The following is a 107,646-nucleotide window of genomic DNA, read 5'->3' as shown; positions in this document are numbered from 1 at the left end:
AGAGATATAGGTATATCGTATCATGTCGGTGAATGCGGACCTGCAGAAGGAGCGGGCGGCGGCCACTTTGGACAGCGAGGACTTTGCCCGCTGGTGGGCGGGCGGTGCGTTCCATTTGGAGGAGCGTCGCGCCCTGGAGCGCCGTTTCTACGACGATCCCGACTTCGCGGAGGCAGTGCATCCAAGCTGTCTGTCCTACAAGGAGCGCTACGAGCAGACGGTGGCCCGCTCCACCCGATTCCTGGCCAAACTGCGCCAATGGCAGCGGGAGAAGCAGCCACAGCTCCAGCTCGATGTGAGTACGCTGAGGGACTTTCGGCTGCTCCTCTCCGGCTCCCTGGGCACCGGCCTCTTCCAGCAGAGCTTCCCCCTGCGGGTGCACTTCTCCATGTTCATGACCACTCTGCTGGGCCAGGGCACCGAGGAGCAGCAGGCCCAGTGGCTGAACCGCTCCTGGCACATGGACGGCGTCCTGGGCACCTATGCCCAGACGGAACTGGGCCACGGCACCTTTGTCCGTGGCCTCGAGACGCGGGCGGACTACGATGCGGAGCGGCAGGAATTCATCCTGAACACACCCACCCAGAGCTCGTACAAGTGGTGGCCCGGCGGACTGGGTAACACGGCCAATGTGGCCATTGTCCTGGCCCAGCTGTATGTGCGGGGCAAGCACTATGGTCTGCAATCGTTTCTGGTGAGGATTCGGGACGAGAGGACCCATGAGCCGTTGCCTGGCGTTGATGTGGGCGACATAGGACCACGTCTGGGTGGAAATGGCGTTAACAATGGCTTCCTGGGACTCCACGACGTGCGCATTCCACGAAATCAAATGCTAATGAAAAACGCCCAGGTCCTGGCTGATGGCACCTTCGTCCAGGGAAGACCTCCGCTGCTGCTCTACGGCACCATGGTCTATGTGCGTGTCATCACCCTGAAGGATGTGCTCTTTGGATTGCTGCAGGCAGCCACCATCGCCACCAGGTGAGCTAGATTAGATTGCGTAGTGTTAATGCGGCTGTCACAGCTCAAACAACTCTTGTTTTTAACTCTATAAACTGCAGAAATCAGAGAAGATTGCAGTAAGTTTATATAGGTTTTTTCAGATTAGAATCGGATTATCTTTTTCTTTACCTTCATTCATGACAGTGTTTTAATGCGTAGGAAAAGTTTGCAACGCACTTTGTATAATTGGTGTTTCAGTTTAAGACCTTAGTCTTGTATCATAAAAAAACAGCACATAAAAACAAATCCATTTGATATGGTTGACAATTATTTAATAAGAACTTAGACTTGAGTTATTTTTCAAAGTTAGTTTTCTATACTTTGATACTATGTAGTTATTGATTATCTTTTTTTTTTAAATCAAAGTATAAACCACTTAAAATTGATTTGCACAAAAATACCCTTTAGTCAATCCATCTTTTTCCTATCAGATTTTAAAATTGTAAATTTTTATAATATTCTTCAAAAATAAAAATTAGTTTGGAGTAATTTAACAAATAATATTTGTGAAAATAAAACTTATTTAATTTGTTAAATATTTGTGGTTATATAACATAAACATATCTTTGAAAAGAGAATCCATATTTTATGATTTTAAAAATGAAACTCATACGAATAATACTTAAATCAGTTAAGTTATAACAAATCATAATCACCTCATTTAAAATGCATACCTGTAACTATCCTTCCTCAGGTATTCCGTGGTGCGTCGCCAGAGCCGCATTGATGGGGATCGGCCGGAGGTGTCCGTCCTGGATCACACCACGCAGCAGGCCAAGATCCTGCCGCAGATTGCCCGTGGCGTGTGCTACCGCCTGGTGTCCGACTGGCTGTGGCGTTTCTACGAGCAGGTGCTGCAGCAGCTGGAGGGTGGTGGCCAGGGGTCCGCCACTGGCGCCAGGGGCAACTCGCTGCCGGAGCTGCACGCCCTGAGCTGTTGCCTCAAGGCGGTGGCCACCGACGAGGCCACCGAGGGCGTGGAGCTGCTGCGAAAGAGTTGCGGTGGCCATGGCTTCCTCTCGTCGGCCAACTTTGACAGCATCCATGGCCTGACCGCCGCTGCCTACACCTACGAGGGCGAGTACACGGTGCTCCTGCTGCAGACGGCTCGCTTTCTGGTCCGCCAATATGTGGACAGTCTGAAGCGGAAAGTGCTGCCCGCCAGCGTGTCCTATTTGAGGGATACGGCTCGTCTGGTCTGGGGCAAGGACCTAACGGCGAACTGTGTGCGGGCCCTCGAGATTTCGGCCCTGGAGCAGGTGCGTCAGGCCTGGCAGAGCCAGAATGGTCACAAATCGAAGAAGGTGAGTGCCGAGATGGCCAGCAATCTGGCGGGCAGGCAGCTCACCTCGGCGGCCATTGCCCATGCGCATGCCTTCTTCACGCGGAATGCGCTGGAAGAGTTGGCCAGTCTGCGTCGGAAGGGTGATCTCAGCCAGAATGTGTCCCACGTTGTGGGTCAACTGGTGGAGCTGTTCGTCATCGACACATTCCTGCGGCAGGCGGGCTGCGTGCTGCGCTGGAACAGCGGCATCAATGGCACCCAGCTGCGCTTCGTGGAGCGTCGCTACGAGGAGCTGCTGGCCCGACTGCGTCCCAATGCGGTGGCCCTGGTGGACGGCTTCGACTTCCACGATCGCGTCCTCGGCTCCACGCTGGGCTGTCACGATGGCCGCGTCTATGAGCGACTGATGGAGGAGGCCCGCAGGAATCCGGTCAACCAGGAGCCGGTCAACGCGTCCTTCCACAGCCACCTGCTGCCCATGATGCGTGGAAAGCTGTGAGACGAGGACGAAAGCTGTGGGCTAGGAATCTCCTTGCTGGCACTTTATCATACACCCTTTTTTTTTACACCTATCTTAAATATCATTGTTATTGAATATGTTATTAAAGTTCTACAAAATTATTTACCCTAACAGAGATATGCATTTTTGAATTAAATAAAATGGTTTTCCATTCTATATTACTTTTAACTTTTGTTAACTGGTTTTTATATTTTCATTATTTTTTTAAATATGTATAAATTACTAACCAAAAACAAAGCTGCCTATAATCTGGTCTATGACTGGAACTTTTTGTGAAAGATAAAACTAAATTTCCACACTATTAATAAAATAGTACTAATAAGTTAAAAAAATAAACTTCAATTCTTTCCTATTTCAATGTATAAGTAATTTTGGGAATAGCATGAATTTGTCTTTTTCTCTTAGTTGCTAAGCCTTTTCTGTTTTAATATGAACGACAATCGTAGACCGTTTAAAGAATGTAAACTCATTAATAATAAACGCAATAGGTATCGCCACTTACCAACTGAAATGATTAGCTTTCCCTTGATGAAGTTGTCTTTTTCGTTTTATTCATAACGATTTACACTGTATGCATATAGAATTAAGCTATTAAATTAGTTTACACCGAGATATAAAGACTGGGGGACACACACACAAAAAAAAAAGAGGGAATTGAAAAATTGGGCATCCGAGGTGGGGATCATCTAGAACATCTTCTTTCTGACCGCCGTGTAGCGCTCCATGTAGACATCGTAGCCATCGAGATCGGTGAACTGCTTCGAGTTGAACAGGTTGCCATCGACGGCCAGGTTGCAGATCTTCGAGTCCTTCAGGATCCTGGGCGTGAAGGCCACCGCCTGCAGGCAGTTCTCCTCGAGCCGCAGGGTCTTCAGCTTGGGACAATTGGCCACGTCCTCCGCCAGCGAGGATATTTGGTTCTGATTGAGGTTCAGTTCGGTCACGTAGAGACCACCCACCTCGGAGGGCACCTCGGTGATCCTGTTCCTCGACAGATCCAGGACATCCAGCTGCTTGAGGCCACACAACATGGTGGGGAACTCCTTCAACTGGTTATTGCTCAGGTTCACCGTCTTTAGGTGGCTGCAGTTCGCCAGTGTTTTTGGTAGCTTAGTGAGCAGATTGTCCATCAGCAGGAGCACCTCCAGCTTGGCCAGTTCGCCCACCACTTCGTTGAGTTCCACCAGCCGATTGCCACTGAGATTTAGATGCTTCAGCAGGGTCAAGTTGCCCAGTTCGTCGGGCACTCGCTCGAATCGGTTCTCGGAAAGATCGAGGGTTTTCAGGACATTCGGGTAGGCTTTCAGCTGCGGCGGGAACTCCTGAAGTCGCTGCAAGGAGATCTTCAGGATACCCGTCTTCTGGGCCGTCTCCAAATGCTGTTTAATCTGTTTATTGCCCATTTTGCAAGGCTATCTCCAGGGGACAACAAGGTGGTTCCTCCGCTAATCAATTAGTGGGGTGGCTAGCCGATGACTAATCCTGGTCCCAAACTCTGTTTATTTGAAGGGTCCGGCCTTTGTCCCTATCTCCCTAGGGCTTAACTGCAAAAAAAAAAACACTTTTAGGACCTTGCAGGTGGCCAAAACAATAAAATAATTAATGATATACGATTTCTGGGCGCAGTGTGACCGTACTTGCATTAATGGAAATGCTTTAATGGAAAGGCAGCTAAAATATATAACAATCTGGAGTGAAACTTAGCTAGACACCTGCTAGCGGAGACACAAGCCAGCGCCAAATAGCTGCTAAAAAATTAGAAAACTTAAATTTAAATTGAAAAAAATGTAAGGCTTTTAAAGAATGCAAGCAAGTGCAAGTAATAACTATAAATAATATAGAACCTTCAGTGTATTATCGAATTTTGCTATTTCTTCAAAAAAATGTCTAACACATTTAAATATTTGTCCGTTTTTTTTATCCGAATATGAACAGCTTTTTAGAAATAAGCTCTAAAAACCCAAAATAAGAATGTGAAATTTTCGCCAGTTGTAAAAAGTTTTTTATTTCATATCATATTTTAGTGTCAAATATATATATGAATGTATATATAAAACCTTTGCAATTTTCGTCTAAAACTACACAATAAACTTAACATAGCGCATTTTATTCTCTTCAGTTTTTTTTCCCCAAAAAAAATGTGATTTGTTTTAAACGCTTCCGATGGAAATCTACAAATTATTATTATGAAAGACTCAAAAGCAATATTTATTTGTTATTATGTTATCGGTTGTTTCCGAAGCGTTCAAAACATTACTCAATTTCATGCAAAAATAGTGTCTCTTCTTATTTTCTTATTTTTTTTGTTGTGGGAATTCTCTTTTTTGTTTTAGTGTTGTTGTCTATTTATAAATAAAAGCTAGTTATTAAATTAAAGTTTAAGATTAGGAAAAAAAATGATTTTGTCTGCAGAAAAAAACACAAGGAAAATCTCATCTTTTCTTTTGTTTTGTTTTGTTTTGTTATAATTGATGGAAAATCATAAAATAAAATTAAAATAAAAATAAAAAGGTTCTCTTTTCTGCCAAGCGATTCGAGTTGTGATCATTGATTAATCCATGTTTATGATAGTTTTAGGTTTGGCGGTAGGGGATAGGGGTTAGCGGGTAGGAGTTAGGGCGAAAAGGAGTCAAAGGGGTCAAAGGTCAGGGCTTAATCACAGAACTACCAAAAAAGGCGTCGGGGAGCGTTGCTCTGTCCAGGGCTTGAGTTTCAACTAAGTAGTATGATTTGTGCTAAATAAAAATAATAATCCAAAACAGAATTTGGAATTTGGGGTTTCGGACAAAATGATGGGGACTACAGGCAGGGTATTTGATATTTCGTAGGGCATATGGGGGCATCTCTCTCATATCCTGTCTACTTGGCACGATCGTGCTTGGAGGGCTCCACCTGCTTGGCAAACTCGCTCATCACATCCTTGTAGATGACCGGATCGAGATTGCGGCCCAGCATATAGATGAGCCACCAGTCCCCGATATCCAATTTCCGGGATAGCGAACGACAAATCTCCATCGGAATCATGCGATTGCGGGCGTTCAGCAGACGGGGCCGGAATTTCGGCATGAAGATGATGCAGGCACTGCAAAAATCGAAATATTTAATTAGTTTTTATAATGTTTAGATGTTTGAAGATATAACAAAAAAAAAAAAAAAAAATAGAGTGGGTTAACTAAATAGTAACAAAAATTTCCACTATAATTATTATTTAAATGTATTTGAACAGCATCTTACCGGAACACCATCAGTCCGATGAGCAGAACGAGCAAAATCCAGAACCAGAACCAGATAAACACGTAGGTCTTCTCGTTCACGATGTTCAGTGGCAGGATGCAGAGGGAGTCGTGCTTCTGCAGCGATCCAGAGGCACCATACTTGTGGAAGGTGCACTTGGTGACCCGGGGGAACACATAGACCATGGGGTCCACCCGCTGCTCCTGCGGGACATCGGAGAGTTTCATAATGTTGGTGCCGTACGAGAGGAACTCGCCGTCGAAGAAGCGATTCATCAGATACATCTGCACGATGATATTTATGCAGCAGAGAACTTCGCAGGCCCAGTACCGAATGGCGTACAGCTTGTGGCGCTAACAAAGGATATACAATTTCGTTCAGTCTGCGATCTGGAAGAAGTCTATGTCCGATCAACACCCACCTTTACGTGCTTAATTAGATAGTCCAGCAGGGCATCGCGTTTCGCCTCCTTCTCCTCGCGAGTGCAAATCGTGATATTCAGGCCCATCACAATCATGCGCATCAGGCCGCCCTCGAATTTATTCCACAGGAATTTGGGCGTATAGCAGGCCATAGCCTAAAATAAATTAGTAAATATTTTTTTTTTAATTATATTCGATTTTGTTTGAATTTAGGTTGTTAGGATTTAAACACCTGTACCTCTACGATTTTGTTAAATTGCCTAATGAACCCATTATTAATTTCGTAAAAAATAAAACCCATAGCTTCATTTTAATGTTAGCATTTGCCAGCTGAAATGTCATACAGCAATAGGGCAGGAAAGTGTTTCAACAAACATTTTTATTGAAATCTGTCGAAGCAATTGACACATTGCTGTTGATGTTGCTGCTGTTGTTCGTGCTATTTAGCAAGTCATTAATTATATTTGGTATTTCACAAGTCCGAAACACTTTTGTTGCGCTCTTCTCATTTGCTTCCGCCGCTTGAGCAATACGTTGACCCATAGCCGATCACAAAAGCCCAGTCCAAATGCACAGAAAAAAAAGGCAATCAATCAAATAAGGATTACTTTAAAAAAAAACTGTTTATCTGCCTCTATATTATAAAAATATAACCAACTTATTTACTACAAATAAATTTAATTATATTTTTATAACATTGATTATTATAGTAAATGTTTTACAAAAAGATATACAACTTTCTACCAGTGTATGACAGCACTCCCATCTATCTCACTATATATCCACGCATGCCACGCATTCAATTGAACTTAATTGGAGCGATTGCCTCTGCGAAGAAGAATCGAGACCACAAACTATGTGTCCATTGCTGCACAGAAAAAAAGTAAAGTGATCTTTACGATTCTTCCATAATATAATATTATGATATCTTAATCTTTTAAACTAACCAACAAAAAAGTGTAAATTTGTGAACACTCATATCATAGAGATACGATAATTGTTTGTTTATAAGTAATCTGTGTCCAACATTTGAATCTGATTCAGGGATCTTAGCTGGTAAGATTATCTCAGGATAAATAATGCTACGAAACTTACCTGGAAGAAGAGTACGAAGCACACCCACTGGTAGTAGGTGTAGTACTTCTTGGCATCCTCATCACCAAAATCATTGGCCACACCGGGATGGGCCACCTCACGACCAACCTGAAGAATGTAAGAAACCAAAACGAATTAAAATTAACTTAAATACAAATATAAAAAAAACAAAAAGAACTGAAAATAATTTTAAAAGTATTATTATTATTTATTTAACTTAAGATATCTGCTCCACAAGATCACCGATGGTTATACCAAGTCTGCAATCTACACTTAGTCTGTCACTTCAGATAGTCACAATTAATTTAACTAACCAACTAAATAGCGACTTGAGTTTCCAGACAGGTCTCCACATGGTTTCCCTGTTTAATTCCGCCCACACACTGCAAACATCTTTAGTTCACTTATTTAGTGCGACTGGCGGGAAATTTGATCGGTCAAACTGTCGAAAATAAAAAAAATTCCACGAAATCGTGTAAGGGAGTTATCGGACAGTTTCCTGCCTTGCATGAAATATGAGCCAAACCTTAAGAACATATACACAAGGAGAAAAATTATGTATACTTATTACACTTAAATATCATCATTAATATATAATAAATATTAAATGAATAAGTTTAATTAAATAATTGATTATGCTAGTTTAAAGATCACAATAATAATTCGAATTTGAATGAACAGGATTTTCATTATTTTTAGCATTGTTTTTATTTTTTGCCATTTCCATTTAAGGATTTTGATTACAATTTAAAAGATTGAAAATCGTATAAAAAAATGTTGACAAGAAATGGAGACAAAGAACTAAACAAGAGAATAAATTTTAATAAATTTACCTTAAATAAATTTTATTGATCAGGGTTCAATATTTTTTTTCGGTGTTAGGGGACAGGAGAGTTCCACCCGTGGGGAATTCAATTTCGGTTTTTTTTTTGGCGTTCTTGATTTTGTTTTTTTTTTCCACTGCAAACGATTGTTCAAATCGCTGCCCGCAGCAGAAAGGAGGAAGAAGCAGACAACGCCCAGTTTATAATTGCTTTATAGGCCGGTCTTGAATTATGTGTGTGTACTACACATATCATATACTCGTATGATATACCTTGCTTCATCCAAAAGGGTCGGACGTGTCCCGCGTACAGAAAACTTGACAGGCAGACAAAAAAATAAACAAAAAATGGGATCGAAATGGTTTTGGCAGTGGATGAGAGGTGTACCATTTTAATTGTATAGTGCTGGATATCTGGATTGAAAAGGAAGTGCTTAGATTGAAAGGAAATAGCTAAGCCATTTTAAAAACGGATTAAGTGTTTAGAAGGAAACTTGCTTAAAAAAAGTTACTTAATTAACTGAACTAGTTGGTTGTCTGGTCTATTATTTACTTATGTGATGTAATATGTATATAAAAGTTTTTAATTTTTGATTATATTATTTGGTAATTAAATATTCACAAAATAACTAAAACATGAAACATTTTTGTTACCAAGTTAGTAGGTTTTTGTCCAAATGCACAATATTTCTTAAGAGATATTTAAATTCGTAGCGTTCCGGACTCACCTGTCTGCGGAAGGCGTCCGGCATGGTGAAGGTGCTGTGGATCCAGCAGAACGTGTTGACCACGTGCGGCGGAACGCCATTGACGATGCAGCTGATCGGCTGGCCCACATACTGGGTGGCGGTGATGATCAGGCTGCAGGTGAGCAGGAGCACCGTGGTGAAGGAGTTGTGCAGCCGGAAGACGGCGTTGTCCGTCTGGATGTCCTGCCATTTGAGGTAGCTCTTCAAGCTACCCAGCAACTTATACATCTTGGCACAGTTTGGGTCTCGGCGGGCGAATCAGGAATGAGGAGTCAGGAGTCAGGAGTCGGGATCTCTCAGGATCAGGTGCTTCTCCTCCGGGCAGTGTTGTTGGTCGTATCGCAAAAATGGGTCTTATGCTAGACGCGTTCTTAACTTTCTTTTGCCGGTTCTTGTCTTGTTTCGTATTCTCTTGCCCTTCAACTTTCGATGCATATCAACTGTAAGTAAATTAAAAGAAAACAAATTAGATTCAAAATCTAGACGATAAAATATTAAAAAAAATGTTTGCCATACTATCTTCATAATTTATATATATGATGAGTCGTTTTATCAATTCACATGTTAAAATTCGGTGCACTGTTCGCCTAAAAATAAGTTTTAAGAAAAAACTGGAACTGTTGGCTATTGTCAGCAGAAATTCTATCCCAGTCATAAAATCCTTTACAAAATGTTGTTTGTAAAATTGCATTCACTTTTCAAGTTCAATAATCTTTTTAATATATTTTGATCCCAAAAACTCAATGTGACAGTGAAAGTCCATTCGTAGGGGTTTCATTTAATCAAATAAAATCAAATTTGATCTCCATTACACTCAATTTAGTTTCTGTGTAGGTAAACTAAGCAAATACAACTCTGCTATCTCAGTATCTGTGAAGTACATTTCGCTGATTAGAAGACAAGCGACACCTCAGCCATTGATGTTTGCCGAAATGTGTAGAATTTCGTGGAGAGCTGTGAGCTTCTGATTGATAAATGCGCGGAGCGTGAGTATTTTGGCATAAATCAACATCAACTAATAGAATCTTGAGACGGTTTCAATTTCAATTAAAGATACATTTCACAGCCACGACGACGAGCAGAGCAGAGCAGAGCAGAGCAGAGCAGCTCAGCTCTCTTGTCAGCTGGGAAAATTGATGCGCCATTTAAGTAACCAATTGCCATTTGCTCCACTTGCCTGTGTGGCCCACTGGCATCTGAGACGATTTCAGAGTCCGAGCTCTTTCTTCTGTCCGGCAAAATATCCATCTGGGGGCAATGCACCTCCAGTGGTTCTGTATCGCCCCCTCCGCTCGCGATCTTTGTGCAACGCATTTGACCCAAGCGCCACTGGGAGACCCCTTCTCAATTATGTTAAATCGTTACGATTTCGTTGACTTGCGGTATTTCACTCTTGAAGAGATTCTTCTATATGTATTTCGTATGAGTAGCATTCGTTTACTTATTTATAGTACATTATTTTATTGTTTATCAATCAAATTCAATCGCTTAAGGCTTGTAGGTAGATATTTTCTATCTGCGTTACATAAATTGATGTAAATACCGGAATACTTAAAAACTTTATATTTATTTGAAAACCTTCTTATTCTTCTCATTATCTGCATTTGATTTTAGTAAGCTAAGATATAAACGATTCATAAAAGTACACGATCCTATGATCCCGAAATTCGTAGTATTTTAGCGGCACACTCGAAAACAAACTCTACGAGTTGGAAGTCAAGTTCAGCCTCCAAATAATCCCTCTATTAATGCATTCCGCACATAAATTGTCTCCTTCCTGGCCCAAAACCCGCCCCTTTTTTTTTGCAGTGCCCTCCCCCTCAACGTTTCGCTGAGTTTGCCTTTGGGTTTTGAAGTTGCAGCCATATAAACAATGGCCCACCGCCCACATCCTCCCACCTTCCCTTCCCTTCCCCATTTCCACATTTCCATGTTTCCACACACATGCAGCAGGCACTTGTTGTTGATTTTCTTTAGTTTTCCTAGGCATTTTCATTGCCAAGGCCGTGGGGACCATGGACTGCAAAGTGTTGCAGTCAGCCAGAAGAGCTGATAGTTGCGGATTTTGTGGAAATTTCGCTGTGCAAATTGCAATTTGTTTTGGTTTTAGAGAAGGGGGAAAAACGGAAAACAGGGGGCTAGTTTAAGGTGTCAGCTCTGCCAATTGTTTTGCGAAAAGGTCGTCGCAACTGCATTAATGTTTTATACGTGCCGCCGCTTGACAATCGTCTGTTTGGATACCCTTAAATTGTAGGGTAATCATGTTTGGTCAGCGTAAAGCGTATGGAGTTCACTGTTTTATCCGATCTTGAATAACTTAAATTAATAAAGTGACTCAAATGATTTGATTTACATGAAAAAAGTAAAATCAATTTTGAATATTTGCTCTTCACAAATTAGGTTTGTAAATGTTATATAAATTTGAATAGGAAAAACATGTACTTAACACTACGCCCACAGAGTTTCCCTTTTACTTACTTAACTATTCGTTTCGCTATTTGAATTTTTAGTGACTGTTTCACTTTGCAAATTGATTTAGTCGTTGTCGTTGCCAATTTTGCTGGTGTTCGTACTTTTTGTTGTCGGGTCTTTTAAAAGCTTTAACATGCTTAACCTTAACATGAATGCAAACAACACGAGAGCTGCAATGGCAATTGCAATATTGCAATGGCATTTGCAATTGAATTTGAAATTCGAGTTTTTTCGTTTCTATTTTGCGGGAGTCTGTCTCTTAAAGTTGTGACGTCAATTTGATTGCATTCGTCTGTACAACGAGTTAGTTCTGAGTCGAGTTAAGTTGATTCATTTTCATTAGGGTTTTGTTGGTGTTTTATTGGGTTTATTGTTTGGCTTTGGCTAGCAGCTGGTCGCCAGAGCGGAAGTTGCCCTTCGGCGTGTGCGTGTGTGTGGCACACTAGGGGTGGCATTAAAAACTAAAAACAGTCACGGCTCACGCACAGGAAATGACAAATATCTAAGATCTGTACGCAAGATTTCTGTGGTAGATACTCACATGCAACCACATTACAATTGGCAAACAACAAATCAGTCAAGTTTAATAAAAGTAAGCAAAAAATGTGTTTAGTTTACTAAATCTTGCGATTTAAAATAAGTATCAAACTAAAATATTGCAAATAAGATAACCAGTTATGAAACGTGCTTACATACATATATATATATGTATATATACATTTAAATTAACTTCAAAAAGGAAGTTATTATAACAGAGATAAACCAAAATCTCAAGTCCTATAAACTTCTACCGATAACTATCGTCTCACGCTGCCATCGCTAGCGATCTATTTACGCGGCAGCTGGCCCAGAACAAAACCATTTTGGTCATCCACTTCTGCGGCTAGTAACTTAGCATGCAGCTTGGGAAGGACCGCAACGGATCGGATGGTATGGTATGTGATGGGATCGTTAGAATGGAGAAACCGCAACATAGCGTGCACATAATAGGGATACTAAGGCTGGGAAAAGGGGCAAATAGGACGGAGAAGAAGGGTGGGAAAGAAGGTAAGGTAGTGGTACCCGCTACGTGCTCCTCCCCCATTTGATTCCCTGATTGGCGACACATGCTCAAAAACAATGAGTCGCCACTGTTCTGCGTCACCTAAATTGACCATTTCCGTTTGGAGGGGGGAAGAATTTGTGAGGGGCAAAATGGATCTTTGGGATGCGAAGTGAAGAGATGCCATAGATGTCGCCGAACCCGTCAGACGGGATACTTCTAAGGTAAGCCGATACACGACAAAAAAAAATCGATACCGAAATAGATCCCATAATAAAACATTGTGTATATTATAAAAATATATATATGTATGTATATAACACATTTTTTAAAATACAGCTAATTTAACATCCGATTCGTTATCTGAAACCCTAAATTATTTGATCAACCCATTCTAAAATTAAACATAAATCAGTATAATATTTTCTTCTGTGTATTTTAAAACACGAAAAATTATGAAGCGGGAAGATTCATGGGAAATAATGAGGAAACGAAAGAACAGGGGGGATACAGGTGAGGGGAAGATGGGAAAGAGGGAAGCTAATAAGAGGAACATCAAAGAGGAAATGAGAAGTTTGCAGAGAAAGGAAAGAGACACGGGATTTCATGAAAATCTAGGAGAGTCAAGCATGTAAAAAGATACCACGAATTTAAAAAAGATATGTAAGTTCGAAAAAACCGAATTTGTTTAAAGGATTAGACTGCAAGTGATCAATCAAAAGAGAAAAAATGATAATGCTGATTATAATCAGCTGAGGGAATGGAAAACAAGTAATGCCGATGATTGTTTGCGCAATGAACATGACAATCTTTAAGGTAGCTCAAAGGAAACCCGCTCAATCCCAAAATCTTTTTCTCATACAGAAAAGCTCCTTGATTAGTTTTAGGCAATACAAGCCTAGTATTAGTACTCAAAATACCATCCTTATACCTAAAGAATCCCCAAGAACTCTCGCTGTCACCTGACTAACGATCAAATTCAATTGGCTTAATTGGCTTCTAATCAAAGTAGACGCAGCAAAGTTGAGATCTCACTTAATCTCAGGGGTTTTAGTTATACAACTAATCCGAATGTTTCTATCTCTGTCCCTGTCGCCCACCTTCTTCAGAAGTCATCTTGTGTTATTCGAAAGCTCGGCTCGAAAGCTTCGTCTTAGACAGCTTTCGTTGGAATGATGAAGAATGCATTTTTGTTCTCTTTTCACTAAGTTTAGGTTTTTTTTTGTTAATTAACTTACGCAGAATTCCGTTGTCTTTTAGGCTCTTCTTCGGTTTTTTTGTTTTGCCTGTCTTCGTATTGTTTTATTTTGTGTCACAGCATGGCTTGTGCGTGTGTGGGTGTGTGTTTGTTTTGGGGCTGCTTCTTCTTCGTCTTAATTTTTGTGTTTTATTTTTCGAATCAGCTGCCAGGTGGCCGTAGAGTTAGCATGGAACAGGTTCTTAAATGCAGCAAACTGTGCCTTAAATAAGGGTATTTTTTCGAAAATAGGTTTTTAAGAAAAACCGCGCACACACACTCACTGGAAAAAATACAAACTCAAAACGGAAATTCTCCAAAACTATGTAAACTTTTTTTAATCAAGCGGTCTTCTCAAATATTGTATACCGTGTAGGGTTTGTTTTCTCGATTTTCGCTGGGTGTTTGTTGTGTTTTGAATTTTGTAGTTTTCCTGTGTTTTCGAGCGCCGCGTAGACGCTCGCAATGGCTTTTGTAGCACGCTGTCGCCGTCGCCGTCGACTGCCGCTTGGATTTCAAATTTCACAGCGACTCGCACTCAAAACCGAAGCCCATTCCGTTCTCATTCCATTTCCCATTCCGCGCCATTCCGCTCTCCATTTCCAAGCCGTTCTCTCTCGCTCACTTGAAACTGAAACAGCTGGCGGAGAGAGAAGCGAGAGTTTCGGTTTTTAACTCTCTCTTTTTTGAAACTCTCTCTCTCTCGTTCTCTCACTCTCTTTTTCGCTCTCCCATTTGTTTATTTAAACGAATTAAGCCTTAAATTAAACTGATCGCTAGCAATGAACTAAAATTGGAGCAGCAATTGCCCAGGAGATATACAAACTTCTTCTTACCCACTCTATAAGCCTTTGAGCTCCCTATTTGTATATTTCGTTTCCTGCTTAGGTGCCTCCAATTTCGTTTTTTTGTTCACTTATTTCGTGCATTTTGACCCTCTGGATTCGGTTTTCTGTTGTTTTGGCTTACGAAAAGGTAAGGAAAACTTGAAATTCTTAATATATGCACTGCCAGAAATGTTCGACATGGTTTTCAATGGATCTTACAAAGTATCTTTAAGATTGTTTTCTGAAAGTACCTGAAAATTGTTATCTTAAAAAAGCAATAGATTACATGTATAGTTTTTAAATACATTTTTTTTTACATTAAATTACAATGAATATTTAAAAACAATTAACAAATTTTTAAAGAAAATTTGTTTGTTTTTGCTATCTGCATGGATGTAGTTTATGAAATGCTCTCGCATTGGTTTTTAGAAGTGAGCTCATCTAAAAATTAAATATGCATTATTCAAATGAAACCTGATTTTGGTAAAAATCTTTGATAAAAGGAAAAGGAGAAACTTTCAATTACAACGGGCGGTAAAAAAAAAAACATGCCTAAATAAAGCGTCAAAAATCATAACTCATTTCAGTTTTTATGGTTAAATAATTATGACTGATTGATGGATTGAACTTATATTTCATTCAATTGGTAATTGCTTGGAACGTATTTACACAATATGATTTTTGTTCGTATATCAAGATCATTAATAATGTCAGACATTTCTTACCATTTTTTGTTTGATATTATAAATATTTGCTGGTTTTATTTCATTTGTTTATTTTATCCTGGAACTTAATCTGAATTTTCCCTGTCTCAGCAGGGATTTCATGGGATTCTGGATGGATCTCGATAAGAACGTGTTTCGCGTCGAAAACCGAGTGATATCGGATCCGATTGTTTGCTAAATCTTTCGGCGTGTGCGCACACTTCGTTCTGTCAGTCAGTCATTGAGTCAGTTAGTCAATTGGCCAACCCAGCCATTATGCCCCTCGATTCATGTATGTATGTACATATGTATGGTCAGATCTCAAATTACAGTTATGTCTATACACGATATGTACGCGAGTGTGGGGAGTGCAACCGCATTTCGGCCTGGATTCCCCCGCCCTTTTTTTTTGCTGGTTTTGTCTTACGTTTTGGCCCTAAAGAAATCGTTCGTGTCCCCATCCCCAATCTCCATTGTATCATGCGGCGAGTTCGTGTTGCTTTTAATTTTAAATTAAGGTTTTTTCTGGCTCGCTCGTCTTGACACGGCCTTTTATGGGGCCACAATAAATGCGCACTTTCAGGCATACAAAAAGAAATCAAAACCAAAAAAAAAAAAAAAAAAGAATGTGTTCAGACAGGGTAAAATGTTAAGTGCGTTGTCATTGCCACGGACATGAGAAACGAGCAAATGGAGCTCGGCTTGAAGCCCCAATTGAAGTTTGAAGTGGTTTGGGGTTATTACACAAGCCAGCGAAAGCTTTTTCTTGAACAAGCATCCAAAACGGCTGTCCGTTCAAGAGAATTGTCCGTAATTTTATTTATTATTATTAATGTTTATTTCATATTATTTTCTGTATCGTTTGTGATAACTCTGTCTACCCCCCACTTGATATTTACATTAAATCGGCTCGCACATGTGCAATTAAAGGCCAGCAAACAGATATTCTCTTCACACAAACTGTACCCACACGAAATGCCGAAAACATGCGGACAAAGGTATCATTGGTAGTACCTTTCACTTGGCCAAGTGTCACGTCTGTCGCAATCGGTCCATTAACCACACACACCCCGCAAGCCCCCTAAGTCGCACCAGGTATCGGTGGTATCGATATCGGTCGACTCTGGTTTGTACGTGAGCAGGAGCACGAATGCTGATTTATATGTATTTGTCTCAGTGTGTTTGGAAATGGAAATGGTCCCTCCTCCAAACCATCTCTCTGGTGGCAAAACTCCTCTCTTTGAGCAACTCGCTCACTCATCTGTGTGCAAATCTCATTTTTGCAGCAGCTGCTCCTGTTTTTGCAACTTCCTTTTTTGTGTTGCTTCCTTAAAAGAGGATAAAAAGGGGATGGGGAAGAGAGAGAGAAAAAGAGAGAAGGCAAGAGAGAAAAGGGGGTTGCCGACGAGGGGTGTTGCAACTTCCTTTTATGTCTGGCTTTGTCTACACAGAAAAAAATATCAAGGATCACTATGAAGGCAATATATAAAACTATTAAATATAAAATTCGGACAGCAACAAAGCTTAAGTAGTAATACTTCAACCAATATTAGATCTATAATTATATATAACCAAAATTAAGTTTGATTATTTTTATTTGACGCATTCGAATATTTTCTCTTTGTGTACCTGCGTACGTGTACACAATCGAACAAGTATGAAAACAATTCGCAGAGCGTTGCAAGATCGACGATCAAAAGGAGTCGTGTGGAAAGTACTGGCATACAAAGGGGACATCGGTGGATGCTGGGGTCCCAGCATCCCGTAAAACATCCAAAGGGTTCTATATATAGATTGAGACCAGGCATACATATGTTTTCAACTAAACGGAGATCGTCAATGTCCGTGGTACTGGAACTCATCACACAAGCTGGAAAAGAATCATCTTGAGGTGCTAAAAATAGAGCTCCTTTCGTAAGAAAATAAGCACAGAGTACGAAGATCTCCTGAAAAAATCGTAAAAATTATACCAAGGAATTACCTACTAAAGGCAGCCATAAATGAAGTTTTTTCGAGGAAATTGTATGTTATGATCAAATTAAAAATAACCAATAATTTTAACACAAGCTGTATGATCATCAAATTGACACAAGTATATTTTGACTTAAAACGACGTGTTTAAAGTCTGAAAAATTATACTAGTCATTTATAAACCTTTAATTGACCTTAAGACCTTTTCAATTTGTCATGTTCCCAAGCAAAGTGCCTTTAAAACTGATCATATAATGATCAATTTGACAAACATGAAAAGTACATTGACTTATCTTTAAGTGATCCTCCCTCGCATTGTAACCAAAAATCTAAAGATAGAGATAAATATGAGCCGAAAAACGGCCTTAGGAAACATTTAAATGCCTATTCAAAGAGCACTTGACTTTTTCCATCATTCGTTTCTCTACCAAGCATTGTTAGAACGACTGTTTTTCTGGTTGTTAATGCCCAATGAAGATCATGTTCGGAGCTCCGTCTTGGGACTATAATGAGCTGAAAACACGAGGGCACAAGTGCGGATCGCAATGACTCAATGTTGAATGGTTGTTAATATTGTTTCCCTTCTGGCAGCATTCCAATCTTGGTCACTTCGATTCTGTAGTTGCGGGTATATGTAAGTACATATCGGTCCAAAACGAGAAAGCCCGCTTGGCTTTCAATTACCAAGTCGTGGGCTTGGCTCGGTTTTTGTTGTGTTGGCCAATTGGGTGGTGGTGCTGGTATACTTGATCGGTTGACAATGCTCATGCTCCCGCTCTCTCTTCACAAAGATTCTCCAGTCCAAGAAGCAGTAGGAGAAACGCAGAAGTAAGTTGAATGGCCTCGTTTTGGTTTGGAGTTGCCCACTCCAACGAAAAGAAACAAGAATGTAAGGGCACTTTGGGATTCGAAGCTTGAAACACCCTAGACAATTTCCCAGTGGTATAATTGAATTTCTGCAGTCAATTATGATTTGGTAATCATTTTAGGGTGTTTTACCATATTCAGCGAAACCATACCACTTCAACTACATTTCTAGCTTGATAAGCCTAGTTTTCTTAAATCCTAAGTTGCTATAAAATTAAAAAAAAAATACTTCCATAAAATCTTTATAGCCTTGGTAATTAAAATTAATATAGTTCCTTAGAAAGAGATATAAAAAAACGTTCGCTTTATTTTTTAACCCACAATTTAAAATATATATAATTAAACAGCTATAGAAACCTTTGGCCTTTAAATTTAAACTACAATTTGAAATATATACAATAATATAATATGCAAACGAAAAGTTTAATTTAATGGGGGAGAAATATCTAATCTGAATTTAGTTTTATTAAATAGTTTTTCCTATGTATCATAAAAAACTGTAATTTATAACACACAGATAAGAATCAATCTGAATTTTGTAATCAAACAAAACTAAAAAAGAAACTACACAAGATATGTTTTTTTTGTAAAAATCGATTTTCTTGTAAAAATCGGAATACCCATTTGGGTGAGGGTGTGGTAAAACCACCTAAGAAAGCATACCAAAAATGCCAACACAAGCCATAAACTTGGGAGACAAGGCAGAGGAACAAAGAGCAAAGAGCTGCTTTTGTATCTGTATCTGAAAACTCTGACTCTATGTGAGCCCGTTTGTTTATTCTTATGCTCCACGCGTCACGTACTAAGTGCTTTTTACCTGTTGCTAGCTGCACAACAAGTTTCAGGTGGAGTCAAAGCCGATAACCGATGGGCCCTGCGATAGCTATTCCCGATTAGCGATTGCCAGGGCGCCAGCCAAGGATGTGTGGTAAAAATCTAGCCCTAGAGACTCTAGCCCTGTTACCTGGTAACCGGTTCTGCTAACAACAAACAACAGCAGCTGAAGTGAGAGAGCCCAGTTAGCGTCAGAGATGCCAAAAGCATTTGAAGTAAGATCTTGACAACTTGATTTGTAAAAGTCCTATTTATACATATTTTAGTATGCTATATTTTAGAACTGAACAGATCTGAATTTTACAATGTTATTATTTAGTTTAGTTATTTTTTTTTAGTTTTTTAACGTTGATTTGTAAAACTGCCTGTAAACCTTTTTTAAACTGTTTTCAAAATGTAGTAGATATTGACTTTTGAGCACAAATAAATTTTGAAATATATAATTTACACGTGTTAATATGCAGATAAATGTCTAAATATAAACTATTGATCAGATGACCTACCTTGCCCTCTGGAACTGGACTAATCATGATTCACAATTCAAAATATAGCAGATCTTGAGTTTGGGAAAGTATTATTTTCTCAAAGTCAAGACTGGTTTTCATAGCAGCCTTATAAATATCAATAAAAGTACCCAAAAATTGATTGTCTGACCTATGCTGACCTCTGGAACTGGCTAGATCTGGCTTGGAAATCGCCAAGCCAAAGCCGCCGCTCATCGCTCCCGCTCTTCATGGCGCTCTCTTTTTGGCCAGTGAAACGAACGGGAACGGAGTCGCAGCGGCGTTTCAGTTCCAGTATAAACTTGGCATTTGCTGACGACGCTGACTTGACTGCTTATTTTGAACAGAGAGTCTAGCCTCGAATTATTGGTGTGACGTAACCATGTGGCACGCCCACTACGCCTGGTTTGTAAGCCTGGCTTTAAGCGTTTTGTGCCTGATGAGCCTGCAATTGCTAACGGTATCGGCGATCGAGTGTTACGTCTGCGACACGAGCGATACGGAGCATCCTTTCCAGTGCGGCGAGTGGTTTGAGCGGTACGACGAGCCCGACATCCAGCCCCAAAACTGTTCCAGTGTCCATGGGGCGCAGTTCTGTGTGAAACACGTGGGGCGCTTCGAGGGCGGCATCGGCGCGAAAAGATTCTGCAGCTCCAAGGACATGGGAAACTATTGTGACTATGTGCGAAATAAGGGCGATCGCATGGACTATCGCAGCTGCATTTACACTTGTGATACGGACGGATGCAATGCCGCTGGAAGACTGGAACTGGAATGGGGCGTGGCAGCGGCACTCCTCACTCTCACTTGGCTCATACGACGCTGACAGACAGATGGAAAGAGCGAGAGATAGATAAAGCCGCATCACCACTTTATATTTTTTTTTTGTTAATTGTAAGTTGTAACAAAGTAACTGACACACAAAACACTCGATAGTATAGAGAAAAACAAAAACACAAAACCAAAAATATATAAACAAAAACCGAGAAAATAGCTGTTTTTGTATTTGTGGGAGCGAAACTAGCTGGAAATGAAACGACAACTGAGCGGGAAACGGTTGGCAGTGAAACAACAGGTAAATCAGAATCCGCTCGATGCTCTCTCTCTCTCTCTCCCTCTATCTGGCACTCTCATCTTAAGCCACGCTTGCGCAATTCGAGAGCGATACTTAATGGTTTTCTATTTTATTTTCATATAACATATGTACATATACACTACAAAAATGGTAAAATGTTAAAATTAACCAAGAATTAGACGCTCACCTATTTAAGGTAATTCACATTGTCTTAAAATAATAAATGCATTAAAAATATTAATACGGTAGTATCAAAACATATTTCATAATTTCGTATTTAAGGATATCAAAAAATGAATATACAATTTTAAAACAAGTTTTGAAAACAATATTAGCAACGACAAACAACTTTAAGGACTTTTTTATGGTTTAACAAAATTGCGAGAAAATTTAAACCAAAATGTGGATGCTACAGACTAAAGTAAGTCTAGAAAAGTGAAATTTAGAAACCATTTAAACCAAAAAAGAGAGCGTTGAATCTGAGTTACATTTTATTTGGCTTCACCCCTAAATGGTACAACACCCGATGTCTTTTAGATCCAAAGATCACCTTGAGTAGTTCGATCGGTGACACAGTTTTGTGAAGTCTAAATTCCCAGGGCAATGCGGAGACCGCCTTTTTGAAAGCCGACGACAATCTGGTGACCTCCGATCGAACGGCGAACGCAATCAATCGGAATTGGATTTGACATTCCTCCATTTGGCAATTGAACGAGATCATTTAAGCCAGATCAATTTGCGGCTGGTTGATTAAGCTCAAAGAGAGCGCAACCTGGGGCTAAACGAAAATAAAACATGTACTCCCGCTAAAAGACAAACGGACAGTACAACGGACAAGCGGACAGGCGGACGGACGGACAGTTGCGTAATTGCTTAAATTGAAAGTGCCTTGAGGCGCTATCATTGGGCATGCGACACTAATTCGAGCTGGCCACCGATCTCGGTGACAGCCAAGTCCCAAAAGGGGTCTGGGAAAACAGGAATCAAAAAGTGTAAAGCCAAAGAAAAGATGTACACGAAAAATGGGATCAAAGGTCAAATGAATCTGTGGGAAAATCCATTTCAATATTCCATTCAGTCCTTATAAATCGATCTATGAAATATAAGTTAATTACATATCATATATTTGGCAGCTCCCTTATTCTCCTAATAAATGTTATTATTCCAGTATTACAATTTTTATGATGTTAATTTACCAAAATTAATTTTAACGCTGGGTTTAAAAAATAAAAGGCAATCACAATGACCCCTATTTCCAGAGTTTTTTTTGTCTATATGTATGTATACAAATGTATATTGAAAGTCCCAAGCTTAATCCAGACCTTCTTTGTAAACATATTTAATCGTGTCGTTTCTTTATCAGCATTTGAACTGACACATTTGCCCTGTCTTCTATCACTTGCGCTTCCCTCTCATTACGTCTTTGCCTCGTTTATTAAAAGATGACAAAAAAAAATATTACGTTTTTTTTCAATTTTTTTTTGCTCAAACATAGATAGGAACTAAGGTTGATTGAGAGGTGTTATGGTGTTAAATGGGATGGAATAATGTGAGTGACATTTAAAATGTATTCTAGTGACAGGTGAGTTTAGTCATCAAACAAGACTTAATGTTCTATATCTTTAAGGTATACTTATTATGGAACTATGATGTCAAAGAACTGTAATCTCTCGATTTTGGTTGCACAATGAAAAGTAAAAAAACTCATGGGATTATATTTTTACACACAACGAGCGTTATTCATTAGTTCAACCCCAAGTCATTATCAATTTGTACTATTAAAAAGCTTTAAGCCTTTAGGTCGACAACATTTCAGCTGATATTAATTTTTTGTTAGCACAATTGGAAAGAATTTTGAATAGATCTGCATAGCAGATGTTCAAGGTCATTGTCAAAGACCGAAAAGAGAGAAAACCGAATCAAATATTTATAAACGAATCTGCTTCGTTTTGGAAAATTCTCGTAAATTTCCAACAATTTCGAAACGTGTGCCACATGCTGCACTCAAAAGAAGAGAAGAAGTGGAGGAAGAAGAAATTATAGAGAAATAGAAGCGAAAAAGAGGGAAGAGAAGAGAGAATAATGTGGATAATATGGAACAACCCCCGAAACAATCTGGTCAACCCTGAAATTTTAAACTGCTTCCTGGAAAATCCGCTCTCGCCAGGCTGCTGCGTCATTATCCTTTGGGGGTGGATCTCTCCCACCCAAAAACTGAAAGAGCAAAAGAGAGAGCTACGTCGAGAGAGCCCGAGAGAGCCATGTCCTTTGTTTCTGCTTCCTGATTCCTGTTCCCGATTGCCAACAAAGAAACTTCGACTCAAAATCCGAACTCAAAATCGCAACTCAACTCGAACTGACCTACGCGTGAAAATGTTTGCGTCATTGGCGGAAGCCCAAGGATTCCAAAAGATGATGACACAAAGGACACAAAGAACGGAAGTTTTCCTTTGCGGAAAACGAAATTTCCAACGACGAAGGTCGTTCACTTGTGTTCACCATTTTTTTGGGGGAGGATTCCTTCGACCAAAAACGATTTGTTTTGGGGTTTTGCGTGCTATTTATTTATTAAGATTTGTAGAATATTAATAGATTAAGAATCATTTATATATGATTTAAAAAACGAACTTACATATAAGCTTCAACAACACCTTATTGCAATTCCAATTCCCATCCTAATTATCTTAGAAATACCCGACTCACGTGATAGGAAACTACGACAAAAACTGTACCAAAAATTTGAAAAGCAAATGAGGCCCGGTTGAACTTCTATAAATTGCTAATAAATCGCCATAATTGGGAGGCCAGCCCTACTATGCCTAAACTACCCGCCCCCTTTGAAAACAGGACCCCCTTTTCTACGGTTTATAGCGGTGTCTGCTAATCCGCACAAATTAAATGCAATTGAAATAAATTTGCATGCCAAGAGATTGGGAAATAAATGTATGCAACAAGTGTCCCAATTGCATATAATTTATTGGCAACAAATTCCGGGCTAGGCACGGGGCATAATAAAGCTCTCGAAGGCACCCAATTTGCAACCCCTTCTTGAGGTCTGAAATTCCCAGGCAGCTGCAAAAGTTCAAAAGTGTTAATTGTCGCATCAATTTGGATAATTGAAGGTACTCGACGGGCAGTCTAGACTACTGCTTAAACGGGAACGGGGAATACCTACATACCTATATCACTTACAATGGTAAATATATCTTAACTATATCTAAATGGCATACAACATATAGGAGATTTTCACCTTCTCCTATACCAAATTTGATCTTTTCAAAGTTAAGGTAGTGTAAATATTATCGTTTCCACGCACACCTTTACAACTACATATATCCAGCTCTTTCGAACACAGACAACTCAATAGGACAAGTAAGTCAGCAGAAAAAAAGAATACTTGACATACCCAAACAAGAAACAGACACGACCAAAAGTCCATTTCGATCTCATAAATGTTAACGGTCATTCACCAAGGCGGGGGGTAGAAGAACAACAATGGCAACATCAACAATCAACAATCACTGAAAAAAGAAAACAAAGCCAAAAAAAGGGGAGATACATATACCTTTAGGATAAAGTCGAATAGTTGAATATACTGAATTTGAATTTTTAAAGATGGTATGGGGAAAGAAAATCGATCTATAATGGAAATGCAGTTTGAAACTTATGTATTATAGTATTGTAAACCATTTCCAGTATTATGTATCCAACGACCATCCAGTTTACTATCAAATTGTTTCCATAGCAACTAAATAGATTTTCCACTGTTATTTATATACTATGATTTAAAAAAATATTTTTTAAAATATTTCGTTATGATGAATTGTCAAAACAAAAACACTTCAGCTGGAAGTTTTATTATATTTTCATTTCAAAAGCTTTTAGAGTTGGTGCTATATAAAAAACTGGGACAAGCTTCTACCGATAATAAATAAACTCCGGGAACCGAAGAGTGAGCCAAGCACGTTATTTATTATTTGATATATTCGAGAGTTGGCTTTTTCTGCTTTGTTGGGGCTTTTACGCCGGCCAAACGAAAGAAATCACTTGATATGCAAGCGGCGATCGGATCGAAAAGAGCCCAACCAAACAAAACAGAATAAAACAGAACAGCTCCAAATCGAGTTAAAAAAAAAAAAACGTGGAGATTTGGCGACAGTGGCGACAAGAAATAAACCTGATCGGTCTAGAGAGGAGACGGAGACCCCTTCTTCGGTCAGCAAATATCTCCCCTGAACGCTTTGAAAGTTGAACTTTTGTCAGACTCGATTCGATGTAAGCCGGTTGGCATTGACCGCAAACTATCAAAGCGAAATCTTGTCAGCTAATCACTGGGGATTCCGATTGGGATTCAGAATCAGAATCAGAATCAGAATCAGAATCGGATTCAGATGCGAATGGTGGCTGCCGCTTTTGGTGGCACTCAGGTGTCATAACTAGCTTGCCATTACACCTCGAAGCGAAGTGGCGCAAGATTTGTGGCTCCGATTTGGCAATAGTTGCCAAAAGCGAGTGCAAAATGTGTCGGCCCGAAGCTTCTCGTACTAATTGATTGCCAAAGAAGCCGAAACTGAGGATCTGTGGGGGGGTAGTAAGCGCAGATGAAAATCGCTCCAAATATGGACTTGGTTATGACAGAGCGGCATGTGTAAATGTCTCTATGCGGCTTGTTGCGAGGCATTATAAGTCGTTATCTTTTGCACTGGTTTCACTGCAACTCTGACTTGTGTCATGAAGGTTTATCAACAATGACTCTTCTTTTTCTGCATTTAAATATTTATATAATTCTTTTATCTCTGCGCAAAACCAGGTGATGTCAGGTGTCGTTCTTATAAAAATCTATATTTGTATACAATGTAAGCAGTAATAAAATTAATAATAGAGTATCTATCTGCCTATGTATGTATCTAACTATCTATTAATCTATCTATATACCTATCCATCTATCCATCTATCTATGTATCTATCTATCTGTCGAAAAATTTGCTTATGTCTTAATGCAGATTGATTGGATTTTGTGTTGTGGTTAAGAATGTGTATAAAATTATTCTTTATTATAATATTTTTAAAACGTTTCTAGTAACTTAGTAGTACCAACACAAACTTAATATAAGTATCCGTTGAAATTTCTCACAAACCTGGAAAAGATAGTCATCTTTTAGTAATACTTACCACGAGGGGTTCGGTATATGCAGTCGGAAAACCAAAGCCAATATCTCGGGATCGCCTGATGAAAATCTATTCAAGTTTTCCAGTCGTGGCCCAGAGACAATGACCCATCCACGCAGCTGGACTTTTTTACTGGGTTCGGCCTGACAACTCCGAAACAAGCACTTTCGAAACCGCAGCGGATCACTCTAACTGGGTCACCCAACCGCAGTCACCACTCGACACAAACTGTCGGCCACGCCCACACCCAACGCCCCACCAAAGGTGTCTGGTCGGTTTTGGTTTTGGTTTTTGTTACCCATTTTTTAAAATACCAAACACCAAATTAGAGAGTTTTTTTTTTTCGTTTTTTAAGTGCCTACAAAAACCTGTTGCTTCAAGCCGAAATAAAACAAAGCCGACTCTCTTAAATATAAAAATATATTTATAATGAAATGATCATATAAAAAAAAAAACAGGTGTAAACAAGACAAAGCTCAAATAATTAATTGCCTAGCGTTAATTGAAATGCATAAATTAAACAGGTAGTTTGGCCATCTCCGATGTCGTTGGCCCTTGGACCCCCCCTGGCGGCGTTGCTCCGGTGGGCGTGGCAGGATGTCGAGGGTGCAGAAGGGGTGAATCCACCGTATCCAGACTACTGATGTCGGGATATCGGGATTTTGAGGGTGCGGGCGGTGCCTCTCGATAGGCATTGATATCGTTGTCGTGATCGGGATTCGGGAACTCACTGGCCAGATGATAGATGACCTTCTTGAACAGGAACTCCGAGAGGTTGGTGCGCAGGAAGAACAGGAACATCCAGTTGGAGAAGTTGCACTTGTCAATCACTGCCGACAGTTCGTTTTCGTCCAGTTGGCCAGGCTTTGCCCAATACAGAGACCAGCGCGTGAAGGTGACACTGATATTGATGATGGGTTAGATGGGTAAGATGGGTAAGATGGGTTAATCAAAAATAACACAAGGATAGCCACACTTACTTTCTGTAGAAGAAGAGGGTTAACAGTCTCCAGATCAGTCCCAAAACAGTAACTATAAGCAGGAAGAAGTACCAGAACCACAGGATGGTATAGATCTTCTCGTTCATGATGTTAAGGGCCATCACACAGAGAGTATCGTGAGTCTGTAGCGAACCCGATGAACCATACGTGTGGAAGATGCACTTGGTAACCTTGGGAAAGACCATGTCCAGAACGCTCATCTTATCGGACCACCGGTTCATCAGGGCTATCGGTCCCAGCTTGAGGAATTGTCCGCCCAAAAATCGATTGGTCCAGGTTATCTGCAGCAGGAGATTCACCAAATTGAGCACCTCCGCGAACACCAAGTGGGCACCCCACGACTGATTCAGACGCATCCTGTCGATCATTGTGCGTCGAATGTCCTTGATGCGCTCCTCTGTCTCCTCCAAGGAGGGGATATTCAGCTTGCCGATCCGCAGACTGTCGTGTTTAAGGTACCTCGTCAGACCCACCATCCGAAGGCCGAAGACCAGGGCCTTCACCCTTCCGCCCTCCCATTGCTTCCACAGGAAGTGCGGCACATAGAAGCAGAGGGCCTGGAAGAACAGGACGAAGGGCACCCACTGGTAGTAGGCATGCCGCTTGATCGAGTCCCTTTCGGGATCATAATTTCCCAATCCGGGGGGCTCACTGCCCAGTCTGTGGGCCGTATGGTTCTGATCGCGTACCTAACAGGAAGTGCAAGACATAATGTTGATATAAGTGAACTATAGTTTGAATTTAATAGTCTAAGCGCTATTTTATATATCTATGCTATATATATAACACATACATTGAATTTCTCAAGCTATAAGACCGAAAGCATTTTATAAGTTAACTACTTTTTGCAATACAAGTAAATATAAACGTTAAATTCTTTTTTTTTTACCAGAAATCGTTAAAAGCCACCTGTAGACGAAGCAGCAAAATTATCCAATATCTTACTTAGGTATCAAGCTTTTAACCTGTAGATATTCTAACCTTATTCAGGGCTTATCAATATCAGGCAACTGGTGACCTCAACTGATATTTCTGGTGACCCATAGAACATACTATTGTTGTTCAGGAACTGAAACTTCTAACTTCTAATCAATACCTGATTGTATTAGTAATGCTGTCTGGTGACCTCTATTGAATCTTTGATGACCCCTTGGTGACCCCTTAGACACCCCATAAACTTACCACTGTGAAGGTGGGTGTGAAGAAGCAGAAGGTGTTGATGACGGGAGCAATGACACTGTTCGATATGCACTGGATATGCTCCCCGATATACTGACGCGACGTGATCAGCAGGGTGGCCACCAGGAGCATCACGAAGGTCCATCGATAGTGCAGCTTGAACACTATGTTGTCGATGACCACCCGCGTGAGATCGAACTTGAGGTACTGCCTCACCGAACTGAAGGTATTCAGCATTGTAGTGCCCTCGTTATCTTTGGTTTTGGTTTTTGTTCTGGCTTCGTTCCGATTTCGCAGCTGGTTACGATAATTTCGGTTTTGGTGGCGATTACAAATGGGTGGGGTTCCGGTGTCGGACGGATTTGTGCGCTCCGCTTGCCGCGGCTAGCTCCTCGCAACTGCAAGGCTCGCCGCTCGATACACTGCTCCGGGTCTCCGAGTCTCCGAGTCTCCGGGTCTCCGATTTTGGGGGTCTCCGTGGCCCGATCACCATTCTCCGTTCTTCGGAGAGGGCTTTCTGGCGTAAAAGCCTTATCGTGAGCTTTTTTTTGGCCAGGAGAGCCGTCCAGGCCTGATAAGATAGCGTCTTCGGGTTGAAATGCACGGAAATGCCGAATCAGCAATTAAATTGAGTTTAATTCAGAGCTGTCCATGAAAATAGTAAGGGAAAATATGAGAACCTACTAACGTGCCATACACTGAGAACAATATTGATGGGGCTTTAAGTTGCAGCTCAAACATATCTCTTCTAAATTCTGTCTTATCTGGATATATTTCTAATTGATTCGTTATAATAATAAATGGATTAATAATGATTGTGAAAAAGTTGTAGTTTCGAATGTTTGACATTCTTTTCTACCAGTGCACTTTCGTCTCTCTTGAAACCCAAGAAAGCCCCAAAGTTTGGAGCTTCTCGTGTGTAGGTGAGTAATTCCAGGCCAATCAAAATTAAAGATCCAAGTGCGTAAGAAATTTAGAACATGAGTGATCCATATAAACAATCACAAGCACAATGAATCAGTAGGAGAAAATTTCTATGAGTCAAGAGAATCGGGATTTAATTGTGTGATATAAGCACAGTAAACTTTTTTGAAAGAACAATGAGGTGAATAATAAAGTAACTAAAAGATAGTAACAGTTCAGTCAAAAACTACCTTAAGCCGAATGTATAAAACAAATATTTCCAACGGACTCTAAGAAGAACTACTATATTTCATGAAGAATCTGTATTTAAGATCATAATAGTATTAAATGGCATTCTAGTTCAATTAAAGAACCCTTTCCGCCGTAATCTAAAACTATCCGGGTTAAAAAGCGTGCCGCTATCATTCAATGCTGTCTATTTTGATGGATGGGACAGACTTTGGATAAACATATATATATATATATATACAGTTTGATTGGGGATGTTATTGACCCAGATCAGTGCCAGACAGCATAAGATGGCTACATATATACTAAATAGTTGTAGTCTCCGGCTAGGCGAGTCTTTAGGATGGACATTGCGTTCCAGCGATATCAGGACAAGGTTTTTCGTAGGTGGATATTCACCCTCCACCCACCATTATAATTCATTCTTTGGCCCCGACAATCTTATCTCTTAGTCAATCCCCAGAAAAGACAGCGAGTCAAGTTCCCATTATTTATATTTTTTTAAACTCTAGAATGCCAGCAAAGATCCGTACTATCAGTGGCCAAGTATCTATATCTGTTGCTTATCTAAATAGCGGGCCGCGGAATTCGTATTCGGTGCTTATTACTTAAGCGTTTAAGTGGTCGCTCCAACTTTGCCGGATAAGATAGACCCAGACCCCTTTCGCATATTTCACAAATGGAAGTCGTGCGTAACCAGAGACCCAGCGACTATATTAGTAATTGCAACATTTTTAGCCGGTTGACTGCTCGAATTTTCCTCTACTAAGATATCGCTGGAAACTGCTTTGAATATGGTTTTTTTTTTCTGTTTGGTTTTATTTTTCGGTTGACGAAAGTTCATTGATTCATATTCGAATATCAGACTTATTGCTTTATAAACACATAGCCCAGATACGAATAAAAAATTTTAGATACTTGTATAAGGTCAATATTGCATTGATATTTAAATAAAGCAAACCGCAATGAAAACGAAATTCGAACCATTCAAGCAAGGCGCTCCACACATTACCCTCGGCTACAGATTCAATTACCAGCCATAAGCAATACTAGTATGTACATATGCACATATGTGCAATACAGACATCGAGATATTGATATATTCGCATTCGTTGCAACAAAATTCTGCTGAAAAAGTGAAAGTGCTTTTGATACATATTTCGTTTGCGCAATGCAAATGAAATCGTTGGTGGATGGGCGGTCATAAAAAGTAATTTTCAACATGACGCAATCTTATTTTAATCATTCAGTTTTTTACTTATTTCCTAAATACCAAAGTATACTATTTTAAACCAGTTAGCATCTAACCTAAGACCGCTGATCTCGTGATCATAAAACATCAGAGTTTAATGTCCGTTCAATTAGTAAAAAGTTGTTGTCCTCCAAAATGGAAATATATTGTTTTTAGGTCAAGTCTTTCCAAATTCAAATCTTAATTACTGTCTGACAAGTGTTTTGACATTTATAGAAGTTACGCAGTTTCTTTAATTATCATGATTGCAATTCGATATTTATGTAAATTCTGCCTGTTGACAGTGAAAAGCTGCTGCCTCCGAGAATTTGAAATTCAAAACGCATTGCGCTTAAGGCACGTGATTGTGGCACTTGAAAGTTAATATTTTAAGTATTATTATTTGTAGGTTCCTACATTTTTGAGGATGAATACCCCCTTAAGAGCTTCTGTGACCTTTAGTTCTTAATTCTCCATTAATTATCGAGACCCCAATACAAGAACAAGATGTTTTTATGACGTTGATGGCTTTAATTGATTAGACAAACCGAAAAGTATTTAAGTATCTGTAAGGTATTTGGTCGGGAGTTTATTTATAAGATTCCAGAAAATATATTACATATCATAAGAGAAAAAATACTAATAAAAAAATCACGAGAGAGAAACGCATGCGTAACTTTGTGATGTATCTTCTTTACACCAGATTGTTTTATGTGACGCATACGATTTTCGTGGAATTTTCAGATATGTTGATGTTCGATTTCGCATGAAGAAGATGACTAAGCTGAAACAATTAAGCTTGTGCCAAAGGGGAAAATGGCAATTTAAATGCACAGAAAAAGGATTTTGATTAAATAAAGATTCGATTTATTTTTTTTTAATATTAAGAATTTAATATGTATAATATACAAACTAATATAGTTCCTGTGGTTAAACATGGTTATATAAAATATCGTATTTTAATATGATTATTAATCATTTTTGTCTGTGATTGTTGAAAGCACAGCGACTGTAAACAATATAGAAGGCAAGCCAATCGGCGATCAACAGACTTTATGTAAATATTTACTCCCTCGGGTTGTCTTATCGTGTCAAAAGATTTGATTTTGACCAAAAGTTGTCCACTTTTGTCAAATTTGAGATATGTGTCGAGGGGGATGGATCTGAAACTGATCCAATCTGATTTATTGGTCTCGGTACTGGCGTTAGTGGGCAATTAAGACCTCGGTCTCGCCTCAGTTCGCTGCGGTTTTCTCCGGCTATTTATAGCCCAGACAGTAGTCGTCTCATTTAGGGATATATATGTACATACATATATGTATATCGGTGTATCGGTGCGGACATATAGGCTTAATGGTTTTATAACCAATTTTTATTGCCTCTTGTCCGCTTCTCAGGTTGCTTGGCAGACAGTAGCCAATCATTATTGATTGAAGGGGACCCACTGGTGCAGCTTTTACGTTTTGGTTGCGAAAATAATTTACATCGTTGTTCCTGGGGCTATGTTTTGTGTTCCGAACCCAGATCAGCGATCAAGTTGGGAGCCGGTTGCGCTAAGAAATTAAGTTGTCGACTTAAGTGAAGTATATGTATTTGTAACAACTTATTTTATTGAAATACCTTAATTATATAAAATTTGAATTGTTTTTCATACAGTTCGTTACAAGAATTAATTTGTTTTTTCAATAAACAGTAAACAAATACAATTTTTTTATCAAACACTAGATTATTTAAATAAAGCTTTAATTAATTTCTTAATTTGTTTACTTAGTTCCGGTCTTGGCCACTAAACCTTAAACAGTAGCTCCCGCCTTAATGAAGTACTTTTCAATCGAATGTCTATCAAGTGGGACCTTCAAACATCCCCAATGTCCGGCCATATCAGCCCAGATCTACGGTGTTATAACTATAACACCTATGGCAACCAATCGGTCCCCATGACAAATGCTCTATCCCTTATCAGCTACTGGAACTGGTCGAGTATTGCCTCATCTAGACTGTTTTTAATTATTTTGTACAACCGAATACACGCACTTGAGAGCAATATAAGGTAGAACGTTATATAGGGTCGCTATTATATGGAGAATACCCCTGTATATAGCATATACATATGTACCCATGATAAGCCAATGTGTGCCTGGATTGAAATGTTTAATTTACAATTGAGATAGTTTTGAGGGTCTTGAACACGATGGTTCCGAATTTATGGACAGAGAACAGGTAAAATAAGAATGTCGAAACCCGAAGAAGGGGCCAACCAAACAAAGAGAAGGGGAGAGCGGGAAAGAAGAACGAGTGTAACAGGTAGTCGCGTTTTCGTTTTATTTCTACATCAGGGCTCTCTTTTCTCTTTCCAGAAGGGCATGAAAAATCCCGCTAAATGTTTTTTCCCTATACCTGAGACTCAGGTAAATTCTGGTACGCCGGTAATGGCTGAAAATTATCGGGTGTATAAAGGTTTGCAGGTATAGAAATGCAGTGAAAGCAGAGAGTTCCAGCGTTTTTCTTATATTTCCTTTGTGTGTTCTCTCTTCCACTCGCCTCTTTGTGCCTTGTTTTACTTCTTCGTTTTGTTGGTGGTGCAGCAGCTCCCATCTACAAAAAACAACTCCAGCATCCACAAATACAACAACACAACGGGTTCCAAGAACTTGTCGCCTTCGCATACAAACACAAATGGAGCTCCAATATGGCAGATTCAGACTTAAAAGTTCGTGGGGGTGCGGGGCGTGGCGGGGCAGTGTCCCATCGGGGGGTTAAATGCATCGGCAGAATTATGAGCGTCGGCGTTGCCAGATGACATTAAAATTAAATCATAAATCTTGGACGCTGAAAACAGACAGCCCACAATTGGTTTAACCCCAGAAGGTATGCATTAGTTTTATTGATATTGAAAAAAAAAAGAATTTAAAGTTAAAAAACATTTTTGAAACCCCTACAATTTTAGGTTTTCATATTTTTTTGTATTTTAATTTGTTTAAGTGGAAATCTGAGTTGTACATGTTAAAAATGGTAACTTAACGGTACAACATAAACTATAGGTTTTATATGTTTGTTTTAAGAATTCGAAATATAGAAACTGAAAATGTTGGTGCTAAAAAATATTGTTTCTAAAACTTTTAGAGCTTTGTGAGTCTAAGCGTTTATAAGTATAAACTTCAATTTACAAAGATAAGATTTCAAAATATTGTAAAAAAAATCGGGTTAAGGAAGTTAACAATATCTTCTGATATAGAAATAAAAAAAATTATATTTTTGTCTTATCTTTGAAAACGCGTAAAATTAGTTCGTAACCAAACTAATCTAGGGTTAATTGCGGATGAAGCTGCCAGATGTTCAATGAAACTCTGTTCATCCAAAGCCCAAAGTGCATCGATGGAAGCCATAAACGGAATATGTTTTACAAAAATTGAATTAAAACAGAGATAAATAATTAAGGTGGTTTATTTTTTGTTAATATTCTTGCAGCATCACTGAGTCACTCTTTCTCTCCGGGATTTGGAATGGTTACCCTTTTGCTTTTTGGTCCACCGATTCAGCCATTCCAAGCGAGAGAGCGCCAGTGCGGAGAGTCGAGCGTCGAGAGCCGAGAGAGGTTTAACAAATAAAATAAAGTAAAACTTTTTGTTCAACAAGATCCACCCCAAAGAGAGAGCGCCGCTCTCTAGCTCTCCTCGGCACGGTACGGCGCGGCATGGCTCTCGCGCGACGGCGTTTAACGGAGCCAAGCGACTTGGGCTCAGCGGAAAGCCGAACAGTTTGAATTTTCTATCCGAAGAGTGCGCTTAGTGCCGCTGCTGCGACGGCGTTTTAACTTCCACCTGGGTAACCGTCGCCCCCGCCGCACCCAAATTCAGTGGTTTTTGTTGTCGCGTTGAGAGCGCGAAACGAAACGAAACGAAAAGAAACCGAACTCTCGGGCCGAACCGAAGCCGAAGCTCTCTGGGGGATCCAGAACGGAGATCCAGTGCCAAACCAAATCCCACGTAACACTCTCCCCGATAGTTACTACTATCTTTTTTTTTCGTGTGCATTCTTGAAACAGAAACTGAAGAGTAATGGTGGCCAACGTGTGAGGAACCCGAAAGAAAATATAACCAGGAAAAACAACGAAACACCAAGAGTTATCTCCGAGGAGTAGTAGAACCATCCTCCTAGCTATATCCAGATAAATTGCAAATAGCAAGCAGCAGCAGCCAAGATGTTTGACGTCTTTGGGTCCGTCAAGGGCCTGCTGAAGATCGACCAGGTGTGCATCGACAACAATGTGTTTCGCATGCATTACAAGGCCACGGTGATCATCCTGATCGCCTTCTCCCTGCTGGTGACCTCGCGCCAGTACATCGGTGACCCCATCGATTGCATCGTGGACGAGATCCCGCTGGGCGTGATGGACACCTACTGTTGGATCTACTCGACTTTCACCGTTCCGGAGAGGCTGACGGGTATCACCGGAAGGGATGTGGTGCAGCCCGGAGTGGGCTCCCATGTTGAGGGCGAGGACGAGGTGAAATACCACAAGTACTACCAGTGGGTCTGCTTCGTCCTCTTCTTCCAGGCCATCCTGTTCTACGTGCCGCGCTATCTGTGGAAGTCCTGGGAGGGCGGACGCCTCAAGATGCTGGTCATGGACCTCAACAGCCCCATTGTGAACGACGAGTGCAAGAACGATCGCAAGAAGATCCTGGTGGACTACTTCATTGGCAACCTGAATCGCCACAACTTCTACGCCTTCCGATTCTTCGTGTGCGAGGCCCTGAACTTTGTGAATGTCATTGGCCAGATTTACTTCGTGGACTTCTTCTTGGACGGCGAGTTCAGCACCTACGGCAGCGATGTCCTCAAGTTCACCGAGCTGGAGCCCGATGAGCGTATTGATCCAATGGCACGGGTCTTTCCCAAGGTCACCAAGTGTACGTTCCACAAATACGGTCCCTCCGGCAATGTGCAGAAGTTCGACGGTCTGTGCGTGCTGCCCCTGAACATTGTAAACGAGAAGATCTACGTGTTCCTGTGGTTCTGGTTCATCATCCTGAGCATTATGTCCGGAATCTCGCTAATCTACAGGATCTCCGTGGTGGCGGGTCCCAAGCTGCGTCACCTTTTGCTGCGAGCCCGTTCCCGTTTGGCCGAAAGCGAGGAGGTCGAACTGGTGGCCAACAAGTGCAACATCGGCGATTGGTTCCTGCTCTATCAGCTGGGCAAGAACATCGATCCACTCATCTACAAGGAGGTGATATCGGATCTGTCTCGCGAAATGGGCGGCGATGAGCATAGCGCCCACAAGCGGCCCTTCGACGCCTAATCAGTGGGCGTGACCGTGTGCCAGAGTGCCAGTAAGTCTCGTATATATCATCCCAAACTATCCCACACACTGCCCCATATCATCAACAAGACACTAGTTTTAGTTAGCTCCTAACTCAAGACACACTTCCACTCGATGTAAACCTCGATTAATTCTTAAGATTACACATACGATATACCATTTTTTTTGGTAGTTGAATTGCTTTTTTTTTTGACGCTACTTTTTTATAGAAGAACTAACTAATGACAATAAAAAATTATATTTTTTCCAACACAACAAAGGTACACTTTTCACAGAGTAAGAGAGAGCAAGAGAGTTCTTCTAGTCTTGAGCGTAACCGGCTTCGGTGCAAGCGAGATGGCAGCTGCGCATGCGCAATTGCCAACCATAGGTCCATCCCTCTTACACGCATGGTCAACTCAGAAGGGGAAAGAAAGAGAGGGAACAGAGTGGTGGGGGGCAAACCAGTTTGACCAGCAGTTAGTTAAAGATTGTTGCCAGCAGGGCAAAAGATTCTTTCGGTCTTCTTATGGCTTGGCATTTCTCTACACAATGCCCTCTAAAATTCCAGACGAAAGGGTAGTTGCAACACCATACCTTCGTTTTACAGATCCTTAAATATTACACAATCCAAAAAGTGGTCTTTTCAACACTGACTTGGTTTTTTGTTAAAGATATTTTAATTTGATTTATTGTAGGCTTCATAGCTTACAATTAAAAAATCACAGGAATTCTAAAGGATTTGAAAAGATTTTGAAGTTAATATTCAGTGGGTGGGTAACATTATCCAATCACAAACAAATTATGAAAAGTTCATATAAATGGTAAAGCTAAGTACCAAAGGTTATTCAATAAAACTAGCAGGTGTTTGAAAAGCTCAATTTAAAATGAAAAAGTTAGGTTCTTCATACAAAATTATCTACAGGATTTTCACAACAAAGGCTTCCAAGTTAAATTTGTTTTTTTATATGTATGTATATATGGGTTACTATAGGGTAGCAGCTAGCCAAGCTCGATCACTGGCGATGGTCGGACACCCGAGCTAACAAGCTCATTATTTATTAGTCGTTTCAATGGCCTCCGATTTTCTTAGATTGCCTCGGTCTTAAGACTGGGACTGTCTTGCTGCCATCACCACACAGGCACAAAATCAACGACACATTATTTTTTAAATACATTTTTGAAACGATAGATCTGTACTTAGGAAACAATTTCCCTGGGTTCAATTTTGTTCTTTTTATAGATATTTTTAATTGTATTGAGAATGAAATTTTTCGTAACTTTGATTTGATATTAAAAAAATTAAGTTTAGATATTTTTCTAAATAAAAAATATAATTATATTAAGAAATGTTAGAAATGTAATGAAACATTTTTCACATTTACAATATTGCCTATTTAAAATTATTATTATACATTCTTATGTCAATCAACATACTCAGTTCAGTAATTTTTAGCAGTGTGTATTTTTTTTTTTGGGCACAGAGACATCGGGTGGCGGAGATAAGAAACAGCTCTCGACGTTCGGGTCTCTGTTCGTCGGACTCGTACTCGTAATCAGCGTGGAGTTGAGTTTTACTTGGCCCGACTTGCGTTGCGTTGCTCAATGTGCAGACATTTCGTTGGGGACTTGACTTGGGACATGCAATGCCAATTAGAAGTTGGGCAACTACGTGACAGTTTCGGGCATGGACACTTATCTAATCGAAGGGGGAACAGCACCTTTTGATAAGGTGCGAGATACAGATACAGATACAGATACAGATGCAGATACAGATACAGATACAGATACAGATACAGATACAGATACAGATACAGATACAGATACAGATACAGATAAATATACAGAAACGAGATACATAAACGGGCACAGATGATGCTGTTGCCGTTGATTGGTGACATAGTGTTGCAATTAGCACACGTTTTCATTTCCATTTTTGCCACCCCCTCGGTAGCCTCGTAGCCCCACCTCAAGATCAGAGATCACAAGATCCAGGCCCCCGTAGATCCACAGGTTTCAATTAATGGCTGGCACACAATTTAAGCGGCCTCGACAGCTTTTGATGATGATCATAATCAACAAATAAGCGCTGGAAATGCTCCTGCTGTTCTCTGTTCTGTATCTATGTATACAGCTATATGTGGTTTGTTCGTCTGACCGCCAATTTGAGGTATCAATGAATTAATGAATGGACCGCTCTGTCACACCCAAAACCCACCCACCATCCACTTAGCCCCCAAGTTGTATGAAACGAGAAACAGACACGCGAAAACTTTTGCTCTCTATTGAATGTGCTTTTTTTTATTCGCAATTTGTTGTTACTTTTACTATACACGCACTTAATTTGTTAAGTCAGCAACTCATTTCCCAGGCTTTTAATTGCAATAATTGCTTTCAATTAGCGCAGAGCGAGCGAGAGTGTCAAACTTGAATCGGGCCAAAAGTGAAACTCAAACGGAATGTTCACTTATTTCCGATTGAAATAAAAATGCATCGTTTTACGTTAGACAATGGCGATGATCGGATGATTATTGTTTCCTTAGCGATTGGAAACTCTCAGGTGATTAGTCTTTAATGCCTGACAGCTGCGGAAATGGGTTTTTGTGGTCAAAATCAAGTGAGTTGATAGAAAATTAATTCAGAACAGCTGCTTGGAATTTGTTATTTTAAATGTATACTGTTCAAATTAATTTAACATTTTGTCTAGGTTTTATCCTATGAAGTCTATGAAAACCAAACAGTTTTGAAAGTATTTATATATATTGGTAAAGAATATTGGAACTAAAACTTTTATGTGATGTAAAATTATAAAATGAATTTAAAAGCCATAAGCAATTTACAAATAATTTTTAACTCAGGAGTTTTTAAAATACATATAATTAGAGTTTATATTGAACTTTTGTTAAAGCTAGTTGAGAATGTGCAAAAAGATTTATACCTTAAGGGAAACCCAAGTTACTATCAAATTCCCCCGAAATCTTATCAGGTGGAACCACCATCTTAATTTGTCATATAATACTCAACGCTTTCAACGAAAGAAATAACTTAATTTTAGCTACAACAGTCATTGCTTTATAATTAAACCCAAAACGCTACACAAAAATATTATTAAATAAAAATGATTTAATTTTTTTCCATTGCAGTTTCACGCAGCCGAAATTGGGTTAGGACGATGATAAGACGGAGTCGGAAAATGGGGAAATCGGAAAGCGGATGGAGAATTTAGGAAGCCGGCAGTGTAGATGAGGCCTTTCGAGCTAATGACGAGCTAATGAACACATATCAACGAATTCCATGGTAAAAGACAAAATCGCAAGCAATAATCGATTTGTGTTTACTGTTTTGCGTCAACAACAAGACACGTACAATTACAATAAAGTAACAAAAACAATAACAATAAAAAAAAAATAACAAATAACAAATACTAGCCGCAGCCAGAGATGTAAGCTAAAGATGGATTGGTTTCGGATTGCATTGGTTCAACGATCCCGAGACAATCAAATTTTTCATTTGCCAATCAAAGAATTTTCCGTATTGACCAAAATCCCACATCCAATCCATCAAAAAGCATTCTGGAAACCTTTGAAAGACAGGAGAAAAGACATTTTCAAACTATATATATTTTTTTTTTGTGCAGCAGCAAACGAATTGAAATATGATAGATCTATATACATCCATATATATTTTTAATAAGCAATTACACATATATTTATACATAAATATACAGACGGACAGAAAAAGAAATATATATATTTATAAATGCCACATGCGAGTAATATTTATGCTAAGAGTTGTGATCATTGATTAAGACATCTAAAAAATGCGAAAAACACAAAAAAAAAAGAAGACAAAATAAGCAAAATAATAATTTACACTTAGTAAAGAAAAACGCCAGCATAATAATACATATTTTATTTCAATTTTTACACTTTTAATTTAGCAATTTTCGCCAGCAAATAATAATTATAATTCCTTTTTTTTGCATATCTTTGGTAGCATTTATTTAGTTTAGCGCAATTTTTTTTTACACACACCCGAACTCATCATTAAAGAAGAGCAACTAAATTTATACATATTTATAGACGTATATATTTTTGTAAAATGAAACTACAAGAAATATACATTTAGCGTTAAGCGTAAGCATGGTAAAGACAAACAAAAAATGAAAGACTCAAAAGCAATATTTAAAAAAAAGCAATCGAAAATCAAATAAAAGTGTTTGTAACTATTGTGTTTATCCTCGAAGCGATGAACGAGCCAAGCCCTATGATAAGTTTCAATTTCAATTCCATATACTTATAAATACTTACATTAAATGAGAATAAAAACACCCAAAACATGATGATCTTTTTTATGATTTATTGTTTGTACTCAAGCCGAACAACTTCGTTTCATGCGAAAATAAACAAGAAAATAAAACAAGGAAAATCGAAGCAAACATGGAAAATCTATCTTATCGGAGGGTTTTGGGAAGTTCTGGGGAGCAATGAGAACTATGTGTTCGCCTAAACCAACTACAAACAAAGTTTTGTGGACACTTCTAAGGTTCGGTTTGTGTACCCACCTTGTAAACTTGGTTTTTTTATGACCAGTACTCTCTAAAATTGTTTACGCCGGACAAACTTTTGAGCAAACCCCGCGACCTGGTCTCAAATGGTCTTTGACCTCAGGATTTTCCCCAATCCACTACACTACCACTACATATCTTTTTGTTTCCGGAACTCGCTATGAGTACACATATTGAAAATTAAGAAAAAAGCCTTAATGTTATGTATTTTGACCAGCCAAATACTAAAAATTATATTAAGATGAGTATGCATATTATATTATTCATATACCTCTACTTAAATGTTTGAAGTCAACTTTTATTTTCAGTCTTCATTACTTATAATATAAATTTAAATTACTTCAGCGCCGATTAATTGGGAATTCAGGGTCAGATAAGCATATTACTCAAAAGGCAATCAAACATTTGAGAAAGTACTAATGTTTCTAAAAATAATAAACAATGCTGACGCATAGTTTTCCTCGATTGACTTACAAATGCGTCACCATATCCTGTTTATGTAAAAATCCGCTTATTGAATTTACGCACGTGCCAAATCGACTTTACTCACGAAATGTTTACAAACAAATTATGGTTTTTACTCAATTACACGTAGTACCGTTCATATTTTAAGGTCCCAGTGTATTAATAAATCTCAAGAATAGTTCCTGTAAAATTAGTCGTTTGTAGTATCGGTTATTTATTCTTTTATTTGCTTAATCTTTGCCGTTAGTTACGCTATGAGTGTTCTATTAGCTCTTATCTGAAACTCTAGTTTAAGATAACAATAAATGTACTTTGCCGTTTAGTTTCAGTCTTGTATTTCTAATGGCTTCAGACTATTAAGAACCTTAGGTAACCCCTAGTTAACTAACCTTAGAAATTACCTAATAGGGTATCGTAATAATTGTGCTTTCGTTGATTACCCGACTAAATCGTTTATTTTCCGCGGTATGCACATAGTGGGTCACTAACTTTAAATAGTCGTAATCGCGGGGCATCGGGGGATAGGGAACTCAAGTATCAAGTAATTCACGTCGTCAACATGCCCCTTGTGCAATTTATATGGAAAGTGTGGCAAAAGAAGATGTTGGGAAAATTAGCATATCAAATTGAGTTAAACGCTGCAATTGGCCTCAATAAATACGTAAACAAATATTACGACATGGAGGCGGGAAAAGCGAAATCGGTATGGTGGAATTGCGAGTGCGAATGGAAATGTAAGCGGGTTCAAGGAACTCTCGCCGTCACAAATGTCAAAGTTCTGGACTTTAAATTACATTTATTGAATTTAATTTATTATTTTAACGAATTCCTGAGATCAATTGGCATACTTCGTTTGCGTTAAAAAAACCAAAGTAAATAATTTAATACAAGAATGTTTTAAATAAAGTCGTTTAAAAAAAAAGCAAAAATAAAACACCCCAAGTTTACCATGATCCACAAAAAAAAAAAAACGATTTTAATCCAGAATTTCCTGGTTTTTGCTTGTGTCGCAATTCCCCTAATACCTGATTTCATTTCCCGAATGCAGTAAACTGAACAATCGTTTAGTTTAGTAAACTACAGATGGGTGGCCCACACACACCTTTTAGTTGGCCTTGCACTTGCAATTGTCAAATTATTTTGCGCAATTTCGCACAAAAGATTTACAGCATAAACACCCCCATGCGATCAATTTCAGTGGCGGCCTCTGGTGGCGACTGCGGCAACTGCTTACGTAAGCTCCATTGCACGAAAACCCCTAAATTTCGCTTTAGACACAATTTATTTATTTAAAAAAGTCCACTTTTCGTTGTCAGTCTGTGAATCGTTGACGGTTTTTGTCGTCTCTGATTTATTGTTATGGTTGTTTTTTTTATTTTGTTTATCTGTTGATTTGCTTTTTTGTCGCAATTGTGTCTGGTTTTTGTTTTAATTCTTTGTGCTTCTTGCTCAATGCGAGTAAATTAACTTCATCGGGGCGAAAACAGACTTCCAGTTTGGCCTGTTTTAATTTTTGATTATTTTTTGTTCACTCTAAAGATGTTATTTATAGTAAACTTATTTATGCGGTGACATAACCTAAAATTACCTAAAGTTAAAACAAAGTCCATTATATATATTATATATATATAATTATATATATATAATTTTTACTTTATATCGGTCATACCTCTATTAAAATATTTTCTGTATAATCTATTAAACGACCTCTAACCTCTTATAAATCGATTAATTAAAAACAATTTGTGACACTGGCTAATTACTCGCTGCACATGAGAAATAAACAAATGGACAAGACTTTTAGCATTAGCATATCACAGTTATCGGTTAAAAAAGACCCCTGCTTTCGTATGCGTAAGCAATTTGTACTCGTATATTTTGTTTATCGCAAATTGAGGACTTTGTATGCAAATCCTCGGGGACAAGGGCTGGAAATTTTAGTCATTTCTCGTTTTTTATTTTTGTGTGTGGGTTTTTTAATTTTTCGGGACTTTTGTTTATCGCCCGCTTATTGTTTTGCCATTTAAAAAGCGGTAAAATGAGTAACGACACAACAGCTGAAGTAAAGCATTCCACAAACACACTTTCGGCTGTCTGAGATTCCGATATATATTATGATTATGATATGGATAATGGTTCTGGGCCTGATTCTGAATTCAGTTCTACTTAAGCCATCGAATGGCGGAAGTTTCAATCGTTTTTAATGAGCCTCATCGCAGTGACACAGAAAGCCTATTTTGTGGAGGCGTCTTCTTGTCGGGCATACCCTCTAATTTTTCGGTTATGACCGGTTTTCGGATGGGAGGTGGCTTTCGGAATAGATTGTAGTTCAGAACAACAACGAAAAACAGGAAAAAATTGCCTTGGGCTGAGTCAAGACACATTTTAGTTACATTTTAGTAACATTTTAGTTACATTTTAGTTAGATTGTAGCACTTTTTAAATACATTTTAGTTACATCTTTACATTGTATCGTTCTAGTTAAATTGTAGTTACATTTTAACAGCTTTTCAGATACATTTTAGCTGCCTTTCAGTTACATTTTACCTACATTGTAATAACACTTATCTTTACGAATGGCACAGTTGAATAACCTTTTAGTTATATTGTAGTTACTCAGGTTACTTAGGTGGAAAAATTGTAAATTTAAAAATGATTTCTATATATGGGATTTATTTTGATGAACAAATAAGGAAGTAAAAATTTAAAGTAACTTTCCAATTCATATAAAAATCAATCAATCAAATTAATAAAGTATAGTATTGAGTAATGTGATTTGTTTTGTCGATTATGTTATAAATATATAGAGTTAGGGTACCGACATTCGAACACCCATTAGTGCCAACTGTGTGAACATTTCCCGGTAGATCTGTTTTCCATTTTCTGCCATTTTCCACCCACCTTCCCCCCAATTTTCTTGCCGCTGTGCGGAGACAATCAACGATTCTAATTAGCCGACCAGACGGCGAATGTTTATTAGACCTTCTGTGTGGGGTTTGTGCTCTGGTTTTTATATATATAAAGCCATAGTTTTGAAATCATGTGGGACGATCCAATTGACGCGGCCGGCATTCAACACCTTTCGCAAAGTTGGGCAAACAGCAATCAAAGCAAACAAACAAACAAACAAAGGCGAAATACACAAAGCACAAAGCAAGGCAAGCAATGCGAACAAACAGTGTTTAAACATTTGCTTAGTGCAGCGGCGACAAGTTGCATAAATTATTATCGAACAGCGAATGCAATTGCACGACCTGCTACAGTTTTCCCCTCTCAATACTCCTTTTGAATACCCGCCCCGGTTTTTCTTTTTCAGGGGGGGGGGGAAAAGGGGGTGCAAACTTGTTGCGCTAATGACAAATGCTTGTTGCTTGTCTTTCACTCGAATTTTTTTGAGGCCAAAGGCTCCATTAGCTTCACTGTGTTATTGGATGTTTAGTTATGAATATGCCACATGGTTGCACATCGTAAATAATATGTGCACGAAAAGAGCATACATAAAAAGATTTAATAACTGAATACTACTAACTTGAAAACAGAACACAGATATATTTCCATTAAAAAAATATAAATAAGTTTAATTTTAATAAAAAATATATGTGTAAAGTGTATTTTAATTTGTCAGCTTTTAGGTTCTAACACAAAAATTATAAAGTTTCAGACTTTAAATAACAAAAGGATGAACAAAACTCGTTAAGTCTTAGAAAGTCCAAAGAGAAATCGATCTGCACTTTGTGTAAACTCAACTTAAAGTGGACCTTACTTAAATAACAAACTCACGATAAATATACAAACATTTTTACTATACCTTTGTAAAGTAATGCACGAAATGGCAATTTAAAATTTACTTTAAAATTAAACCTAGAGCTGTTCAAATATTTCAACTTGAAAGTAGATCAAATGCAATGTTGCATTTACATTGCATCCATTTTAAATCATTTAGCAAGACGATAATAGTTAAACTTTACTGGAGCATACGAGAAAAAGCAAACCATATAACAAAAGCCCAACAGAAGCAAAAAAAAAAGTATTTTTGTATCGATTTAAGCAAGTATGAGGGCACAAAATCACGTGCATTCTCGCTTTAATAAGAAATTTATGGGGCTTCATCGACACCTCGAGGGGCTCATTAAAAAGCACATTCAGGTGCCACAAATCTGTTCATGAACTGCAACAATTCCAAATGCAATTAACATTTCCCCGCGGAAATTTATAGTAATACTTTTGATACCCTCTCCGTGGTTGTGGTATAATATGTATGTGAGTTTATGGGGGAATTTCAGCATAAGTTGTATTTAAGCAATAAAACCTCAACTAATAATATTGCTTTGTTTTTTAAAGATTATACAGGAATTTTGGCATTCGACTGTTAATACCCTTCCAGTTGAAGCTTAGATATTTGTTGTCATTAGAATTATTTTTATTTTGACAATAGGGTGGCACGAATTAAGAAGGACAAAAATTTGTATCCATTTTTAGAATAGTGCCCTTACTAAAAGGTGAAATTTTATTTATAGCACTAGTTTATCAATAAATATATGCGAATATGAAATTCGTAAATATTTATAAGACACAAATACTTTGGATATTCGACTCCTTGGCGCTGCCCTTAAATTCTTGATTTTAAATTGCTCTCCCTCGAGCGATGGAAAATGCAAATGATATGGAAAACGTTTACAATCGAACCGTATGAAATGCGCTATCAATTACGGCGGCTAAATGCCAGCCAGCGAATTTGCATTCCCAGGAGGGAAAGAGAGGGAGATAGGGAAGCCCTAGGTGGGCAAAACGAAAGACTTAGGCAACGAACCTTTGTCGGCCGTTGTTAATGAGCGCTTAAAAACGCCTCGCTTCGAAATACTTGGTATATGGGCATAGGGATTCTGATTCTAGGGTTTTGGGTTTTGGGGCATGCCGCCATGCTGTGTGGCTCACTTTTTTTATTTTTTTTTTTGGTTTAAAGAGCTTGCTTAGCTTTTAACGAGTGTTTCCCACGCTTGAAAAATGACTCGCGGCTCGCGAGCTGGACCCGAAACCTGAGTTATTTTATCGATCCCCCGTTCAGGGTCCGGATTTTTTAGGCCCGGTCAAGAGAGTTGGCTTTCTGTTTCTGTGTGTGTTTGTGTGTGTATATATGTCTAGCCATGGTCGAAGTCGCCTTTCGGTGGCGCTTGTTGGCTACCGTTGCACGCCGCGCCCAAAAGCCTAGAAGCTGTTGCTGCTCCGGCTGCAGCGGGCTAAGGAAAGGGGCGAAGGGTGGGTTTGGGGGCGTGGCAGGGGGCAAACCGGTTACCGGTCTCAACCACAGACAAAAATGCAGCTAAGGTTGTATAAGGAGATAACGAGCCAGAAACAGTGAAACCTCCAGCGGTTTTTTTAAACTAATTTTCCATTATCTATACATTTAAAAAGCTATGTATAACTAGTTTAAAAAAAATATGTAATGCAAATCTACATTTCTATAATTTCTTAAATTAAACAAACTTTTGTTAATAATAAGTTTGAAAACAGAGTAACAGAAATATGTGCTTTATAACAAAATATTTAAATTAATAATAGTACCCCTTTCATTACTCATTTAGCACCTTTTAAAAATGTCCAATTACTTTGAGTATTCTCTTGGAAACTTTAGCGAATCTCCACTTCCCACCATTGTGCACACACATTTATAAACAGATGCATACATACTATTCGTATGCTAAATGCGTTGGCCGCCTGGCTGCAAAATCAAGTTTTGCATTTTTTATTTAAATTTATTGGTTTTCCTCCGCTAGCTGTTGCCAGGCGCAATGGATCGAGTTGAGTGGAGTGGAGTGGAGTGAAGTGAAGTTGAGTCAACGGAGATGGAGATGGAGACGGAGTCATTGCCATACCACTCGAAGACTTGCAACTTCATTCGCGATCGATTCTCGCATTCCTACTCTTTGAATATGGCGACGCCGCCCAAGAACAACGACACGGCGACTACAATTGGAGTTTAACTTTTATGGGTAGATATAGATACAATGATGAGATAGAGAGGGAGAGACGGGGACAAAAACACCGAGTGACATAAAACAGTGGAATACACTTAACATTAGCACTTAATTAAAGCTGGAATTGGGATCGAGAATAGGAACGGGATGCTGATTTCGTCTACATTCGCACCTGGAACTTGCCCGCCTTGGTCAGGTATTTGACGCCCTTGAAAGGCTTGTACTTCTCGCCGTACATGTCCAGGCGGTTCACCTTCAGGCCGGAGACGGCCAGCTGCGAGATCTGGAACTGGACATTCACGGACGGATTGGCATCGATGTTGGTCGTCCCGGGCGTAATGGAAACCTAATGGGATATGGGGAGAACAAATTAATTTATGGGTGTCTTGTAAATAATTTTCAAATCTTTGGTTTCACATAAATTTGTTTTAATTTCCCAAGTAGAAAACCCTGCTTTAGAAATAATTGCATTAATTTATAATACTCTTACTAAGTGTACACATTAAATAAAGTAAAACGGTGACCAGTATAGAAACAGAAATTAAATTTTTATCAAATACGTAATCGGTAAAAAAAATGACTTTGCAAAAATCTGAACCTATTGGTCTTCTTTATATATAATATTTTAATCAATGAGTACTTGTGTGACACCAAAACAAATGAATATGCAAGCTTTTTCATCATATACGCACCGATCCCCTAATATTTGGCAGTTTGGACACATCTATGCGCCCCACATCCCAGGACAGTGTCTTGGTTACCGAATCGAAGGTGTACTTTCCCTGATTCGGCGTCAACAGGCAATTGAGCACGCATCGCGGCATGGTCAGCTCCAGCTTCACTTTGTCCACGGTGCGTCCCAGGGTATTCCTTGGTCCAATAGTCAGATCCAGACGACCCTGCTCCCCCGTTTTAATTGAGAAGTTGTGCCTGATGTAAATGGGTATGGCCACCACAGACTGGGAGCTAATGTGGTACGACATCAGGCGGAAGTTGCCATCGGGCGGGATGAAGGAGAGCAGTCGCTCCGCCTCCCAGCGCTTGAATCGCACGCAAGGATGGAAGGACACGTCGTCGAAGAGGCGTGGATTCATGAAGGACAACGTAAGATCTGGCATGCCAGATAACTTGATGCAGCAATCAATCTGGAAGAGGTATTATTATAAATTTAAATGTAAAACATATATGATGGTAATGCGTAAATTTTTAAATGGGTTGTTGCAGATATTTTTTACCTTAATCGATTAAGATTATTTTTTAAGGGATAACATCATATCAAATAAAAGAACTTAACCGAACCGATAATACGTCACTATAAGAAAAGTAATTATAACTTAAGCTTCTCTTTATGCCCAAAAATCTTTATCTGTATGCTTAAGGTTTATAAAATTATAATTATCACGCTTTGAGCCTAAAATTTCCAAAAACTATTATATGCTAGCGCTTATAACTCTTAAAAGAGTCTACAGTATGCCGTTTTAATACATTAAAGTAGGTCTTACATATCCTTGAATCTCCGCAAAGACTGTGGATCCCGATTTATCGATGATGGCGTCCACCTCTTCGATGACATCGAAGTACGCCTCGTTGTTGGTGTAGCGTACGCCACTTCTGCGCCAGGGAATCGCCGACAACTGACCCGAGGGCAGGGTGGTGCTCACACTTTGGGTAAACAAAATGGGATTAGGAGGTAGCCAGGGGGAGGAGGAATCCTCTGATCGGATGACCTACTTGCTCTTGCCCGTCACCGTATTGGCAATGGTGCGCAGGATGTTCGGCGGCTTGATCAGCTCCTTGAGGATGTTGCTCTCGGTGGCCAGCGGGAAGCCGTTGTCCAGCATCTCGTCCAGCAGCTCGTAGACGACCACATAGTTGTCCTTGATCACCGACTCGGAGCAATCGCCAAAATAGTCCTGGAAAGTGTCCACCACGCGATGGAGGAACTCGATGACGAAGAGCGGCGGCACCTCCTGCTTGCAGGCGGCCACCAAGGACACCGTGTCCCTTTGCACCGTGATGAGGTAGTAGTGGGGCGTGGCTATCACCGGCGGCACATCCTGCAATCGAAAGATATGGTCAGTATATGGCCCATACGTGGCAGGGGCGGCTTACATATGGAGCGGCTCGCTGGGCGTCGAGGAAGTACTCGCACACGGATCGCGAGACCACCGAACGCCAGTGCTTTTCCAGGAAGACCTCGCTGTTTTGCGGATATATGGAGGTGTTAGATCGGTTCTGTATACCCTCTGGCTGACTGGCTTACCCGCCGCTGTTCACTATAAACAGACTGTGTATCATAATTCGGCCCTAAATTGTTTACTATTCAAACGCTATTGTTATTTTTTTGCAACGCTACGTCTAGGGATGAGTAATTGGAGATGACAGCGTGAGCGGTTCTCACGAGGTATTGTATATTACAAAATTAAATAAATTTACTCGAGAACTTGCTAATAAAAATGACTAAGCAATTGAACAAATTCATGAACTCGAAGAAATTAAAGCCAACATATTTGTAATTGTATTTAAATAATAATGGTTTTAAACAACTATAACTGTTCAATCAGCCAAAATGATATCTCACAATATAACATTTCGTGAGGCCATCACCAAGAGCACATCCATTGCACATCTCTAATAAAACAGCTGACAGCGGCGGAACGAATTGAAATTGAAACGTGGGGCAAGTGTGAGTTTCCTTTATATATTTTGACAAGTAATAAATAAACAAGGTAACAAAATAAAACATTTTCTATTAAATAATCTAGGGCATTAACGCACACCTATGACAGAGGCGTAATACACACACGGCACCTCAGAGTTCGCCTGGAAAAGGGCGGAGAAGACACGGAATTATATAATCGCCGGTGATAAACACATGAGTCCGTACAGCGGCTCCTCCGTGCGTCGCCTGCTGGACAGTTGGCCCGGAAAGAAGCGCTTCGGTGTGTACCGCTTCCTGCCGCTCTTCTTCCTGCTGGGCGCCGGCCTGGAGTTCTCCATGATCAATTGGACAGTGGGCGAGACTAATTTCTGTAAGAGTCCTGCTGCTAAAATAAGCTGTTTCCAAGACTAAGTCCCCATTTTTTTCCCTTCAGATCGTACCTTTAAGCGTCGCCAGGCCAAGAACTACGTGGAGGAGCAGCAGAATTTGCAGGCGAGGACAAGCAACAGCACTGATTAAAGACAAAATGCCTGCTGGAGTGTCGTGGGGCCAGTACATGAAGTTCCTCGGCTGCGCTATGGCATCCATGATGGCCGGATCGCAGGCGGTTCATCTGTACTACCGCCCACTGCAGGATCTGCCCGCCTACATCGAACGGGAGCAGCACAGCACACAGGTGGATCGCATAGCCAAGCCACCGGACTCTACTTGAAACTCTGTACTTGACAAGTTACTGGTTACTAAAGCTATTTAAGTTTATCTTCTGTTTTTTTTGGAAAGACATTTCTTCAGGTTTTTTATACCTATGTGCCAAAACTGTATAAATCTTCCTATCTTCTTAAAATTATTACTAGCTGTCCAAGATTATTTTTCATTATGTATGAATATTACTGTCTCTTTCATCTTCATAAAACTTTCTGCTCTTGAACAGATATTAAGCAAAAACAACGAAGGTTTTACTTTATGTAAAGATGAGATTCTTAACAGACTCCAATGCAAACAAACTTTCGACTTAATCACTGTATTTAGGAAACTATTTTTATTAGGACTAGCTAAGACTACTTCTCGTGCACCTTCCGGTGGTTTTTGAGGCACGTCTGCTGCCGGAAGGCCTGTCCGCAGGTGCCGCAAACGTAGGGTTTCTCGCCCGTGTGGATGTACTCATGGTGCCTCAGGGTCTTCCTTGAAGCAAAGCTCTCCGGGCAGTGGCGACAGGCGAAGGGTTTGAGCTTCAGATGGACCGCTCGCACATGGGCCTCCAGTTCGAATCTGCGAGCGAACCGCCTGCCGCAGTGCTCGCAGGGCAACTTGTCGCTGGAGTGCATGAGCATGTGCTGCAGAAGCATGAATTTCTTGGCCATCCGGCGTCCACAGACCTGGCATTCGTGCGGCAGCTCCTCCTGTCCCTCGTGCTGCTGCAACGTGTGATACCTGAGGGTGTACTGTGAATGGAACTCCTTTTGGCAGATGTCGCAGAAGTGACGCTCTGCAGCGCCGCCCTCCTTGGCGGCCACCTCGTCCTCCGTGGGATGCTTCGTCCTCAGGTGGTACTTCAGATTCGCTGACTGATTAAAACTGGCCCCGCACTGCTCACAAATGAATTTCTTCAGCGAATCCCTGTCCCTGGGACTGTGCTTTAGTCTTTTGTGCTTCTGCATGGCTATGCGGCTGGTGTAGATCCTATCGCAGCCTGGCTGATCGCAGGGATGACGCCGCTCCTTGGGGGCATGCACCTCCCGAATGTGCGTGTACAGACCGCCCATGAAACTGTAGGCCTTCTCGCACTGATCGCACTGGAAGGGTCGTTTGTTGCCCTCGTGAACCTTGCGGATGTGGGCCGCCAAGGTGATCTGGTGGGCAAAGCTGTGCCGGCACAGGGAGCACTTTAGCGTGTTCCTCGAGCCTCTGGAGGATTTCCTTGCTGGTTTCTCCTGCTTTTCGGCGGGCTCATCGATGGGATCTGGATCGGGATCGGGTTCGGGGGGCTCCAGACTATGCAGGGATTCTTGATCCTCCTCCCTGTTTTCGTAGACCACCTCGAAAGTGGGTTCCCGTGAGTCCTTCCTCAGCATTTCCAGCAACTGCTGCCTGCAATCCTCTGCTTTTCGGCGGAACTTTTCGAAATTCTGAACCAACTGTCGGCATTCCAAGCACATTGCATTGGGCAGCCACTGCTCCATGTCCTGGTTTTCCGTCGAATCCTTGCTGAGCCTCAGATTGAGCAACTGCTGCAGCTCCTGGCTGATTGGAGTGTCCTCTGATTGGAGCTCCTTGTCCAATTGGATTAGACAGGTGCGACAGAAGTTCCGAGCGGATTCCCTGGTCAGTTGTGGCAGCATTTTGTACGGTTGTTTAAATAATAATTTAAATATTTTGTAATTTAATTTAATGCATTATAATAAAATCGTATCCCGTTGTATATTTTAAGGTAAAACCTAAGCTGGTCACATTGGAGAGTGGCATCTTCTAGAGGTGCCCACAAGTCACATAAGTCTATCGATATCGATTACATTTCACTTACCTATCGCCCATCTGCACAACACCGGCACGTAAATAAAATAAAATATTTGTCTATTTTGAGTGAACGCCTATAACTATATTTATTTCTATTCTATTTAGGCTTTGCAGAGGAAAAGCACATAGCACGGCGGACAGACAAACACAAGTCACCCCATTAAACGATCGGAGGAGCAGGTGGCCGCCAGTTAAAGCTTTTTATTTGTGATTTCTGTCCTGGAATTTGGCAAAAATGGTCTTCTACTTCAAGAGCAATATTGTCCAGCCGCCGGCCCTGCTCTATATGGGCCGCGACAAGCACGAGAACGAGGAGCTGATCCGATGGGGCTGGCCGGAGGATGTGTGGTTCCATGTGCACGACCTGTCCTCGGCCCATGTGTACTTGCGGCTGCGGAAGGGACAGACCATCGATGACATACCCAGCGATGTCCTGGTGGATGCCGCCCAGCTGTGCAAGGCCAACAGCATCCAGGGCAACAAGGTGAACAACCTGGAGGTGGTCTACACCATGTGGGAGAACCTCAAGAAGACGCCGGACATGGAGCCCGGCCAGGTGGCCTATCACGACGAGAAGGCGGTCCGTCGCATCCGTTTGGAGAAGCGCATCAATGAGATCGTGAACCGCTTGAACAAGACCAAGACGGAGGAGGAGCACCCCGATTTCCGGGGACTGCGTGAGGCCCGGGATGTCGCCGAGCGCCAGGATCAGAAGAAGCTGCAGCGGGAGCGCCGGGATCAGGAGAAGGAGGCCGCCAAGCAGCGTGCCCTAGAAGCGGAGCTGCGCAGCTACGCCTCGCTGCAGAAGAGCGAGAATATGCGCACCAACTATGATGCGGGCAACGAGTCGGATGACTTCATGTAGTCCCTGGGCAGGACCAAGTCCTGATGCACCAGCGCATTTATGCCGAACATCTTTCGCTGTCCTCAACATTTTTTTTATTAAATCATACACAAAACGTTTTGTAAATTACACAATGGTACTTATTTTACGTGGAAGATATCGTTGGTTGTGTTCCAATAATTCACCTTAATTCGCATAAGTGCTTCCCTATGCATTTTGAATTTTTTATATATGAAAATCGTTTTACCAATGGCCAAATTGTATTTATTTTGGTGGGCACACAGTAAACTTTTTAAAATTTCACGCATAAGATGAACATCTATTGATGCCTTTTGCTTTCAATGTTGAATTTATATTAAAATAGTTTTCTTCAAATATTTGTCACATATATTCTTTGAACTAGTTTTAATTTTTTGGGAAAAAGTTGTGAAAACATATTGTTTTGCTTTTGAAATTGGCAGCTGAGATTTTATGTTATTCCTGTTATGGATTAAGTTGATATACATTTAAACGGTTGTTATTATCAGAATATTCCATAACTAAATCTTAAAGGTGTACGTTCAATTTTGAATGTTCGCGGCTTATTATACATGTACTAAAATCGATTTTTACCCCTGTTAAGTTAAAATTCTATGCCTATGTTATTAACAGATCTGTAAATTTAACATAAGATTAAATATTATTAACTCTAACATCATCTGTTAACAAAATGAAACAGTCCGGCAGCTCTGCAGAAAATTTAAAATTTAGGCGGGAATCCAGCCAACCTAAACATCTCTTTTAGCGATATGCTCAATTGGCTAACATCCTTTATTGCTTTGAAAACGATTCGCACCATCAGCTGACGCATTTCCCACAACTTTATTGCCTTTGGCAACATCTGCAGCATAAACCTTTTTTTGCTTTCTAGGTCTTTCATTTCTTCCTATTTTTTTCGCTCATCTTTATAAGTGTTTATGGGCATATGAAGGGGGGCGTTGGGCCTTTTCGGGTTTTGCTGTTTGCTGGCCGTTTTATGGCCTCAACGGCTTGTTGCCTTTTTGAGTTTCTGGACAATTTGCTGTCAGCACATGAATATGAATGGCTGCAAGGCTGACAAAACTGGGGTCATAGTCTCCCTCCCTTTTTTTTTTTGTTTTCGTTTCGGTAACGCACTCATTATCGGTCATTTTATTTTCACGCATTGTTCGCAACAACAATGGCAGCCAAACAACAAAGGGGAAGCCCCCGAAAATGCGAGAAACTTGATGAGGCTGCGTGTCCTTTTGATTATGCCATACCAATCTCCTGCTTTTCCCACTCTTTCGTCATTATGGCCAGTCGTAAACATTGATGACAGTGGGGTTGCACTCGGGTTACGACTCCTTTTCGCACCGCCCCCTCTGATTGATTCCCGGCGCTTGTGGCTCTGTCCTCTCTGATTTAAAAACGACTCTGCGAAGATGTTTTATGGCCGCCTGGCAGACAACTTAGTTCTTCTCACAATAATAAAGTGGCATGACCATGAAAGTGGCCAGTGACGGGGGTCACTGTCAAAGGAATCCCCTCGAAATCCCCCCGAAAACCCCCTCGGAAACCCCCTCGGAAACCCCCTCTTAGCCATCAGTCCCGGCAATCGCCGTCATTAATCAAACTGGCAACAGTAAGCCTCAACATTCCCCCATTCCCCCATTCCCCCGTCAACGAAAGCTTCTCGCTTTCGCTCTTTATTGCATTTGTCACCACAGCATGGCTGCACTGAGAAAATAATTATGTTACCAGGCTTTACACAAAATAAGTATTTGTGTTTCCATTGTTAAATAAAATTCTAAACTACAATACATATAATTTTCTTCAAATTTTTTTTTTGCGCTGCTCAATTCGACAAAATTTAATTATAAAATTTCTTACGAAAATTTATTTTCTTATGTATTTTTTATGTTACGATTTAGTATAAGAAATCTGGAAAATGATTATCGAAATTTGAAATGTTATACCTCGCTGAATTCGCCATAAAAATTCCATTCAAGTGGCATTCACAGAAAAAAAATTACTTTCCGACAATTGCAAAAATCCAAAAAAAAAATTAAAAAACACTAAACAAAATTGCGTTTTTATATCAAATCTCTGTGTATTTATATACAATATTTGTACAAATTAGCCTGGACAAGACTGACATTTTCTCTCAGTGTCGACATTGGTGGGAAACCACACACACTGTTCTGGCGAAATGGAGGAGAAGAAGAGGGTCCATTTCCAGTCACAACATAATTAGCTGACTCATTCTGCCGCTTTCTTGGCTTTGACAAAAGACAGGGTAACCGATTGGCTCGTGGTTATTTAGGTCGGAATGCAGCTGCATGTGCAGCAACAATTAATCATGTTGGGGCTGCGAAAATAATGTGGGTGGGTGCAAGTGGAGGTTTGGCCGGCTAAAAGCCAACACCCATGTTTTGGTAATCAAATTTCCTGTTTGCATGCACTTGATGTGGGAGTAAAGTGGATGTGCGCCATGTGAGGGATGTGGGCCATCACTCCTGCTGCCGGCGGGGAAGGAGGACATCCATCACATCTGCTGGACCGGACCAACTATTAGCAGGGGCCAGGAGGGCGGCCCCTGCGATTCTGCATAAATTTCACAAATATATCCCATCTTGATGGCAGATTCAGATGAGCTTCAGCCCGCAGAAAAAGCCATTCTCTTGGCTAAAACCGGGCTATGGTTTATGAGTTATTAGGAAATGCAAATTGTAGAGAACTGATAGAACTTTGAAGCTCTAAAATATGTGGATAACTAATATATTGTTGCTTATTTATAGACTCCTTTAAAATTGATAATAAAACCTTAGTGATTTCATTTTTAGAAACATTTACCTTATGATTATAATTATAAGGAAAATATTTCAGGATTACACAGAAATCTCAAGAGCTTCGAAATCAGCTGTAAAAATATCTTAAAGTATTCTGTAAATATTTGAAAATTACATTTATATCCTAGACATTTTGTACACATTGGAGTTGTACAATAAAGTGCAATAATGGAGAAAATCCCATTCGGCATTCAGTGCTTTTTCGGGCCATCTAAAATTCTGATTTACGTTTATGACCCGCGGCATCAAAATAAAGCTGCAGCAATTAAAGTGATCGCTCATGTGGGAGTCGCTGGGAAATGTCGGAAAATCGTGTGCTGCACTGAAAATTTTATGCGGTTGCCGTGGGACAAAAGGAAAAATAAGGAAATGGAAATGAAAATGAAAATGGGAACGGAGCTGGTGTTGGGTATGGGGATGGTATTGGGAATGGGGAATGGAGAATGGGGAAGAGAACTTGCAAGTGCGCAATAGCTGTGTGTGTCCTTGCAACGAAAACGAGAACAAAAACGAAGACGTTGGGGGGCGTTGAAGGCTTCCGACGTCTGTGCCCACAACAATAACAATTGCTGACGTGTGGATGCTAGGGATTCCATCTAAATGTCCCTCAGTGGACAAATCAAAGACAACGAAGAAAGAGCAAAGGAAGAAAATTGAAAAGCGGAGCGCGTCAAACTTAATCAAAGGGATATTTCTCAATTCTGGGATATATTTGCACCAATCAAAAAATAATTTCACTATGAATTGTTATAAGTGAAACTTACACATTTTATGAGTGCTATTTTGGTGTACCTCACCCAAAATACGACGTATAGTAAACAGAATGGCGACCTATGAAATCCATCTCGATCGATTTCCAGAAAAAAAATTTTGTTTTGGTATAAAAATCGATTTTTGAAAGCCGTTTTTTTTAAAAATGCCCAAATTTCGCTTTTTTTATAAGGGGGTACATCATCATTTTTTGCCAAAATTTGAAAACCTGGAAAAATTTTAGCTGTGAATGCCATTTGATTGGAAATTTTATGACGAATCCAACGATGTATGACATTCTAATTTCCGACTATTATTTCCCAGTCTTTTGACATAAAAACTGATTTTTTTACGGTGTTTTTCGGTTTTTCAAAAAAATAAGAAAATAAAACATTTCCAGAGAGTCTTTTTGTTGTAACTTGACCAAAATATAACGCAAAGCCATAAGAATGACTGTTTTGTACAGCTGGCGACCTATAAAATCCATCTCGATCGATTTCCAGAAAAAAATGTTGTTTTGGTATAAAAATCGATTTTTGAAAGCCGTTTTTTTAAAAATGCCCAAATTTCGCTTTTTTTATAAGGGGGTACATCATCATTTTTTGCCAAAATTTGAAAACCTGGAAAAATTTTAGCTGTGAATGCCATTTGATTGGAAATTTTATGACGAATCCAACGATGTATGACATTCTAACTTCCGACTATTATTTCCCAGTCTTTTGACACAAAAACTGATTTTTTTACGGTGTTTTTCGGTTTTTCGAGAAATAAGAAAATAAAACATTTCCTGAGAGTCTTTTTGTTGTAACTTGGCCAAAATATAACGCACAGCCATAAGAATGACTGATTCGTGCAGCTGGCAACTTAACCTACCTATCCCAAATTGATAAAGAAAATTAAATTTTTATTTGGTACAGAAACCGATTTTTAAAAACGTTTTTTATAAAATTTATTTTAAGATTTCTTTCTTGATTTACAACCTTATTAAACATTAAATATTTAGCTGTGAATGCATTCGATTAGAAATTTTATGATGAGTTTAACAAGGTTGACTGAAACACAAAGTTTTTGTTGCGCTTTTTTCGTTTTTTTGACTGCCTGCAAAAAAAAAACAATCTTTATTATAGTAAAATACAATTTCTTCTCTAGTTTATGTTCCTATTGCTCACTTGATGTCCATGTCCCCAAATACCAAATGCAATTACCATAAGTGCGGCCCTGACCCACAAGTTTATAAATCGAAAAGCACCCCCTAGAAAACCTATTGCTAAGCGCTTTTGATTAACCACTTGTGCCCAATTTTTACGCAGCCTCCACGGTCATGTCAATCAATCTTTGACACGCTGCCACATAATTGGCCAGGATTTGCATGTCCATATTGCCATAGTGCAGGCAGCCAGTGTCCTGTGCCCAAATGGGATACCCAAATTGGATATGGTCGTGTGCCTGAAATTAATTCACATTGTCATGCAGATTCTCATCGCCATTGTCATTGTTTAACGTTTTGTCGACTATTGCTTACGTTTACGTTTTAGCTGAACGTTCATAATTTTGGACAAATTACGAGTGTTGGTAACAATGTTCATGACATTTTTGGGGTGGCAGTTTTTTTTAGGAATTCCATGAGCTGACTGCGCTGAAATTCTTGTTATATAAGCAATATCTTGACACGTTTATGCTTTTCAGGACGTTTTATGATATTCATAATTTTATATGATAATAACCTTCAATTGATTTGCATAATACAAAAGGAAAACTTATTCCTTGCGATTTTGTTTTTACATTGCTATTATAAAGTTTGAATTAAGCTTTAGATAATATATTAAAACGTACAAGCAGTCTGTCCTTGGTTGGTTGAAAAGGGAAAAACGAGTAAAAATAAAATAACATTTTAAGCTTGGATAAGATGGCTATATCTTGTCCACTTTCCATTGTAGCAGCTCAATTAAAAACTTGATGCTTTTGGGGTTAAGTCAACTGGTTTTGAGACCTCTATTTTCCAGTAGTAAGGCTACACCACAATCTTAAAGACCCCTCCCAAAATGTGTCAATTGGTTTTCTGGTAGGCTGCAGCTTCAGGGACGGAGAAAAGTGGGGTGGCATTTGATTTGTGGCCCGCGGCGGCGACAAGGTCGCTCTTCTCCTCTTTCTCTTCGCTGCACCAACAGTGTCACCCAGTGCTGCCACAATTGTCTACATAGAAATAAACGAAGCATATTTATTATTAGCCCATGTGCAAATTAAAATCTAAAAAAAAAATATTAAAAATAAAAATATTCAATGCATTTTGTTAGTTTACAATGAGCACGGGTAAAAGAACCTTTAAGTTAGAATAAAACTGATATTATTTTGTAATTTCCTAGCCCCAAAAAGGCAGCTCTAATGACATCATAAATTGCCTGCACTTGAACCCGATGGCCGAGATGGTCGAGATGGCCAAAATGGTCGAGATGGCCAAAATGGTCGAGATGGCCAGACATGGAATGGTTTCCGTTTATTGGTGCCACCGCCACGCCCCTTTGCCGCCCATTTGTCCATTTACGCGCCAGTTTCTGGCCGTCTTGTCAAATGTGTTTATGGCCAAAAGCCCTCTCACCTCCCCTTCCCCACCACACAGTTCCAATACCGCCGAAAACCGAGGAAAACCAATCGAACCGCCCAAAGTCCGACGACATCTGTGAAATGTTGCCCGTTTATGGGGTCTCAGCGTGGGGCGACACCAATTTACCCCCAAACCAAAAAATGCGATTTGGTAGGAGTCGAGAGCAAATAGCTTTATACTTTATTGCACGCCCATACACCATAAACACTTTAGTCGTAACATTACGATGAACATCTGCCCCTTGAATTGGTCATAACTCAATTGAACCTTTTAAATAAGTCAACCCCAACGGATCAAGCCTTAAACTTTATATATTTATCAATTTTGAAAGCCCCAAATAAACACATTCGTTTTGCTTCAAATATAATTTTTAATCGAATTCATCAAAATTTATATAATTGTTTTTTGTTTTTCTTTTATACATGTATATATATTTAATGTATACATAGTTTAGTTTTTGATATAGTACACATGTGTATATATAATATAATTGGTTTTGCTCAGGCCCTTGTAAATATTGTAAACAAGTTAATTAAACATTAATATTCAACAATTTCGTTTTTTGTTTTTGGTTTTCTGAGTGGTGAGGATAAAGTGTCTGACTGTTTGAGTTATCGTTAAGTTGAGGTTATATTTTAAGTTGTAGTTATAGGTATAGTGTACATTGATCCACATATTTCCCACTAGACTTTTTGGTAGTGACTTACTCTGTAATCTGTAGTTTTCTTAGGCCTAAAGTATAATTCTCAGCTTTGGTTTAGTTTACTTCGAACTGGATGGGTTTTTGGTTTACAGGTCCCCCAGGAGACCCAAGGAATTTAAAGCTTTCGTTAGTTAGTTGTTCATTTTTCACTTCTTTTTTAATCCCCTTCCCTCGTTTTCCGCTCCATCATCTGCATACTTTTCCAGTTTTTTTTTGTTGGTTGGTCGAAATTACTTAAGTTAAGATACATTTTAAAGTGCAATACAGAGGTGCTGGGAAAACATATTAATACGGGAAGTTTGGTCAATTTTCGAGTTGTATGCTGATTGATTTTTGAGCTTTGGGCTTACGGACTAAACAGTTTCGCGGATATATTTATTTACTTTAAGTGTATACATTTGTTTATTTAACAATTAGCTCTGTCATCCAATGTTGTGAAGAGGGAGAAACACGCTAGGAAAAAGGAGGTTACGCATCGACTACGTTGAGTAACACTGGATAGGGCTAAGAATACTTTAAGATAGATATTTCTACATATTTTCGGTATGTTTAGCTGATAACTTCGTGTGTGAACTGTGCACTTCACAGCAGATAACTGGTCCTAAATAAAATTGACTCAAATTGACTCTGTGCCAGCACAGAAATAAATATGTGCGACAGAGATAGTAAGGAAATGGCATAGAGTTAGTTGTGAGTGGTAAGTACAGATATTGTTGCAATTATTGGACAGTGCTATTCCGTCTCCATCGATCCCTGCTCAAATTAAAATGAAAACCATATCTTTACTTTTACTTAATTCAATTTTCCTTCGGTTTTTGGAAATAAAAGCAGGTTAATAAACCTTAAACTATCATGGAAAATTGTGGTAACAAAATTCCTTGTATTTCTTAAAGCCTTGATGTTTTGAAAATCTTGTTTGTCTTAAAAACTCCAGCGCGGTCGTCCAAAAGTATGCTAAGTTGTCAACAACATGCTAGACTACAAACACACCAAATACGGAAAATATTGTACTGCATACTTTTAGACACCGGACTCTGTATTTAATTGAACTGCTTTATAAATTCAGAAATATATGCTTCTGAAATACATTTAGTTTGAAAACGGACCACACACTCGCACTCTCACGCTCCACTGACTTACGAACTGACTTAGCACTCTCTCCCATGGATCCTCAGCCGAAGGGCTTCCATTTCGCCACGGAATCCTACACCTGCTCGGCACTCTCGTCCAGAACCATCGAGTGCAGGTCCATCGCCGAGCGGGTCTTCCTCGGGGGCCGCGGCATCAGGTAGTGACTGGTACTGGCCCCCACAAACACCGAATTCTGGCGCGGACGCGACGCCGACACATGCGAGGCGTATCCTGGAACACACACACACGAAACAATGGATAATGGTTCAGTTTCGGGAAAATTAGTGGCCGGGGGTCACACATTTACTCCTGGTGGCGTAGCAATCAGGAGGGCATGAATGTCAACCCATGGATTTGCTGAGGCGAGTCGAAATGTTCTGGTGATGGGTGCGTGAAATGTATGGTAAGTTATTAAAGCGGACAGTGATTTTGTCATACCTAAATTAATACTTAATCAAAATTTATATGAATTTAAATCCTTAATACTTTAAAGGTAAATTAATGGGTGTAATTTAAAAAATAAACTTGTACATATTTAAAAACAAATAAAAATACATTTATTTCCAGACAATTAATTTGTTGACCTTTTTTTGTAACCATAAACTATAATTTATTACAGATATTCGAATAAATAAAATTAATCATATTCCTATCTCGTAGACCTAACAAAACAATTTGATAGCCAATTTAGTTTCAATTTGTTTTAATTTCTGTTCAATATATAATATGTGTTTCATTACTCAATCGCCAAATTGATGGACAGCATGTGGTAAGTAAAATGCTTTTAAATTCCTGTTGCTGTTGTTAATTTAAATTTTGAATTTTTAGGTCAGCATCGAGCATGCTTTACACTTCGTGTCACGTGCTCCGCATTGCTTTTTGCTTTCAGCGATTGGGGAAGCCCCTCTGTGTCGTTGTCCTGACTCAACTTAATAGACTTTTCGCTGCGGAACGGAGGCCTCAACTCAGCATTCGCACCGCCTTGGCCTCTGCAGATGTACCCACATTATCATCAGCTCCATCTGCATTCCCATGCAGAGCAAAAAAAATACAATTTTCCTATCATTTATTTCATTTTAACACTTAAAACACATATTTATTGAACTGTTGCCCTTTATTTCCTAATGTAAGCTATTTTGTATATTAATTTCTATCTAACAAATGTAAGCCAAGCATTATAGTGATAGATATATTACTTAGTTTTATTTCCTATTCATTGAACACCTATCTATTTTTAAATTTTTTATTTGAAAAAATACTTTATCAATTTTAAGATAGCTTTTCTATGTGTACATCTGCTCCTGCATGTTTTATGTGTGTATTTTCCATCTTATTCCTCTTTTCTTCCTGTCCATGAGTTCGTTGCGTTTCCACGGGATTTAATTGCGTAGCTCTGGGGGGGTTGTGGATGTGGAGCGCAAAAAATCCAAGGGGTACCCCCCACCCACCAGCAGGGGCATTCAAAATGTATTGTTATTTGCTTCGCTGCCTTTGCTCCGCGAGCAACTTAATTGTCTGGCAAATCATTAAAAAAAAGTCCTAGGTTCGGGATAGGGGGCAGCAAAGTGACTACAACTAAATGCTGTATTTACCAGCTTCATTGGGGGCGTGGCACTTGGAGGGGCGGCGGCGTTAACGAACGCTTCAAATAGCGCACATTACGCATAAGTATTTCGATTCGCATCGACTTTGCAGGAACATGGGGGTCGTTAAAATAGGAGGGATTACTATTAAGCTGCAAGGGATTGGCAGTGAGAACAGATGTCTGCATATGTTAACCAGTTCATTAAATTCAAGCGTGTCTCAGCTGTATGATAAGAACATGAATAAATTGAAAATGAATAAGAGCTAACAAAAATCCTTTTTATATCAACAAGCAGGCAAAACTATCTTATATAATCCATTGCTTTCATAGTTATTTTCATTTAATTCTTTGTTTAATTGTAGCTTTTATTTGCATAGTTTGATTTAAGTCTATTTGTCTAAAACAATTATTAATTTTCGTTTTATTTTTCCAAAATTGTCAAGATGCGTTGTATATAATAAATTTTTTATTTTTATTTTATTATTTAATATTAAAAATAAGTAGTAATACGTTTTTCTAGTTGACTTTATAAATAATAATAAAAAATTTAAGAAAACTGTGGTGCGCCATTCTGTTAAAAAACCAATTTATAAATTAAAAGTCACATTACATTTTTCTCACCATCAATAGAATTAAATTTTAACTAAGGTACTCTTAAATTCTATTACGTATATTCTATTCCTAACATTTTAAATACATTTTGGGTCACTGTGTCCCTCTTGGCGACGCACAAAAGTATGCAGCACAAGTTGCGGATACTTTGAGCTCGATGGATGTTCGAATTTAATTGCATTCAGTTCGGTTTGATGGGGATGGGTGGTAAGGGGAGGAAAAAAATAAAAGGGCACACGAACGGCGTACATACCCTTGGCATACATGTTGGGATTATAGGCCGCAAATTGACACGTCGGCATATTGAGATTGTGTACCATGCCCATCGACATTCGCGACACGGAGGAGCGCTACAAAAAAATATGTATATCAAGCGATGCATTTACTATATAAAGCTTAACTTATTTTACAACTACTCAAAATAAAGTAAAATTCAAATGGGTAAAAGAACACTTCTTCTTTTGTTACAAATAAATAAAGAAAATATAATAAATTTTATGGGGAGCTCAAGAAATCCATAGCTCTTTGTATTTACCGTTTAATTTGTCTACAAATATACAACACCAAAAAAAAAACTTTGTCCTTTGTTTTGAAGCGAAAGGAATTCTTGATACAGAATAATAAATGAATAATGAATATAGCTATTAAATTATAGAAACTGTTAAATTATAGGTTTTTAAATTGATAGGTATAATAACATATAAGTTTGCAAACTTTTCTTGCCAGAATCAAATTAAATACAAATAAATTTCATTTAATATATCTACGTTGGTTGGATCCTACCTGGTGAGTAGTGACTGCATCCAGGTCGACCAGTGGACAGGAGCTGCGGTGCTGCTGCTGGAACTTGGGCTGATATGGCTCCAGCATCCGGATCTTGCCCCATCGGTTGAAGAAGAGCATGATGGCGCCCACCCAGAGGACCAGGACCAGGCCCACAATCAGGACCTCTTCGGTGCGAACGATGATCTTGGGTCCTGCAAGATTACGCGCAAATGCCATTTGTTTATTTATTTTCAATGTACGCAATCGAATTCTCCTTTTCGCCATAAACATTATGGATTTGTTTGGATTGTAAACTGGTCGCACGTGCCGCACGTAAATAACTCAAGAGTCAGGCTCGAATTCAATTATCGTCGATGTGAAATCTCCGCGATAAACAAATGGCAGTGGGATTTGGCATTGGGATTTATTAAGCAACCGAATCAGCGACTTTAGCCCGCCAAATCCAGCCAAGGGATTTTGTTTCCAGGTGCTGAAGTTGCGCGAGTGCAAGGAAAATTCAATATTTGCAAAGGGAAAATGTATCCAAAAGATACGGCTACATATGTGGCATACCATTGGAAAATTATTATTCCGAAAGTGAAAACACCTTTAATCCCACTCATGTCGTTCCTAATCTATGCTCATTTGAAATTGGTTATTACCAAATCAGGCAGGATTTACTTTAATTTAGGGAATAACATATTATTTACTAGCATTTGCGGAGCGTTTATTTGTGTAGACAAAAGCAATGTCCCACACATGTAGAGAAAATAGTTTTGTACTGTTTGGAAGCCACAAGAAAGTCAACCAATTAAAGTTTGCCATATCTAAAACTTTTATTCCGCAATTTTTGTTTGCATTTAAAACAATGATTTGCGGAATTTGCCTCATAAAATTGCATTTGCTTGTGCGTTTGTTCTAGAAATGTTTTTACTCTTAAAATCTAAAAAGCAAAAATGCCAGTTTTACTTGCGTTATAAAGACAATTAAAAATGAGGTTCGATAGAGGGCATATAATTAAACTCACCTGTCTCTTCGGTGGTCGTATTGGAGGCCCCTGTTGTGGCACCTGTTGTGAATCCATCGTCCACCTCCTGGCTCCCCAGTTCCCCAATATAATCCTCGCTGCCATTCGAGGAGGCTGAGGACGAGGAGGGCGGTGAAATGGGAGCGGTTTGTTCGACCTCCACTAGGAAATTTGTGCCCCGCCAACCGGAGCCCCATTCTGCGGGGTTTCGAAAAGCGGAGTATTGAATCAGAATCGGGGAATTCATGGGACAACTCACCTTCCGACAAACTGGCTGCAGTGGTGACCTCCTCGGCAGATACTTCCAAACGCACAACTAAAATTATATAAAGGTAAATTTACATTTTAATATATTCATGTTCAACGTTTAATAATTTGCAATATGGTTTTCAAAAGTTGTCGTCTTTCGAAATAACCCCAACGGACTTCTGGACTTAAAATAAATTGTTGCATTCCTTTACACTCTTAATAAAAATATGAACAAGCTAGTGTAGTTCTAAACTTAATTGTTCTAATTTCCTATTTAATTCAATCATTCCTAACGCCCATAGAATGTGTACCCATTTGAACAGATTTCATAATGCACAAACTTTAAAGAAAATCAAGAAAGAAACTTGATACAAGCGAGAAGCATTTCAAAGACAATTTGAGTTTGTGGCAAGTGGCAGCTTGGAAAATATTATCCCATGCTCGAAAGGACGGACCTCGTCAGGAAAATGTGCTTGGAAGTCCCCTGCCGCCCCCAAAGAAAATGCAATAAACACTCTGCAAACAGATTTGATGGCCGAGGAATTATGCCAAGTTTTGCACTTGAAAACTCCCTCTATTATGCAATCGTGCAGCACTTAAAGGATCGTATATGGCCATGCTTATGCCCATATGATTGCTTAGAGGGGCTGAATAGGGTGATTGTGGGTGGTTGTGGGTGTAATGTTCATGTGGGAGTGTCAAGGATGAAGTTTTCCAGACGCTGACGTCGGTGAAAGTTTGAATAAAGTGCTGCGACTGCATATGCAAATATGGGTGGCTAGGGTTTGGTGTGAAAAGGTCTTGGCATCTACCTCCATCGCACACCCGTGACGAAATAACTTTCTGTAGTTATTTAGTGCATTAAAAGTTAGCAACCCTTGAGGCCGATGCGTGTGTTTGTGTGTTTCGATGATAAATGTGTCAGAAAGGGCCCGGGCTGAAAATGAACCAAGAACCACAAGAACCACAACAACCACAAAGGCCTGCGAACAGGTGGGGCTTGCAACCACCTCCTAAAATCCTCCTCAAAGGGCTGATGACACTGTAAAAGAAATATTTTTATATATTTTCATATTTTAAAAAAATACTGATTTGGGAACTGATTTGAATACTTTAATAAAAACTAAAAATCTATGGAAAACTCTCATTTATTTTTGACATACCCATTTTGACAACAATTTTTATTCAAAACAAAAAGTATGTTTTAGTATAGTATCGATGGTAATTGAGGTGAGGTTTTTAAATAACAAAGGGTTCAGAAAAGTGCATTTATATATAATGTAACTACAATCAAAGAATAACTTGTTTAAAATAAAATTTCGAAAGTAAATACACAACTATAATACAGTTCCCAATTATCTATTCCAGTGTAGCCAGTGAGAGCAAAATGGAGCCATGAATTAAAGGGAATGGGTCATTAGGTTGGCCAGTCAGCCTGTTAGGCAAACGACCTTGAAAGCGTTTAGCGCTTAGCTGCCCCCCCCCCCCTTCTCCCCCTAACCCAACCATACAGCCCCTTTTGGAAGCAGAGAGATGGTCCACCCATGAACTATTTATTAAGTTGCTTCATTTGCCTAATTTGCTTAATTACATGTGTTCGACGATGGGCTCAAATCTATGCCCGAAATGAGCTAATTAACATGCGCAAATTATACGCAATTCCCACAGGGATAAGTACAAAGGATGTGCCATAAAAGGAGGGGATTTTCCGGCGAAGAGTGCGGGGAAAAAGCAACCTTACTATCTGCCAAATTTCCCCGTAATTTATGAATGAAAAGCGACGGAACAGGAGAGAGAGAGAGAGAGAGAGAGAGAGAGAGAGAGGGAAAAAAAACAGACATTGTAATGAACTGGGAAAAGTGTAATAAAAATCAAATTAGGGGGAGAGAGGAGGAAGGGAAAAGGGTAAAATGCAAAACCGGAAGGGAAAATCGCTGCAGGTAAGGCCAATCTAAATTTCCTTCTTCCTCTTAGTTTCCCCGATTTTCTCTCGATTTTTTTTCGGTTATCTCTTGCTTTTCCTGTGTGTGTGTGTGGGTGTGTCACCAGCTTGGAATTGGCCATTAAATGCTCATTAGAGTAAACAAATAACCCACAACAAGAACGACGGAATGCAATTTTAATAATCAGTAGCTGAGACACAAGGACCAGGAGTAAATTTAAGAATGAACAGCACGACCAAGGACTCAGCCGGCAATTAACAAAAACATTTTGGGCAATTTGTGACTCACCAACTGGGGTTTTCAGTTACGGAGATGAGCAATGGGTCTGGAGACAATTAAACATGAAATTATTCCAAAGTAGGAGAAGCACTATTTGCATATATTGCATACACACAGCCCAGTATTAGCCAGACAGTGAGATGAATTTAATTAAACTAACACTGTTTACACACTGTACACATTATTTGAAGCCGCAGATAAATCTTTCAGAGGAACTAATTAAATTAAAATAAATATCTAAGTGTATAAAATATAAATGGAGACTTAGTGAAAAACGTATATATTATTTAAATGAGGTGTTGAACAAAGATTTGAAATTCAGCTCAATTGATTAATGTTTTCTTAATAATTTTACTGTACTGAAGACGAATATCAATTAAATAGATTTTAAACAGAAATAAAAGAATGAAATGCGCAACGTGCAATGAGCAATAAGTTAATTTCTTTATCTGTAGGGAAAATAATGCAAGCCTTTAAGTTTTAAGCAATGGAATACTAAAATGTATTACTATCAGTAAACTAAATCAAAAATCTCATATATCAAAAAGTCATGTAGAAAAGCAGTTGACCATATTTGAGCCGATTTAATTTTCTTTGCCATGCAGCTGCTGCCAAGTTTAACAGCTTGTGACAAAATCTAACCAAGGAATATTATTTGTCTCAACAGCTCGTGGAATTTGTTAGATGCAAACGCAACAAAAGCAGCCAAAGTTTTCCCAATAAACTTTGTCAAAAGCGGCACAAAAAAAAAAAAACAACAAAAGAAAACCGGATTACAAATGTAAATAAACATCAAGCGGAGAAAAACTCTTTAAGCCATTCAATAATTCATAAATAAAAAAAAAACACAGACAGACACAATGTCAGGCATACACGGCGAAAAACGTGTGGTAAGAAGGCGCAGGACGACAGTCATAACACAAACACAATTACAACAGGGGTAATGCTATTGATTTTCTTCTTTATGGGGGGCACAAGATGTCTGCCTCACGTTGTAAGTTCCCGGTTTTCCGATTCCGATTGCGAGTTCCCGAGAATCCGGAATCAAAGGGGCGGCCCTGTGCGAAGGGGGAGTGGCAGGTGTACCGCGGCTAAAGCCGCTTACCCATGTGACAAAAACTCAACTGGATTCGACTCAATTCAACGTGACGAGTGCAAGAGCTTCGAAGCAGCCAAATTACCATGAATGAGGGGAAAACGAGTCGAATTTTGGAATGTCGTCTGAGGTAGCAAAATATATATAAAAAACATTTTTTTTTTCACAGTCAACTTTTATGAAACAGATGAGAAATCGTTGTATACGTAAACGGGTAAACATATTCTTTAAAGGATTTTGGTGTTGCCTAGTTTGACCAGCATAGTTTTTAATATTTAAAAAAAAAAACAAAAAAATGCTTTGGAATTTTTTAACAAGTTTTTGAACTTTTTGTTAAAGTAAAACAAAGTTTTCAACTGATTGTTAAGTCATATTGATTGTTTTTATTTTGTTGTAATCATAGATTTGTGAAACATTTAGAATTTTAAATGTTATTAGCATATTTACAAATCTTTGAACAGAAACTATATTTTAAGGATTATTTTTAACGTTCTCCATAAAACAAAAGAAAATTCCAAGCTTACTGGAAAATAGGAAGGAGCACTCAGCTTAACCAAAATAAGAAAATAATGTAGGGCCAACTTTAAGAGAATTTTGGGAGTGGGCCTGTAGCACTTAGTGGGCCCTTCTTCCGAACACTAACGAAATCGCTTTTAAGCTGGCCACACAAAAAAAAAAGACAAAAGAGTGCGGTGGGCACGTAAAGTGGTCATCGTAAAACGAGACTCTAAGGGGGCGTGGCCGATAAATGGGGAATGCTTAATTGTTGGGGGCACTTTTAGTCGCAAAAAGCATTGGGGCATAAGTACAGCACAACTGTACTTAAGTGATGCTTTAGTGGAGGGTCATCCGCTTTCATTTACGAACCCAAAAAGTGTACTCTCCTTTCATCTTTGTACTTGTGCTTAAATACAGATCAGGCTGTAAAAGTAATTCGGAAAAATTTTGAAGAGTATCAACTACAAAATAATAACAATCATTGATTTTAAGGTTCTAAACTCATCTTCTCCTTATAAAACCTTTGGCTTGAAATTTAAGATATCAAAACTATATGTTTTATATTTAAAGCTGCGTTTTAAATACAAGTTTAAGCATTCAAGCTGCCGTTTTAGAAGGGAATTTCCAAACTAAATTTTAAATTTCATAAAAAATAGCTGCTATTAAAAAATGTTTTGGAAAATCATCTTTTCTTTATTTATGTTAAGATATACCCAAACAAAATATATATATAGATAGAATTCGATTTTTATTATTGCTTCAAGAGTACATCTTCTTCGGCTTGCTGTAGTCTGCTATCTATTTTATTTTGGTTTTATATTTTATATTCGGTTTATCTTTACTTTGGGCACTATTGTCAATTTGAATATCTTTTTGAAATTAGTTGTAAAATTTCCGCTGCACTTTTACGACATTTCCGCAATTCCAGTTTATTTCCTGGATTCACCTTCACTTGTGACTTGAACTTGTAGGCTTCTAGTGGTCAAGGACTCGCGACACCTGGTCCTGTGGCTAAATGGTCCTGGTCCTGGGCAAATCCAGGACCCAGCTGCGATGTCATCAGGTGATTGGCGATTGTCGAAATTAGAGCCTAAGTAGCCTCGCCCATTTGCGAACGGAACACATGTGGATCGATCGGTGGATGGATGTCCAGTGGTCAGTGTGTTTCCCCCGGCTCAGTGCGTCGAGAAATTCCCACAGGATGCGGAAATACCGTCCACGACATGGGCACATTGATGGGTCTTTCCGAGCGCCCAGCGATTTCTGGTACGCGACTTAACTTGACCCTGTCGCGGGATCAACAAGTGCGCTGCCATCGATGCCATCGCTGCCATCATCATCATCATCGAGGTACGAGTGTCACTCACGAGGTAAGTGTATACACAAATATATACATATGTCTATATATATGTAACCTGTCTACCTGACCGATCTGGGCCTCAGCACGCGGTACGGTTTATGGCTTTATGGCCATGGCCAAGGAGTTGCCGCCGATACACGGAAAATGCGTTTCGTAAACAAAATGCGGCCTCCTTCATTCGCATTCGCATTTCCACTTTCACATTTTCCCGATTTCACATCCCTCCCATCCTCCCTCCCTCCGGCCGTTCATGTTTTTTTTGTGTTTTTTTTTTTTGTTTGTTAGTGAGAACACAAAAAAAAGGAAAAAACAGAGTATGGTAAGCAGAAATTGCATTGATGATCGTGATCACAGATGTACTGCGACCGCGAGAGTCCTGGAAACGGTCATGTCCTTGCCATTGTCTTGGCCCTCATTCTTCGCTTTTTTTGTCCGCTCGGCCAGCTGGCTCAATAAAAAATATATCCAACCCAGAATCCAAGACAATTGCTTGGCTTGCACTTGTGCCAAGAGTTGCATTCAACAACGTCGAATACGCTGGAAAAAATCGGGGGCAAGTGGGATTTTATTGCAGGCTCATATTTTTAATATTTTCCATAAAAAACTATGTGCTTTTATTATTATATACATATAATGCATATATGCATTCAATGAAAGTTTGCAAAACTTTAAAAATTGGAATGAGATCACGTAAAATTTGGTTGGCATAACAATACAGGTTGAAGTTTTTTAGATATCAACACCTAATAATTTTTTAATTTAGCCTGGATTTTGTTATTATTATTATTATTATTATTATTATTATTATTATTACTATATTATTATTATTATTATTATTATTATTATTATTATTATTATTATTATTATTATTATTATTATTATTATTATTATTATTATTATTATTATTATTATTATTATTATTATTATTATTATTATTATTATTATTATTATTATTATTGTTATTATTATTATTATTATTACTGTATTTAACGATTTTGAAGTATCAACTTGATGTGCTACATCTTTTAAATTTGTTTGGTTTTTGCTTTAAAATACATATCCTAATTTGAGCAATTAAATGTATATGATTTTAGATTTGATAGACTGTGTGTATTTGTTTGTTATAAAATCCCATTTTTTTCGGTGTACCTTTTTAATTTTATTTTAGTTCTGGTTCCAGTTCGATTGCAACTATTTGGGATCCCTGGCACGTCCCCTGATTTTACCCCTAGTTCAGATTGTCCCCTTTCTCGAAATCTGTGTGTCACTGGCATTTCAATTTCTTGGCCATTTCCTTGGAGCTTCGTGCGGAATTCCCTGCATTCAGCCAGCTGGCATTTAATGACAAGTCAACTGGACTCAACCGAACTGGATTCGCATGGACTTGGTGGGGATAGGGACGATAAGACGAAAGGACGAAATGACATGTGATTTTCATGGCCCCTTGCTTTGATTTCTGCCACAAAGTTGCGAATCTGTCCAAATGGTTGGAATCCTCCATGCGATGGTTCCCTTGGCACAAATAAGGCTTGCAACACTGCATACTCGATTGATGCACTTTGTTGGCTGACTCAAATCCTCTGGCCTTGAGTGTTATTTAAACGACCTTGCAACGTTTTAAGTAAACTTCTCCCAAGTTTAGTTAGTTAATTTAGGTGAAGTATGCTAGTTCCAACAGTATACCACACATTATTGCCACAGGGAGGTGGCGTAAGAGAGTACGTTAAATTTAACATAATAGAATAGTAAATAAATGATTTTATATTATAATAATTACTATACGGACAAACTCTAGAAAAGTGCATTTAGATTTAACTTATCTTCAAAAGTTCCTGCAAAGGCACTATTATTCCACGCACAGCTGTGCAAAGAAAAAACAGCACGAAAAGTGAGATACTTGAGTAAATTTCGTATGCAAAGCAATGAGGAAGTCGTGAGATAGCTTCCTTAGCCAAATTATCAAGGGTCATTCCTCATACGTGCTATTTCACCACTTTGTATTTTACCCTATCGTACTCCCACCCAATCGAGGGACATAGTATATCCTTCGCCAACTCATTGCTGTTAAGCCACTCGACTGAATCGAACTTAGTACCAATTCACATGGCCTACACTATGAGAAAAGTACAATTATATTGGAGCAGCACCTGATTAATTAAAATATACAATTTTTTCCATTTTCAATTGAAGTAAAAAAATAATATAAATTTCGAAATTGAGTAAACTACAAGTACTTGATTTTAATTAGTCGACTAAATCAAAGCTTATACAAATTCACTTGTACATATTTAATAAGTAAAAGAAATAAATCAATATTTTATATGTTTAAGTATTCTGATTATATGCAAAATATATTTATTTAATTTGACATTTTTGGGGTTTTCTTAATTAAATAAATGTTTTTTTTTCTGGATTAAGTACAGAGGTTTTCTCTTCAGTTTTAATGGCAATACGGCTCTTAGTGAAGTCCCAGGGTCGCTGGGAGCTCGTTGACTTCCGTTTCCGCATTTGGATGCCGACATGGAGACCCGTCACGTGCAGCCAACAAATGCCGGAGTTACGTGACTGTCAAGCGGATGTGGATGCGGATGTGGATGCGGATGTGGATGCGGATGCGAATGCGGATGACGATGCGAATGTGGATGCATATTCAAATGCATAAACGTATCAAACTGCGCTTAACAAACGGAACGAGTGCAAGCGAGATGGCAAAAGAGCGGGAAACTCCGCCAAGGAAAATATATATGAAGGGCGAGGAAATTCCGCTGCGCGTTTTCCCAGACCGAAAAATGCGGGAATTTTCGTCGATTGCGTGTGAAAATGCAACGAGAAACCAAAACAGCAAACACCAAATGTGCGATAGTCAAATGAGGCCTGAGGTTGGCCAGTTGGTCAGTTGGTCAGCAACAAAAGCCAAGTTAGTTCCCCGTAAAACCGAAAGGAGAACCCGGAGTTTGGCAAGAAAGTGGGTATGCATGGGTATTCATATGCATTCGGACCCCAACGGAGGCAGCGATTATCACGTGCCACTGCAGTTGCAATCCGTTTTTGGGATATATTATAGGGGCACACGACCGTAGATAAGGCATCCAGATCCTAAGTATTTCAGAGTCTTTAAAGCTGGCGGACTGAAATGTGCATAGTGCTAGATAACAAAGTAACCATACAAATTTATACAAAGTTGTAGGAAAAACATTTGGGCAATAAATAAGAAAATAAAAATAAACTATGGAAACCATATTGAAATATAAGGTAGCCTTTAATAATTGAAATGTTCTAGGGATTCTATTAAAGGAAATAATTTCAAAAGGAATTTTACTGTTAAATAATACATTAATGTTTATTTGGCATTTGGGCAATAAATACAAAATAAAAATAAACTATTGAAACCATATTGAAATTATACTTCAAAAGAAACAAAAATAGAAAATTAGTTTTGAGAAATGGTTGCATTAATTTAATACCCATTTTGAGTCATAGAATTGGCGTACTTTGTTGAGGGAATGCTTCACACATTTCAATGCATTTTCCTTTTTTTTCGTGAAAGGCAAATTAAAATAATGACGATTTTCTGCAATTAATCGTGTGACACTCGCTCGGGTGCACTTGTCATCACTTATGCCCCACTTCGATTGCCATTAACGCGCGAAATCATTTGCCAATTTCCATTTCGCATTTTCCCAATGTCGCTTTTCATTTGCATGACGATGTCGATGCCGATTTAACATTCGATTTCGTTTGGCCTTGGGCCATTGAGTTCAAGAATGGGAGAGCTGTTCCATTGAGGAGTTTCGCTGAAAAATAGATCGAAGTCGGTGCAGCTGCGTGGTGTTCGTGGACTCTGGTCTATGGTTTTTGATTCGGGCGGGAAAAGGTCCTGTCCCGCTGATTCGAGACTTGTGGCCGGCGTCAACGGCGTTCCGAGGACTGCGCCACGGCGTTTACACAACAATTGGCCAATGGAAGGACGAAGGATGTGGCCAAGACAATGGCCCAAGGACAGCACCGACCAAAACGACATGATGTCAGCACATCGGCAATACACATGCATATATCTTCAGCCATAACTCATAGCACTATAAAAAGGCAGATAAAAACCCAAAAGGGTTATGCCTAGAAAAATATTTAAAAATTAAGTGAGCGAGGAGTACATCTATATATATATATATGTATATATGTATATGTTATATCCTTAACTCGTTGGCCAGATCGAAAGTGCTCGAATCAAGGTCGTTACGGGAGGATTTCAGGTACATCTACATCTACGCCGTGTTTTTGGCCAAATTGCCGGGCCATAAAGTACCGCGCGTTTTCATGAAATCCCGCTCGCGGATTAGGCCAGAAAAATATTTGAAAAACTAATCAGGTAGCTGGCTATTGATTCCTGGAACTCCAGCGATTGAAGCTACCTGCTGGCCACATATAAAGCCCCTGGGTTTATGGCCAAGCCAAACAGTCGACCACGAATTGTCAAACGAAGAGCATCTCACCAGCGTCGCTTTATCACATTATATACACTAAAACCTACAAATCATGGGTTGTTGTGCGAGCAGTCTGAAACTCAAGGAGCTGAGCCTGAACAGCAGCATTTACATGGCAACTGGCGGCGGATCTGGAAGTGGTCGCTCCCTGAAGCGACTATATAGCAGTCGGAACAGCAGCGGCGTGGGCAGCAGCTCATCAACGTCTTCGAAAAACTCCAGCCGCAGCATTTGGAGCCGCTCCAGCCAGCCGATTTGCGATGATTTTGCCGAGCAACCACAACTGGACCGATCCTGTGGCTATTACACCTGCAGCAGTGCCAATTCCTCACCTCGTCGGGATCATGAGGATCTGGATGAGGAGGAGAAGGAGGATGGGGAGGTGCTGATGCGCACCCAGGACATGAGCGAGGGATCCCGAAATTCAATTGAATCCAATCAAACAGTGGGCAACCTGGAGTGGGAGATGTACATGATGCAGCAGGCGCAGCAAATAATGCCAAAGACCTCGTCGCCCATCAGCCAGCGGCGTGGCAATGGCCCCGTTCCGGCCTCGTCCTACCAAAAGTGGCGGACCTACCTGCAATCGACCCCCGCCCACATGCTGCACAATGTCACCCACATCCCGGAGGCCATTGCCGGCCACTTTTGCCCCACTGGCTTTCCGGGCTACAGCGATCTGGAGGAAATGGAGAGTGCGGCCAAGCGGTTTAAGGTGGACATCGATGAGGAGCCACTGTACACCACCTACCAGCTGCTGGCTGGACACACGCACACCATCTCCACAGATCTATAAGTTTGCAAATCAGCAAGTAGTAGTCCCCAATCGCACCAACTCCGCTTGGTTCGGAGGGGTTTCTAGCGATTGGTGGACCCATTTGGAACCCATCATCCCCGGCGAGGACTGGCAACAGGTGTGCCAGCTGTCAAACAGTTGGACAAACAATCACAGCGATTCCATTGCCCAGCAATGGCAAATCGTATAGACGATTTTACAAAAATACCTTCCTTTTTTTTTTTCCTTGTATATCATACAACTTAGACTTAAGAACAGGACAATCAACAATGTGTACATGGTTGGATAATCAAATTATACTCGTAATTATATTGTGTAAACTCTAAACTATTGGTTTTTTCACTAATTAGCAGCGGGTCAAAGGTCATGGGGTAATTGGCATTGGTATTTGGTCTTACGGCCCAGAGAATTTGTTTTTCAGCTGGAAAACTGGCTGAGTCAGTGATGTTTTTCATCTTTTCAATCACTATGTAAACTAAAGCCACGGAAATATAATTTTAATAAGTAGCAAATTTCCTGAAATTTACTACTGACAAAGACAGTGCATTTAAAGTAATGGTATACGTAATAATAGATCTATATCATATGCAGCATTACTGTCTAAAACAATTTAATAAAGCTAATATGTAACAACAATGTTGTTCACCATGTTTACAGTCCCCAAATCAAATCCCTTCTTCAAAGTTTCCTCGCTAATTTCTCAAATTTTCAGCCCAGCCCATTAACTGATTGCTGGCCACAAAATGTTTTAATTGGGCTTTGAAAATTCGAAATTAAATAGCCGCCGCAAACCGCAGCGAAGGCTGTCCGCAGAATGGCAAAAAGCTGGAGTTTGGGGCGCTCAATCCATATTCAAATCGATGAAAAGTATTAGTGTAGCATGGTGCGCGTAATTACGAGAATAAATGTGCATTAATTAGTGCATGCCAGCTGGAGGCAATCGAAATCGAAAAGGAAATATAATTAGAAGCCAGCAGATAAGCAAATATGGAATATGGATTTTGGCTTTGAAAATATTGGAATGTTTGCATGGACAAACATTGTTTTAACTCGACTCATTTTGTTATACAAAATACCCTTAAACAGGCTGGGAGTTAAAGGTTTTATTCAAATATATATTGCAAATTTCAATCAAAAATTATAAGAACTTAATTTAAAATATGTGTTGTAATATTTTAAGGAAATTAAAACAGTCTAGTTGTTGAAGAATAATGAATTGCAATATTTCTATGTTATAAAAGAGTTTTTTGTCTATTAAAAAATAAAAATATATGAAAAAAAAAAGAAAAATATTTCCTATTGATTGCTCTTAGTCTGCTTTCCCTGCCTTGTTTACAGGGTATGGGTCGGCAGTATTGATTTTAGTGGCTTGTCAAGTGTCTGTCTGCCCACTTAAGCCTCCCCATTCTCCATTTCCCTATACGTCGCACCTGAAGTCCGAAGTCCGTTGTCCGAAGTCCTCGCATTTTCCTGACATTTTTCCCGCTCCTTGGGCACCTTGACAATAGCGGGAGATGGCATTGTTGTGGAGCGGGAGGGGGGCGGGTGAAAGATATGGCGTGCTGGGTTACCTCCAAGTGGTTGAGCTTGCATCGGTGAGTTGCCATAATTGGTGCGGACTCTCAATTGTTCCAGCAATCAGTCAATCATTCAATCAATCAATGACTTCGACCACTATGCACTATATAATTTAGCCAGCGACAGGGAGGGGTATATGACAGGGGAAAGAGAGGGGCATATGGCAGTGGAAAGGGACAGCGCGAGAGTGGTGCACCTAATTGCGAGGTGAAAAGGGTGGGCCAACAAGTGCCATGTCGGTTATTGCAAAACTTTTCCACACACTATAAAACTTTTTACCAAGGACAACATATGGAAAAGGGGGAAATTGTGCAGGTCGAATATAAAGGGCAGGGTTAAGGCTAACATTAAAGCCATAAAGCGTTGAAGTGTCACAAAAATGTTGTTCCTTAAATGCAGACAACTTTTCGCCGGTTGATTTTCATGTGCTGCACATAAAAGTAATGTAGAATTATTAAGTTTTTTTTCGTTTGGCCTGTTGGCTGCCATAAAGAACAAGTGGAGCCAACAAAAACAAAAAAAAGGCGAACCTTGCCCAAGGGGCTCCCTTTCCCCATCTCTTTCACTCTGCCCATCTGGCAGAATAATAAATAGTAAATGGCGCTATTTTATAGGAAATTTATGCGCAAAGAAAAAGCAGGATATATATAAAGATGAGAATTCCGCTCCATTGTGTGGAGAATTGAAAATAAAGGTATAATATTTTGCCAAGATATGAGTTACGATTTAATGCGATTTATTCAGAGCAAAAATTGAAGAGATATGGTCAAAGAAAATTAATTTAATTAAAAACTAATTTAAAAGAAGATATTTGGGAATTTAAAAAAAAATTTAGAGTAGCTGAAAATACGAAATCAGCCAAGTGAAAACTGAAATAAAGCCTTTGTAGCTGAGCATTTGCGGTCACCTTTTCCACCAATTAAAACGGACATATCCTTTGTCTTGCCTCAAGTCCATAGAATATGCAGGCTGACATTCCCCTGAACTTCTCAACTCTTGCCACTAACTTTAAAGTGTCAAACTGTTAGCATGCAACCAAGTGTGGGCCTTACGGTTAACTGGTTAAATCAAACTATTCAGGGTCGGACAAGGCAATGCATAATTTAAGAGGCACTATACTAACACAAGACAAAAATAAGACAACATCAGCTCCCTGTGTGCACTCAAACTTCTAATAGTTCCATTATTTCTGAACAACTTTTTACAAACACGTTTATTTAATCAGGTTAGTTTTATGAGCCATATGCATTAATACATTTTGAAAAAGTTAAGGTATCAAAAAATACTTTATATTTTTATTATTATTTGTATTTTATAAGAATTAAATTTGAAATATTATGTGAGTCAAAAGATAGAGTTAAGTATACCTAGATGTATAAAACAGTACACTGTTAATCATCGTATTTGATTGAATTTCGATTGATAAAATCGGGAAATATCAGAGACAGCGAATATAAGCCCCACTGATTTTTGCTCCGTGTGTCTTAGGAAAAGGATACGGATGGGATAGGGCTAAGGACGAGGCAAAGACGAGGTGCGGACGAAGCCAAGGGACTTTGCTGCCGTTTGACAGCCGCAAGTGTTTGGGTGACTCCAACGCGACACTTGAGCCTCGAGTGGCAGACAAAGCAAAGTAGCCCGACAGAGACAAAAGGCGCGAGGCTGAACAGAAGCGGACTCAAGTGGCTGGTCCTTTTGGCAGGATCCGTTGGCCCAGATTTCGGATCTTTAAGCCCGTTCGCTAAGTCGGTGAGAATTGCGAATCCGCTCTAATTACAATCTGGCCACAATTGAGGATTGCTCGCGTTGCGTGTTGCTAGGCCATTGAATAGCCATTGAATCCATGGAATTGAAATCCTGTAGAAGATTTGCCTAATCGTCGGCCCCTTAACCCCTCCCCTCACGACCCCTCCGCCGAATGTCGCGTGCTCTGCGGTGTGAAATCTGGCCGAAGATTAACGCGGATCTGCGCAGATATACTATACCATACTATATACTATATCATACCTCAAAAATGTTGCCCTATGGCGTACTGCGTACAGGGATCAAGTGGCCAGATTAGAGATTCCATGGAGGGGGAGGTGGAGAGTGAGCGGTGGGCGGTGGGCGTGGTTAAAACCTTGTAAATCCATCGGTGGGATTAGGACATCTTGCGGTTTTAATGCCAGCCAGCCAGCCATTCAGCCAACAGCTGTGGCCAACTAAGCCACATTTAAGCCATTTAGAGACGCTGATGAATTTATGGACCGTCCGATTCGGTGAGACTGTCACATTCGGAGCGCCTTTTTTAGGCCCAGGATTCCCTTTGTTGCGGGGTATTTTAATTTTCAAAACATTCAATAATTTATTATGACCAAAATTTGCCTTAACAACTTGCTAAGTTCTAGTAAAACACTTCAAATGTTTCCTAATAAGAACCTTTATGAAACATAACTTAAAAATATATGTTTACTCACCATTAAGATTTGGTCATTGATTTATTTTCTTTATAGCACATATTTATTTGCTTCCTCAAAACATATTGAAATAAAAAGACCTTAAATGTGGCATCCCCAAAAGTATGCAATAGTAAACTATTCACTTCGTTTTCAGGTAAATTTACCATCAAGGAAAGTTTTAAGGATCTCATTTGTGACGTGCCCAGAATTATGCAATGCTACACATACATTTTCCTTTTAATTGAAAGTATAAAAACTATTCATTGCCTACATTTGAGCAGCATAAATATTTTTTTACTATATAAAATGTAAGCAACTTAAAAAATAGTAATCAATAATATTTTAGGATTATTTATTTAGGGTATTTCAATTTAATTTGAGGGTATTCCAAGGGGAAAGTCGAAATTTAACCCACCAAATTTTGTTATTGATTTTCCCCATGTGTGTGTGTGTGTGTTCTTGTGCAGATGAAACTCAAGGGAGGATTGGGAACAGGAGCAGGGAATACGATGCGTGCCAGCATCAAAACTCCACTGGAGAATCATGGGGATTGGGGAAATGGACACGGCCATCGCTCACTGATGGATAGTTCCCCTGATTGGAGCTGGCAGCCGGATTGCCACCATCGAAATTGAAAACCAAGTAAAATAAACAAAAAAAAACCTTTTCCGTTTCCCCTTTTATTTTTGTGCTTAAACAAACCCAATTATGAAAAGTGAGGGAAATTTTGTTGTGTCCAGGGCGATACCTATTAAAAGTTAAAGGAAGTGTTTTTTTATTACAGAAAAATTTAAACATTTTAATTATGGTTTTTTGTTTAAAATATTAATAGACATTAATTTTGCAAATGCTCAGAGACTTTCTTAATATATTAAATATAATTTAAATTCTATTTATATTTAATTGTCCCCATAGATCACAGTCAGGACGTATGCTTATTTAATAGCCATGAATTTTTAAAATCGGTTTCTTTTTTAACGTTTTATTTTAAAAGAGGGAAGAAAAGTTTTTGAACAGCCGATGGGGAAAATAATTTGGGGGTGGAAAATTGGGCGGCCATCGCACAAATTGTAAACAATAGACTGTCAAAACATTCTCTTCCTCCACTGAATGTTCATGTGGGGAGTGTGTCAAAATCACATTAGATGCTGTTAACTTTTGTCAGTGACTGTGTTTGGATGGCTCGCATTCTTTTTTGGTCAATTTGTTTGTTTGCCCGCAAATTGATTGATTGCTATTGATGCCTGATTTGTCCTTAACCCTCACGCACAATGTCCTTGCCCTTATCCTTTTGACTCTGTACACTTTTTCTCTCTTCCGCGTTTCGCTCAGCTGAGATTTGTGGTCACCCCAAATGCCTGTCTGTGGCCCACTAAATTACAGAAGACAAAGTTAACTGGATGATGGCGTTCTGCCCAGGGTGTGTGGGTGATTGAGTATATAAGTGCTATTAACTTTGGCTTACACTTCTTGGCTTGTGTAAACTTTGTAATCTACTCAGGGGGCAGGGGTGATCGAATAAGATTGATTTTGTGGCCGGCTAAGGAGCTTGGATGCGGTGACGCCGTATTTAGCTTGGCCACTTTAAAAGGGTTGGAACTAACCGAATTCGGGTATAGATTACACTGGCTTACAAACGCAAATCGACCAAATCCTCCAGAGACAAAACTTTGATTTTTTTGGCAGCATTTGTTTTTGTTCACCTATTTTATTTGGAAAGCTTATTTTACAACAAATTGGACGGTTTTCATCTTTCATATACTTGCTTAACGATGGGTTTCCTTATATAGATTCTAAAGATCGACAAAGTTTGTAAAATTAATTAAAACTGAGGTAATAAATTAGCTAATTATAACTGCTTTCAATATCTTTGTACATGATAATACTTACTTATTTATTATTTGTATAACCAATATTGAATAACAAATTTACTGTTGATAAATATATAAAATAAATTGTAAGTAAATTTGAAAGGAAAACCGTTTACAATTTTACCAATACTTTTATTCTTATAAAATAGATAAATTCCCAGAAACTTGAAAACTGTAGAAAGTTGAACTTTGATTTGCGCTTCCTTATATTTACTTCGAATGGCAAACTTTGGGCCAACTCGCTTTGTCAGCTCGGGGACCAACCTTTATGGGCATTTTCTATTTTGCCCAACCCTCTGTTCAAACATTTCTTCTCCATCCCCAGGGAATTCGATGACACCTCCACGCGTGACACAGAGGAAAATATTTGCAGGACAAAACTCCTTTGTCCTTTGGAATGTGCATTGCCAAAGCAAAAAAAAAAAAAGGTTGATTTGCATATGGGGAATACACGTCGGACAAAAGAGACAAAGAGAAAATAGACGGGGTTTAGGGGAATATTCCCAGATGCATTTTTTCTGCCTCTTAAAGGGTTAAACAAATAGCGATTTTTATGCCATTTGCCATTTTTTTCATTTACTTTTTTTTTTGTATTTTGCCTCGTTTTATGATATGCAGACATGTTGGTCAGGTCGTAAAAGCCTTTTTAAAATGGTGCCAGGTAAGAATTGAATTGAATTGAATTGCGTGAGCCGTGGAAAATCCAAAAGGGTGACAATTCTGATAGCTGTTTTTAATTAAAAAATATAAATTCAATTGCCCATTGGCCTTTGGCATTGACACACTGCGAATGCAAATCAATAAAATATTTAAAATATTATTATTAAGTGACGGGAAGGAAACACTAATTAATTGCCAGCCACAAAATGTGCAATTAAACGAACTGTGGCGGCAGTTATTCAAATATGCGCATATATTTGCTGTCAATGATAAAACCGTATATGCTGCAATGATAATTTGTTTTCCTTCTTATTTGGCATTTAACAAATGACTGCAATTAAGTGGAATTTTCTGTACCAGCAGAGTGGAGTCGAATTGAAGGGACCTTTGTCGCTTTCCTGGAATTTGGATGAAAGCTGCTTTCTGTCAGGGGACACTTGGAACTCCAAAAGCCGCAAACAGCAGTCCAACTGACCCCCGTAGATTTCTATTCTAGCTGCAGCTGACAATGAATAGCTTTCTGCATCCATTCGGAACACAGGGAATTGATTTTCGCATCTCCAATTTGACTGAGTGATGCTCTGCAAGGAATTTACAATTTACAGTCTTTAAAAAAAAATACAAAATAATTTACTATAATGATTTCATTGAATAGTTTAATGAATAACTTCCACTCGGAATGCATAAAAATATTCGCAAGTCTACTAACAGTTGTGATAATTATTTATAAATAAACTATATACAATTTTAGCTTAAATTGTAATCTAGTAAAACTTAGAAACATATAGATAAGCGTTTATTTTAATATGCATTAATTTAAGTAAATAATAATTTTTCTTTTGAAACGTAGAGTAATTGCAACCTCGTTTATTCTCTCCATAAAATCCCTTTATTTTCCTACTGTCTGGAATTTTCAAATGAATTTTCTGTTGTTGGCTGGCATTGCTTTTTGTTCGTCTGAAAAATGGAAAACCGGAAAATGGTCACTGTTGGCCACAAGCCGCGCTCCCCTTTCTCCCCCTTCCATGACCTTCGCCTTTTGGTCTCCTTTATATTAGGGTAAAACAACGAACAAAAACCAAAAGGTATTTTGCGTTTTAATTTTAATACAATTAGAGGATACATCGAAAGCCGAAAATAAGTGGAGGCTGCGGGAATTAATGGGCAATGGGTATTCCCACGGATAATTAATGGGAAATTCAAGTACTCTGGGTAGCTGCGCAACATTTTCCAGAAGGGGATTTTATGCACTTAAGTAAAATGCAAGACACTAGTTTAACAAAAAAAATGATATATATGACCAAAAAAAAAAAGAAAAAATCAATGAAGTGTGCAGAAATTGTGATATAAATAGGATTTTTACAAATGTAATATAACAAATGTAAAAATTCTATTTAAAGAGTGGATTCTTATATACAAAGTTTGCAGTTTTGTAAAAAGTTTGGCTTTTGCCTTTAAAGGATTCTAATTTAGAAACTAATTGAAATTCCGAAATTGCCCAGCACTAAAATGTAACTATTATGTTGATAATCCAGAGTTCTGATGGGTTTTTTGTTTTGTTCTCCAATAATTATTATTTTATCTTAGTGTTTTGTTTGCGTTTTAATTGGTCTCAATTATTTTCCCTGGCTGGCTTGTCAGCAGTGCCCACTGTACATATGTCTACTTATAATGAAGCCAAAGCTTCTTATGTCCTCACCCACGCAATTACTTATACACTGACAGGCACGCACACACACACAAAGACAAAGATAGAGGGAGAATTGATGAAGGCACTACTGGCATGCAAAGGCTGATTGACACACAAAGCGAGCATTCTGCCAGGATGCTTAACCATGGACCTCGAACCTCGAACCTCCCCAAACTTCACAGAGAGAAATCATGCTCAAGACTTACACACAATAGAGTCTGAAAGGTCAAAAAGCTTTGTTAAAATAGACTTCGGATTAAATGTAAAAATTTACAAAATCTTAATTAGAGAAGTATATATTATTTATTTTTAAAAAATGGTGGCTATGCAATGTTCAACTGGAATCGGTACCTTCCTATATTTTAACTAAAAAACAACAAGTAATAGTTAGCTTGCAGAATCATATAATATTATTAGTTTAACTTATAATGATTAACTCTATAAATAGCTGCAATACTTAAAACTGTTTATTATTTATTTATTTATTTTATTTAAAATACCCAAATATTGTTCTCCTTTTGAATCGTTAAAACACGGACAAACACCTATAAAGTATTCTAGTATATTTTCCGTCAGTGCCTTGTGTTTCGTTTATGGCTTTGCTGCAATTCATTAAGATTTTCCTCCTGCGATGACAGCCAAGCCTTGAGTGGCCCCCTTGTCGTTCCGAGTTCCCCCACTAGAACTGCAGCTCCTTATCGGCGGGCAATTATGTTTCGTGGATGTTGGATATCCTGGCCAGAAAGCAGCAGGCGACAGCAAATGACAGGCCATTAAATGGCCGCTGCCTGCTGGCCAGCTTTATTTTTATTTTGACCCTTAGCGCAACCCAGCAACCCAGCAACCCAAACCCCCTTGCACGTGCATGGATTGCAGGGGCAATAAAACGGAATCGCGACTCTAGCAAAACCCCGAAATCGTGGCCAAATGTTGCCTCATAAAAGTGCATGCAAAACAAGGGGATTATGGTCAGGGTTAGGGGTCAGGGTTTAATGAAGGTAGCGCGGGTAGCGAATAAGACCTGATCCCTATTAGGGGGTGTCCAGTTACCTGACCCGGATTTTTGGGTATATATATTCCCGCCGCCCCGTGGCAATCAGCATCAGTTGTCCAGCAGCAGTTAAAGCCTTAGCATCGTACACAAAAGAATATAGTGCACAGAATATTACAAATATTCAACTTTATCAGTGTGCCCAGTTCAGTATACGATTCTCACAAAGAGTGACCAACACGTTGACATTTTTCCAAGACTGAAGATTGTAATTAAACATCTTGCAAGATGGGCAGCACTCACTCCGCTGAGAAGATTAAGGGCAACCAGGACACGACTAGCCCGGCAAATCCCGGCATTTTCTGCACTCCTCTGCCCGGTTTTGTAAGCAAAATCCAGAAAATCCTTATACGCAAGCTGAGCATTTCGGCCAGGAAACAGAAGCGCTTGAGCAAGCGATCCAAGCAAATGCTGCGACCCATGCCCCGATGCTCCTCGTTCGGATCCTGCGGCACTCTGCTGACGCCCACCGCGAAGCAATTCACCTCCACGATTGCCGATCGACGCTATGCCCAGTGGAAGTGCAGTTTCGAGCATTTGGCCCAAAAGCAGCACGGGCGACTCCATGACATTAGCGAGGCCATTGCCGGGCAGACAACACCTCGGGGATTTCCATCCCACACGGATCCCAAGAGATGCCTGGATGCCGCGGAATCGCCGCTGCCTGAGTCCCCACTCTACGACATGGTGGGTGGCCAGAAGATCCGTCGACGCCTAAGTCTACGCAGCCACACCCTCCTGCGACGCCCATCCGCCCGGCAGAAGGCCGACCAGGCCAAGGTCGATGCCCAGCTGCAGCGGGATCTGTGCGACCTGGAGGAGTACTACGGCGAATTCCACTACGCCCAGCGCAGCGAACGTTTGGTGAAGATTTGATAGGGAAATTACTAAAAAATAACCATTTTGTATAGGAAATATTGTGATAGCTCGTAAGCCTTAATAACTGAATAAAATTCGAAATAAAACGGAAATTGAAAAACACTTTTTATTTATTTATTTAACGATTAAGACCAACATTTCAAATTAACTTTAAAATACAAATTTAAAAAAAAATTCCAAAGTCAGCTAAAGTTAAAGTTAAAGTTTTACAAAATATCTTAGTATTTAAAAAACAACAAAAGATAAATGATCCAGTACACGTTAAGTAAAATATTAATCGATGAAGAGCAATTTGCCATAAATTAATCATTTTTCACCTAGACACCGACAGGTTAAATCTCAAATTTTGCATTGTAAATGGCAAACGTGCTTTGATCGCCCCTGCAAACATTTAAAACACATATTCCCATTTCCAACGATTTTTCCCCAAGCCAATGAGCGATGGCATTATTTTCAACAGCAAGAGTTTAGCCAACTATTTTTAGAGATTTAAATTATTGAACAAAATCTCATAATGCAAAGCAAGCACTCTCGATCCGAATCAAAATTGGGGCAGGGTCAGAGCAGGGGCGTGGCACAAACAGGCGAGGCAATTAATCAGCTGCCAACTAACACATAACAAAAGCAGCCAACCAAAGCAACAAAATGCAGCAAAATCAGACAAAAGGCGGACAGAAATGAAAAATTTGCAAGTACTTGTGGGATAAGAGGCGGGAAAATTTTAAGGGAAGGGGGGTGTGAAAATACTGGTGCCAAGGGAAGCTCTTCGAGGCCTTGCCTGATTTTCTTGCTTATATGTTTTTTGGTACCACAGAGAAAAAGTATAAAAGAAAAGTATAAAAGTAAAAATATATGTAGTCAGTTTTTAAGACTTATCTAAGATAAACTATTTTAGGAATTTAATTAATATATCAAATATTTAACTTATAGGATTCGATTAAATATCAATAGAAACAAATTCATTTTTGGTGCAAACACTTCTTGTAATATTTTATGATATAATTTAAGGACTTTCTTTCTGTGTAGTTTCATTTCTTTATCGTATACTTTTGCCACCCGTCACAAATAATTATTTTTTGTATTTTTTGGCAGCTCGCTTTCATCTTCAGCCAGCCAATTTGCAACGCTGCAGATTGGCGGCGGATGAATAATGATTCCGATTTCCGAGTAATGCACTTTCTCCAATCACACTTAAAGTTGTCGGCTTTCTCGGGAAATTAATGTCGGACTGGGGATGAAGATGACCCCATAATAATGCCCCCTAAAAAATGCAAATGCCACAATGAAATATTTGTGGCGCTGTCGCCGCCAAGTTGAACGAACCGACAAACAGCAAAAAGAAAATAATTCAGAATGGCTGACATGAAGAAATTGAAACGAAATTGAAATGGATGGGTGCAAACTGAGGGAACGACGAGGGCCTGACCGACATAAAGCAAATTCCGAACAATCCAAATATGAATGCTTTAATTTGGCCATCGCTCTCTGACTTTTTGGTCAAAAGTCGGCGAAGAGTTGACATTAAATAATGACAGTGTAGACAGTTCAGAAATACAAATGAAAAAATGTCTAGAAATATTTTAAGATTTTTGAAGTTAGCAAAATGTTCTAAGACTAAGGCACAACTGAAAGCACTTTATTAAAGTTTTGTCGGCAACCGAAATTTTTTGAATATTGAAAAATAAGCTTTTATTTATTATTTGACACATTGATTTTTAAAATGTTTTTTTTTTTTAATTTTAGGTAATATAATTTATTCAAATCTAATTCAAAAAAAATAATTTAAATCAGTTTTTTGTATTTTACTGATAATAATTGAAATATATTATAGGGTTTTTCAGTAAATTCATGAACACTTGTGGTGAACAATTAATCAAAGAAAGTTGTTTTATATAAATAGCATTTCCCAAACCTCACCCCGGTGAACTCTGACCCCCATTGAAAGCACAGACAGCCCTTAATAAAGGGTCACAATTATCCCTTATTGGTCTGCACTTTACTCATTAACTTATGGGTACCCCATGTTCATATGTACATTCAAATCGATACTAGAAAGCAAACCAATAGCAATATCAATATCGAAAGTGAAAGTGAAAGCGAAACCAAAGCCAAAGCCAAAACCGAAAATCAAAACCAGAACCAGAACATAAGGTCACGTGCAGGCAAAACCAAATCAACAAATGAAAACTAATAGGCAATTATAGGCAAATGTTAGACAAAAGGGTGGGGGGAAAAGGGGGAGGTAGTGTTGGGGGTGGGGCAAATCAGGCCCTTGGTCAAGGTCGTGGTCATAGACCGCGTGCAATGTGTGGTAAAAAAATTTGTCAAAGGGAATTGAAAATTACCATAGTCTAGCTTTAATTTCAAAGATACCTATTTCCAAACCAATATAACAAAGAAATAATATTGAATGCCAATAAATATTGATTTAAGCCCTGTACAAATTTGAAAGCTTATAATATGTTTTTAAAAATACAAAGAAACAATGTTGTTTTATATGTAAGGCGAAAGTATTCCAAGAAATTTGACTTTTTCCATATTGCTTGTTATATCCAATAAATGTAGCCTTATGAAAAATACTTTCTCTGTTCAATGAAAAAATTCCTCATTTTCAATTCTGCCCACTCTTTAACTAATGATTGTATTGCCAGTCAATTCTTTATGTGCCACCGTTTTCATTTGCCTATTTTCATTTGCTGGCAACCACATGGAAATTTTCACGCCACTTGAGGCTCCCTTCGACTTTTTTTTTTACTAGGAAATTTGATTTTACGCTATTTATTTAAATTTATTTATACTTTATCTGCAATTTGGTCGTTGGCAACATCGTCGACGAACGACGAGCAATCTCCGCGTCATCCTCGACTCATCCTGTCGACTGGTTTTACTTCCTTTCGAGGGGGAGTCGTTGGGCTGGGAAACTCTGTGAGCCTTCTGCATACATTACCCACCAGCCCGCCCACCCGCTGCCCTTTGACCTCAGCCTCACTTTCTTTTCATTGCCTGCCTTTTTTCCTCTCGTTTCGCATCCCGTTGACGTTGACGCTGATTGTGTGCAAATGATAGCAATATGGCAACAATCTTTATATCATACCGCCCACCACCCAAAAAACCCCCCATTTCTGTCCAGAGTTGTCGCTGCGCTTGTTTGTTATTGTTATCATTATCATGCTTCGCTGATGACGATGACAATCATTACGATGATGATGATGGTGATGACGGCTTTTTCCCTTTCAGGATACAGGCAGTATATATAGGGTATACTATAAGAATAAACATGACTTGGTTAGTTGCCTAATTGAAAGGAAGATGTTAGAGTGAGATCAAGATTGAGACTTTGCAAAATGGATGTTCTATAAAAAGTGTCAAAGAGAAAAAAAAAGCCAAGCTAATAGAGAATGCTTTTGAAAACTTTATATTTATTTGCAGTTTCATTGAAATCATAAACCTAATTGAAATTTAAATTAAACAAAAGATAGGGACTTAATAAAAATAGGAACTACAAATTACACCTTCAACAAAAAATATTAACTATTTTCAATGTTTCAAAAAATTAAAGAAGTCTACATTACTGCTGAGCCTATTTCTGTGAAGATCATATTTATGTAAAGTCAGTAGGTATATTAATGCTTTAAATAATTAATGAAAAGCAGAAATTATCTTTTTAAAATGGCAAAAGTTTTAAAAGAATTTTAATGGCTTTAAAAAACAACAATTTTGGGACGTGAATTTCATTAAAAAACACAATTACGTATGCTAGTGTCCTTTGAGTACCCTACATTAACATAATATGCATCTCTATGTTAATACATATCCAAATTTTCTGTTTTTTATTATAAATTCCTGGATTGAAAAAAAAAATGTAAAACAAATACGTTAAGCCTTTAAATATGCCTAAGTCCGTCTGCCTTTTTGCCATGTTAGGATAGTATAGTACATATATGAAGTAACACACAGTTAATTTGCATATGCGTGACAGTCTGCGGATGTGTGCTTGTATGTGTGCGTGTGCAAGGCACACGGACAGGACGACAAGTTCATCGTGTTATAAATTATTACAAGCTCGGAGACAAAACGAATTTCATTTGATGTAGCTGCGCTCAGGCGGATATGTTGGCAATGTTGGCAATAATAATAGTAATAATGCGGCTGCCGAGAAATGGTAATAATGACAATGATGAGGCGGCGTCATCAGTGCCTTGTTTCTGGTTTTCTGGAACTTATTCGTGTGCTCTTCGGGGCATTTAATTAAATTTTAATGACATTGCACACTACTAAATCATGGCCACAAATCCCCCCAAGGATACGCGAAAATTTCGGGATAATAAAACAGCGAGTGCTGTGTGCAGGATAAACATGGACTAAGCCCCAAAGCAATGTCCTTGCCGCTGTCCTTGGCAAAGTCCACTTAAGGCATACGCGGCGTATACGCAATTAGTTGAGTTTAATTTATGTCGCCTGCCGTCGCCCGTCGCCCATCGTCAAAAATTCGAAATGACAAAAGGATAAAAAGCGTTTGCCGAAAGAACAAAAATATAAATTAGGCGGAAAAACAGGACTCACGACCCAGGGCACAGCATCAAGGGCTTTTGACGGGGCTTTTGGTCTAAGCCAGAGCGCGAAAGTGGCAATTAAAAAGCCAGAAAAGCACACCGACACTGGAACGAGCGGGAAAATAACGAAAAGAACCGAGGGCAGGATCCAAGAGAAAAGTCAATGAAAGAATGAAGTTCCAAGAGGGGTTTCTCCGCTCTTCCGCCCATCACTTTGCGGCTTGATTTATGCCCGCTTCGCTTTCACTTAATTTCCCCTTAATTTCCGCTTCAGCATCACTTGATTTTTCCGTTTACTTCCCTGATTTATTCTGTTTAAATTTATTCCACATTATCTCATGTGCAGTTTATCATTCTCTTTTTTATTTATAATTATTTGGAGGCTTAGTTGTAACCTTTTTAATGGCTTGAAAAGCACGTAATGTTTACCATGTATTTGCTTTGATTTTTTGTTATATTAATTAAATTTGTTCGTATTGAGCATGATGTTATTTATTAGAATCCGCCAGTTACAGTTGTCCTTGTTTTCAATTGTTTTTGTAAGTCCATTTGATAATGTTTGTTTCAGGATGTGATGTATTTTAAATTTAATTTTTAATTTTTTAGAAACAGCTTTAAAATACATAACATTACTTTTCTAGATTGCAATATTTTTTTTTTAATCTATTTAATTTTCTTGTTTGTTTGTGCAGCATAATTGGATTTTAATTGTACTTGTTTTGCATTGTACGGCTTTGGTTAATTTTGCAATTATTAATGTATAATTGTGCACAAAATTTCAGCCGTAAAAATTCATTGCTTTGCATAATTTCTGCCTCGGGCAATTAATATTATGAAAATTAAATTTAAACATCAATGATTACGTTATTGTTTAAAAGTTCATGCTTGAATAAAAGCTTTTATACTAAGCTACTTTCACAATGTTTGAAAATTCTCCTGGTGAAATATGATTCCTTCACATAATTACTTTATTTTCTTCTTCGTCTTGCCTGTAACTTGGCTTCATTTTGGTTTTAATTGACCGTCATCTGCGCTTCGAATTTAGCTCAATTTCGTTACATCTCGCAGAACAAATTGTGTAGTTCTCAAGTTTCGGCATTGAGCTTTCGAACGCATATTTACCTTGATTTCTTCCTGCACATATATTTATTTTCTGGCTTCTGTTTGCCTTTCATATTTACTTTCACTTTGCACTTGTTTCGGCTCAAGTTTGTGGCTTGTTTTCCTTCGCAAAATGTTCAGCAAGTCTGGGCCCCCCCAAAAAAAAGTTGTGCAACGCCGTAATTTTTAAACCAAAATATTGAAGTGAAAACGTTGGGCAGAGAGAACAGTAACTTTTCTGGTAACTTTTGTTTTAGTTAGCCCCTTAGACGGGAGCCTCCACTATTTCCGAGTAAATTCACAGCAATAACAGCAGTAACAACGTTGGCATTTCCATTATTTTCGTCATTTAGCATCATCCATCTCCATATAGACCCATACAATACACCCCCTTAGTAAAGACAAAGCGCCGGAAAACAAAAAGAAAAGCGAAGTCCAAGAAACGCGAAGTAAAATTTCTGTAGCATACTTAGCAAGCAAAAGGGCAGTGAAACAGCAGTATGAACAGTAAACACATGAAGAAAAAACTTGACCTTCGTTATATTTATTACACTTACCATTTAAGACATCTTACTCTCTTTTAAAGATAACACTAAATATTTGATACCTCAAAGATATTTAGATATCAAAGCGGTTGTTTAATATTTTGTTTTATAATATTATCTGGATCCCGTAAATAAATACATTATTCTTTCTAGAATTTGGTTAAATAGGTTAAAGTATTCACTTAAAAAGAACTATGGTTATCTTCTGATTTTAGATATATGTTGCATTCTTTTACACAAATTTTTAACTAGTTTTTTACCAACAGTGATTTTTGTGAATGTGTACAGATTATGTGGCCCCTTCTAATTATTTTCGTTTAGTTATGTGTTTTTCTCAGTGCATCTAAAATTACTTGAGGGTTTTTTGGATGGAGAAGTGGTCCAAAAAGGGGGCGGGTGTCATGGATTGGCCATTTAGAAGGCAAGAATGTAAATGACGCCATAATTGCACACATCAAATCAAGCAGCAACGACGAAGGAAAAAAGGAGCCAAAAGGACGGAAAAGACAAGAAGAAGGACGAGCATAAGAAACAGCAGCAGAAGCAAAAATTCGAAAAAAAAAAAGAGAAACAATTGTGGAAAAAGAGCGGAAACAATTTCAATGGATGCGTGCAACAAAGCGTTGCAAATCGACCATTCTGCGTTTGGGTGCGATTTTCCGCGTTTTCCTTTTGCGGGCGGAAAGCCTCGCCTTTTCCTCATTTTTCACCCTCCATCTTTAGTACAGCATCATATCCCCTCTTGTTTTGATTGTTTGCCCAAAGGATATTAAGTCAATTGCAGAGCTTCTCTTGCCCGAAACCGAAATTTCCCCACAACTCTGCCTGATATGCATATTTAATTTTATGATTTCGGGCCCAGCCACAAAATATGTTGGGGAAAGGGTTAAAAAAGGGGCGAAACTTTGAGGAAAGGTAATTTGGGAGGCATTCGAAGGGGGAAACCAAGGGACGGGTAAGTAAAGTTCCACTGATAAGCAGCGATTGCGGCATGTCCTTCGAAAGTTGCCAATTATCGTGATTACCCAAGTGACAGATCCAGGTCCTATATGATTGATACAACCACTCCAAAAGCCACACATTCCGGAGACCTTCAAGAAACTCGAGTTTCACCCACAAAAACTTTATCAAACGATTTGCGGGTCAGCAATTCAGAAGCCACATCAAACTTGCGATGACAAGCTTTAAGGCAAAGAAAAATGGTTAGGTTTTTAGGGAATAAGCAAGTTAACGATTATGTTATACTCTTTCAAAAAATTATAAATTTATATGATTAAGTACTGACACCCTATAAATTAAGTCAAGGTTTAAGTCTATCAAAGACGTGTCCACAAAGATGCAACTTAATATTTAACTATAAAATTCAGAGCAACATTCGAATAGTAAAATTAATTCTCTTTTGATTTTAAGGCCTTCCATTTTCTACTATTTTTGGAGGTGACACAAAAATCTCTTTGGTTTTAGGTCTCAAGCAAATATTATATTTTTTTTTTTACATTTAAATTTTGATAATTCTTTAATCAATCAACCTTACCAAATGTCACGTTTATATTTGTTTCATATAGCGAAATGTGTACTTAACCAATGGTTATTATAATCTGAGAGTTTTGAGTAAAATAAGTTGTCGGTTAGCCAGAAATTCAGATCACTTCAAATCGGAGTAAAATAAATCGTAGACAAAGGAATTCGAAATCAGTCGAAGAGACCTAAAAACTTGAATGAACCCGTTGGGGGGAAATTCCAAAGTGTGGATTTAGGCTTAAAAGAGTGGGGTTTGTGGGTGGTGCGTCGGTTTTAGTTTGGTTTTTGACCTTTGTTGGCCACCCTTTATCCCTTATCCGTCGGCTGTGGTTGCCCGATTTCTTTTGTCTGGCTTTTTATTTTTTTTTTGGTCCTGTTTGTTTTGGTTCCGAGTGTCTGACTGGCTTTTATTCCCCTCCCCTGTTGGTTGACCCTTTGACCCACTCCCCTTCCCCTATGACCCCGTGCTCTCGTGCTATTGTTTATTATTTGGTCGCTTATCTGCCACAGCCAAATTGATTCCAAAGCATGTAAATAAAACACCGCCCCTCATAATTATGGCCCCAAACTTCTTGCCTTGTAATTTACTCGAATATGCAAATTAGAGGCCAAGTTTAGCAGATGTCCGCGGGGTTGAGGTCGGCGTCGGCATATTTCGCATGTTTACCTTTAAACTTGATATGCATAACTCAAATAAACAACCGCCCACTCCTTCTGCCTTTGGTTTACCTTCAGATTTGTCTAAATGGAAATTGATGGGGCAAACTGTACAGTGCGGGTCAATAGTTTACGACGAGCTGATTGATGATGATGGCCAAATATTTGTTTATCTTCCTTGCACGCGAAGAACAGCGATGGAGAGTAAATATTCTATGAATTATTCAATCAGCAAAAACAAATTTAATGCACTGAAATCCGAGTCAAATTTATCACTAGGGTTTCCTTGAGCAAAACAAAATTTAAAAGTTCTTTTAAAAAAAATAATCTTAAATAAATATGTTAAAAGAAATGTATTGAAGCTTAAAACTCTATAATATATAATATATGATTTTTTTATTATATTACCAGAAACTATTTAACTAATAGGAATAGTTGTGTGTTTGATTTATGTTTATTAATTGCAGTTCAACACGTTCCATGGAAGATTATTGCTGAATAATTAATAAACATCTTCGAATGGAATGTTGAAATACGCATAACAACATAAGTAAAATAAACATTATGCCAGGTACTGATTGAGGTCTGGCCACAATTAAATTTAAATATAAATTGATTATCTGCAAATTGTTAATTAACTGTGCTCGGACACGTTCCTTTAGCACTCACTGTTATGCGGCTAAAATGAAGAAAATTTCCCAACATTTCATTTCATCTAGCACTGGGGCAAATAAACATTTTGGCAGAAAATCGAATACGAAATGAAAATATTCTAGGGGCGATTTAAATTATAAATCCATTCCGGACCAGCAACAACAAATGTTTTTGGGCAATTCTGGTGAAGTCAGCGAATCAAATTTGTAGGCCAGAAAAATCGAAAATGCAAATTCGGCTGAAATTTATCTCTTTAAACAGAGTCGACAGGAGCTGATGGCCAACATGAATCTCTGTATCTGCATCTAAACCATTGCATCCGCATCTGGATATCTTGTTGGTTCAGTTGCTTTATTGCCGCACTTTACCCCCCTTTTCATACACATGTATGCCTGCTGTTGCATTTGTTCGTTTTTCATTTTGGAAAATCTACGGACAAGTTTCCCTTGTGTTTTTTCGCCCATCGCCTCTTTTTTTTTGCGCTGCAGCCACAACAATGAAAAATGTGAAACGTTTTTGGGAATCGCAGAGCTTAGGTGAGGTTACTGGATTCAATTGGATTGGAAAGTGGGTGGGGGTGGGGGGCTCACAAGATGGTTTTTGTGAAAATCACTGCCAATCGAGATGCTCTCTAGATGGCTTTAATTACCTAGGTAACTTATATTTAGAATTAGATAGGTAGGACTTAAAAATATGTTTGTGTGCTTAGACAACAAAAAAATTAAAAAAAAACAAATTTCCAGAGAAATTTAACTAACGGCCAAACACAATTTCTATGAAACGCAGTTTCTCATGTATTCCAACAAAAATATAATTAAAAGGTGGCTCTAATTACTAAGAGCAGCATATATTTTATTGTCATTATTTTTGGGGAATTTATTCAAGTCCTTAGTGTTTGAATGCCAGTCAAATAGTGAACTATGTACATATCTTGCCACTTGCATCTCTGGCAGATGTTTGCGATGACCTGTAGGTATGTATAGCACACACTCGTCATAAAGCTGAAACGTATTTGCATTCCCCAGTCGACAGGACACGAATCACCAGGAGAACAATGGAAGGATGAAGGGCAAATGTGGGGGCCAAAGCTAGGGTTGTCATTAGGGTTGTCGGGGGGCGGAAAAGTGGGACAATTGGTGTAACAGGGTAGCCATGCCCTGGTCATTTGGCTAATTATCCATTGAGCCGCTTACAACTTTAATCCCCAAGGCGACAAGCGAAATTCCCCCGCTGAGGACACTTTCAATTAAACATTAGCTACTTTATCCTCTGCACACGGGCGATTAGACACAGTGGCCACTCGACTACCTGGAAACTGCTACCGCGTTGACATACTGCTAGCGAAAGGAACCCGTGACCTGTTTGTGACATGACCGCATTTTGATCATTAGCGAAATGCAATGCAAAACATTTGCAGTTTCCTTGGCGTTTTTCGGCACTCGGTGGGCGGGCCAGAGAAAAGGGAAAATTAGAGCAAAACGGATGGGAAAGGGTAATGGAAATGGAAGCGGGAACCGGGAACCGGGAAAGGTAAAGGTAAAGGTAAAGTGAGTGATGTGTTTGCGCTGGGGGCGTCACTGGGGGCGTGGCAAATCTCTACTCTATAGTTCACACTTTTCCAACATTCGCATCTCTACTCAATGAGTTTTTAATTAACTTTCAAAGCAAAAACTCAAGTGCCACTAGTGCTTCCTTCTACTGTTTTTCATCAACTACACGGAGAGAAAAATAATTTGTTCTACAAGTAATAACTAACTAGACTTCTGTAAATACATTTGAAGTATGAAATATTAAATTTCAAACTGAAAAATGTGGATTAGTTATTAATTATTAAATAAACACACAAATGATAATTGTAAATAATAAAATAAGAACTAACAAAATTAGATGACTTGTTTTAGAATACAAAATAAATTTAAGTTTGTCACAAAACAAAAGCCAACAAAAATTTGATGAAATGCTGTTGTCAATTTAGAGAAATGCAATTTAGATTATAATAAAAAGATAATTTTATTTTCATTGAAATTTAAACAACGGCCAAACACAAATTTCTATGAAATGCAGTTTTTCATGTATTCCATCGAAAGGTTAATTAAAAGGTGGTTTTAATTACTTGTCTACTAGACAATATTTTTGGAGAATTTAAATAAAGTTCTTAATAACTGTCCATTCAATACTTCTCAATTCAAATTGATTCTAATATTAAAACGATGTTTGATTGTTGTTATTTAGTGTATTTTTATAATTTTTTAATAACTCTTCACGTCGAATGCACTAACACTTAAACACTTTTTGTTATATAATATAATATCAGGGATTTCCTCTCAGTGAACCTCTTCTTCATCACGTTTTGAGCACATGGGATTTTTGGGGTCATGGGGTGGAGGGGTTGAGGGGCGCGGCTGTCATTTTGCATTCTATTCAATTCCCATCAAGGTAGAGAGTGCTCGAGTTGACTTTCAATTTTTCGCCAGGATAAAGGATAATAGAAACAGCAATGCCAACAAAAACACAAAATTGTTGTCAACACTAATGAAATTACAAAAGGACACGACAGGAGACGGGTGCAAAATAAAAACAGGACGAGGAAGACATAGAGACGACACTTTAAATAATTAAGCACTCAATGGGAAGTGTTTTCAAAGTTCTTTCCCCAAAAAGATCTGCCAAGTGTGCTTAAATCAAAAATAGTAGAGCCAAACACATTTAAGATTTAACTCATTTAAGTTTAGGAACACCTGTGCATTTATTTTTATTCGTTTTGCAGAAATATACAAAGTTATAAAAATGAACTCAATTGCTGACTAAATAATTTACACGTTTAAACTCATCATTAAATTTATATGTGATATACATTTTCAGAGCCATTTTCATTTAATCGGTTTAACACGTACATTTGAAATATAATACCACTTTTGTGCTCATAATTAAAACGATTTCCTTTGGCAATTTTATTAAATTTTACACGCCAACTTTTGGCCGAAACAATTAAAATTCCCCTCTTCGAATTGAACACAATCAACTCGTGTTACCATACATAAATTACAATATACACACGCGTGCTGTGAAATATGTATATGTTCCATTTTAATCAAAGGGTGTTAATGTTTGCCTAAGTAGAGAGCACGAAACACAAAACCTTACAGTGAATATTGGCATATATAAAAGGTATAACGACAGGAAAATTGAATCTCTATTTAAGGAAATTAATTAAGGAATTTTACTGAAAGTACACCAAATTTTAATATCTAATATAATTTAAAGCAACGATTTATAAATAAACTGCAAACAATTTAATAGTGTTTTATTATTTAATACCAAATATATCGAATTTGATTGAAAGCATTTTAAGAGTAAGTTATTAATTATCTATAAAGTTGAGTTTGATTGGAAAAGACGCAGCAAAGTCTTACAAATTGCCATTATTTAACTGTTATAAAAAGAGTTGCACTTGGGCGATTTGGCCTGTAATTGCATGTTGCACGTTGAGTGGCGAGCCCTTTTGGGGCATCATCATCATCATCATCATCATCATCATCGTTCGCGGGAACAGCAATTCCCAACTCGATTGCGTGCTTCTGTTCATGTGTGGCCTTTAACCCGATTGATGGCCAAGGGGCTGGGGCTTTTGGGGGTTAAGGTTACCCAGCCCTGAGGTGCGGATGCAAAGGGTTAAGGCGCACACGCCCCCTCTCCACCGCACCCCCCACTGGGTGTACACGCAAATGGCAAAGGACCGCTTCGGAAATTATTTTTAATACGCGTTTTATTTCATTTGCAGCTTGTAACATGTCAAAAATTGCAAAAGCAAAGTCATCATCCCATTTTCGAAGGCGTGGCAGTACGAAAAGTTGTTATTTCTTGGCCCGCGGCAAAAGCAAATACAAACAAAATATATAAACAGAACGTGATGAGAAAAAAGGGTATTTACATAAAAAAGAATTTTAAGTTTCTTGAGAAACCAAGTCTGTTTAATACGACAAACAAATGTTATATTTCATCTTGTGTAAGACAACAATTGTTTTGGCCAAAGCAGCGAAGCAGCAGCTGGCAAAATTCTCAATAAAGTTTGTGGGGGCGAGAAATGGCAGCTCCTGTCACAGAGCCAACGCATACGCAAAATCTCTATTTACAGGGTATTAAAGAGTCGCCCAAGTCTGTCACTCCAAGGGATAAGCTGGCATTACATTTGCAATGCCCTAAACGACAAAACCGAGTGGGAGATCTCGGTTTGTGAAAAGTTAAGCCGTCTTAGAAATGTCTGCAGATTTGTTAAGTACTTAAAATAAATACAAAATGTCATGTCAATAAGTAATAATCATCTTAACGATGTTTGCCAGGGATTATCCTTGCAACAGAAGAAGAAACAATAAGGTACATTTACTAACATATTTTCAAGTGTATGGAATAAAATTACTAATTATTTAATCAGACCTAAAGTTTCTCCAATTCCAGACAATATTAGAATTTTTTAAAGAATTCTAGACAAATAGAGAATTATCTCACAAGCTTTTAGAGATATTTCATTGAGAATGCTATCGTTATCTTAGAAACACCCAATACGAATAAATAATACAGATTTTTAGAGAGTTGGACTTTAGTTTAGTTTTTGAGGAATACAATTTTTCAATTGGATTAAAATTCGTAAAGCCATGGGCGGATTAGTGTAAGTTTAAGGTGAATTTTCTAAATAACCATTTTTCCTAACATTTGACATTATTAAAATGACAAATATATAACCCAAAATTGCAAACCAAGATTGAAACGCAGATTTTTAGAGAATTAAACCATGATTTCTGTAAGATTTTACCGGTATTTCACTTAGGAATCGGAGTTCTGTAAGAAAAGTTATAGACTTTAAAACCCAGGTTTAAGGTAGACCATTTTTTGAAAAATGTGAAGGGTATCACTCAGTTGATTGCTTTCCCCGTCTAGTAATGTTTTTGGTATTGGAATGAAATAAAGACGTATTTCATATGCGCGACCTTGGTTAGTTAAAAGGGCCAAAAGGGGGGGGGGGGGGGGGGTTATGGGCGGAATGAGGGACATGTCGACCACAACAGTTGACAAATTTGGAAAAACTGCAACAGCGACAGCAACCAGATGCTGCTTCCTTGAGGCCAAAAATAATATCCAAAAAATACCAACATCGCGGGGGGCGGTTCGGGAACTTCACAATTGAATATATGTGCACAATGTACATACATATATATATATGCGAGTAATAATGTGCCAAATTGTTGACGATGCTGATGAAGATGCCACCGCTTACGTTGCTCTTTTATGTGTTCCCAGGGCCAAGGGAAATTGTAAAAACTAAGTGCCATATAAAAGGGGGAAAATTGTGCAGAGTTAGCTGATAAAATAAAGTATAAACTGAGCGAGTCAGAAAAGATATATTATTTAATACCGTTTTTTAATAACATTTTGTGATGCTCATTAAAAACACACGCTTTTACAGCCTTGTTCAAAATAATAGACTTACATAGATTCATATTATAATGAGCTGGTAAAAAGTGCGTTTTGTTAAACTAAATTTTATGGTTAATTCTAAGGGTATTCAATCTTCACTTTACTCTCGTTTTATTTTCGTATTGTTTATTTCTACAACAAAGTTTTTGTTCGCCACGCAATATTTGTAAACATTTATCCGCTTTTTTCCCCCTATTTATAGCACTTTTTCCCCTCTTTCCCAGCTTATGTGTTCATTTATAATTTTTTTCATTTTTCTTCGCATATTGTAAATTCATTTGAGTTGCGGTTGAAGAATTTCCACTTAATACTAACCAATAATTTATAAAAACAAGATGGGCGAGTGTAAGTAAGCTATGTGAATTAAAGAAAGCACTTAAATGGAACCTTTTTAACAACAGTAAAGATTTTTTGATTGAGTACAATTCTCCGACTTGTATTTGTGGAAAATTAATAGTAGTTTTGTTAATTTAAGGTCATTGTTGTAATTAAAAAAACAATTAAATACATCTGGTATAACCTAGTTTTATATGCCAGCACATGTTTATAAAATAAAGAAGTTTGAGGCACTTTTAATGCGTTCCATAAAGCTTATGTACTTTTAGATGCCCTCAGGAAATCTGCTTTATTTAAGGCCTCTAATTTGCCTACATTTAATCTTTCGTAACACACTTTTTCATCGCATCTCATTACGCTTTAATGGTTCAGTTCCACTTGAGGTTAAGCTCCTCGTCTGACAGTTGTTATCTCGGTTCCACCTGCGTTAAAAACGTTTTTATGCCATTTTTCTTTGTTTAAAAAAAATGTGTCCTTTGGTTCCCAGGATTATGATTCGATTTTTTCCAGCAAAAAAAAAACCGACAATATTTATGAGTGTGGTCGAATTACCCGCATCCCTTTGACACTTTTAATTAAGCCACGCCTGGCCAAAAAACTTTTCCTTTGTTTAAGAAAAGCTGAGAAAATCTGTTGTACGTTTCCCTTGGCAGCTTATATAATTGAAAATAAAAATATGAACGGATGGATGGACGCGGTCTGAATAACTGTTGCAAGGCTGAGAGCTTTTTCGCTGACGCAAGAGGGGACGCAGGACCACCCACCGCCTCACAATGCAACTGTTACTACACAGGAAAAACATATTTTTTGTACTTGAAGCGGGATTAATATTTAAGGGGATTGAAGGTGGTGCTATTGGCGAAATCAATTTAAACTACTTTATAAATGTTTTATACTTTTTTGATTGATTGCTTAGTGCTAAGCATACGGTTACTGCAGATAGGAAGTGGATCTTTAATTAAACAGTATCATGTATTTGAATTCATTAATTTTATAGTTAAACCAATTTTTAAGATTTTCAGACTTTCAAAGCGATAATTGTTGCATTAGGATTGGCTTTACTGATAAAGCAACACATGATTGTCGAATTAAGGTTGCTTAAATCAGAATTTGGAATATCTAATGTGCCAGTTGCATTCATTTTGTGGTGAAACCAATCATAATTCCTATTTGGAGTAATGTTGTTTCCGAAATGTTGTTTTCTGTGTTGCAGCTAGTTACTGCTCACCAGGTTGCCCCTTTTGCAGGTTCAGGCACTGCGGCTGACAGTTAAATGGAGTGTCACCGCCGTTTAATCAGCTGCAAACGCAAACATGATGTGGAAATGGGGGTGGTATAGGGTTCGGGGGTGGCATTAGGTTGGAGGGTGGGTTCCGAAAGGGGGCTGACAATCTCAGATTAGTGTCGCCATATTGCGTCGCAGTGGATCGGTTGTGGTCGTATATACGTCTAGGGTCCAGGACGGGGCTAGCCCGCCCTTTTGTGACAGTCGCACGTCCGTAAGCCAGTTAAGACAGGTCCCGAGCCCATGGGGCAGCTCATTGCCTAGGTTGCCTTGCCAGGTGAGTTGTAACCAATCCGTCAGTGCACTCAGAGAAAAACCAAGCGACAAGGAAAAGTGAGTACCAAGAAGCAACATTAATTAGTTATTTAAGTAAGTGTGTATATTATTTAAAAAATAAATCAACATAATTAAATACTAATATTACTCAAATACAAAATTAACTAGGAGTTTTTGCTGAATAATACATTTAAAGTACATAGTTAATAGTTTTGTATACTTTAATATTCAAATTCCAAATCAATTCTGATAAAGTAAAAGTTTTATAATTCAAACTAATTGAATTATAAATAAATTCAATAACTGAAAGTTACGGAGAAACTAATGTCATGGTGGCTTGATTAATGCAAATGTTACTGTACTGATCCCCCCGCACAAACCCCCAAAATTTCTCTCAGTGCTGCCCCAAATCGCCTGAGGTGAGTCTGCCTGTTGTCTAGTATCGGTTCAGGTTTAGATGCTTTCATTTTCATTGTGGCACGCTTAGGCAGAGTGATGAGATTTCTTAACTGCGATTTGCGTCTATTTTTGGAATGTCAGAACAAGGGATGTGATGTGGATGTGGCCCCGGGATAAATCCCATACAGAAAGACCCGAATAAGTTGTGACTGGGGAATACCAGTCAGCTGAATGGCGGTGAAATGGGAAACCAAAGGTTCCATCGCATCGCCTACAGCCTGGAGAGAATAATATTTCAAAAAAATGTTAGGAGACTGGCCGTCTCTATTTATTAATAAATACGAATTATTAAGTGCTTCCTTAATTGAAATTTCCTGCGGCTTATAAAGTTGTTTAGATTGTTTCGCAAACGTTGTGGGCACGAAATTTGGTAATCGCCCTAAACTGTTTCATTGAGTTTTTAATGGTTTCAGTTGAGAAACAATTATGTAGTGGTGTTTAAGTAAATGAAAATCACTGGATTTTATATTTTCCCTATTTATTAAAATGTTTCTAGAAAACTTTAGTAACCATTTTTTCTTAACGGAGACTTTTCACTTAAGTATTTTATGCTTTTTCTGATAGCACTCAACTTTGGCCAAGGTTTTTATATATATATTTTGTTACTTTTCCTTTGCCAATGGAATCCCAGCCGTTTGGTCAATCAAAAGTCAGCTTATAATTTGGACGTGGGATAATTGAAATTGCCTTGAAGGCTGGACAAAGTTGTCGGGTTCTGATTTCTCGTTTCCTTTCATTTTGCTGGGATTAGTTTAGTTGGCCACATTCCTTTCGTGCTGCACTTTTTCTTGGCTGCATCTGGTAAGAAAGGGAAACGGCTGAGGCAACAGTTTTCCGAGAATTCTATGATAATAATAAAGTTTTCCTTTGGCTGCTGCTGCTGTCCATTTCGCACATTAACGCAACCGCTGCACAGTGGTCAAATTTATGATAAATTTATAAATGTTTTTGATGAATATTGAAAAAAAAAACTAAGTGTGAGCACCGGAAAGTCATGGATTTTATATACAAATTTAAAAAAAATAAAAAAATAAACATATAATTATAACAAAAAACTGCATTTGCTGCATACAAAATTTCAATGTTTATTTTTTAACTTTCTAACAAACACATTAGCGTCTGTCAGCTTCTGAGTACTAAATTAGTCATTTTAAAACACTGTGCTCTGGGCGAAAAGGGGGCGGGAGGGTGGTGAGGGGAGGGTGCGGGACAAGTACGCCCGAGAGATGGAGCGTTTCGTATTTTAATTTCCTTAAGTACCGCTATGGCTCGCGCCGCAAATGGAATGCAATGGGAGCAGGTCCATAAATTACGCATACGCCGCGTGCGCCAGCAGTTTGGGCTTTTTCGGACATATCGAGGGAATTGCAAGTGCACGGCCGAAGAATTAGTAATAGGCCACTTTTGCCGCCCATTATTATCATTTTTTATTTTTCATTTTCTGTGATATTTGTCAAGAAACTATATTCTTTTTAAGCTCTTTGTCAGTCTTTAGTTTTTGTGATTAACTGTAATTGTTTTCTTTCGCCAAACATTTATACATATAAAAGAATAAAATAATTTGTGACTTTTGTGAAGGTTTAAGGTTTAAGGGTTTAACACGAAAGGTCCTGAGTTCAATGTGATGCTTTTTTCGCAGTGTGGATAAGTTCATTAGGGGCTGTAATGGACTCACCTCTGGTGAACAGGACGAGGTGCAGGAGGCACTCCAGGACGACGCCGTGGGATTTGTACCTGTACCGGGGCTTGTTGCTCGCTGCCATTTGAGCTTCGATTTACATGTTCGCCGGATCGCCGGCTTTCTGTTCCTTTCACCTCGCTTTTTTTTTAACGGCCCGCTCAAAAAACACTAACACATCGAACAATAAATAAAAAGAACTGCGAGTTCTGGTGAATTATTCAGCCCTTTGTCGCTGCACTTGTCCCATGAATATTTCAAGTGCGCCCTGCAATTAGTCACACACACTGGTACAGTTACATCTACGATTGCAATTATTACGATAATCACACACAAGCGCACCTTAAAAAAAGCGTTCTACTCTAACACTTGGAAAAAAATGCAAAAATAATTGATGCAATTGAACGGTGACAAAATGCGCGCCAAAAATGTTTTCGCGTTTTGGGGAGGCAGTTACATAGGGGCGGGGCAGTCGCACGTGCGCTTCGTCGAGCGCCAGAAACCAACTGAATTTATATTGTTGGCCAAGTGCCGATTGGATTGGTCCGTACAAGATAACAGCACTGTTAAAGTGTTGCCAGCAGCATATGTAAAAAAAAAAGGGACGGAGCAGCCACTAATCCACTTTCCAAATAAACACAAAAATTGGACAAAAAGATTTTTTAAATACAATGCTTAAAGACAAAACTCTATTTATTTTACTGGTACTTATAAAATAATTTGATGTGTTTTCGTAACTTCCATATCTCATCCTTGTTTTATTGGTAATGCAAAAAACATTTGCTAATATAAATAAATATCTGGCAAGGACCGCTAACAATAGCCAGATCTATCCGTAAAAAGGTCAAATTGGCAGCACTAGTCTGTCAAGCTTTTATAACAGAAAAACAGCGGTAAATGTTAAGTTTTGAATGCCTCTGTAATTTGCCTGTAAACAAAGGGCACAGTTTAATACTTATTCACATAAGTAAACTAAAAAATTACATTAATTTAATATTTACCGTGTATATATATAGAATTTTAAGAATGTTATTATTATATGTTTTATTTCCTTATTACTAATAACAATATGAACAGATCTTGGAGTATGCTAATAATTCATTTACTTATTTCTTTTTTGAAATATATTCTCAACTCCCAAAAATATTATTAGACTGAATTTCGAATTTGTTATGAAATAATTGTTAAAAAATATTTTTAGATATTAGTTATGCATGCTTTGTTTGAACTAAACGCCTTTTTCTAATTTAGTACAATTTAAGACGGTCTGGCAGCCCAATTTTTAGAGCCAGTTATTCAACTGTTAACTGCTCTGTAAATGTAAACATTCCAATAAGCTGTTATCATCTTGGTTTGGCGCGCTGTAAGGCTAACGAAATGCAAAATTTCTGTTAAGTTACTCTTTGTTGAAAGAATAACTACAAAGATTCATCAATTATAATAAAATTTTCCTATATCTTAGATGTCAGCTAATTTCCAAACTTCTGAAGAACATGAACAAATTAAAATTAATCTCTTTAAAAATCCTTTGGACAGGACATACAAAAGTCTAAAAATAGAATCAAAGGCATTCCTGTTTTAATATGAAAATGTGAGGAATAAATCGAAATACTGGCCGGTTTCCAAAAATAGGTTCTTGTTGCTGGGCGGGCAAAGCGTCTTTTGAATTATGGTGACGTAGAATTATACCTCAGATAACTGGTTTTGAACAGTTTACAGTGGAATTCGGTTGATACATATATACTTAATGCGTTCAACGGAAAAATGATTGCAAGCTTCAATCAATTATTTTAAAATTTGTTTTACATAAGAACGCACGTGAATATTAAATGTTTATCAGCAAAAATACTTCTTATCGCTTTTTTTAATACAAAATGTTATATTTTATAGACGGAAAGTACATTATTTCCTACAAATCATAATATTACAAAGTAAACATTTTATTTGGTGTTTTGATTATCGTAAATTTCCAAAAATTACCTTGTGATTTTAGTCGCTAAATACTGTCTGCAAAAAGGTCATTTGCCTTCTAGGTAACGCCATGTCTGATTAAAAATTATAGATTTGGTGTGTCTGAGACCGAATCTGTTATCTGATATACACTGTGTTTTATTTTTTTTCATGTTAAAGCTGTTTGCGGTAGACATTCTGACGTTTTAATTGTAACTGTTTTATCAGCTGTCTGCCAAGACATTTACATAGAACCGAATGATCGAGTGTATAAATATTTCTAAGCTCGAAATGTTCTTTTTGTATTGTGAATTTTTTTTATTTGGGCTTTGGCTGAGACGACCGAGCCTAATTGATTTTGAATAGCAACCACAGGTTGATTGATTGGCTCTGGAGAGGAGTAAAACAAAAAAAAAAGGTGGGGAAAGCCCCGGTGAAAGGGAGTACTTAGCAGGAAACCAGCAATTTGCCTACGGCAGACTCATGAATCATTTTTAATTTAAATTATCTACCCTGGTGGCTGGTGGCTGGTGGCTGACCATAAATTACTTATCGTTTCACTTGGCTTGGCCAAGTTTTTGTTCGATTTTAAGGTGGTCTCAGGGCGTTTTTTATTAAATTGTTTGTGTTGGGTCTTTTAATGTTAAACCATAAATATTTAAACTAGCAATCAAAATTTAAATATTTGCTATCATTATCGTGATTACAATGCTTGTGGTCATAAAAATTACCACAACTCATAGCTCGGATTTCGTTTAATAAAGTAGCGCGATTCGATCCGATCCAATCCGATCCAATCCGATCCGATCCGAACCAAATACAAGTACGAGCGTTATTAATATTATTCATTTCGAGCCGATTGGGCTGCGTGGCAGGGGCGTGCATCGCCCTATTGATAAGTCCAGGGGTCCAAAACCCGAAACAGAAACAGAGCGCCAGGTATTAACATTCCGTTCGATATCGCATAATTTATGCACCTCTTCCGCAGCAAAAGTGGCAAGAGCGGCAAAAGAGACAGGTAGACAGGTAGGTGGACAGGTGGACAGGTGGATGGAGAGAGCTGATAAGCTTCTGGCCCTCTCTCTCAATGTTTTCGTATGCTTTCTGCTTTGGCTTTTGGCCAACTGCAGGCGCAATATTCGCACCGATTCAGATGCCGATGTCCGATGTTCTTCGTAAACTAAAGAGAACAAAAAACAGAAAATTCATTAACCAAACAGTTTTGCTTACCTTATAAACATACCCTTACTCAAAAAAGAGTACTTAGTATTTTTGAAACACTTAGCGATTTCTGTTCTAATATAAAAATATGATTTATGTCTTACAAATCACTCTTATCTAAAAGTATTTCAATTCATACAAGAATTTATTAACTTTAGTACATAGCTCATTAACTAACATTTTTAATGTCAAGCATTGCGCTTTAAAATTTTGTATCATTTTTCGGCGATGTTCATTTTGGATTGAAACGTTGTGCTAATTTAAACTCTCTATAAATTCGATATTTATTTCTCTTGAAAATTTGGAAAATTTTAAAAAA

General features: G+C 38.6%; 14 protein-coding genes across 20 annotated transcripts; 8 read left to right on the top strand and 6 right to left on the bottom strand.

Moving 5' to 3' along the window:
• The first annotated feature begins 6 nt into the window (after positions 1 to 6).
• Positions 7 to 2,918, top strand: LOC128264122 (probable peroxisomal acyl-coenzyme A oxidase 1). The gene is made up of 2 exons (XM_052999467.1): positions 7 to 981; positions 1,697 to 2,918. The coding sequence occupies exons 1-2, from the start codon at positions 23 to 25 to the stop codon at positions 2,784 to 2,786; spliced, it is 2,049 nt and encodes a 682-aa protein (XP_052855427.1). The 5' UTR covers positions 7 to 22; the 3' UTR covers positions 2,787 to 2,918.
• Positions 2,919 to 3,336: 418 nt separating this feature from the next.
• Positions 3,337 to 4,453, bottom strand: LOC128264131 (leucine-rich repeat-containing protein 57). The gene has a single exon (XM_052999480.1). The coding sequence runs from the start codon at positions 4,208 to 4,210 to the stop codon at positions 3,494 to 3,496; it is 717 nt and encodes a 238-aa protein (XP_052855440.1). The 5' UTR covers positions 4,211 to 4,453; the 3' UTR covers positions 3,337 to 3,493.
• Positions 4,454 to 4,786: 333 nt separating this feature from the next.
• On the bottom strand, positions 4,787 to 26,030 carry LOC128264127 (innexin inx1). Of its 5 annotated transcripts, XM_052999474.1 has the most exons (7): positions 14,251 to 14,409; positions 13,883 to 14,104; positions 9,110 to 9,570; positions 7,559 to 7,666; positions 6,463 to 6,618; positions 6,042 to 6,394; positions 4,787 to 5,889 (listed from the first exon to the last, which is right to left on the bottom strand). In XM_052999474.1, the coding sequence occupies exons 3-7, from the start codon at positions 9,356 to 9,358 to the stop codon at positions 5,667 to 5,669; spliced, it is 1,089 nt and encodes a 362-aa protein (XP_052855434.1). In that variant the 5' UTR covers positions 9,359 to 9,570; positions 13,883 to 14,104; positions 14,251 to 14,409; the 3' UTR covers positions 4,787 to 5,666. The 5 variants fall into 5 exon arrangements, with proteins under 5 accessions (XP_052855434.1, XP_052855436.1, XP_052855435.1 ...); XM_052999476.1 differs by lacking the exons at positions 13,883 to 14,104; positions 14,251 to 14,409 and adding an exon at positions 25,835 to 26,030; XM_052999475.1 differs by lacking the exons at positions 13,883 to 14,104; positions 14,251 to 14,409 and adding an exon at positions 24,069 to 24,087.
• Positions 19,912 to 20,578, top strand: LOC128264134 (U-scoloptoxin(05)-Sm1a). The gene has a single exon (XM_052999484.1). The coding sequence runs from the start codon at positions 19,970 to 19,972 to the stop codon at positions 20,411 to 20,413; it is 444 nt and encodes a 147-aa protein (XP_052855444.1). The 5' UTR covers positions 19,912 to 19,969; the 3' UTR covers positions 20,414 to 20,578.
• A 203-nt stretch (positions 26,031 to 26,233) lies between the features above and the next one.
• LOC128264123 (innexin inx7) lies at positions 26,234 to 28,470 on the bottom strand. The gene is made up of 3 exons (XM_052999469.1): positions 28,015 to 28,470; positions 26,812 to 27,521; positions 26,234 to 26,732 (listed from the first exon to the last, which is right to left on the bottom strand). The coding sequence occupies exons 1-3, from the start codon at positions 28,246 to 28,248 to the stop codon at positions 26,348 to 26,350; spliced, it is 1,329 nt and encodes a 442-aa protein (XP_052855429.1). The 5' UTR covers positions 28,249 to 28,470; the 3' UTR covers positions 26,234 to 26,347.
• A 5,676-nt stretch (positions 28,471 to 34,146) lies between these two features.
• On the top strand, positions 34,147 to 40,041 carry LOC128264126 (innexin inx2). Its single transcript, XM_052999472.1, has 2 exons — positions 34,147 to 35,730; positions 38,843 to 40,041. The coding sequence occupies exon 1, from the start codon at positions 34,596 to 34,598 to the stop codon at positions 35,697 to 35,699; it is 1,104 nt and encodes a 367-aa protein (XP_052855432.1). The 5' UTR covers positions 34,147 to 34,595; the 3' UTR covers positions 35,700 to 35,730; positions 38,843 to 40,041.
• Positions 40,042 to 46,696: 6,655 nt separating this feature from the next.
• Positions 46,697 to 49,107, bottom strand: LOC128264125 (AP-3 complex subunit mu-2). The gene is made up of 6 exons (XM_052999471.1): positions 48,970 to 49,107; positions 48,819 to 48,906; positions 48,438 to 48,763; positions 48,209 to 48,368; positions 47,399 to 47,851; positions 46,697 to 47,052 (listed from the first exon to the last, which is right to left on the bottom strand). Exons 1-6 carry the CDS (start codon positions 49,002 to 49,004, stop codon positions 46,867 to 46,869), a joined length of 1,248 nt encoding a protein of 415 aa, XP_052855431.1. The 5' UTR covers positions 49,005 to 49,107; the 3' UTR covers positions 46,697 to 46,866.
• Positions 49,108 to 49,289: 182 nt separating this feature from the next.
• LOC128264135 (small integral membrane protein 4) lies at positions 49,290 to 50,127 on the top strand. 3 transcript variants are annotated; one of them, XM_052999486.1, is made up of 3 exons: positions 49,290 to 49,392; positions 49,472 to 49,738; positions 49,802 to 50,127. In XM_052999486.1, exons 2-3 carry the CDS (start codon positions 49,582 to 49,584, stop codon positions 49,885 to 49,887), a joined length of 243 nt encoding a protein of 80 aa, XP_052855446.1. In that variant the 5' UTR covers positions 49,290 to 49,392; positions 49,472 to 49,581; the 3' UTR covers positions 49,888 to 50,127. The 3 variants fall into 3 exon arrangements, with proteins under 3 accessions (XP_052855446.1, XP_052855445.1, XP_052855447.1); XM_052999485.1 differs by having other exon boundaries at positions 49,362 to 49,386; XM_052999487.1 differs by having other exon boundaries at positions 49,372 to 49,435; positions 49,496 to 49,738.
• LOC128264136 (protein brawnin) lies at positions 49,895 to 50,127 on the top strand. Its single transcript, XM_052999488.1, has one exon. The coding sequence runs from the start codon at positions 49,895 to 49,897 to the stop codon at positions 50,078 to 50,080; it is 186 nt and encodes a 61-aa protein (XP_052855448.1). The 3' UTR covers positions 50,081 to 50,127.
• A 142-nt stretch (positions 50,128 to 50,269) lies between these two features.
• LOC128264124 (gastrula zinc finger protein XlCGF26.1) lies at positions 50,270 to 51,808 on the bottom strand. The gene has a single exon (XM_052999470.1). The coding sequence runs from the start codon at positions 51,705 to 51,707 to the stop codon at positions 50,427 to 50,429; it is 1,281 nt and encodes a 426-aa protein (XP_052855430.1). The 5' UTR covers positions 51,708 to 51,808; the 3' UTR covers positions 50,270 to 50,426.
• A 24-nt stretch (positions 51,809 to 51,832) lies between these two features.
• Positions 51,833 to 52,978, top strand: LOC128264133 (coiled-coil domain-containing protein 25). Its single transcript, XM_052999483.1, has 2 exons — positions 51,833 to 51,917; positions 51,988 to 52,978. The coding sequence occupies exon 2, from the start codon at positions 52,118 to 52,120 to the stop codon at positions 52,745 to 52,747; it is 630 nt and encodes a 209-aa protein (XP_052855443.1). The 5' UTR covers positions 51,833 to 51,917; positions 51,988 to 52,117; the 3' UTR covers positions 52,748 to 52,978.
• A 6,379-nt stretch (positions 52,979 to 59,357) lies between these two features.
• Positions 59,358 to 104,649, bottom strand: LOC128264129 (uncharacterized). Its single transcript, XM_052999478.1, has 6 exons — positions 104,154 to 104,649; positions 65,010 to 65,066; positions 64,751 to 64,948; positions 63,742 to 63,935; positions 63,212 to 63,308; positions 59,358 to 60,992 (listed from the first exon to the last, which is right to left on the bottom strand). Exons 1-6 carry the CDS (start codon positions 104,239 to 104,241, stop codon positions 60,835 to 60,837), a joined length of 792 nt encoding a protein of 263 aa, XP_052855438.1. The 5' UTR covers positions 104,242 to 104,649; the 3' UTR covers positions 59,358 to 60,834.
• On the top strand, positions 74,642 to 75,767 carry LOC128264130 (uncharacterized). Its single transcript, XM_052999479.1, has one exon. It carries the CDS (start codon positions 74,709 to 74,711, stop codon positions 75,450 to 75,452), a length of 744 nt encoding a protein of 247 aa, XP_052855439.1. The 5' UTR covers positions 74,642 to 74,708; the 3' UTR covers positions 75,453 to 75,767.
• LOC128264132 (protein nullo) lies at positions 84,969 to 85,616 on the top strand. The gene has a single exon (XM_052999482.1). The coding sequence runs from the start codon at positions 84,969 to 84,971 to the stop codon at positions 85,614 to 85,616; it is 648 nt and encodes a 215-aa protein (XP_052855442.1).
• Positions 104,650 to 107,646: the final 2,997 nt, after the last annotated feature.

Source organism: Drosophila gunungcola, unplaced genomic scaffold, assembly GCF_025200985.1.
Source record: "Drosophila gunungcola strain Sukarami unplaced genomic scaffold, Dgunungcola_SK_2 000057F, whole genome shotgun sequence".
Lineage (NCBI taxonomy): Eukaryota > Metazoa > Arthropoda > Insecta > Diptera > Drosophilidae > Drosophila > Drosophila gunungcola.
The sequence above is the reverse complement of the archived record's forward strand: the minus strand, read 5'-3'. Positions and strand labels throughout refer to the sequence as shown.

Excerpts from the sequence above, each read along its gene's own strand:
- LOC128264122 (XM_052999467.1), top strand. The coding sequence starts at position 23 with ATGTCGGTGAATGCGGACCTGCAGAAGGAGCGGGCGGCGGCCACTTTG. Across the intron at positions 982-1,696 it reads GCAGCCACCATCGCCACCAG|GTATTCCGTGGTGCGTCGCC; the intron begins GTGAGCTAGATT and ends ATCCTTCCTCAG.
- LOC128264131 (XM_052999480.1), bottom strand. The coding sequence starts at position 4,210 with ATGGGCAATAAACAGATTAAACAGCATTTGGAGACGGCCCAGAAGACG.
- LOC128264127 (XM_052999476.1), bottom strand. The coding sequence starts at position 9,358 with ATGTATAAGTTGCTGGGTAGCTTGAAGAGCTACCTCAAATGGCAGGAC. Across the intron at positions 6,619-7,558 it reads GCTTCGTACTCTTCTTCCAG|GCTATGGCCTGCTATACGCC; the intron begins GTAAGTTTCGTA and ends AATTTATTTTAG. Across the intron at positions 6,395-6,462 it reads ATCTAATTAAGCACGTAAAG|CGCCACAAGCTGTACGCCAT; the intron begins GTGGGTGTTGAT and ends ATCCTTTGTTAG.
- LOC128264134 (XM_052999484.1), top strand. The coding sequence starts at position 19,970 with ATGTGGCACGCCCACTACGCCTGGTTTGTAAGCCTGGCTTTAAGCGTT.
- LOC128264123 (XM_052999469.1), bottom strand. The coding sequence starts at position 28,248 with ATGCTGAATACCTTCAGTTCGGTGAGGCAGTACCTCAAGTTCGATCTC. Across the intron at positions 27,522-28,014 it reads TCACACCCACCTTCACAGTG|GTACGCGATCAGAACCATAC; the intron begins GTAAGTTTATGG and ends ACTTCCTGTTAG. Across the intron at positions 26,733-26,811 it reads ACCCTCTTCTTCTACAGAAA|TGTCACCTTCACGCGCTGGT; the intron begins GTAAGTGTGGCT and ends CATCAATATCAG.
- LOC128264126 (XM_052999472.1), top strand. The coding sequence starts at position 34,596 with ATGTTTGACGTCTTTGGGTCCGTCAAGGGCCTGCTGAAGATCGACCAG.
- LOC128264125 (XM_052999471.1), bottom strand. The coding sequence starts at position 49,004 with ATGATACACAGTCTGTTTATAGTGAACAGCGGCGG. Across the intron at positions 47,852-48,208 it reads TTGCGGAGATTCAAGGATAT|ATTGATTGCTGCATCAAGTT; the intron begins GTAAGACCTACT and ends TACCTCTTCCAG. Across the intron at positions 47,053-47,398 it reads TGCCAAATATTAGGGGATCG|GTTTCCATTACGCCCGGGAC; the intron begins GTGCGTATATGA and ends ATATCCCATTAG.
- LOC128264135 (XM_052999486.1), top strand. The coding sequence starts at position 49,582 with ATGAGTCCGTACAGCGGCTCCTCCGTGCGTCGCCTGCTGGACAGTTGG. Across the intron at positions 49,739-49,801 it reads AGTGGGCGAGACTAATTTCT|ATCGTACCTTTAAGCGTCGC; the intron begins GTAAGAGTCCTG and ends TTTTCCCTTCAG.
- LOC128264136 (XM_052999488.1), top strand. The coding sequence starts at position 49,895 with ATGCCTGCTGGAGTGTCGTGGGGCCAGTACATGAAGTTCCTCGGCTGC.
- LOC128264124 (XM_052999470.1), bottom strand. The coding sequence starts at position 51,707 with ATGCTGCCACAACTGACCAGGGAATCCGCTCGGAACTTCTGTCGCACC.
- LOC128264133 (XM_052999483.1), top strand. The coding sequence starts at position 52,118 with ATGGTCTTCTACTTCAAGAGCAATATTGTCCAGCCGCCGGCCCTGCTC.
- LOC128264130 (XM_052999479.1), top strand. The coding sequence starts at position 74,709 with ATGGGTTGTTGTGCGAGCAGTCTGAAACTCAAGGAGCTGAGCCTGAAC.
- LOC128264132 (XM_052999482.1), top strand. The coding sequence starts at position 84,969 with ATGGGCAGCACTCACTCCGCTGAGAAGATTAAGGGCAACCAGGACACG.
- LOC128264129 (XM_052999478.1), bottom strand. The coding sequence starts at position 104,241 with ATGGCAGCGAGCAACAAGCCCCGGTACAGGTACAAATCCCACGGCGTC. Across the intron at positions 63,936-64,750 it reads TACGACCACCGAAGAGACAG|GACCCAAGATCATCGTTCGC; the intron begins GTGAGTTTAATT and ends GTAATCTTGCAG. Across the intron at positions 63,309-63,741 it reads ATGCAGTCACTACTCACCAG|CGCTCCTCCGTGTCGCGAAT; the intron begins GTAGGATCCAAC and ends ATTTTTTTGTAG.